The 125,224-nt window shown below is 46.5% G+C and overlaps 2 protein-coding genes across 3 annotated transcripts; one reads left to right on the top strand and one right to left on the bottom strand.

The window, feature by feature from the left end:
* The first annotated feature begins 21,563 nt into the window (after window positions 1-21,563).
* PIANP (PILR alpha associated neural protein) lies at window positions 21,564-68,999 on the top strand. Of its 2 annotated transcripts, none has more exons than XM_069754144.1 (6): window positions 21,564-22,181; window positions 23,519-23,569; window positions 47,313-47,878; window positions 47,957-48,038; window positions 58,534-58,716; window positions 68,469-68,999. In XM_069754144.1, the coding sequence occupies exons 2-6, from the start codon at window positions 23,562-23,564 to the stop codon at window positions 68,488-68,490; spliced, it is 861 nt and encodes a 286-aa protein (XP_069610245.1). In that variant the 5' UTR covers window positions 21,564-22,181; window positions 23,519-23,561; the 3' UTR covers window positions 68,491-68,999. The 2 variants fall into 2 exon arrangements, with proteins under 2 accessions (XP_069610245.1, XP_069610246.1); XM_069754145.1 differs by having other exon boundaries at window positions 22,129-22,308.
* Window positions 66,991-100,887, bottom strand: LOC138666048 (uncharacterized). Its single transcript, XM_069754143.1, has 14 exons — window positions 100,693-100,887; window positions 98,464-98,569; window positions 96,831-96,937; window positions 95,541-95,698; window positions 92,924-93,029; window positions 92,072-92,190; window positions 91,909-91,992; window positions 91,235-91,321; window positions 81,554-81,642; window positions 80,904-81,111; window positions 80,318-80,443; window positions 71,702-71,870; window positions 71,234-71,307; window positions 66,991-69,119 (listed from the first exon to the last, which is right to left on the bottom strand). The coding sequence occupies exons 2-14, from the start codon at window positions 98,560-98,562 to the stop codon at window positions 69,031-69,033; spliced, it is 1,515 nt and encodes a 504-aa protein (XP_069610244.1). The 5' UTR covers window positions 98,563-98,569; window positions 100,693-100,887; the 3' UTR covers window positions 66,991-69,030.
* Window positions 100,888-125,224: the final 24,337 nt, after the last annotated feature.

Genomic DNA, 125,224 nt, shown 5'->3' with positions numbered 1-125,224 from the left:
CAGGAACTAAGGAGGAAACAGGAACTTTTCTCCATATTATCACCTCTAACCAATCACAGCCTTCAGTGGAGGACCCAGGAACCTTTCTCCATGATATCACCTTCCCTACCAATCACGACTTCTTACTATCACTACCCCCATACAGAAACTTTTCATAGCCTATTACTGTCATCAGCCCCCTGGTATAGCACCAGTGACTAAGGAGGACACAGGAACTTTTCTCCATATTATCACCTCTTACCAATCGCAGCCTTCAGTGGAGGACCCAGGAACTCTTCTCCATGATGCCACCTCTTACCAATCACAACCTTCATTGGACGATACTGGAACCTTTCTCCATGATATCACCTCTTACCTATCACGACCTTTTACTATCACTATCCCCCATACAGGAACTTTTCTTTTGTCACATCTCTCACTGAAAGGCTATGTGCTGTTTGATGATACATATACAGGATCCTTTTTCTAAGAAAGGATGTGAATGGTTGCATATATAATCACTCCCTGACCCTACCGTAGTACTATTCCCAACGTACGGATCATAGTTTTGTTTTTTTATTCTCCTCTTCATCCACAAATCATCACGTATTCACCAGAAGTGTCACGTATGACCTCTGCTTTTACATTTCGGAGGTGCTGTGCGGCTGGAGCTCTGCCTGGCTCAGCCTCAAACATGAATCACTATGCATTTTGGACAAAATATCTTACATTAGTGCAAACATCGCTTGTGAATATAACCTGTCTGGAGTCTGCTTTGGATATTACACTTGTAGCGGGGGTTATTATAATATGATTTTTTTCATATATAAAGTGTTTACAAAAAAAAGGCGATCTAAACCTCTTATGTGATTCTTGCACCTTGGGGTCGTAAATCTAATCCCAGTCCTGGTGGTTTAGGACTTTCCCAGTAGTCCGACCCTTTCTATAAATTTCCATGCTGCCAAGATTTGCACGTTTTATCTCCCTGATTTGAGGGGAAAAAAAAACTGTGAGAAATTCTTATTAAAAATGCAATAGAACAGCAGAAAGTGTTCCATCCATCTAATTGTCAGAGGCGAGGAGCCGCTCACCGTCCCCGAAGAATAATAACCAGAGCGAGCGGCGGGAAGTGTTATGATTGTGAACAGGATTGACCTTTTCATTATTTTCCCTCGGAGTCGTTTTTAGACTTGTCCCCAGTCTTCGCGTTTTATTTTTTTTTTTTTTTATTGATGGCCTCAAGAGCTTGCAATCTATACTGTACCAGTATAGGGTGGTCCCTTTCCCCGCGATTTAGAAGCCATTGACCCTTATTGGGGGGGCTGCATCCTCTCTAGTTAGGCCACAATACGGCGGTGCATCGCGTGTTTGTTACATTGTATCAGTGCAGGAAACACGTACAGGGTTTAGACAGAATTGAGTAGACTGAAAGCAGTTGTAGCAAACCCTCAGCTGTGAGCAGGATGGAAATATTAAGATTTAGATTCACCGACAGCTAGCGGAGATCTTGGCGCCGGTGAGAAATTGAGACGCAAAGTCTATTAGAGGCGGCAGAACCTCATTATGCGATGTAATTACCGCTTTCCCAGGTTCTGCGCTTTCATCTGAGCAGACGGAGGCGACCTGTGGTTCCTCCATTGTTACTGTCACGATGTGATCAGCTCTGCGTAGTTTAGAGGAGACGTAGACATTCGCGCTTCACCTGCTGCAGCAGCAGTAGAGCCATCGGCAGAACGTCTCGTCTTATCTTCACCTAGCAGAACGCCGGCCGCGGCTCCCTAGAGAGAGCGCGAGCCCGGTCGCCATGCTTTGAAGAAAGCCACCTCCGATACTTCACGGATTTACATTGATCAGCGGGCGTTAACCCCTTCCTTCATACGAAGCGATCGCTTCATCTAAGTAAATTCTAAAAATCCCGTACAAGGAGCAGGAACGCGCCCCGTGCGCTTCACATCCTGACGTGTAGACTCGTACTACCGCTTTAAGAACGCCCCTCCCCATCCCCCATTTATTCACGAGTCCCCACGAAATGTGATAAATCCTTGAGCCACTTTTGCTAAGTTAATAAATATTGTTCCGTTTTCTAAGTTTTATCCCAGCCGTCCCAAACACAGACGAACATTGTCAGAATCTGGGGGTTGGTGGTGAGTGCCACAATGGTGGAGAAGAGGGTCGGCACAGAAGGAGCTGGGACATCACTGGGGGGCGCATGTGTTGAGATTGACGCAGCAAAGCGCAGCACAGGTCGTCCCACTCATTGGGGAGAACGGAGCCACGTAGTTATTGGGGTTTTTTATGTCCATACTGGATGTTGGGGTCTTGTATTTTAAGTGGGGCAGCAAAATGTTTTAGGGCTGCTATGGAGGCTTCATAAAGTATGTGTGGGCATCATAATATATGAGGGCTCCATAAGGCAGGTGGGGAGTTGTGGGAGCATTATAATGAATGTGTGGTACTATGACTGTCTATGGGGGACACTATGAGGGTCTCATTGTATATAGGGTACCATGGAGGCTTCATAACACATGTGGGGAGCTTTGGGACCATAATAATGTATGAGGGGGAACTATGGATGTTTCATAACATATTAGAGATACCGTGAGGGTACCATAATGTATAAGGGGAAATATGAAAGCATCATAATGTATGAGGGATACTGTGGGGGCAGCATAATTTATGAGGGGCACTATGGATGTCATATGAGGGCATTATGGAGGCTTCATAATGTATGTGGGGCATTATAATGTACGAAGAGCACTATGGGGGCATTATAATGTATGAGGGGCACTGAAGGGGGCATCGTAGTGCATGAGGGATACTGTGGGGGCAGCATAATTTATTAAGGCCACTATGGATGTCTAATAATATGAGGGCACTACGGGGGCCTCATGATGTATGTGGGGCATTATAATGTACGGGGAGCATTATGGGGGCATCAGTGCATGAGGGGCACTGCGAGGACATCATAATGAGGGTACTATAGGGGCCTTATAATGTATGTGGGGCATTATAATGTACAAGGAGCAATGTGAAAGCATCATACTGTATGAGGGGCACTATGGATGTCATATGAGGGCATTATGGAGGCTTCATAATGTATGTGGGGCATTATAATGTACGAAGAGCACTATGGGGGCATTATAATGTATGAGGGGCACTGAAAGGGGCATCGTAATGCATGAGGGATACTGTGGGGGCAGCATAATTTATTAAGGCCACTATGGATGTCTAATAATATGAGGGCACTGCGGGGGCCTCATAATGTATGTGGGGAATTATAATGTACAAGGAGCAATGTGAAAGCATCATACTGTATGAGGGGCACTGTGGGGGCATCATTCTGTATCAGGGGCACTGTGGGGCAATTAAAATGTACGAGGGACATAATGCCCTGTTGGGAGGCCCTTTTTGGGCATCATACTGTATACAGGCCATGAAAAAAAGTATTTTAAAGGGTGGAAACGCTAAGGGGCTTCAATAGGAAACAGTTCTGGCAAATTTGCAGCTTCCCAAACTGAAAACGGGTCAGGTTTACATGGGTCCAACCACAAACGGGATTTTCTAGGCAGAATGGGAACTCCATGAAATGCCAGTGCCAATTATGGTAGCTATATAAGTCCAAACTGAGCCCTGTCCTTCATGGATCAAAGAGGGAGGGACCTCTGCCCCTTAGTGAGCGGGTGGTTTAAATGTTGTGGCTGATTGGCGTATAAGGTGCGATCAATGGAAGCCATACTACTCCATATTGCCGTCAGTCCTCTCCACCCCGGGGGAGCAGTAATGTTGATATTCTTGTCTCGCAGTTTTCCCAGAACAGATATTATTACTGCAGCAGCATCAGGCGGTTTTTATTTTCGGTGGTCGCGGCGTTTTTTCCTATAGATTTAATATCAGCCGCGCAATTTTAGAGGCCCAGATAATTTGTAATCTAAAAATAATAGAGTGGTTGTTGGTGGCGCGGCGGCTGGAGGGCAGGCAGCTAATGAACGTGACAGGCTGGAAGCCTCCGCTTCTCTCTTGTCGGCTTTTGATCAGTGAAATAATGGCTCGTTTACCGCGCTGGAGCTCTCCGAGCTTCTCCCCGTCTTCTGCTGTGACAATCTGTTCTCTCTCGCCGCTTCTTCTTTTCCAAACTAACCAACTGTGTCATGGGTCTAATGTGCCCTCCGCGCTGCAATATTGATTCCTGTGTGTTCGCACATCCGCGCCGGCAGATGCGGTCGTTGCCGGTGGGGGGGGATTGGGGCGCACATATATATATTTCTTGCTCATGAAGCTGGGGCTGAGCCAGGAGAGAAGCGCCGGATTCACACTCGGTGGGGGGGCAGCTGTGATACCCCATAAATTACAGAACATCTACAGTGTAAAGATGCGGCTATGCAACGATGGTTTATAAACGTGGAGAAAGCCAGGAAAAGATTGAAATGGTGGGGGTTGTTTCCACCAAAGTGAAGCCTAGACCGCTGTGTGGGCGCTCGGAGGACGGTCTGTGCCGGCTGTGCCTGTTCTCTGGTTCAACAACGCTTGGGAACGAGATGAAGTTCTTCGGGGGGTGCAGAGCTTGGAGATGCTGTGAGTGAAGAGATACCCATCTAAGCCGGTAACAATAGCCATAGGAGCCCTGATGTTCGCAGAGCCCACCATGGGTGTCCTGGGCCTTCCTCATACCTCGTACTTGCCAGCTTTTTAAATCCTAAATTTTATTACTTTTGTAAACCAGGAACCTAAAAGACAGCTGTGCAGCGCAATGGTGGCAGGCCATGGAGATGGCTATGGGGCGGTGTCACGTGTTTACCACAACAGAGAGGAGCCAGAAGACCACGTCGTCTGATTTCTCCTACTCCTGCACTGATTAGAAGCACTTCACCTTCATATTAAATGGTTTACATTTCTTTTAGCAGTGCAGAGGTTAAAGGGAACCTGTCACCTGAATTTGGCGGGACTGGTTTTGGGTCGTATGGGCGGAGTTTTCGGGTATTTGATTCACCCTTTCCTTACCTGCTGGCTGCATGCTGGCTGCAATATTGGATTGAAGTTCATTCTGTCCTCCATAGTACACGCCTGCACAAGGCAAGATTGCTTTGCGCAGGTGTGTACTATGGAGGACAGAGAATGAACTTCAATCCAATATTGCAGCCAGCATGCAGCCAGCGGGTAAGGAAAGGGTGAATCAAACACCCGAAAACTCCGCCCATATGACCCAAAACCAGTCCCGCCAAATTCAGGTGACAGAGTCCCTTTAATCTGCTCAGTTGAGAGCTCCTGGAAGCTTTCCTGCATTAAGGCTCTCAACTGTTCATTGTTGGCCACTCCCATCCTATATAATCTGGGTCCTGGCTAGCACTCATTGTCAGAGAAAGCTTATGCTGCATTGCTTGAAGGTTGTTGTTGGCTATTGTTGGACAAGGCATTTGGTGGATTTATATGTGACTGTTGCTAGGTTTAGAGTGTGTGATAATTCCTTTCCTTCTCCTACATTGCTTTAACCTCATCCTCCACTCCCCGATGCATTCCTCTATTTTTTATGTGAGTATATTTGTAATTTTGGTATTTTTTGTTAGTATTACCTTGTTCGTCTGGTTGATGTACTGCGGTATACTACTACTCCCCTCATCCCTGGGTGGGTGAATGGTACAGACTGAGGGCGGATTCAGGAGCTAAAGCAAGGTATGTGGCCCCGGCATCTTCACCATCAGAAGTAATCTGGGGAACAGGGCGAGCTAGGGCGCCACCTAGCATTAGGGACAGGGAAGGAGCCCCTGGTCCCGGGACACCCAACAACCGAGCCATGACCGGCAGTGGCAAACAGCATATCCCCTCACTGTCATCGGGTGGATATAAAAGCAGCAGGCTCACACTCTGAGCCGCTCCACCCCCAGCGAATCGGCTGCTTTACACAGCAGACACCTGCAGGGAGCATAGCTGGATTTGAATCACTGCAGTTTAACCCCCTTAGATGCCATGCCGAACAGCGATCATGGCATCTATGGGGTGATAAGACTGGCCCTATGTAATCCCCATTGTGACTCTGTGGCACTACCGGGTGACTTTGAAAGGTTAATGGCAGAGTTTGACTTTTAGCAGACAAGTCCAGGGAACCTGTAGGTAAATAAATGCCCCTTATTTATGCAAATTTGTCCGTGAACTTTAAAATTAATCATTCTGGTGTTGGCTTATCTCACATGAGAACAAAGGGATCAGGCATATTGAAATCCATCTGCCCAAGCCTTGTTGGTAAAAACTAATTGGTTGCTGGTCACTAATTTGTGTATGGCCACCTTAAAGGGAATTATCCAGGCTCCAGCGCCGATCGCTTCAACATTGCGGGGACGGCCACCTGTCAGGTATCATACAGGCCCGGCCGGTGTCACATACGGGTCCTAATAACTAGATTAGACTGCACCTCTTGCCTCAGAAGCGGAGGCGCTGGATGACCCCATTAAGGCTGCATAGTTTATAAGGTAGCTCAGCGGAGAGGAAGGTTTTCCCTCCTCATCGTAATGAATACTATCTGCAAATGTTCAGGTTCCTTGAATAAAATTTGCAGTTGCCTAGCAACATATTGTACGGGGTGGGGAGGTCGCGGTAACACGAGGGTCCTTGGTCAGGTCCGGACTCCTTCTCCATAAGACGGCGGTGCTATATAGCAGCACCATAGGGTGGAGGTGGCCGTGTATGTACGCAGCCCTCTCCACTGAAGTCTATGGGAGTTATGAAGACAAAACAAGACTCACATGGTTCTTAAAGGGGTTGTCCAGGTGTCATCAATATCAGATGGGCGGGGCCCCATTGATCTGGTGTCACCAGGGCCCGCAGACCACCCCACAGGTCTGTACACCATGAGTGGCTGTTCTCAGTACTGCAGCCTCTAGAAATAAAGGTGATCTGAACTGCAGTACCCAGGATGACCACTATACGGTGTACGGCGCTGTGCTCTCCTGGTGAGTGCACTATGTACATCCCACCTTTGATTGGTCGGGTGCTGGATCACCTATTGTCCAGTGGCGAAGAGGAGTATTGGATCTGGTGTCTAGGAATAAAAAAAAAGTTGTAGGGGGAGGTTCAGGAATTAGGAAAAAAAAAATCTGCGCCACAGGTCCACAGCTTGTCTTGGATTGCAGTTTCACATTCGGTGCCGGACTGGGGCAGAGTTGCAGTACCAGACATCACCTGTACGAAAGGTAGCGCGTTGTTGTAAATCCTGTAAACCCCTTCAAAGAGTAAATAGCTGTTGTTCAGAGAGGGATGGGTGGCAGCGCCTTCATATAGTAGCACGGCTATGCTGCTCCTAGCACAGGACTAGATAATCCCTACATACTGTTCCAAACAGTAATACTACTATACAGGGCCGAAATAAAAACTGCCACACCCTGACCACTACATAGTGGACAAATAATGTCTTCAGAACAAAACACACTGTACAAACAGGAATATTATCAATCATACCTCTGTAGTATTGACTTCTGTATACCACGACAGAGAGACTGAACCAAACTGCTGCTAAACAAAAAAAAAAACCATACATCCGCCATACAGTGCTCATATAGTGGTAGATACCAGTGCGCTAATATACAATGACGTTCTTTCCGACGGGGGTCATTCACTATTCCCTTCTTTTCCATCTGGCCCAGACTGCCATTACGAATTCTTGGGATGCCTCAGTAGCGTAGTTATTGGGGGAAGGGAGGGGGGGCAAAAGGGACGGTCTCCCCGGAGCCCGCGCTCTGTGGGGGCCCACCCGGAGCTAGGCTACTATAACTTTATCGCCGAGTGCAACACACCAATATAGTTACATTCTGCAGCAGAGCAGGGAGAATCAATCTCCCTGCTCTGCCACCCGGCTGCTATGGGGCCATTGAGCAGGCGGGATGGCCCGATGCTAGCAGTGGGCCCCCTGTGCCAGCTGTGGGCTTAACACCCGCCCCTATTGGGTAGATACCGATATAGCTGACCATATTGATGACAGGAGCGTTACGCTCCCTCTCCCATCATCCCCCTATCAGTATCTGACATCCCTGAGTCTGCCTATGGGGGCTGCATTATACTATAGAGTCTGCCTATGGGGAGTGCATTATACTATACAGAGTCTGCCTATGGGGAGTGTATTATACTATATGGAGTCTGCCTATGGGGAGTGCATTATACTATAGAGTCTGCCTATGGGGGGTGCATTATACTATAGAGTCTGCCTATGGGGAGTGCATTATACTATACAGAGTCTGCCTATGGGGAGTGTATTATACTATATGGAGTCTGCCTATGGGGAGTGCATTATACTATACAGAGTCTGCCTATGGGGAGTGTATTATACTATAGAGTCTGCCTATGGGGAGTGTATTATACTATAGAGTCTGCCTATGGGGAGTGCATTATACTATAGAGTCTGCCTATGGGGAGTGCATTATACTATGTGGAGTCTGCCTATGGGGAGTGCATTATACTACACTGCTCAAAACAAATAAAGGGAACACTTAAACAACAGAATATAACTCCAAGTAAATCAAACTTCTGTGAAATCAAACTGTTCACTTTGTCAATCAGTGTTGCTTCCTATCAATTTCACATGCTGTTGTGAAAATGGAAAAGACAACAGATGGAAATTATTGGCAATTATCAAGACACCCTCAATAAAGGAGTGGTTCTGCAGGTGGGGGCCACAGACCACATATCAGTACCAATGCTTTCTGGCTGATGTTTTGGTCACTTTTGAATGTTGGTTGTGCTTTCACACTCGTGGTAGCATGAGACGGACTCTACAACCCACACAAGTGGCTCAGGTAGTGCATCTCATCCAGGATGGCACATCAATGCGAGCTGTGGCAAGAAGGTTTGCCGTGTCTGTCAGCATAGTAGCCAGAGGCTGGAGGTGCTACCTGGAAACGTGGAGGGGGCCATAGGAAGGCAACAACCCAGTAGCAGAACCGCTACCTCAGCTATTGTGCAAGGAGGAACAGGAGGAGTACTGCCAGAGCCCTGCAAAATGACCCCCGGCAGGCCACAAATGTGCATGTGTCTGCACAAACGGTTAGAAACCGACTCCATGAGGAAGGTCTGAATGCCCGACGTCCACAGATGGGGGTTGTGCTCACAGCCCAACACCGTGCAGGATGCTTGGCATATGCCACAGAACACCAGGATTGGCAAATTTGCCACTGGTGCTCTGTGCTCTTCACAGATGAAAGCAGGTTCACACTGAGCACATGTGACAGACGTGACAGAGTCTGGAGATGCCGTGGAGAGCGATCTGCTGCCTGCAACATCCTTTAGCATGACCAATTTGGCAGTGGGTCATTAATGGTGTGGGGTTGCATTTCTTTGGAGGGCCGCACAGCCCTCCATGTGCTCGCCAGAGGTAGCCTGACTGCCATTAGGTACCGAGATGAGACCCTCAGACCCCTTGTGAGACCATATGCTGGTGCTGTTGGCCCTGGATTCCTCCTAATGCAGTACAATGCCAGAACTCATGTGGCTGGAGTGTGTCAGCAGTTCCTGCAAGATGAAGGCATAGAAGCTATGGACTGGCCCAGATGTTCCCCAGACCTAAATCTGATTGAACGGATCTGGAACATCATGTCTCGCACCATCCACCAACGTCCCGTTGCACCACAGACTGGCCAGGAGTTGGTGGATGCTTTAGTCCAGGTCTGGGAGGAGATCCCTCAGGAGACCATCCGCCGCCTCATCAGAAGCATGCCCAGGCATTGTAGAGAGATCATACAGGTACGTGGAGGCCACACACACTACTGAGCATCGTTTTCTTGTCTTGAGACATTTCCACTGAAGTTGGATCAGCCTGTAATTTAATTTTCCACTTTGATTTTGAGCATCATTCCAACTCCAGACCTCCGTGGGATATTAGTTGTGATTTACATATATTTAATTCAGTGATATCTAGGATATGGGATTTTAGTGTTCCCTTTATTTTTTTGAGCAGTGTATATGGAGTCTGCCTATGAGGAGTACATTATACTATATAGAGTCTGCCTATGGGGAGTGCATTATACTATATTGAGGACTGTCTGATGTATTATGCTATATGGAGGCTTTTTAGGGTCCATTATACAGTGTGGGGATTACAGTGACGGGGCCATCATACAGTGTTGGAGCCATCAAACAGTCTGGGGGCTACTAAGGGGTGTGTATATATATATATATATATATATACAGTGGGGCAAAAAAGTATTTAGTCAGTCAGCAATAGTGCAAGTCCCACCACTTAAAAAGATGAGAGGCGTCTGTAATTTACATCATAGGTAGACCTCAACTATGGGAGACAAACTGAGAAAAAAAAATCCAGGAAATCACATTGTCTGTTTTTTTATCATTTTATTTAGATATTATGGTGGAAAATAAGTATTTGGTCAGAAACAAAATTTCATCTCAATACTTTGTAATATATCCTTTGTTGGCAATGACAGAGGTCAAACGTTTTCTGTAAGTCTTCACAAGGTTGCCACACACCGTTGTTGGTATGTTGGCCCATTCCTCCATGCAGATCTCCTCTAGAGCAGTGATGTTTTTGGCTTTTCGCTTGGCATCACGGTCTTTCAACTCCCTCCAAAGGTTTTCTATAGGGTTGAGATCTGGAGACTGGCTAGGCCACTCCAGGACCTTGAAATGCTTCTTACGAAGCCGCTCCTTCGTTGCCCTGGCGGTGTGCTTTGGATCATTGTCATGTTGAAAGACCCAGCCGCGTTTCATCTTCAATGCCCTTGCTGATGGAAAGAGGTTTGCACTCAAAATCTCACGATACATGGCCCCATTCATTCTTTCATGTACCCGGATCAGTCGTCCTGGCCCCTTTGCAGAGAAACAGCCCCAAAGCATGATGTTTCCACCACCATGCTTTACAGTAGGTATGGTGTTTGATGGATGCAACTCAGTATTCTTTTAACCTCCAAACACGACAAGTTGTGTTTCTACCAAACAGTTCCAGTTTGGTTTCATCAGACCATAGGACATTCTCCCAAAACTCCTCTGGATCATCCAAATGCTCTCTAGCAAACTTTAGACGGGCCCGGACATGTACTGGCTTAAGCAGTGGGACACGTCTGGCACTGCAGGATCTGAGTCCATGGTGGCGTAGTGTGTTACTTATGGTAGGCCTTGTTACATTGGTCCCAGCTCTCTGCAGTTCATTCACTAGGTCCCCCCGCGTGGTTCTGGGATTTTTGCTCACCGTTCTTGTGATCATTCTGACCCCACGGGGTGGGATTTTGCGTGGAGCCCCAGATCGAGGGAGATTATCAGTGGTCTTGTATGTCTTCCATTTTCTAATTATTGCTCCCACTGTTGATTTCTTCACTCCAAGCTGGTTGGCTATTGCAGATTCAGTCTTCCCAGCCTGGTGCAGGGCTACAATTTTGTTTCTGGTGTCCTTTGACAGCTCTTTGGTCTTCACCATAGTGGAGTTTGGAGTCAGACTGTTTGAGGGTGTGCACAGGTGTCTTTTTATACTGATAACAAGTTTAAACAGGTGCCATTACTACAGGTAATGAGTGGAGGAAAGAGGAGACTCTTAAAGAAGAAGTTACAGGTCTGTGAGAGCCAGAAATCTTGATTGTTTGTTTCTGACCAAATACTTATTTTCCACCATAATATGCAAAAAAAATGTTAAAAAAACAGACAATGTGATTTTCTGGATTTTTGTTTCTCAGTTTGTCTCCCATAGTTGAGGTCTACCTATGATGTAAATTACAGACGCCTCTCATCTTTTTAAGTGGTGGAACTTGCACTATTGCTGACTGACTAAATACTTTTTTGCCCCACTGTATATATATATATATATATAGACATACTGATAGGGAATCTAGATTGTGAGCCCCATCGGGGACAGTGATGATAATGTGTGCAAAATGTAAAGCGCTGCGGAATGTTAGGGCTATATAAAAATAAAGATTATTATTTATTATTATATATATATATATATATATATATACACATACATACATACAGTGAGTAGGCAGTATACTGTGTATAAGAGCATCATACTGTGTATAGGGGAGCTGTACAGGGGGGAGACTTGGGACATTATTAAATGTAAAGTGGACACTTATTTTTATAGGGGAACTCAGGTTACTGTGACTATCAAAGGGGCACACAGGGCACAATTACTTTCTAGGGAAAAAAAATATGGGCACTGTTTTCTAGGGCACTTGCACCAGGCATTACTATATTATAGAGGGGTGCTTTAGAATTTAGAGGGTTCAGAGAACCACACAGCAGGTACAGTAATAAGGACACGTACGGCAGCAGCGGCTCAGTATTGGGGTATCAGGTGCAGTAATAGGGACACATACGGCAGCATCGGCTCAGTATTGGGGTATCAGGGGCAGTAATAGGGACACATACGGCAGCAGAGGCTCAGTATTGGGGTATCAGGTGCAGTAATAGGGAAACATACGGCAGCAGAGGCTCAGTATTGGGGTATCAGGTGCAGTAATAGGGACACATACGGCAGCAGCGGCTCAGTATTGGGATATCAGGTGCAGTAATAGGTTCACATACGGCAGCAGCGGCTCAGTATTGGGGTATCAGGTGCAGTAATAGGGACACATACGGCAGCAGAGGCTCAGTATTGGGGTATCAGGGGCAGTAATAGGGACACATACGGCAGCAGAGGCTCAGTATTGGGATATCAGGTGCAGTAATAGGTTCACATACGGCAGCAGCGGCTCAGTATTGGGGTATCAGGTGCAGTAATAGGGACACATACGGCAGCAGCGGCTCAGTATTGGGGTATCAGGTGAAGTAATAGGGACACATACGGCAGCAGCGGCTCAGTATTGGGGTATCAGGTGAAGTAATAGGGACACATACGGCAGCAGCGGCTCAGTATTGGGGTATCAGGAGGCAGTAATAGGGACACATACGGCAGCAGCGGCTCAGTATTGGGGTATGTGTCACTATTACTGCCTCCTGATACCCCAATACTGAGCCGCTGCTGCCGTATGTGTCCCTATTACTGCACCTGATATCCCAATACTGAGCCGCTGCTGCCGTATGTGTCCCTATTACTGCACCTGATACAGCAGCAGCGGCTCAGTATTGGGGTATGTGTCACTATTACTGCACCTGATTCTCTTGAAGGACATATTTGGTCAGTTTTATCCCATCCCATATTATTTTCTGGGATTTATGAACGGTGACAATGGTCCCTTTTGCCGCACGGCTCCACATAAGGCCTCTTTCACATGTCCGTGTCTCCGGTACGTGTGGTGACACTCAAATGAATGGGTCTGTGCACATGACAGTGTGTTTCCACTGACCGTGTGTCTGTGGGCAAAACATGCTGACATGTCCGGTCCATTTTTTAACAGAAGCACAGGCCTCAAAACGTCCCGCACACGTGCACGCTGATGACATCCGTGTGTCATCAGTGTGACATGTACTGTTCACACTGTTACTGGGCGCCAGGTGCTGAAGACAGCTCTCATCATTCTGCGCTGCGATCAGAGCTAGCAGGAGCAATGTTGAGAGTTGTAGTCAACTGTTAACATTGAGATCAGGCGGCTGATGGGACTACTACTCACATCAGCCTACATCTGTTGCCACTAATGACAGTGAGAGCAGGCGTTGATTGATGGGAGTATTCATCAGCCGCCGCCTGCACTATAAATAAAACGACGTGGAGGTCCCACTCATTTTTGACAACCAGCCAAGCTAACACAGGCAGCTGGAGGCTGGTATTCTGAGGCTGGTTATGGGCCATGGATATTGGGCCCCCAGCCTACTGGTTAATAGTGGAGAGGTGTCTATAAGACACCTTTCCATTACTAATCCTATAATTATATTGTAAATAAACACAGCCAGTATAAATTCCTTTATTTGAAATAAAAACTTAAAACACTTTTCCTTTTTTAATTTAAAAATAACAACCACTGTTAAGTGAGTAAAACGCCCATTTCATTGAAGCCCTTGTCCCCTGTAATAAAATTAAAAAAAAAAACAACATTATCCGTCTCCTGTCTGTTGGTCTGTCCCACGCTGTAATCTATGTCTGGGGGATAAATAGTTTTCAACCAGGATGGTGCCAAGAAGCGACCGTCCAGGCTGAGAACCATTGGTGAATGAGCTGCGAGAGCAGCATCAGTGACTAGCGGTGACCTCATTGAGGTTACCGCTGGTCACTGAGGCTGAGTACCCAGCCAGGCCCCTGAACTGCGGTGACCTCACTGAGATCACCAATAGCCCAGTGAGAAAAAGTCAGTGAGTTCAACGCAGTTCAAGCTTAGTGAATTCACCATCTAATAGATGCGCCTTTTCTGGGGTGTCTATTTTTAAGCATTCAATATCATTGGCCTCTTACCAGCCTGAGAATACCAGCCCCCAGCTATCTGCTTTAGCTTGGCTGGTTGATTAAAAATGGAACTCCACAGTTATTTTTTTAAATATTTCTTTAAATAATTAAAAAATACAGCATGGGAGAACCCCTCTTTTCTTGATAACCAGGCTTGCTAAAGCTGACAGCTGAGGGTTGCAGCCCGCAGCTGTCAGTTTTGCTTGGCTGGTTATCAAAAATACTGGTGAACCCAGGCTGGTTTATTTATAGCACAGGAGGCGGCCACCTGCTCCTCAACATTGTCCCCTGCTTGCGCTGATTGCTGTGCGAGCAGGGGACAATGATGTGAGCCGTCTTCAGCCCCCTTCGCCGGGGAACAGCGCCAACAGTACTGCTGATTTCCATGCACCAGTATGTGTGATACTGCTGCAGCACATGATTGCCACACCTTTTGTACAAACGGACATGGATATTTCCAGTACCAGAAGTATCAAGACATGTGAACGAGCCCTTACACGGGGTCTCGGGGTCCAAATACCAGTAATCACTGTAACAGATGGACTCGGTATGATTGACGGGAAGTGTAATGACAGGACTGGGACCAGCGTAGAAGGAGCCGATCGTGATGTAGGAAGCCACACAGATTGTGAGCCTACGAGCCGGGCCTTCCTTGTGTTCCCGCAATGTGTTCCTGCCATCCCCGACAAGTCTTATGTAAGGCGACTATTATTATTAATTGAGTATGTAGGCAGATAACAGACGCAAGGCTGAAAGCCGAGGCTCATGTCAGGGCAGAATGAAAGAAAGACCACCCTGCCAGTGTGTGGGGGGGAACGCAGCGTGTGCTGCGCCATCGACGAACCTTTCATGAATTCATTCACCAACTCATTCAACGCTTGGTTGCGGCTTCCTAAAATTAGCAATAACTTACAATGGACGGGAGAGAAAAAAAAAATCCTCTCCTTCAAGGACTGAATGTGACGAACGTTATGCAGAAGACGGTATAATTCTCCTTCAATGAGTCCGCTGGGAAATAAAGTGATCACGTCGGCTGCAGACTATCACAGACTGAGACTGGTGGAGACTGCAGGATGGCGGTGTAGTGGGCGACCCAAGACCACCGGTGAAATCACACACCTTGTAAATGGCACGTGAAAACCCAGCCGTATAGCTGTACCCGCTGCTGCTATCCCGCATTGTGCCCCCCAGTATCTCACCCTCTAAGGGGTAACCAGTATTCGATCTGGATGGTTTTTGGAGGGTCTTCTTAGACTCTCATGGAAAAAAACTGTAACTAGGCACCCACCAACCATCTGCCATTTATACTGGTGTTTTTATGTAGCAGAGACTGGCACTGAAGCACCATGGCCCAGGTGTGGCTATTACCGCTGCATGTCTTAGGCGTGCCCACGAGGAGTCTATTTATCTGACATCTACGCCAACAATTCTTGGGGAGCATTAGATGTACAAGTGCCAGGAAGGTGCCCACATACAAGTGCACTACAAAGGGGGCAAAAAAATAAGGTACGGTGTATTAGGATAATCCAGACAGAATAGACACCGAGAGTTTGGCTGAATGATAGCAGAAAAAAAAATCAATGGGCACCCACAGATGGCATTAACATTAGATGCCAACATTTAGATGGTAAGTGGTTCCGATGAATGTCTATCAATGATTGGGGCAGAAGCAAATTGCCCACAAGTGATCGCCAACAATGAACAATATAAGAGCCGTAAGACAGAGTTGGGGTAAAAGTTTATTAAGAGCAAACAAGAGGATCGATGATCGCCCCCATAGGGCATTATCAAAGTGGGCACACACCAAAGTCTGGAGAATATTAAAGTTTTTGTGTTGCAAGTGCCCAGATCAGGAGTTTGGTTGAACGTCCCCACACAACATTAATAGGTGCCCACCATTATGAAAGCGGGCACAGACCCAAATCTGGGGAGTAGTAACAGAATATCTGGCACTGGAATCATCGTGCCCACATTGGTGCCGACCGATGGGGTTCAGGTGAACGCCAACATAGAAGATTAATAAGCGCCCACTTAAAGGAGGATCATCTGGTGCTGAAAATGCCCACATGGGTTTGGTTGAATGTTCACGCATCATCAATAGCTGCCCACCCAAATGTGCCCACGGAGGGCATTATCCAAGTGGCCATATACACAAAATCTGAGAAGTTATATCTTGTGTTGGAATCACAGTGCCCACATTGAGGTAGGTGACCACCGATAGGGTTCATGTGAGAGGGCATGATCAAAGTGCCCGCATGTTGGACTATTGACATAAAACCTCTTGTGCTGAAAGTGGCCACATTTCGGGTTCTGCAGGACATCAGTCAGGGCCAATGAAAAGGTTCACGTGGCTGCCAAAATAATAGATTCAGAATATTGCCAGTGCCACATAGGGCATTATCAGAGTGGCCGCATACAGGAAAATCAACATCAAATAGGTCTAGGAGGAGAATCGAAGGTTTAGGGGAACACGGAACCATGATGTGCCCGTCTATAGGGATGGCGGGATGGAATGCCAACATAGCTGATCAATGAGTGCCCATATAGCAGATCGATGAGTGCCAACATAGCAGATCAACGAGTGCCAACATAGCAGATCGACGAGTGGCAACATAGCAGATCGACGAGTGGCAACATAGCAGATCAATGAGTGGCAACATAGCAGATCAAAGACTGCCAACATAGCAGATTGATGAGTGCCCACATAGCAGATCAAAGAGTGTCCACAGTAGCAGATCGATGAGTGCCCACATAGCAGATCAAGGAGTGCCAACATAGCAGATCAAAGAGTGCCAACATAGCAGATTGATGATCGATGAGTGCCCACTGTGGGCATTTTTATAGTGCCCACATAGAGGGTTCAGATGAATGTCCACATAAGGATTAGTGAGCGCCCACACAGAAAAGCTTCTTGTGCTGCAAGTGCCCACATGGAGGGTACAGGTGGCAATGAGTGGTGCCCGCAGAGGGCACCATCAAAGTTCCTACAAAGGATGATGTCAGCCTAGATGATGATAAACAGACGGCTGACATGATGGGCATTCACGGGTCAGGGGTGGTGGCCCAGATCTGTGCCCGGCGGGTGTCAGACTGCCCCATAGGTGATAGCAGGTACAAGGCACCTCCAGGGGCTGAAAGCGGGGGACCTTATAATATATTTACACAAACAATACTGAACCGCAGAGACATCTGTTTGGAAGAAGAGACAGTCAGGATAAAGGAGACAGACACTGTGCAACCATGGGACAGTCAGGACAAAGGAGACAGACACTTTGCAATCATGGGACAGTCAGGACAAAGGAGACAGACACTGTGCAACCATGGGACAGTCAGGATAAAGGAGACAGACACCGTGCAACCATGGGACAGTCAGGATAAAGGAGACAGACGCTGTGCAGTCATGGGACAGTCAGGACAAAGGAGATAGACACTGTGCAACCATGGGACAGTCAGGATAAAGGAGACAGATGCTGTGCAGTCATGGGACAGTCAGGATAAAGGAGACAGATACTGTGCAGTCATGGGACAGTCAGGACAAAGGAGACAGACACTGTGCAACCATGGAACAGTCAGGATAAAGGAGACAGACACTGTGCAGTCATGGGACAGTCAGGACAAAGGAGACAGACACTGTGCAACCATGGGACAGTCAGGATAAAGGAGACATACACTGTGCAACGATGGGACAGTCAGGATAACGGAGACAGACGCTGTGCAGTCATGGGACAGTCAGGACAAAGGAGACAGACACTGTGCAACGATGGGACAGTCAGGATAACGGAGACAGACGCTGTGCAGTCATGGGACAGTCAGGACAAAGGAGACAGACACTGTGCAACCATGGGACAGTCAGGATAAAGGAGACAGACACTGTGCAACCATGGGACAGTCAGGATAAAGGAGACAGACGCTGTGTAGTCATGGGACAGTCAGGACAAAGGAGACAGACACTGTGCAACCATGGGACAGTCAGGATAAAGGAGACAGACGCTGTGTAGTCATGGGACAGTCAGGATAAAGGAGACAGACACTGTGCAACCATGGGACAGTCAGGATAACGGAGACAGACGCTGTGCAGTCATGGGACAGTCAGGACAAAGGAGACAGACACTGTGCAACGATGGGACAGTCAGGATAACTGAGACAGACGCTGTGCAGTCATGGGACAGTCAGGACAAAGGAGACAGACACTGTGCAACGATGGGACAGTCAGGATAACGGAGACAGACACTGTGCAGTCATGGGACAGTCAGGACAAAGGAGACAGACACTGTGCAACCATGGGACAGTCAGGATAAAGGAGACAGACACTGTGCAACCATGGGACAGTCAGGATAAAGGAGACAGACGCTGTGTAGTCATGGGACAGTCAGGACAAAGGAGACAGACACTGTGCAACGATGGGACAGTCAGGACAAAGGAGACAGACACTTTGCAATCATGGGACAGTCAGGACAAAGGAGACAGACACTGTGCAACCATGGGACAGTCAGGATAAAGGAGACAGACACCGTGCAACCATGGGACAGTCAGGATAAAGGAGACAGACGCTGTGCAGTCATGGGACAGTCAGGATAAAGGAGACAGACACTGTGCAACCATGGGACAGTCAGGACAAAGGAGACAGACACTTTGCAATCATGGGACAGTCAGGACAAAGGAGACAGACACTGTGCAACCATGGGACAGTCAGGATAAAGGAGACAGACACCGTGCAACCATGGGACAGTCAGGATAAAGGAGACAGACGCTGTGCAGTCATGGGACAGTCAGGACAAAGGAGATAGACACTGTGCAACCATGGGACAGTCAGGATAAAGGAGACAGATGCTGTGCAGTCATGGGACAGTCAGGACAAAGGAGACAGACACTATGCAGTCATGGGAAAGTCAGGATAAAGGAGCCAGATACTGTGCAGTCATGGGACAGTCAGGACAAAGGAGACAGACACTGTGCAACCATGGAACAGTCAGGATAAAGGAGACAGACACTGTGCAGTCATGGGACAGTCAGGACAAAGGAGACAGACACTGTGCAACCATGGGACAGTCAGGATAAAGGAGACATACACTGTGCAACGATGGGACAGTCAGGATAACGGAGACAGACGCTGTGCAGTCATGGGACAGTCAGGACAAAGGAGACAGACACTGTGCAACCATGGGACAGTCAGGATAAAGGAGACATACACTGTGCAACGATGGGACAGTCAGGATAACGGAGACAGACACTGTGCAACGATGGGACAGTCAGGATAACGGAGACAGACACTGTGCAGTCATGGGACAGTCAGGACAAAGGAGACAGACACTGTGCAACCATGGGACAGTCAGGATAAAGGAGACAGACACTGTGCAACCATGGGACAGTCAGGATAAAGGAGACAGACGCTGTGCAGTCATGGGACAGTCAGGACAAAGGAGACAGACACTATGCAATCAGGAGACAGTCAGGATAAAGGAGACAGACACTGTGCAACCATGGGACAGTCAGGGTAAAGGAGACAGACACTGTGCAACCATGGGACAGTCAGGACAAAGGAGACAGACACTGGGAAATTGTGTGTAAATGGGTTAGTAACTGGCTTAGTGATAGAAAGCAGAGGGTGGTTATAAATGGTATAGTCTCTAACTGGGTCGCTGTGACCAGTGGGGTACCGCAGGGGTCAGTATTGGGACCTGTTCTCTTCAACATATTCATTAATGATCTGGTAGAAGGTTTACACAGTAAAATATCGATATTTGCAGATGATACAAAACTATGTAAAGCAGTTAATACAAGAGAAGATAGTATTCTGCTACAGATGGATCTGGATAAGTTGGAAACTTGGGCTGAAAGGTGGCAGATGAGGTTTAACAATGATAAATGTAAGGTTATACACATGGGAAGAAGGAATCAATATCACCATTACACATTGAATGGGAAACCACTGGGTAAATCTGACAGGGAGAAGGACTTGGGGATCCTAGTTAATGATAAACTTACCTGGAGCAGCCAGTGCCAGGCAGCAGCTGCCAAGGCAAACAGGATCATGGGGTGCATTAAAAGAGGTCTGGATACACATGATGAGAGCATTATACTGCCTCTGTACAAATCCCTAGTTAGACCGCACATGGAGTACTGTGTCCAGTTTTGGGCACCGGTGCTCAGGAAGGATATAATGGAACTAGAGAGAGTACAAAGGAGGGCAACAAAATTAATAAAGGGGATGGGAGAACTACAATACCCAGATAGATTAGCGAAATTAGGATTATTTAGTCTAGAAAAAAGACGACTGAGGGGCGATCTAATAACCATGTATAAGTATATAAGGGGACAATACAAATATCTCGCTGAGGATCTGTTTATACCAAGGAAGGTGACGGGCACAAGGGGGCATTCTTTGCGTCTGGAGGAGAGAAGGTTTTTCCACCAACATAGAAGAGGATTCTTTACTGTTAGGGCAGTGAGAATCTGGAATTGCTTGCCTGAGGAGGTGGTGATGGTGAACTCAGTCGAGGGGTTCAAGAGAGGCCTGGATGTCTTCCTGGAGCAGAACAATATTGTATCATACAATTATTAGGTTCTGTAGAAGGACGTAGATCTGGGGATTTATTATGATGGAATATAGGCTGAACTGGATGGACAAATGTCTTTTTTCGGCCTCACTAACTATGTTACTATGTTACTATGGGACAGTCAGGACAAAGGAGACAGACACTGTGCAACCATGGGACAGTCAGGACAAAGGAGACAGACACTGTGCAACCATGGGACAGTCAGGACAAAGGAGACAGACACTGTGCAACCATGGGACAGTCAGGATAAAGGAGACAGACACTGTGCAACCATGGGACAGTCAGGACAAAGGAGACAGACACTGTGCAACCATGGGACAGTCAGGACAAAGGAGACAGACACTGTGCAACCATGGGACAGTCAGGATAAAGGAGACAGACACTGTGCAACCATGGGACAGTCAGGGTAATGGAGACAGACACTGTGCAACCATGGGACAGTCAGGGTAATGGAGACAGACACTGTGCAACCATGGGACAGTCAGGGTAAAGGAGACAGACACTGTGCAATCAGGAGACAGTCTCAGACAGGTGACCAGGCTGCTGCTTGGAAAAAGTGGAAGCAGAGGGAAAGAGAAAGACGGAGCAAGCAAGAAGGATGAAACCTGGAAAGGACATGAGACAGTCACACAGACAGACAGCCGTGTGCATCTAGAATTAGCCCCAGTCCTCAGAGACAGGACATTTGTGCAATGATTTGTGCAACTGAGAGACGAGCGCAGAGGGAGGAGATGAGAGACCGGCACCAAAGAGACAGCAAGAGAGAGGCGGACATTGGGGAGGACGGAGACAGCTGGTGCCAGGGATGCGCGCTCCTCTGTCTCCATGGCAACCTCCAGGCATCTCACAAGGAGACAGCAACCAAGAGGCAGGAGGGGGGAAGGAGAGAGACCCCGAAAGTGCCAGAGACACCGGGGAGCGGCAATAAGTTGTCCATTAGCGCAGCTCTGCAGAGCATCCCGCCATTAACCGCTTCCTCACAGCCCGGCTCCGCGTCCCTCCATTATCGGAAGCCATATGTCAGTGTAATCACCGGTGAAGTAGAGAAAGTCGCCCCTGACCCCGCAGAGCCCCCCGACCCCGCAGAGCCCCCCGACCCCGCAGAGCCCCCCGACCCCGCGCCGCTCCCTCCGTCCCCCGAGACGCCGCACATGTTACATTACATGCAACAGTGGACAAGGAAGGGTAAAGAGCAGGAGAAGAGGAGGAAGGTGGAGACAGTCAGCGAGGGAGGGAGAGATAGCGGAGCGGATGGGAGGGAGAGCAGGGAGCCGCCAGACACCGGAGCGGAGGGAGACGGGAGCAGCGGAGGGAGACGGGAGCAGCGCCCCAACACCAGGGCTGAGGTCAGAGCACCGGGCGCCGCTGTGTGTGATGGTGACTGGGGAGAGAAGCCTTCCTGCTCCGGAGCTTCGGGCAGATCCACCTGTTGTGCACGGAGCGGTGCGGATGGGTGTGAGGCTGCAGCACTCGGTGTGTGTGTGGCACTGACACTGCACCCTGTGTGTGGTACTGACACTGCATGCTTTGTGTGTGGCACTAACACTGCACCCTGTGTAGCACTGACACTACAGGCTGTGTGGCACTGACACTGCACCATGTGTGGCACTGACACTGCACCCTGTGGGTGGCACTGACACTGCACCCTGTGGGTGGCACTGACACTGCACGCTGGGTGGCACTAACACTGCACCATGTGTGCAACTGACACTGCACCATGTGTGGCACTGACACTGCACGCTGGGTGGCACCGACACTGCACTTTGTGTGTGGCACTGCACGCTGTGTGGCACTGACACTGCACGCTGGGTGGCACTAACACTGCACCATGTGTGGCACTTACACTGCACGCTGGGTGGCACCGACACTGCACTTTGTGTGTGGCACTGCACGCTGTGTGGCACTGACACTGCACGCTGGGTGGCACTAACACTGCACCATGTGTGGCACTGACACTGCACGCTGGGTGGCACCGACACTGCACTTTGTGTGTGGCACTGCACGCTGTGTGGCACTGACACTGCACGCTGGGTGGCACCGACACTGCACTTTGTGTGTGGCACTGCACGCTGTGTGGCACTGACACTGCACGCTGGGTGGGTGTGTCACTGACTTGTGCCTTAGTGCCACCAGTTGCCTTGTTGCTGTCTTCAGCCCCAGGTGTGATACAAAGTATTCACCTTCCAGAACCAGAGCTGAAAGAAAGCAACATGTGCCATGGGGATGTGTGGAGGGCTGTAGAACTACAAGTTCCAGCTCAGTAAACCCAAGTGCCGGTGTCTTTTCTATCATCTCTGTCTTACTTGACGACAACCTGACAGTACTGATTTCATCTTTGAACGTCGTCTATATATCTCCCCTCCCTATACAGAGTCCTAGACAGACTTCCCAAAGAGCCAGACCTGTAGGTAAATACCCCCCCTGCCAGGGCAGAGAGACAAGTGGCACCCCCTCCGCTGGCACCGGCACCCATCCCCCTTATTTATATCACACCCTATAATGACTGATGCCATGTCAGTGGTATTTTTCCAGCTCCCACTTGCAGATATCCGTGTACCGAGGATGTCTCTGATCATATTGGGAGGGTTCGGGAATATTATGGGATGGACCAGAATAATGGGGAACCAGGGAAGTGCAGGCTATTCTACAGATGTCTCCGTCTAATCGAACCTTCAACCCACAGGCAATGATCATCTCGTCTTGGGGTTAACTCTGTGCGGTCCAACATGACGTGGTAAGTAAGATCATATAATGGGGTAAACTGGGTGTGGGGGGTAATAAGGGTGGAAGGGTACGACGTATGGAAGTCTGTATACCCTTGTAGTGATATAAGGATACAGAAAGTATATATATGTGTATATAGGATTTATAGGATATATTGGATACATATACAGAAGAGATATGTCTCAGAATTTACGAGATATAGTGGAAAAATACTAGTGTGGGTCTATAGATGTGGGGTACATCAGTATATTTAGGATTTATGTATGTAAATGACAATATTTAGATCGTCCGAGACGTTTTATAAACAAAGAATAAACTGTAAAATAATAACCGGGTGTTAAATATTTGGAGGCAGAAATGGTAGAATGCTCTTTCTTCTAGGAAACAAAGTTAGAATGCCGGAAATTAGAGCGCGCAGCGATTGATGTAGAACGATCAGAATATGACGATGCTACAATGGCCAAAGCGTGAGCGAGAACAGAGAATGTTTGTGTTTAGGTTAGATCGCTTCGTGTAGGGAAACATTGCTGCTTCCGTGGGGAAAGCAGAATTAGAATGTGCAGAGTGTTTACAGGAGCAAACATCGATCTCGCGATGGTCCAGATAGAATGCGTTCCGTAAGGAAACAGTGTTAGAACGTGCTGTTCGCCTGGCGGACACCTTCAGAGGAAGGGATGTGAGAATTGTCTACATCTTGAGAAAAGCAAAACTAGAAAGTCCAGGATTTAAAGGTACAAAGATTAGAATGACTCGTACAATGGAGCAATGTTAGAATGCTCTGCATGCAGGGTGCCACCATGCTACACTGTCTAGACTGCGAGAAAGGGAGTAGTTATAATACGTGACATTCAAGGAAGCAAGAAAGGTAGACAGATTAGAGCGCTCCATAAAGGGAAACCGTCCGAATGCTCTGTATGTACGGATACAAAACTATCAGGGGTACGGACCACTGCATGTGAGAATATACAAACTGTCTGAACCCTAATCCCACCAGCCTGGATTGATTGACGTCTCGGTGGACTAGATACATCATCACAAACCTTTCCAAAATCTTGCACTTGGGCCATTGATGCAAATACGGTGAATAAGACTCATGCACCTCCACCGAGTGCACATAATATCTCAACAGGACTTGTGGAGTTTTTTTTTTATGTCCTCAAGGATTGAATTCAAGCCAGATTTGGAGGGATTACAAAGGGTGAACTTCTTGGCTCTTCTTTGAATGGTCTCCACCTCTTCGACTGAACAGACCTCATTAGCAACTGGCAATGTAAGATCATTTTATTTTATCATTATGAAGCATCTATTTGGGTTACAAAGGACACTTTCGGAGAGTAGATGAAAATAACAGTCAGATACTGTTGGCAGAATAGGAGGAAGAATCCTTGTGGCAGGTTTCTCTGTAAATTATGACATTCTGACTGCTTGCAGCCACCACTAGGGGGTGATCACAGCATAAAAAAATCATACACATCGCATTAAACGGAATAATCAATCTGTATGCACGAAACCGCTGGGATCTGCCTGTATGATACTGGATAAGGAGAAAGTGTGGTATGGCCAATACAATAATCTGACGTGTGAGCGGAGGCAGAATGTAAGAAAGGTTAGAATCCGAAGAAAGGGAGAGAAGTGAAAATACATCAGCATATGCAGGGTTAAGATTAGATTGATCATCACAAGTTTAAAAAAAATGTGAATGTCCACGGTGTGGGCAATGCTTTCATAATTGCAGAGCAAGGAAGCAATAATAAAGTGCTCACAGCCTTTATATCAGGAAGAAAGTGTGGATAAACATTGCTATAAAGCGTCTTAATAGAAATTAATAGTCACATAGCCAAGTATTAGCAGATAGTATAATAATGAAGCATAACGGCACTGTTCATGCTCACATAGTGGAGAGGTAATAGCAGAATGCTCACATAATGGGGATTGAATAGCGGAATGCTCACATAATGGGGAGGGAATAGCAGAATGCTCACATAATGGGGAGGGAATAGCAGAATGCTCACATAATGGGGAGGGAATAGCAGAATGCTCACATAATGGGGAGGGAATAGCAGAATGCTCACATAATGGGGAAAGAATAGCAGAATGCTCACATAATGGGGAGGGAATAGCAGAATACTCACATAATGGGGAGGGAATAGCAGAATACTCACATAATGGGGAGGGAATAGCAGAATGCTCTCATAATGGGGAGGGAATAGCAGAATGCTCTCATAATGGGGAGGGAATAGCGGAATGCTCTCATAATGGGGAGGGAATAGCAGAATACTCACATAATGGGGAGGGAATAGCAGAATGCTCACATAATGGGGAGGGAATAGCAGAATACTCACATAATGGGGATTGAATAGCGGAATGCTCACATAATGGGGAGGGAATAGCAGAATGCTCACATAATGGGGAGGGAATAGCAGAATGCTCACATAATGGGGAGGGAATAGCAGAATGCTCACATAATGGGGAGGGAATAGCAGAATACTCACATAATGGGGAGGGAATAGCAGAATGCTCTCATAATGGGGAGGGAATAGCAGAATACTCACATAATGGGGAGGGAATAGCAGAATGCTCACATAATGGGGAGGGAATAGCAGAATGCTCTCATAATGGGGAGGGAATAGCAGAATACTCACATAATGGGGAGGGAATAGCAGAATGCTCTCATAATAGGGAGGGAATAGCGGAATGCTCTCATAATGGGGAGGGAATAGCAGAATACTCACATAATGGGGAGGGAATAGCAGAATGCTCACATAATGGGGAGGGAATAGCAGAATGCTCACATAATGGGGAGGGAATAGCAGAATGCTCACATAATGGGGAGGGAATAGCGGAATGCTCTCATAATGGGGAGGGAATAGCGGAATGCTCACATAATGGGAAGGGAATAGCAGAATGCTCTCATAATGGGAAGGGAATAGCAGAATGCTCTCATAATGGGGAGGGAATAGCAGAATGCTCTCATAATGGGAAGGGAATAGCAGAATGCTCACATAATGGGGAGGGAATAGCAGAATGCTCACATAATGGGAAGGGAATAGCAGAATGCTCACATAATGGGAAGGGAATAGCAGAATGCTCTCATAATGGGAAGGGAATAGCAGAATGCTCTCATAATGGGAAGGGAATAGCAGAATGCTCTCATAATGGGGAGGGAATAGCAGAATGCTCTCCTAATGGGGAGGGAAGTGTTGTGAATTCTGTGGCAGAGCTCCCTCCTGTGGTCACAATTGGTACTTCGGCTGATTCTCTCTGTGAGCTTCTGTTGGTGGAGGGAAGTGGTACTGCGGCTTCTGAGTTTCCTCCCTCAGGTGATCTGGTGAGGTCGTTAGGTGCTTCTCTACTTAACTCCACCTAATGCTTTGATCCTGGCTTCCTGTCAATGTTCCAGTGTTGGACTTGTTTTTCCCTGGATCATTCCTGTGGCCTGCTGCTCTGCATAGCTAAGTTCTTCTTTGCTATTTGTTTGCTATTTTTTCTGTCCAGCTTGTCTAATTGTTTTGCTGGAAGCTCTGGGACGCAAAGGGTGTACCTCCGTGCCGTTAGTTCGGTACGGAGGGTCTTTTTGCCCCCTTTGCGTGGTATTCTTTACGGTTTTGTGTAGACCGCAAAGTTATCTTTCCTATCCTCGCTCTGTTAAGAAAGTCGGGCCTCACTTTGCTGAATCTATTTCATCTCTACGTTTGTCTTTTCATCTTACTCACAGTCATTATATGTGGGGGGCTGCCTTTTCCTTTGGGGTATTTCTCTGAGGCAAGGTAGGCTTATTTTCTATCTTCAGGCTAGTTAGTTCTCAGTCTGTGCCGAGTTGCATAGGCAGAGTTAGGCGCAATCCACGGCTGCCTCTAGTGTTGTTTGGAGAGGATTAGGGATTGCGGTCTGCAGAGTTCCCACGTCTCAGAGCTCGTTCTATGATTTTGAGTTATTGTCAGATCACTGTATGTGCTCTGACCTCTATGTTCACTGTGGTACTGAATTGCCTAATCATAACAGTACAGGAAGCCCAAAGTACTAATGATTCTCAATAGAGGGAAAAAAGAAGTTTTGAGACCATTTTTTTTTCTTTGCACTGTGTTTTGCCTTTTTTTTCCCCTAGACATTTGGGTGGTTCAGGACACAGGTGTGGACATGGACATTCAGGGTCTGTGCTCTTCAATGGATAATCTCGTTATAAATGTACAAAAGATTCAAGATTTGGTGGTTCAGAAGCCTATGTTTGAACCAAGAATTCCTATTCCTGATTTGTTTTATGGTGATAGAGTCAAGTTTGTGAATTTCAAAAATAATTGCAAACTGTTTCTGGCCTTGAAACCTCACTCCTCTGGTGACCCAGCTCAACAAGTGAGAATTATTATTTCTTTTTTGCGTGGCGACTCTCAAGACTGGGCATTTTCCCTTGCGCCAGGAGATCCTGCATTAAGTAATATTGATGCGTTTTTCCTGGCGCTCGGATTGCTGTACGATGAGCCTAATTCAGTGGATCAGGCAGAGAAAAATTTGCTGGCTCTGTGTCAGGGTCAGGATGAGCTAGAGGTATATTGTCAGAAATTTAGAAAGTGGTCCGTGCTCACTCAATGGAATGAAGCTGCGCTGGCAGCAATTTTCAGAAAAGGTCTCTCTGAAGCCCTTAAGGATGTCATGGTGGGATTTCCTATGCCTGCTGGTCTGAATGAGTCTATGTCTTTGGCCATTCAGATCGGTCGACGTTTGCGTGAGCGTAAACTGTGCACCATTTGGCGGTATTATCTGAGCATGGACCTGAGCCTATGCAGTGCGATAGGACCTTGACCAGAGCTGAACGGCAAAAACACAGACGTCAGAATGGGCTGTGTTTTTACTGTGGTGATTCCGCTCATGCTATCTCCGATTGTCCTAAGCGCACTAAGCGGTTCGCTAGGTCTGCCACCATTGGTACGGTACAGTCGAAATTTCTTTTGTCTGTAGTGATGCCATTCGGACTTGCCAATGCTCCATCAGTGTTTCAGTCCTTTATGCATGACATCTTCCGAGAGTACCTGGATAAATTCCTGATTGTGTACTTGGATGACATTTTGATCTTCTCGGATGATTGGGAGTCTCATGTGAAGCAGGTCAGAACGGTTTTTCAGGTCCTGCGTGCTAATTCTTTGTTTGTGAAGGGATCAAAGTGTCTCTTTGGTGTGCAGAAGGTTTCATTTTTGGGGTTCATCTTTTCCCCTTCTACTATCGAGATGGATCCTGTTAAGGTCCAAGCCATCCATGATTGGACTCAGCCGACGTCTCTGAAAAGTCTGCAAAAGTTCCTGGGCTTTGCTAATTTTTATCGTCGCTTCATCTGCAATTTTTCTAGTATTGCTAAACCATTGACCGATTTGACCAAGAAGGGTGCTGATGTGGTCAATTGGTCTTCTGCTGCTGTGGAAGCCTTTCAAGACTTGAAGCGTCGTTTTTCTTCTGCCCCTGTGTTGTGTCAACCAGATGTTTCTCTTCCGTTCCAGGTCGAGGTTGATGCTTCTGAGATTGGAGCAGGGGCTGTTTTGTCGCAGAGAGGTTCTGATTGCTCAGTGATGAAACCATGCGCTTTTTTTTTCCAGGAAGTTTTCGCCTGCTGAGCGAAATTATGATGTGGGCAACTGAGAGTTGCTGGCCATGAAGTGGGCATTCGAGGAGTGGCGTCATTGGCTTGAAGGAGCTAAGCATCGCGTGGTGGTATTGACTGATCATAAGAACTTGACTTATCTCGAGTCTGCCAAGCGGTTGAATCCTAGACAGGCTCGTTGGTCGCTGTTTTTTGCCCGTTTTGACTTTGTGATTTCGTACCTTCCGGGCTCTAAAAATGTGAAGGCGGATGCTCTGTCTAGGAGTTTTGTGCCCGACTCTCCGGGTTTGTCTGAGCCGGCGGGTATCCTCAAGGAGGGAGTAATTGTGTCTGCCATCTCCCCTGATTTGCGGCGGGTGCTGCAAAAATTTCAGGCTAATAAACCTGATTGTTGTCCAGCGGAGAAACTGTTTGTCCCTGATAGGTGGACGAATAAAGTTATCTCTGAGGTTCATTGTTCGGTGTTGGCTGGTCATCCTGGAATCTTTGGTACCAGAGAGTTAGTGGCTAGATCCTTTTGGTGGCCATCTCTGTCGCGGGATGTGCGTACTTTTGTGCAGTCCTGTGGGATTTGTGCTCGGGCTAAGCCCTGCTGTTCTCGTGCCAGTGGGTTGCTTTTGCCCTTGCCGGTCCCGAAGAGACCTTGGACACATATCTCTATTGATTTTATTTCAGATCTTCCCGTTTCTCAAAAGATGTCAGTCATTTGGGTGGTCTGTGATCGCTTTTCTAAGATGGTCCATCTGGTACCCTTGTCTAAATTGCCTTCCTCCTCTGATTTGGTGCCATTGTTCTTCCAGCATGTGGTTCGTTTACATGGTATTCCAGAGAATATCGTTTCTGACAGAGGTTCCCAGTTTGTTTCGAGGTTTTGGCGAGCCTTTTGTGGTAGGATGGGCATTGACTTGTCTTTTTCCTCGGCTTTCCATCCTCAGACTAATGGCCAGACCGAACGAACCAATCAGACCTTGGAAACATATCTGAGATGTTTTGTTTCTGCTGATCAGGATGACTGGGTGTCCTTTTTGCCTTTGGCTGAGTTCGCCCTTAATAACCGGGCCAGCTCGGCTACCTTGGTTTCGCCATTTTTCTGCAACTCTGGGTTCCATCCTCGTTTCTCTTCAGGACTGTCCTGGTGTGGATACTGTGGTGGACAGGTTGCAGCAGATTTGGACTCAGGTAGTGGACAATTTGACCTTGTCCCAGGAGAGGGCTCAACGTTTTGCTAATCGCAGACGCTGTGTGGGTCCCCGACTTCGTGTTGGGGATCTGGTTTGGTTATCTTCTCGTCATATTCCTATGAAGGTTTCCTCTCCTAAGTTTAAACCTCGTTTCATTGGTCCGTATAGGATTTCTGAGGTTCTTAATCCTGTGTCTTTTCGTCTGACCCTTCCAGATTCCTTTTCCATACATAATGTATTCCATAGGTCATTGTTGCGGAGATACGTGGCACCTATGGTTCCATCTGTTGACCCTCCTGCCCCAGTTTTGGTGGAGGGGGAGTTGGAGTATATTGTGGAGAAGATTTTGGATTCTCGTGTTTCAAGACGGAAACTCCAGTATCTGGTTAAGTGGAAGGGTTATGCTCAGGAAGATAATTCCTGGGTCTTTGCCTCTGATGTCCATGCTCCCGATCTTGTTCGTGCCTTTCATGTGGCTCATCCTGGTCGGCCTAGGGGCTCTGGTGAGGGTTCGGTGACCCCTCCTCAAGGGGGGGGGGTACTGTTGTGAATTCTGTGGCAGAGCTCCCTCCTGTGGTCACAAGTGGTACTTCGGCTGATTCTCTCTGTGAGCTTCTGTTGGTGGAGGAAAGTGGTATTGCGGCTTCTGAGTTTCCTACCTCAGGTGATGTGGTGAGGTCGTTAGGTACTGCTCTACTTAACTCCACCTAATGCTTTGATCCTGGCTTCCTGTCAATGTTCCAGTGTTGGACTTGTTTTTCCCTGGATCATTCCTGTGGCCTGCTGCTCTGCATAGCTAAGTTCTTCTTTGCTATTTGTTTGCTATTTTTTCTGTCCAGCTTGTCTAATTGTTTTGCTGGAAGCTCTGGGACGCAAAGGGTGTACCTCCGTGCCGTTAGTTCGGTACGGAGGGTCTTTTTGCCCCCTTTGCGTGGTATTCTTTAGGGTTTTGTGTAGACCGCAAAGTTATCTTTACTATCCTCGCTCTGTTAAGAAAGTCGGGCCTCACTTTGCTGAATCTATTTCATCCCTACGTTTGTCTTTTCATCTTACTCACAGTCATTATATGTGCGGGGCTGCCTTTTCCTTTGGGGTATTTCTCTGAGGCAAGGTAGGCTTATTTTCTATCTTCAGGCTAGTTAGTTTCTCAGTCTGTGCCGAGTTGCATAGGCAGAGTTAGGCGCAATCCACGGCTGCCTCTAGTGTTGTTTGGAGAGGATTAGGGATTGCGGTCTGCAGAGTTCCCACGTCTCAGAGCTCGTTCTATGATTTTGAGTTATTGTCAGATCACTGTATGTGCTCTGACCGCTATGTCCATTGTGGTACTGAATTGCCTTTCATAACAGGGAAGAGCAGATTGCTCACATAATGGGGAGGGAATAGCAGAATGCTCTCATAATGGGGAGGGAATAGCAGAATGCTCTCATAATGGGGAGGGAATAGCAGAATGCTCTCATAATGGGAAGGGAATAGCAGAATGCTCTCCTAATGGGAAGGGAATAGCAGAATGCTCTCCTAATGGGGAGGGAATAGCAGAATGCTCTCCTAATGGGGAGGGAATAGCAGAATGCTCACATAATGGGAAGGGAATAGCAGAATGCTCTCCTAATGGGAAGGGAATAGCAGAATGCTCTCCTAATGGGGAGGGAATAGCAGAATGCTCACATAATGGGAAGGGAATAGCAGAATGCTCTCCTAATGGGAAGGGAATAGCAGAATGCTCTCCTAATGGGGAGGGAATAGCAGAATGCTCACATAATGGGGAGGGAATAGCAGAATGCTCACATAATGGGAAGGGAATAGCAGAATGCTCTCCTAATGGGGAGGGAATAGCAGAATGCTCACATAATGGCTTTTCTATGCTTCCCCTGGATCTGAGTGTCTTGGTGCAGCACATATAATCCTTTTAGTATGCTTTCTCACCTATGAGCTTGTTTCCACGACCTGTTTTCATGTCTCTCATTGTGTGATCCTGGCATCTCTTTGAGTGGTCAGTCTTACCCCTCCCTCACTTTATGACCTTTGCTTAACTCTCTACATCTGGTCTCCCATACCCAGCCACCCCCTCATCACACCTGATTGCCCTTAACTGGGGATATATTCACATGCAGGAGTCTGCTATAGACTCAGTCTGCTGCAAATCATCTTTTAACTTCCATCTTTTAAATTACATCTTTTTAATTATGATTCTGAATTAGACTGAATTGGACTGGAATTGACTGGAAGGTAACAGAACACCAACCACTACAATGTTTCGGTTTCTTTTCTCTTTCACCCCCATACTACTTTCCTTCTTACAATCTCCTGCAATCCCTCCTCCTAGTAAGGAACTAGTCATTTCTTCCTCCATACTCCCCAGCCATCTCACCTTCCCCTCAGAACTGTTCCTCCACATACAATCCTTTTTATCCAGACACACACGGCCACATCATGTCCTATCCTGCTCCCACCTTCTAATGATCTGTCTGTTACTCCTCATTGCTGGTGACATATCCCCAAATCCCGGCCCTCCCCAATTCATCCCCACACTCGTTTCTATCCCCCTACCACGATCCTCCGCACGTTTTCCCAACCACGACAACCTCATACCCATTGATCCAGCCCCCACTCCCCCGCTCCCCCTACTTGGAGCACTATGGAACGCACGCTCCATCTGCAACAAACTGCCATTTATCCATGACCTCTTCATCACCAACAAACTCTCCTTCCTCGGCCTCACTGAAACCTGGCTCACCCCCTCTGACTCGGCCTCTCCAGCTGCGCTCTCCTATGGCGGATTCCACCTCTCTCACACCCCTCGCCCCAGCAACAAACGCGGTGGAGGAGTTGGCTTGCTCCTGTCCGACACCTGCTCCTTTACTCCAATCCCGCTACCACCCTCCGCTACTCTTCCCTCGTTTGAGGTGCACTCTGTCCGCATCTATTCCCCCTCCAACCTCCAGCTGGCTGTCATCTACCGCCCCCCAGAACTAGCCATCTCCACCTTTCTCGACCACTTCACCACCTGGCTACTTCATTTCCTCTCTGTTGACATCCCCACTATCATCATGGGTGATTTCAATGTCCCCATTGACACTTTCACCTCAGCTACCTCTAAACTTTTATCACTGACTGCCTCCTTTGGCCTCACTCAATGGTCCTCTGAGGCCACTCACAAAGATGGCCACACGCTGGACCTCATCTTCACCCGCCTCTGCTCCCTTACTAACCTCACTAACACACCCCTCCCCCTGTCTGACCACAACCTACTGACATTCTCGTCCCTCTCCTCTCCTAGTGTGCAACCCCCACTCCACAAACTCACTCACCCTCGCAGAAATCTCAAACATCTCAACTTACAATCACTCTCTGAGTCCCTTCTCCCTCTCACAGACATAGCCTCCCTTCATGACACAGATGCTGCTGCCACTTTTTATAACACCACAATAACAACAACACTCGATTCGGCCACCCCACTCATGCATAGTAAAACTCGTACAATTAACAGGCAGCCCTGGCTGACCAGCCTGACCAAAGAATTGAGACGGGCTTCCAGGATTGCTGAGCGGAGATGGAAGCGATCCCACTCTGCCGACCACTTCACTGCATACAAGCAGTCCCTCGCCAGCTTCAAGTCTGCGCTCACTGCCGCAAAACAAACTTACTTCTCATCCCTCATATCCTCCCTGTCCCACAACCCTAAACAGCTTTTCAACACTTTCAATTCTCTACTCCGTCCCCCCGCACCTCCTCCCTCCCCCCTCATTTCTGCTGATGACTTCGCCTCTTTCTTTAAACAGAAGATCAATACGATCAGAGAAAGCTTTGGCCCACAGCGCCCACTGCCCCTCTTAGCTGCTCAACCCTGCTCCTCCAAAACCAGCTTCTCCACCATGACAGAAGATCAGCTCTCCACCCTCCTGTCAAGATCACACCTCACCACCTGCACGCTTGACCCGCTCCCATCCCACCTCATCCCTAACCTTTCCACAGTCTTCATCCCAACCCTAACACACCTCTTCAACCTCTCACTCACAACAGGTGTCTTTCCCTCATCCTTCAAGCATGCCAAGATCACACCCATCCTCAAAAAGCCCTCCCTCGACCCATCCTCTGTGTCTAGCTATCGCCCAATATCTCTTCTCCCTTATGCCTCCAAATTGCTGGAGCAACATGTCCATCTTGAACTGTCCTCCCACTTCTCCTCCTGCTCCCTCTTTGATCGGTTACAATCAGGCTTCCGTTCCCATCACTCAACTGAAACTGCCCTAACTAAAGTCACCAATGACCTACTAACTGCCAGGAGCAAGCGACACTACTCTGTCCTCCTTCTCCTGGACTTGTCTTCTGCCTTTGACACTGTAGACCACTCCCTTTTGCTACAAATCCTCTCATCCCTTGGCATCACAGACTTGGCCCTTTCCTGGATCTCGTCATATCTGACAGACCGAACATTCAGTGTCTCCCTCCCCCACACCACCTCCTCACTTCGCCCCTTGTCAGTCGGTGTTCCTCAAGGCTCTGTTCTAGGACCCCTACTCTTCTCCATCTACACTTTCGGCCTGGGACAGCTCATAGAATCCCACGGTATGCAGTACCATCTCTACGCTGACGACACGCAGATCTACCTCTCCGGACCTGACCTCTCCTCCTTGCTTACCAAAATCCCGCACTGTCTGTCTGCCATTTCAGCCTTCTTTTCTGCTCGCTTTCTACAACTGAACATGGACAAAACAGAATTCATCATCTTTCCCCCATCTCACTCTACCCCTCCACCAGACCTATCCATCAATGTCAATGGCTGCTCACTATCCCCAGTCCCACACGCCCGGTGCCTCGGGGTGATCCTCGACTCTGCCCTCTCTTTCAAGCCACATATCCAAGCCCTTGCCTCCTCCTGTCGTCTCAAACTCAAAAATATTTCCCGGATCCGTGCTTTCCTTGACCGCAACACTGCAAAAACGCTAGTGCATGCCCTTATCATCTCCCGCCTCGACTACTGCAACCTCCTACTCTCTGGACTCCCCTCTAGCACTCTGGCACCACTCCAATCCATCCTACACTCTGCTGCCCGACTAATCCACCTGTCCCCCCGCTATTCCCCAGCCTCTCCCCTGTGTCAAGCCCTTCACTGGCTTCCTATCGCCCAGAGACTCCAGTTCAAAACCCTCACACTGACATACAAAGCCATCCACAACCTGTCTCCTCCATACATCTGTGACATTGTCTCCCGGTACCTACCTACACGCGACCTCCGATCCTCCCAAGACCTCCTTCTCTACTCCCCTCTCATCTCTTCTTCCCATAACCGCATCCAAGACTTCTCCCGTGCTTCCCCCATACTCTGGAACTCTCTACCCCAACACATCAGACTCTCGCCTAACATAGAAACCTTCAAAAAGAACCTGAAGACCCACCTCTTCCGTCAAGCCTACAGCCTGCAGTGATCCTCAACCTACTGAACAGCCGCGCAACCTGCCCTACCCTCTCCTAGTGTATCCTCACCCACCCCCTGCAGACTGTGAGCCCTCGCGGGCAGGGTCCTCCCTCCTTATGTACTCGTGTGCCTTGTTATCTGCTCATGTTTAATGTATTTGTCTATATTTGCCCCGTATTCACATGTAAAGCGCCATGGAATAAATGGCGCTATAAAAATGTATAATAATAATAATAATAATAAATAATGGGAAGGGAATAGCAGAATGCTCTCCTAATGGGAAGGGAATAGCAGAATGCTCTCCTAATGGGGAGGGAATAGCAGAATGCTCACATAATGGGAAGGGAATAGCAGAATGCTCTCCTAATGGGAAGGGAATAGCAGAATGCTCACATAATGGGGAGGGAATAGCAGAATGCTCTCATAATGGAGAGGGAAGAGCAGAATGCTCACATAATGGGAAGGGAATAGCAGAATGCTCTCCTAATGGTAAGGGAATAGCAGAATGCTCTCCTAATGGGAAGGGAATAGCAGAATGCTCTCATAATGGGAAGGGAATAGCAGAATGCTCTAATAATGGGAAGGGAATAGCAGAATGCTCTCATAATGGGGAGGGAATAGCAGAATGCTCTCCTAATGGGGAGGGAAGAGCAGATTGCTCACATAATGGGGAGGGAATAGCAGAATGCTCTCATAATGGGGAGGGAATAGCAGAATGCTCTCATAATGGGAAGGGAATAGCAGAATGCTCTCCTAATGGGAAGGGAATAGCAGAATGCTCTCCTAATGGGGAGGGAATAGCAGAATGCTCACATAATGGGGAGGGAATAGCAGAATGCTCACATAATGGGAAGGGAATAGCAGAATGCTCTCCTAATGGGAAGGGAATAGCAGAATGCTCTCCTAATGGGGAGGGAATAGCAGAATGCTCACATAATGGGGAGGGAATAGCAGAATGCTCACATAATGGGAAGGGAATAGCAGAATGCTCACATAATGGGAAGGGAATAGCAGAATGCTCTCATAATGGAGAGGGAAGAGTAGAATGCTCACAAAGTAGGGAATAGCAGAATGCTCACATAATGGGAAGGGAATAGCAGAATGCTCTCATAATGGAGGGAATAGCAGAATGCTCTCATAATGGGGAGGGAATAGCAGAATGCTCTCATAATGGGAAGGGAATAGCAGAATGCTCTCATAATGGGGAGGGAATAGCAGAATGCTCTCATAATGGGGAGGGAATAGCAGAATGCTCTCATAATGGGGAGGGAATAGCAGAATGCTCTCATAATGGGAAGGGAATAGCAGAATGCTCTCATAATGGGGAGGGAATAGCAGAATGCTCTCCTAATGGGAAGGGAATAGCAGAATGCTCACATAATGGGGAGGGAATAGCAGAATGCTCTCATAATGGGGAGGGAATAGCAGAATGCTCTCATAATGGGGAGGGAATAGAAGAATGCTCTCATAATGGGAAGGGAATAGCAGAATGCTCTCCTAATGGGGAGGGAATAGCAGAATGCTCTCCTAATGGGAAGGGAATAGCAGAATGCTCTCATAATGGGGAGGGAATAGCAGAATGCTCTCATAATGGGGAGGGAATAGCAGAATGCTCTCCTAATGGGAAGGGAATAGCAGAATGCTCTCATAATGGAGAGGGAAGAGTAGAATGCTCACAAAGTAGGGAATAGCAGAATGCTCTCATAATGGGGAGGGAATAGCAGAATGCTCTCATAATGGGAAGGGAATAGCAGAATGCTCACATAATGGGGAGGGAATAGCAGAATGCTCACATAATGGGGAGGGAATAGCAGAATGCTCTCATAATGGGAAGGGAATAGCAGAATGCTCTCATAATGGGGAGGGAATAGCAGAATGCTCTCATAATGGGGAGGGAATAGCAGAATGCTCTCATAATGAGGAGGGAATAGCAGAATGCTCTCATAATGGGGAGGGAATAGCAGAATCCTCTCCTAATGGGAAGGGAATAGCAGAATGCTCACATAATGGGGAGGGAATAGCAGAATGCTCTCATAATGGGGAGGGAATAGCAGAATGCTCTCATAATGAGGAGGGAATAGCAGAATGCTCTCATAATGGGGAGGGAATAGCAGAATGCTCTCATAATGGGGAGGGAATAGCAGAATGCTCACATAATGGGGAGGGAATAGTAGAATTCTCACAAAGTAGGGAAGAGCAGAATGCTCACATAATGGGGAGGAAATAGTAGAATTCTCACAAAGTAGGGAAGAGCAGAATGCTCTACTAATGGGGAGGGAATAGCAGAATGCTCTCATAATGGGGAGGGAATAGCAGAATGCTCTCATAATGGGGAGGGAATAGCAGAAGGCTCTCATAATGGGGAGGGAATAGCAGAATGCTCTCATAATGGGAAGGGAATAGCAGAATGCTCTCCTAATGGGGAGGGAATAGCAGAATGCTCACATAATGGGGAGGGAATAGCAGAATGCTCACATAATGGGAAGGGAATAGCAGAATGCTCTCCTAATAAGGAGGGAATAGCAGAATGCTCTCCTAATGGGGAGGGAATAGCAGAATGCTCTCATAATGGGGAGGGAATAGCAGAATGCTCTCATAATGGGGAGGGAATAGCAGAATGCTCTCATAATGGGAAGGGAATAGCAGAATGCTCTCCTAATGGGGAGGGAATAGCAGAATGCTCACATAATGGGAAGGGAATAGCAGAATGCTCTCCTAATGGGAAGGGAATAGCAGAATGCTCTCCTAATGGGGAGGGAATAGCAGAATGCTCTCCTAATGGGAAGGGAATAGCAGAATGCTCTCCTAATGGGAAGGGAATAGCAGAATGCTCTCCTAATGGGGAGGGAATAGCAGAATGCTCTCATAATGGGGAGGGAATAGCAGAATGCTCACATAATGGGGAGGGAATAGCAGAATGCTCTCATAATGGGGAGGGAATAGCAGAATGCTCTCATAATGGGGAGGGAATAGAAGAATGCTCTCATAATGGGAAGGGAATAGCAGAATGCTCTCCTAATGGGGAGGGAATAGCAGAATGCTCTCCTAATGGGAAGGGAATAGCAGAATGCTCTCATAATGGGGAGGGAATAGCAGAATGCTCTCATAATGGGGAGGGAATAGCAGAATGCTCTCCTAATGGGAAGGGAATAGCAGAATGCTCTCATAATGGAGAGGGAAGAGTAGAATGCTCACAAAGTAGGGAATAGCAGAATGCTCTCATAATGGGGAGCGAATAGCAGAATGCTCTCATAATGGGAAGGGAATAGCAGAATGCTCACATAATGGGGAGGGAATAGCAGAATGCTCACATAATGGGGAGGGAATAGCAGAATGCTCTCATAATGGGAAGGGAATAGCAGAATGCTCTCATAATGGGGAGGGAATAGCAGAATGCTCTCATAATGGGGAGGGAATAGCAGAATGCTCTCATAATGAGGAGGGAATAGCAGAATGCTCTCATAATGGGGAGGGAATAGCAGAATCCTCTCCTAATGGGAAGGGAATAGCAGAATGCTCACATAATGGGGAGGGAATAGCAGAATGCTCTCATAATGGGGAGGGAATAGCAGAATGCTCTCATAATGAGGAGGGAATAGCAGAATGCTCTCATAATGGGGAGGGAATAGCAGAATGCTCTCATAATGGGGAGGGAATAGCAGAATGCTCACATAATGGGGAGGGAATAGTAGAATTCTCACAAAGTAGGGAAGAGCAGAATGCTCACATAATGGGGAGGAAATAGTAGAATTCTCACAAAGTAGGGAAGAGCAGAATGCTCTCATAATGGGGAGGGAATAGCAGAATGCTCTCATAATGGGGAGGGAATAGCAGAAGGCTCTCATAATGGGGAGGGAATAGCAGAATGCTCTCATAATGGGAAGGGAATAGCAGAATGCTCTCCTAATGGGGAGGGAATAGCAGAATGCTCACATAATGGGGAGGGAATAGCAGAATGCTCACATAATGGGAAGGGAATAGCAGAATGCTCTCCTAATGGGGAGGGAATAGCAGAATGCTCTCCTAATGGGGAGGGAATAGCAGAATGCTCTCATAATGGGGAGGGAATAGCAGAATGCTCTCATAATGGGGAGGGAATAGCAGAATGCTCTCATAATGGGAAGGGAATAGCAGAATGCTCTCCTAATGGGGAGGGAATAGCAGAATGCTCACATAATGGGAAGGGAATAGCAGAATGCTCTCCTAATGGGAAGGGAATAGCAGAATGCTCTCCTAATGGGGAGGGAATAGCAGAATGCTCTCCTAATGGGAAGGGAATAGCAGAATGCTCTCCTAATGGGAAGGGAATAGCAGAATGCTCTCCTAATGGGGAGGGAATAGCAGAATGCTCTCATAATGGGGAGGGAATAGCAGAATGCTCACATAATGGGGAGGGAATAGCAGAATGCTCTCATAATGGAGAGGGAATAGCAGAATGCTCTCATAATGGGGAGGGAATAGCAGAATGCTCTCCTAATGGGGAGGGAAGAGCAGATTGCTCACATAATGGGGAGGGAATAGCAGAATGCTCTCATAATGGGGAGGGAATAGCAGAATGCTCTCATAATGGGAAGGGAATAGCAGAATGCTCTCCTAATGGGAAGGGAATAGCAGAATGCTCTCCTAATGGGGAGGGAATAGCAGAATGCTCACATAATGGGGAGGGAATAGCAGAATGCTCACATAATGGGAAGGGAATAGCAGAATGCTCTCCTAATGGGAAGGGAATAGCAGAATGCTCTCCTAATGGGGAGGGAATAGCAGAATGCTCACATAATGGGGAGGGAATAGCAGAATGCTCACATAATGGGAAGGGAATAGCAGAATGCTCACATAATGGGAAGGGAATAGCAGAATGCTCTCATAATGGAGAGGGAAGAGTAGAATGCTCACAAAGTAGGGAATAGCAGAATGCTCACATAATGGGAAGGGAATAGCAGAATGCTCTCCTAATGGGAAGGGAATAGCAGAATGCTCTCCTAATGGGGAGGGAATAGCAGAATGCTCTCCTAATGGGAAGGGAATAGCAGAATGCTCTCCTAATGGGAAGGGAATAGCAGAATGCTCTCCTAATGGGGAGGGAATAGCAGAATGCTCTCATAATGGGGAGGGAATAGCAGAATGCTCACATAATGGGGAGGGAATAGCAGAATGCTCTCATAATGGAGAGGGAATAGCAGAATGCTCTCCTAATGGTAAGGGAATAGCAGAATGCTCTCCTAATGGGAAGGGAATAGCAGAATGCTCTCATAATGGGAAGGGAATAGCAGAATGCTCTAATAATGGGAAGGGAATAGCAGAATGCTCTCATAATGGGGAGGGAATAGCAGAATGCTCTCCTAATGGGGAGGGAAGAGCAGATTGCTCACATAATGGGGAGGGAATAGCAGAATGCTCTCATAATGGGGAGGGAATAGCAGAATGCTCTCATAATGGGAAGGGAATAGCAGAATGCTCTCCTAATGGGAAGGGAATAGCAGAATGCTCTCCTAATGGGGAGGGAATAGCAGAATGCTCACATAATGGGGAGGGAATAGCAGAATGCTCACATAATGGGAAGGGAATAGCAGAATGCTCTCCTAATGGGAAGGGAATAGCAGAATGCTCTCCTAATGGGGAGGGAATAGCAGAATGCTCACATAATGGGGAGGGAATAGCAGAATGCTCACATAATGGGAAGGGAATAGCAGAATGCTCACATAATGGGAAGGGAATAGCAGAATGCTCTCATAATGGAGGGAATAGCAGAATGCTCTCATAATGGGGAGGGAATAGCAGAATGCTCTCATAATGGGAAGGGAATAGCAGAATGCTCTCATAATGGGGAGGGAATAGCAGAATGCTCTCATAATGGGGAGGGAATAGCAGAATGCTCTCATAATGGGAAGGGAATAGCAGAATGCTCTCATAATGGGGAGGGAATAGCAGAATGCTCTCCTAATGGGAAGGGAATAGCAGAATGCTCACATAATGGGGAGGGAATAGCAGAATGCTCTCATAATGGGGAGGGAATAGCAGAATGCTCTCATAATGGGGAGGGAATAGAAGAATGCTCTCATAATGGGAAGGGAATAGCAGAATGCTCTCCTAATGGGGAGGGAATAGCAGAATGCTCTCCTAATGGGAAGGGAATAGCAGAATGCTCTCATAATGGGGAGGGAATAGCAGAATGCTCTCATAATGGGAAGGGAATAGCAGAATGCTCACATAATGGGGAGGGAATAGCAGAATGCTCTCATAATGGGAAGGGAATAGCAGAATGCTCTCATAATGGGGAGGGAATAGCAGAATGCTCTCCTAATGGGAAGGGAATAGCAGAATGCTCACATAATGGGGAGGGAATAGCAGAATGCTCTCATAATGGGGAGGGAATAGCAGAATGCTCTCATAATGAGGAGGGAATAGCAGAATGCTCTCATAATGGGGAGGGAATAGCAGAATGCTCTCATAATGGGGAGGGAATAGCAGAATGCTCACATAATGGGGAGGGAATAGCAGAATGCTCTCATAATGGGGAGGGAATAGCAGAATGCTCTCATAATGGAGAGGGAAGAGCAGAATGCTCTCATAATGGGGAGGGAATAGCAGAATGCTCACAAAGTAGGGAATAGCAGAATGCTCACATAATGGGGAGGGAATAGTAGAATTCTCACAAAGTAGGGAAGAGCAGAATGCTCTCCTAATGGGGAGGGAATAGCAGAATGCTCTCCTAATGGGGAGGGAATAGCAGAATGCTCTCCTAATGGGGAGGGAATAGCAGAATGCTCTCATAATGGGGAGGGAATAGCAGAATGCTCTCATAATGGGGATTGAATTGCAGAATGCTCTCATAATGGGGAGGGAATAGCAGAATGCTCTCATAATGGGGAGGGAATAGCAGAATGCTCTCATAATGGGGAGGGAATAGAGCAGAATGCTCTCATAATGGGGAGGGAATAGCAGAATGCTCACATAATGGGAAGGGAATAGCAGAATGCTCTCCTAATGGGAAGGGAATAGCAGAATGCTCTCCTAATGGGGAGGGAATAGCAGAATGCTCACATAATGGGGAGGGAATAGCAGAATGCTCTCATAATGGGGATTGAATTGCAGAATGCTCACATAATGGGGAGAGAATAGCAGAATGCTCACATAATGGGGAGGGAATAGCAGAATGCTCTCATAATGGGGAGGGAATAGCAGAATGCTCTCATAATGGGGAGGGAATAGCAGAATGCTCACAATGGGGAGGGAAGAGGCGAATGCTCACATAATGGGGAGGGAATAGCAGAATGCTCACATAATGGGGAGGGAATAGCAGAATGCTCTCATAATGGGGAGGGAATAGCAGATTGCTCACATAATGGGGAGGGAATAGCGGAATGCTCTCATAATGGGGAGGGAATAGCAGAATGCTCACAATGGGGAGGGAAGAGGAGAATGCTCACATAATGGGGAGGGAATAGCAGAATGCTCACATAATGGGGAGGGAATAGCAGAATGCTCTCCTAATGGGGAGGGAATAGCAGAATGCTCACATAATGGGGAGGGAATAGCAGAATGCTCACATAATGGGGAGGGAATAGCAGAATGCTCTCATAATGGGGATTGAATTGCAGAATGCTCTCATAATGGGGAGGGAATAGCAGAATGCTCTCATAATGGGGAGGGAATAGCAGAATGCTCACAATGGGGAGGGAAGAGGAGAATGCTCACATAATGGGGAGGGAATAGCAGAATGCTCACAATGGGGAGGGAAGAGGAGAATGCTCACATAATGGGGAGGGAATAGCTGAATGCTCACATAATGGGGAGGGAATAGCAGAATGCTCACAATGGGGAGGGAAGAGGAGAATGCTCACATAATGGGGAGGGAATAGCAGAATGCTCACATAATGGGGAGGGAATAGCAGAATGCTCACATAATGGGGAGGGAAGAGCAGAATGCTCACAAAGTAAAGAAGTAATAGTACAATGCTCACATAGTATGTAATAAATATAATGCTCACATAATGAGGCAATGGAAGTATGCCCACAAAGTAGGGAAGCAATAGTAGTAGAGTGCTTACATAGCAGAGAATAGAAGAATGCTTACATAGCAGAGAAGCAGTAGAAGAATGCTCAAATAGTAAGGAAGTAATAGTGTAATTCTAACATAATAGCGAAACAATGGTAGAATCATCACATAGTAGAATAGTTCCATAATAGATATACAGTAGAAGAATGCTCATATAGAAAGGAAGCAATAGTAGAATGCTGACAAATAAAGCAAAAAAGTACATTGCTTGTGCAGTATGAAAGCAATAGAATACTCACAAGCAATAAAAAAAGCTTTACATAGCCGGTAAGCAGAAGAATGCTTACAGAATACTCAGACAGCAGAGAATGTTCACATAATAGAGACACAATAGTAGAATGTTCACATAGTATGGCAACAATTATAGAATGCTCATATAGTGTGGAAGTAATAGTTGATTGCTCACATGGTAACAATAAAGCGCTTACATATTATGGAAGTAATCTTAGAATGCTCTGGTGATTTGCATTCTAGGAATCAAATTAACCCAATGCAGGAGAAGCTAACTGGCCTCCTGACTGTGTCAATTATCTTGCTGATTCAATAATAACCAGCAGAACTGTGAATGCAGCTGTGGAGAATAATAGAGGCTGAATCGGTACAATATAAAAAAAAATTAAACGTATTTACACCTTGACTTAATTTCTTCAGATGTCTTTGAAGGGTTTTCTGCTTTGGACAATTCCTTTTTGTCAAGATTAAGCTGACAACAAACTGACGGTAGGGCGACCACTGCTGGGACCCCGAGTGACCAGCGGTAATCTGCAGAGAAATCCAGCAACAAGTGTTCAAATGACACGTAGCGCCACCACAGAGGAAAGTTAAGTACAACTCAAATTCTCAAAAAGTTGTGACACTGTGTAAAATGTAAAGAGAAGAAGAATGCAAAGATCTGGGACATATAACACATCAGAAGAGTGTTGGACTTGTCTCCATTTCATTTAACTCAATTTCAATTAAGCCATTTAGAAATTGATGACAGCGACACATCTCAGAAAACGTTGTACCCCGGCCGTGACCACCAGTGTGTACGCCTCTTCTTTTTACACATCTATAGACATCTGGGAGGGGAGGACACAATTGCTGGAATTTGGGGAGTGGACTGTTGTCTCGTTTTTGTCTGATGTTGGATTCTCCCTGCTCCACAGTTCGGGACCTTTGCCGGATTTTTAGTCTCATAACGTGACAAATGTTTTCTATTGGTGAAAACTCAGGACTGCAGGCGGCCGGATCATCACCAGAACTCTTCTTCTGCAAGAGCCGTGCTTCTGTGATGGAGGCAGTCTGTGGTTTACCATTGTCTTGCTGAAATATACAAGTCCTTCCCTGAAACGGACATTGCCTGGATGGAGCAGTTGTTGTTCTATCACCTCTATATAAGGATCAGCAGTGATGGAGTCTTTCATGTGTGCACTGGCCCTGCTATAGCCACTAATGTCCCTCATACCATCAGAGATGCAGAACTGTCCACTGATAACAAGCTGGATGGAGCATCTCCTTGATAACAAGCTGGATGATCCCTCTCCTTGATAACAAGCTGAACAATCCCTCTCCTTGATAACAAGCTGGATGGTCCCTCTCCTTGATAACAAGCTGGATGGTCCCACTCCTTGATAACAAGCTGGACGATCCCTCTCCTTGAAAACAAGCTGGATGGACCCTCTCCTTGATAACAAGCTGGACGATCCCTCTCCTTGAAAACAAGCTGGATGGACCCTCTCCTTGATAACAAGCTGGATGGTCCCTCACCTTGATAAGAAGGTGGATGGTCCCTCTCCTTGATAACAAGCTGGACGATCCCTCTCCTTGATAACAAGCTGGATGGACCCTCTCCTTGATAACAAGCTGTAAGATCCCGCTCAATAAGAAGGTGGATGGTCCCTCTCCTTGATAACAAGCTGGACGATCCCTCTCCTTGATAACAAGCTGAACATTCCCTCTCCTTGATAACAGTCTGGATGGTCCCTCTTCTTGATAACAAGCTGGATGGTCCCTCTCCTTGATAACAAGCTGGATGGTCCCTCTTCTTGATAACAAGCTGGATGGTCCCTCTTCTTGATAACAAGCTGGATGGTCCCTCTTCTTGATAACAAGCTGGATGGTCCCTCTCCTTGATAACAAGCTGGATGGTCCATCTCCTTGATAACAAGGTGGATGGTCCCTTTCCTTGGTAACAAGCTGGAAGGTCCCTCTCCACCTGATTCCACAGGACACAGCATCCGTGGTTGCCATACAATATTTAACATTTTAATTTATGCAACCACAGAACACGTTTGCATTTTGCTTAGTGCATTGTAAATGAGCATTTCTGGATTGTGCTGATATTTAGCTTCTTCTTTACATGATAGAGCTGTCAGTTGCATTTGTGGATTGCACTGAGAACTGTGTTAACAGAGAATGATTTCCAGAAGTTTTCCTGAGCCCTGCAGTGATTTACAGACAGAATCAGGTCTTTATTTACTACAGTGCCACCTGCTCTTGTCCCTTCTGCTCATGGTTTTCTCCAGAATCTCTGAATCTTATGATATTATGTCCTGTACATATAGGATAGTCAAAGTCTTTGCTGAAAATGTTTCTGAAATTGTTCCACATATGTGACCTCCAACCATCTTTGCTTCTGTGAGACTCTGCCTCTCTGCACAATTCTCTTTATATGCAGCCATTTCACTTAGTTATAAATTGAACCTCTGGATGTTTTTCCTTAGTATCACTTACTTTTCAAGCCTTTTGTTAACCCTGTCCCAACTTTTCTGAGATGTGTCGCTGCCATCAATGTCAAAATGTATTATTTCAACTGAAATAGAAAAATGTCCAACGTTCTCCTTCTGATCTGTTCTGAGTTCTGCTGTGAATAAAACATGGCAATGAGAGATCATTGCACTCTTATTTTCTTCACATTTTACACCTTGCCACAGCTTTTTGGTATTTGGATTTGTACTACTAATTGATCTACACAGTTGTATGTACTATTAGAAAGGTATGTAGACTTCTGCATCCAGGTTTTAGCACTCCAATCCATCTAAAACAAGTCATTTTTAAGTTTCAAATATTCTTAATTTAAAAAACTTCCCTTACAATATTATGTATGCAGCTCTTATGTAGACCCGTGTGTCTCTGTGGTAACAGACAAGGAATACATCCCTCAGCCATGTCAAAGCAAACTGCTGTAAAAAAAAAAAAGTTACTATGGTGGACCGGATATTGCACGAACAGGCTACTGACATCAGTAAGCGAGGTGCAATACTTCACTGCTCCTGTGGGAGTGCTGTAGGGAAACTGAACACTTGCTGCCAGGATACAGCTGATCGCTCTGGGTCTTAGTGCTGAGACTTTTCATGGTCAGCTCAGTTTTGTGGCAACCTCTTAACTGATTGGATTTGTAAAAAGTTGGACAGTTCCTTTAAGGAATTAATTGAGCTGAGCTCAGTATAGGGCATCTAGGTAGGGAGAATGAACCAAGGGCAGGGGGGTTGATGTTGAAGTCAATCTACTAACCTTCCCCCTCTCTCTCAGGTCTGGTTTTCCTTCTACCGTCTTCATTTATTATTCAGTACTCCTATCAAGCACGTGTTCCTCACTCCCCAATGTCCTGCACCCTACGAGGTCTCCCCACCATAGTGCAATAAGATCTTCCTCTATCCCAGCTGTCCTTAAGCATCTACACTCCTTCCATCATCCTGATCCACAACCCTCAGCCTCTACTCACCATCTCGACCTTCATGCTTCCTCCATGATCGGATCACAAGACTTTCCACCAAAAATCACATACTTCGCCCACAGGAACCATAAGTATCTCCATCAGCGCTCTGCGCCCACACGAGGCAAGCGTCAGTCCTCGGCGACTAGCTTGCTCTTCCCTGCAGCCATCGAAGGAGCAGTTCCCCCATCACAATACCCATGGGCCATCTTGTGGGACCCTACAGTATCGGACGAAGAAGGGGCTCAGAGTTCTTCCACTCCTCGACCTTTTTACCATTCGGAGTGGGGCATCTTGGACAATAATGAGCCAGCACGAGGACTAGATCTGCGAGGGGTCCCGACGACACTCAGACCCCACGGATTTGCTCCACAAGATGAGGGTAAGGGGAAATCTTGAAAAAAAACCTCAAAATCCAAGATGGTCTCTGCACCTTCTTAATTTCTGCCTTTCTTAACAGGAACGGACCCCCAACTGTATGTGACGATCGTCATCTCAGTGGTCATTGTGTTCGTGGCAACCGGGATAATCATCAAGTTCTGGTGAGTAATTATCAATATCACATTGTGTCTTCCATCCAACACCAGTGCCACATCTGTACGTCCACCGCTGCTTCACTGGTAGCTCTCAGGCAGCAAAGCAGCACATCAATGTTTTATACATATGTACAATGTATCAGGAAGATACCCAGGTTATATCAGCATGCTGCATATTCAGTATATACAGGAAGATGTACCAGCTGTACATATATAATTATATACAGGAGATGCCCAGGTTATACCGGCTGTACATATATATTTATATACAGGAGATGCCCAGGTTATACCGGCTGTACATATATAATTATATACAGGAGATGCCCAGGTTATACCAGCTGTACATATATACTTATATACAGGAGATGCCCAGGTTATACCAGCTGTACATGTATAATTATATACAGAATATGCCCAGGTTATACCAGCTGTACATATATAATTATATATAGGAGATGCCCAGGTTATATCAGCTGTACATATATATTTATATACAGGAGATGCCCAGGTTATACCAGCTGTACATATATAATTATATACAGGAGATGCCCAGGTTATACCAGCTGTACATATATACTTATATACAGGAGATGCCCAGGTTATACCAGCTGTACATGTATAATTATATACAGGAGATGCCCAGGTTATACCAGCTGTACATATATAATTATATATAGGAGATGCCCAGGTTATACCGGCTGTACATACATAATTATATACAGGAGATGCCCAGGTTATACCGGCTGTACATATATAATTATATACAGGAGATGCCCAGGTTATACCAGCTGTACATATATAATTATATACAGGAGATGCCCAGGTTATACCAGCTGTACATATATAATTATATACAGGAGATGCCCAGGTTATACCGGCTGTACATATATAATTATATACAGGAGATGCCCAGGTTATACCAGCTGTACATATATAATTATATACAGGAGATGCCCAGGTTATACCGGTTGTACATATATAATTATATACAGGAGATGCCCAGGTTATACCAGCTGTACATGTATAATTATATACAGGAAATGCCCAGGTTATACCGGCTGTACATATGTAATTATATATAGGAGATGCCCAGGTTATACCGGCTGTGCATACATAATTATATACAGGAGATGCCCAGGTTATACCAGCTGTACATATATAATTATATACAGGAGATGCCCAGGTTATACCAGCTGTACATATATAATTATATACAAGAGATGCCCAGATTATACCGGCTGTACATGTATAATTATATACAAGAGATGCCCAGGTTATACCGGCCGTACATAAATAATTATATACAGGAGATGCCCAGGATATACCGGCCGTACATATATAATTATATAAAGGAGATGCCCAGGTTATATCAGCTGTACATATATAATTATATACAGGAGATGCCCAGGTTCTACTGGCTGTACATATATAATTATATACAGGAGATGCCCAGGTTATACCAGCTGTACATATATAATTATATACAGGAGATGCCCAGGTTATACCGGCTGTACATATAATTATATACAGGAGATGCCCAGGTTATACCAGCTGTAGATATATAATTATATACAAGAGATGCCCAGATTATACCGGCTGTACATGTATAATTATATACAAGAGATGCCCAGGTTATACCGGCCGTACATAAATAATTATATACAGGAGATGCCCAGGATATACCGGCCGTACATATATAATTATATAAAGGAGATGCCCAGGTTATATCAGCTGTACATATATAATTATATACAGGAGATGCCCAGGTTCTACTGGCTGTACATATATAATTATATACAGGAGATGCCCAGGTTATACCAGCTGTACATATATAATTATATACAGGAGATGCCCAGGTTATACCGGCTGTACATATAATTATATACAGGAGATGCCCAGGTTATACCAGCTGTACATATATAATTATATACAGGAGATGCCCAGGTTATACCGGTTGTACATATATAATTATATACAGGAGATGCCCAGGTTATACCAGCTGTACATGTATAATTATATACAGGAGATGCCCAGGTTATACCAGCTGTACATGTATAATTATATACAGGAGATGCCCAGGTTATACCGGCTGTACATATGTAATTATATATAGGAGATGCCCAGGTTATACCGGCTGTACATACATAATTATATACAGGAGATGCCCAGGATATACCGGCCGTACATATATAATTATATACAGGAGATGCCCAGGTTATATCAGCTGTACATATATAATTATATACAGGAGATGCCCAGGTTATATCAGCTGTACATATATAATTATATACAGGAGATGCCCAGGTTCTACCGGCCGTACATATATAATTATATACAGGAGATGCCCAGGTTCTACCGGCCGTACATATATAATTATATTGAGGAGATGCCCAGGTTATACCGGCCGTACATATATAATTATATACAGGAGATGTCCAGGTTATATCAGCTGTACATGTATAATTATATACAGGAGATGCCCAGGTTCTACCGGCCGTACATATATAATTATATACAGGAGATGCCCAGGTTCTACCGGCCGTACACATATAATTATATTGAGGAGATGCCCAGGTTATACCGGCCGTACATATATAATTATATACAGGAGATGCCCAGGTTATATCAGCTGTACATATATAATTATATACAGGAGATGCCCAGGTTATACCGGCCGTACATATATAATTATATACAGGAGATGCCCAGGTTATACCGGCCGTACATATATAATTATATACAGGAGATGCCCAGGTTATACCGGCCGTACATATGCCGTACATATCTACTATATAATTGTCTAATGGTCACTTCCGTCTTTCTGTCTGTCTTTCTGTCCCGGATATTCATTGGTCGCGGCCTCTGTCTGTCATGGAATCCAAGTCGCTGATTGGTCTCGCCAGCTGCCTGTCATGGCTGCCGCGACCAATCAGCAACGGCCACAGTCCGATTAGTCCCTCCCTACTCCCCAGCAGTCAGTGCCCGTTCCATACTCCCCGCAGTCACCGCTCACACAGGGTTAATGCCAGCGGCAACGGACCGCGTTATGCCACGGGTAAATCACTCCGTTACTGCCGCTATTAACCCTGTGTGACCAAGTTTTTACTATTGATGCTGCCTATGCAGCATCAATAGTAAAAAGATCTAATGTTAAAAATAATAAAAAAAAATAAAAAATCATCATATACTCACCCTCAGGCACCTTTCCCGCTCTTTGCGACGTTCCGGTGCTAAGGATGGTATGCGACAAGGACCTTCCATGACGTCACGGTCATGTGACCTCGACGTCATCACAGGGCCTGCGCGAGGACCTTCCATAACATCACGGTCATGTGACCGCGACGTCATCACACCCTGGGACCGGAAACTGGCGACAGAACTACAAGGGGCCCTCGGATCGGAAGGTGAGTATATGTTTATTTTTTAACCTGTGACATACGTGGCTGGGCAATATACTACGTGGCTGGGCAATATACTACGTGGCTGGGCAATATACTACGTGGCTGGACAATAAAGTACGTGGCTGGGCAATATACTACGTGGCTGGGCAATATACTACGTGGCTGGGCAATATACTACGTGGCTGGGCAATATACTACGTGGCTGGGCAATATACTACGTGACAGGGCAATATACTACGTGGCTGGGCAATATACTACGTGGCTGGGCAATATACTACGTGGCTGGGCAATATACTACGTGACAGGGCAATATACTACGTGACAGGGCAATATACTACGTGGCTGGGCAATATACTACGTGGCTGGGCAATATACTACGTGGCTGGGCAATATAGTACGTGGCTGGGCAATATACTACGTGGCTGGGCAACATAGTACGTGGCTGGGCAATATAGTACGTGGCTGGGCAATATAGTACGTGGCTGGGCAATATACTACGTGGCTGGGCAATATACTACGTGACAGGGCAATATACTATGTGGCTGGGCAATATACTACGTGGCTGGGCAATATACTACGTGGCTGGGCAATATACTACGTCGCTGGGCAATATAGTACGTGGCTGGGCAATATACTACGTGGACATGCATATTATGCATGTACATATATAATTATATACAGGACATGCCCAGGTTATACCAGCCGTACATATATAATTATATACAGGACATGCCCAGGTTATACCAGCCGTACATATACAGTGGGGCAAAAAAGTATTTAGTCAGTCAGCAATAGTGCAAGTTCCACCACTTAAAAAGATGAGAGGTGTCTGTAATTTACATCATAGGTAGACCTCAACTATGGGAGACAAACTGAGAAAAAAAAATCCAGAAAATCACATTGTCTGTTTTTTTAACAATTTATTTGCATATTATGGTGGAAAATAAGTATTTGGTCAGAAACAAACAATCAAGATTTCTTGCTCTCACAGACCTGTAACTTCTTCTTTAAGAGTCTCCTCTTTCCTCCACTCATTACCTGTAGTAATGGCTCCTGTTTAAACTTGTTATCAGTATAAAAAGACACCTGTGCACACCCTCAAACAGTCTGACTCCAAACTCCACTATGGTGAAGACCAAAGAGCTGTCAAAGGACACCAGAAACAAAATTGTAGCCCTGCACCAGGCTGGGAAGACTGAATCTGCAATAGCCAACCAGCTTGGAGTGAAGAAATCAACAGTGGGAGCAATAATTAGAAAATGGAAGACATACAAGACCACTGATAATCTCCCTCGATCTGGGGCTCCACGCAAAATCCCATCCCGTGGGGTCAGAATGATCACAAGAACGGTGAGCAAAAATCCCAGAACCACGCGGGGGGGACCTAGTGAATGAACTGCAGAGAGCTGGGACCAATGTAATAAGGCCTACCATAAGTAACACACTACACCACCATGGACTCAGATCCTGCAGTGCCAGACGTGTCCCACTGCTTAAGCCAGTACATGTCCGGGCCCGTCTGAAGTTTGCTAGAGAGCATTTGGATGATCCAGAGGAGTTTTGGGAGAATGTCCTATGGTCTGATGAAACCAAACTGGAACTGTTTGGTAGAAACACAACTTGTCGTGTTTGGAGGAAAAAGAATACTGAGTTGCATCCATCAAACACCATACCTACTGTAAAGCATGGTGGTGGAAACATCATGCTTTGGGGCTGTTTCTCTGCAAAGGGGCCAGGACGACTGATCCGGGTACATGAAAGAATGAATGGGGCCATGTATCGTGAGATTTTGAGTGCAAACCTCCTTCCATCAGCAAGGGCCTTGAAGATGAAACGTGGCTGGGTCTTTCAACATGACAATGATCCAAAGCACACCGCCAGGGCAACGAAGGAGTGGCTTCGTAAGAAGCATTTCAAGGTCCTGGAGTGGCCTAGCCAGTCTCCAGATCTCAACCCTATAGAAAACCTTTGGAGGGAATTGAAAGTCCGTGTTGCCAAGCGAAAAGCCAAAAACATCACTGCTCTAGAGGAGATCTGCATGGAGGAATGGGCCAACATACCAACAACAGTGTGTGACAACCTTGTGAAGACTTACAGAAAACGTTTGACCTCTGTCATTGCCAACAAAGGATATATTACAAAGTATTGAGATGAAATTTTGTTTCTGACCAAATACTTATTTTCCACCATAATATGCAAATAAAATGTTAAAAAAACAGACAATGTGATTTTCTGGATTTTTTTTTCTCAGTTTGTCTGCCATAGTTGAGGTCTACCTATGATGTAAATTACAGACGCCTCTCATCTTTTTAAGTGGTGGAACTTGCACTATTGCTGACTGACTAAATACTTTTTTGCCCCACTGTATAATTATATACAGGACATGCCCAGGTTATACCAGCTGTACATATATAATTATATACAGGACATGCCCAGGTTATACCAGCCGTACATATATAATTATATACAGGACATGCCCAGGTTATACCAGCCGGACATATATAATTATATACAGGAGATGCCCAGGTTATACCAGCCGTACGTATATAATTATATACAGGAGATGCCCAGGTTATACCAGCCGTACGTATATAATTATATACAGGACATGCCCAGGTTATACCAGCCGTACATATATAATTATATACAGGACATGCCCAGGTTATACCAGCCGTACATATATAATTATATACAGGACATGCCCAGGTTATACCAGCCGTACATATATAATTATATACAGGACATGCCCAGGTTATACCAGCCGTACATATATAATTATATACAGGAGATACCCAGGTTATACCAGCCGTACATATATAATTATATACAGGAGATGTCCAGGTTATACCAGCCGTACATATATAATTATATACAGGAGATGCCCAGGTTAAACCAGCTTGGTCCAGGGAATAAGCTTATGTGATACCAGCCACGGAGGCAGCACGAGGCCTGGAGTTAATTGGTTGGAGATGACATAAGAATGAGACATTTCATTACAGAATATACAGTAACATTTGTAAATCTATATTCGCCTATGTGGTTCCAGCTGCTTATGTTGTTGCATAATCTGAGCCATGTAGAAGGCATGCACTTACTTTGGATAAATGACTGGCAGCCATTATGAGCCTTTAATTGTAGCGGCACCGAGTGCTCCCCTGCTGTGTCCTTCTGCGTGACTCCTCGTCACAGCGCAGCAGAGGAACTTTGCTTCCCCCACAGAACAAATTACATTACAGATCCATCCGGCTGCGATGTCACCTTGAATTTTCTGCATCACTATTTACATCATAAAAATACTTTATGGTGCGACGATTTTTCACTACAAGTCCCTGATCCCATGTACTGGAGGGGCGGGGAGAGCCGGGAATCAGCGGTACCAGGGGCTCTGCTGCACCAGGGGTTCCGCTGCATCAGGAGCTCTGCTGCATCAGGGGCTCCGCTGCATCAGGAGCTCTGCTGCATCAGGGGCTCTGCTGCACCAGGGGCTCTGCTGCATCAGGGACACCGTGGCACCACTGCACCAGCGGCTCCGCTGCACCAGGGGCTCTGCTGCATCAGGAGCTCTGCTGCATCAGGGGCTCGGCTGCACCAGGGGCTCGGCTGCATCAGGGACACCGTGGCACTACTGCACTAGCGGCTCAACTGCATCAGGGGTTCCGCTGCACCAGGGGCTCTGCTGAATCAGGGACACCGTGGCACCAGGGGCTCCACTGCATCAGGGGCTTCGCTGCATCAGGGACACTGCGGCACCAGGGGCTTCGCTGCACCAGGGGCACTGCTGCATCAGAGGCTCTGTGCACCAGCGGCTCCGCTGCACCAGGGACACCGCTGCTCCAGCCATCACCTGTACGCTGGGCTCCACAATAAGGGTATGTGCACCCGATCAGGACTCGCTCAGGCTTTGATGCAGGTGAAATCTGCACCTGAGGTCACTAGTGGAAGCTAATTACAGCTTCAGCGTTCTCTCACTTCCCACGGTGCCATTGATTCCAGGACAGTCCCACAAATAGGACCTCAGAGGGAAAGGGGCTCAGTAAGACCCCATCCAAACATCCACATGTTCCCAGGGACACAGGTTCCAATTTTAGCACATAAATGATATTCTTGTATTATAGAAAATGATTTTCCAGCAAAATATCAAATCAGTTTCATACAGTTTGATAAATCTATGCTTGCTGTTATTGTGTAGAAATCTGTCCTGTTGTGTGATGGACCCACAAATATGGTGTGCATGATGAGGTTTATTATGAGGTTCTGCAGCAGTTGAGATGTTTATTATGAAATTCTGCAGCAGCTGAGTTGTATTGTGAGGTTCTTCAGCAGCTGACGCACGCCCTACCGGTGATGTTTTGTCAGCCTTTTATGTCCTCCGTGGTGTCGCCCCCTACTGGTGATGTGCTGCCAGCCTGTTATAGTTAAATAAGGCAGCACACTGCAGCGCTAGAACATACAAACTTGAAATACGAAATTTGAACTGCATTACTGCACTAGAAATATGAAAAATGAGAGCGTTTAGCGCATAAAAATGGCCAATTTTATGTGTACCTGGTAGCCACTTTACGGCATCTCTCTTATACCAGGTCCTACGCTTGCCTTACCTCGCTGAGAATAAACGTCTCCATCTGAATAGGTACATGTGAAACCTCTTCCTAGACTAAAATTCTCTCTCTCTATGGAGGGGTATTGGACCTGCTGTAATTAAAACACCTGTGGCTAGAAAGCGGAGTGCACGATCAGAAGGCTAGAGAATACATTTCAAAAACCTGACCTGCACATCCAAACATAGACTAAGTGTGAACAGGTGCTGAACCTAGAGTCGCCAACTCGTATATAGTTAAATAAATAAAGCAGCACACTGCAGCGCTAGAACATACAAACTTGAAATACGAAATTTGTTATGTCCTCTGTGGTTTCGCCCCCTACTGGTGATGTGCTGTCAGCCTGTTATGTCCTCAGTGGTGTCGCCCCCTACTGGTGATGTGCTGCCAGCCTGTTATGTCCTCAGTGGTGTCGCCCCCTACTGGTGATGTGCTGCCAGCCTGTTGTGTCCTCTGTGGTGTCGCCCCCTACTGGTGATGTGCTGCCAGCCTGTTATGTCCTCTGTGCTGTCGCCCCCTACTGGTGATGTGCTGCCAGCCTGTTATGTCCTCTGTGGTTTCGCCCCCTACTGGTGATGTGCTGCCAGCCTGTTATGTCCTCTGTGGTGTCGCCCCCTACTGGTGATGTGCTGCCAGCCTGTTGTGTCCTCTGTGGTGTCGCCCCCTACTGGTGATGTGCTGCCAGCCTGTTATGTCCTCTGTGCTGTCGCCCCCTACTGGTGATGTGCTGCCAGCCTGTTATGTCCTCTGTGGTGTCGCCCCCTACTGGTGATGTGCTGTCAGCCTGTTATGCCCTCCGTGGTGTCGCCCCCTACTGGTGATGTGCTGCCAGCCTGTTATGTCCTCTGTGGTGTCGCCCCCTACTGGTGATGTGCTGTCAGCCTGTTATGTCCTCTGTGGTGTCGCCCCCTACTGGTGATGTGCTGTCAGCCTGTTATGCCCTCCGTGGTGTCGCCCCCTACTGGTGATGTGCTGCCAGCCTGTTATGTCCTCTGTGGTGTCGCCCCCTACTGGTGATGTGCTGTCAGCCTGTTATGTCCTCCGTGGTGTCGCCCCCTACTGGTGATGTGCTGTCAGCCTGTTATGCCCTTTGTGGTGTCGCCCCCTACTGGTGATGTGCTGCCAGCCTGTTATGTCCTCTGTAGTGTCGCCCCCTACTGGTTATGTGCTGCCAGCCTGTTATGCCCTCCGTGGTGTCGCCCCCTACTGGTGATGTTTTGCCAGCCTGTTATGTCCTCCGTGGTGTCGCCCCCTACTGGTGATGTTTTGCCAGCCTGTTATGCCCTCCGTGGTGTCGCCCCCTACTGGTGATGTGCTGTCAGCCTGTTATGTCCTCTGTGGTGTCGCCCCCTACTGGTGATGTGCTGTCAGCCTGTTATGTCCTCCGTGGTGTCGCCCCCTACTGGTGATGTTTTGCCAGCCTGTTATGTCCTCCGTGGTGTCGCCCCCTACTGGGGATGTTTTGCCAGCCTGTTATGTCCTCCGTGGTATCGCCCCCTACTGGTGATGTGCTGTCAGCCTGTTATGCCCTCCGTGGTGTCGCCCCCTACTGGTGATGTTTTGCCAGCCTGTTATGTCCTCCGTGGTGTCGCCCCCTACTGGTGATGTTTTGCCAGCCTGTTATGTCCTCCGTGGTATCGCCCCCTACTGGTGATGTGCTGTCAGCCTGTTATGTCCTCCGTGGTGTCGCCCCCTACTGGTGATGTTTTGCCAGCCTGTTATGTCCTCCGTGGTGTCGCCCCCTACTGGTGATGTTTTGTCAGCCTGTTATGTCCTCCGTGGTGTCGCCCCCTACTGGTGATGTTTTGCCAGCCTGTTATGTCCTCCGTGGTGTCGCCCCCTACTGGTGATGTGCTGTCAGCCTGTTATGCCCTCCGTGGTGTCGCCCCCTACTGGTGATGTGCTGTCAGCCTGTTATGCCCTCCGTGGTGTCGCCCCCTACTGGTGATGTGCTGCCAGCCTGTTATGTCCTCAGTGGTGTCGCCCCCTACTGGTGATGTGCTGTCAGCCTGTTATGTCCTCTGTAGTGTCGCCCCTACTGGTGATGTGCTGTCAGCCTGTTATGCCCTCCGTGGTGTCGCCCCCTACTGGTGATGTGCTGTCAGCCTGTTATGTCCTCCGTGGCGTCGCCTCCTACTGGTGATGTGCTGTCAACCTGTTATGTCCTCCGTGGTGTCGCCCCCTACTGGTGATGTGCTGTCAGCCTGTTATGCCCTCCGTGGTGTCGCCTCCTACTGGTGATGTGCTGTCAGCCTGTTATGCCCTCCGTGGTGTCGCCCCCTACTGGTGATGTGCTGTCAGCCTGTTATGCCCTCCGTGGTGTCGCCCCCTACTGGTGATGTGCTGTCAGCCTGTTATGCCCTCCGTGGTGTCGCCTCCTACTGGTGATGTGCTGTCAGCCTGTTATGCCCTCCGTGGTGTCGCCCCCTACTGGTGATGTGCTGTCAGCCATATGACTGATATATCACGTATATTTCATGCTCTTTCTCATGTTCCCCTCAGTTGTGAGCGCAAACAGAAGCGGAGACGTCACCGGAATGACCGCTGCCCATTACCGGAGGAAGGAAGCTTACAGCCGCTCACAGACCTCTCACCCGACACCGATATTCCTGGGCTACACCCTCTAAAGCTGGGAGACTTCAAAAGTAGCCTGGACGAGAGAGGCATCCCCTGCAGGACAAGCAAGTAAGAGAAGTGCAGCGACTGCTACTAATGCAATGCTCTGTCCCTGGTGGCCTAGTGGTCCAGTATCATGTCCCTGGTAGCCTAGTGGTCCAGTATCATGTCCCTGGTGGCTTAGTGGTCCAGTATCATGTCCCTGGTGGCCGAGTGGTCCAGTATCATGTCCCTGGTAGCCGAGTGGTCCAGTATCATGTCCCTGGTAGCCTAGTGGTCCAGTATCATGTCCCTGGTAGCCTAGTGGTCCAGTATCATGTCCCTGGTGGCCTAGTGGTCCAGTATCATGTCCCTGGTAGCCTAGTGGTCCAGTATCATGTCCCTGGTAGCCTAGTGGTCCAGTATCATGTCCCTGGTGGCCTAGTGGTCCAGTATCATGTCCCTGGTAGCCTAGTGGTCCAGTATTCTACTTCTGATCATCCAGGGATGCAGTCTTCTGTCCGTAATAGCCAAGTGATAAAGAATCATGTACCTGCAGATCCTCTATTCAATTTCCTGTGGTCCGGTGTTCTGTCCCTGGTGACCTAGTGGTACTGCATTACATCAATTCAATGTTTACTCCCTAGTGGCCTTGTGAAAGAGCAATAAGTCCCTGGTAGATAAGTTTTTTGAAAGTGGTGGCCCAGTGATACAGTGTTCTGTCCATTGTGGCAGAGTAGGACAAAATGGTGTTCCTGGTTGTCCACCATTATAGTCTTCTGTTCCTGGGATTACAATAAGTTTGTTTGTACCTGTTCTATGCCCCTGCTCTTTATAGACCTTTGTGCTAAATTACATTACTTATTCTGTATTATCATCCAGAGCTGCACTCACTATTCTGCTGGTGCAGTCACTGTGTACATACATTACATTACTGATCCTGAGTTACATCCTGTATTATACTCCAGAGCTGCACTCACTATTCTGCTGGTGCAGTCACTGTGTACATACATTACATTACTGATCCTGAGTTACATCCTGTATTATACTCCAGAGCTGCGCTCAATATTCTGCTGGTGCAGTCACTGTATACATACATTACTGATCCTGAGTTACATCCTGTATTATACTTCAGAGCTGCACTCACTATTCTGCTGGTGCAGACACTGTGTACATACATTACATTACTGATCCTGAGTTACCTCCTGTATTATACCCCAGAGATGCACTCACTATTCTGCTGGTGCAGTCACTGTGTACATACATTACTGATCCTGAGTTACATCCTGTATTATACTCCAGAGCTGCACTCACTATTCTGCTGGTGCAGTCACTGTGTACATACATTACATTACTGATCCTGAGTTACATCCTGTATTATACTCCAGAGCTGCACTCACTGTTCTGCTGGTGCAGTCACTGTGTACATACATTACATTACTGATACTGAGTTACATCCTGTATTATACTCCAGAGCTGCGCTCAATATTCTGCTGGTGCAGTCACTGTGTACATACATTACATTACTGATCCTGAGTTACATCCTGTATTATATCCCAGAGCTGCACTCACTATTCTGCTGGTGCAGTCACTGTGTGCATACATTACATTACTGATCCTGAGTTACATCCTGTATTATACCCCAGAGCTGCACTCACTATTCTGCTGGTGCAGTCACTGTGTGCATACATTACATTACTGATCCTGAGTTACATCCTGTATTATATCCCAGAGCTGCACTCACTATTCTGCTGGTGCAGTCACTGTGTGCATATATTACATTACTGATCCTGAGTTACATCCTGTATTATATCCGAGAGCTGCACTCACTATTCTGCTGGTGCAGTCACTGTGTGCATACATTACATTACTGATCCTGAGTTACATCCTGTATTATACTCCAGAGCTGCACTCACTATTCTGCTGGTGCAGTCACTGTGTACATACATTACATTACTGATCCTGAGTTACATCCTGTATTATACTCCAGAGCTGCGCTCAATATTCTGCTGGTGCAGTCACTGTGTACATACATTACATTACTGATCCTGAGTTACATCCTGTATTATACCCCAGAGCTGCACTCACTATTCTGCTGGTGCAGTCACTGTGTACATACATTACATTACTGATCCTGAGTAACATCCTGTATTATACCCCAGAGCTGCACTCACTATTCTGCTGGTGCAGTCACTGTGTACATACATTACATTACTGATCCTGAGTTACCTCCTGTATTATACCCCAAAGCTGCACTCACTATTCTGCTGGTGCAGTCACTGTGTACACCATTACATTACTGATCCTGAGTTATATCCTGCATTATACCCCAGAGCTACACTCACTATTTTGCTGGTGCAGTCACTGTGTACATACATTACATTACTGATCCTGAGTTACATCCTGTATTATACCCCAGAGCTGCACTCACTATTCTGCTGGTGCAGTCACTGTGTACATACATTACATTACTGATCCTGAGTTACCTCCTATATTATACTCCAGAGCTGCACTCACTATTCTGCTGGTGCAGTCACTGTGTACATACATTACTGATCCTGAGTTACATCCTGTATTATACCCCAGAGCTGCACTCACTATTCTGCTGGTGCAGTCACTGTGTACATACATTACTGATCCTGAGTTACATCCTGTATTATACCCCAGAGCTGCACTCACTATTCTGCCGGTGCAGTCACTGCGTACATACATTACATTACTGATCCTGAGTTACATCCCGCATTATACTCCAGAGCTGCACTCACTATTCTGCAGGTGCAGTCACTGTGTACATACATTACATTACTGATCCTGAGTTACATCCTGTATTATACCCCAGAGCTGCACTCACTATTCTGCTGGTGCAGTCACTGCGTACATACATTACATTACTGATCCTGAGTTACATCCCGCATTATACTCCAGAGCTGCACTCACTATTCTGCTGGTGCAGTCACTGTGTACATACATTACATTACTGATCCTGTACTGATCCTGAGTTACATCCTGTATTATACTCCAGAGCTGCACTCACTGTTCTGCTGGTGCAGTCACTGTGTACATACATTACATTACTGATCCTCAGTTACATCCTGTATTATACCCCAGAGCTGCACTCACTATTCTGCTGGTGCAGTCACTGTGTACATACATTACATTACTGATCCTGAGTTACATCCTGTATTATACCCCAGAGCTGCACTCACTATTCTGCTGGTGCAGTCACTGTGTACATACATTACTGATCCTCAGTTACATCCTGTATTATACCCCAGAGCTGCACTCACTATTCTGCTGGTGCAGTCACTGTGTATATACATTACATTACTGATCCTCAGTTACATCCTGTATTATACCCCAGAGCTGCACTCACTATTCTGCTGGTGCAGTCACTGTGTACATACATTACATTACTGATCCTGAGTTACCTCCTGTATTATACCCCAGAGCTGCACTCACTATTCTGCTGGTGCAGTCACTGTGTACATACATTACATTACTGATCCGGAGTTATATCCTGTATTATACCCCAGAGCTGCACTCACTATTCTGCTGGTGCAGTCACTGTGTACATACATTACATTACTGATCCTGACTTACATCCTGTATTATACCCCAGAGCTGCACTCACTATTCTGCTGGTGCAGTCACTGCGTACATACATTACATTACTGATCCTGAGTTACCTCCTGTATTATACCCCAGAGCTGCACTCACTATTCTGCTGGTGCAGTCACTGCGTACATACATTACATTACTGATCCTGAGTTACCTCTTGTATTATACCCCAGAGCTGCACTCACTATTCTGCTGGTGCAGTCACTGTGTACATACATTACATTACTGATCCTGAGTTACCTCCTGTATTATACCCCAGAGCTGCACTCACTATTCTGCTTGTGCAGTCACTGTGTACATACATTACATTACTGATCCTCAGTTACATCCTGTATTATACTCCAGAGCTGCACTCACTATTCTGCTGGTGCAGTCACTGCGTACATACATTACATTACTGATCCTGAGTTACCTCCTGTATTATACCCCAGAGCTGCACTCACTATTCTGCTTGTGCAGTCACTGTGTACATACATTACATTACTGATCCTCAGTTACATCCTGTATTATACTCCAGAGCTGCATTCACTATTCTGCTGGTGCAGTCACTGTGTACATACATTACTGATCCTCAGTTACATCCTGTATTATACTCCAGAGCTGCACTCACTATTCTGCTGGTGACCACCTATTAGAGTGTCCCTGTAAATCATATACCCATGGCGGAGCCTCATACTATACTATGGGACATAAGGTGGGTAAGTACGGAAGTATTCAGACCCCTTTACATTTCTCACTCTTTGTTTCATTGAAGCCATTTGGTAAATTCAATAAAGTTCACTTTCTATCATCTTTCTATCATCTGCACCCCATCTTGACGGAAAAACAACAAATATAGACATTTTTCAAATTTAAAAAAAAACAGAAAGGGAAATATCACATGGTCATAAGTCTTCAGCCCCTTTGCTCAGTATTGGGTAGAAGCCCCTTTTGAGCTAGTGCATCCAGGAGTCTTCTTGGGAATGATGCCACAAGTATTTCACCCCTGGATTTGGGGATCCTCGGCCATTCTTCCTTGCAGATCCTCTCCGGTTCCATCAGGTTGGATGGTGAACGTTGGTGGACGCCATTTTCAGGTCTCTCCAGAGATGCTCAGTTGGGTTTAGGTCAGCGCTCTGGCTGGGCCGGTCAGGAATGGTCACAGAGTTGTTCTGAAGCCGCTCCGTTGTTATTTTATCTCTGTGATCAGGGTCATTGTCTTGTTGGAAGGTGAACCTTCGGCCAAGTCTGAGGTCCAGAGCTCTCTGGAAGAAGCTTTCATCCAGGATATCTCTGTACTTGGCCACATTCATGTTTCCTTCAATGACAACCAGTCGTCCTGTCCCTGCAGCTGAATAACACCCCCATAGCATGATGCTGCCTCCACCATGTTTCACTGTTGGGATTGTATTGAGCAGGTGATCAGCAGTGCCTGGTTTTCTCCACACATTCTGCTTAGAATTATCACCAAAAAGGTCTATCTTCTCTCATCAGACCAGAGAATCTTATTTCTCATAGTCTGGGAGTCCTTCATGTGTTTTTTTTTAGCAAACTCATAGTCTGGGTGAAATGGTGGATGAGGATGAGGAAAAAGCCAATCTGCTAAATGACTTTTTTTCATAAGTATTTACACAAGAAACTCCCATGGCAGACAAAATGAGTAGAGATAAAAATTCCCCATTAAATGTCACCTGCTTAACCCAGCAGGAAGTGCGGCGGCGTCTAAAAATCACTAAAATTGACAAATCTCCGGGCCCGGATGGGATACACCCTCGAGTACTGCAGGAATTAAGTACAGTCGTTGATAGACCATTGTTTTTAATCTTTAAAGACTCCATAATAACAGGGTCTGTGCCACAGGACTGGCGTATAGCAAATGTGGTGCCAATATTCAAAAAGGGGACAAAAACTGAACTCGGAAATTATAGGCCAGTAAGCTTAACCTCTACTGTGGATAAAATCCTGGAGGGCATTCTAAGGGACGCTATACTGGAGTATCTGAAGAGGAATAACCTCATGACCCAGTATCAGCACGGGTTTACTAGGGACCGTTCATGTCAGACTAATCTGATCAGCTTCTATGAAGAGGTAAGTTCCGGATTGGACCAAGGGAACCCAGTGGATGTAGTGTATATGGACTTTTCAAAAGCTTTTGATACGGTGCCACACAAAAGGTTGATACATAAAATGAGAATAATGGGGATAGGGGAAAATATGTGTAAGTGGGTTGAGAGATGGCTTAGGGATAGGAAACAAAGGGTGGTTATTAATGGAGCACACTCGGACTGGGTAGCGGTTAGCAGTGGGGTACCACAGGGGTCAGTATTGGGCCCTCTTCTTTTTAACATATTTATTAATGACCTTGTAGGGGGCATTCAGAGTAGAATTTCAATATTTGCAGATGACACTAAACTCTGCAGGGTAATCAATACAGAGGAGGGCAATTTTATATTACAGGATGATTTATGTAAACTAGAAGCTTGGGCTGATAAATGGCAAATGAGCTTTAATGGGGATAAATGTAAGGTCATGCACTTGGGTAGAAGTAATAAGATGTATAATTATGTGCTTAATTCTAAAACTCTGGGCAAAACCGTCAATGAAAAAGACCTGGGTGTATGGGTGGATGACAAACTCATATTCAGGGGCCAGTGTCAGGCAGCTGCTACAAAGGCAAATAAAATAATGGGATGCATTAAAAGAGGCATAGATGCTCATGAGGAGAATATAATTTTAACTCTATACAAGTCACTAGTGCGACCACACTTAGAATACTGTGCACAGTTCTGGTCTCCGGTGTTTAAGAAAGACATAACTGAACTAGAGCTGGTGCAGAGAAGAGCGACCAAGGTTATTAGAGGACTGGGGGGTCTGCAATACCAAGATAGGTTATTACACTTGGGGCTATTTAGTTTGGAAAAACGAAGACTAAGGGGTGATCTTATTTTAATGTATAAATATATGAGGGGACAGTACAAAGACCTTTCTGATGATCTTTTTAATCATAGACCTGAAACAGGGACAAGGGGGCATCCTCTGCGTTTGGAGGAAAAAAGGTTTAAGCATAATAACAGACGCGGATTCTTTACTGTAAGAGCAGTGAGACTATGGAACTCTCTGCCGTATGATGTTGTAATGAGTGATTCATTACTTAAATTTAAGAGGGGACTGGATACCTTTCTGGAAAAGTATAATGTTACAGGGTATATACACTAGATTCCTTGATAGGGCGTTGATCCAGGGAACTAGTCTGATTGCCGTATGTGGAGTCGGGAAGGAATTTTTTCCCCAATGTGGAGCTTACTCTTTGCCACATGGGTTTTTTTGCCTTCCTCTGGATCAACATGTTAGGGCAAGTTAGGTTAGGCTATGGGTTGAACTAGATGGACTTATAGTCTTCCTTCAACCTTAATAACTATGTAACTCTATGCGGGCTTTCATATGTCTTGCACTGAGGAGAGGCTTCCGTCGGCCACTCTGCCATAAAGGCCTGACTGGTGGAGGGCTGCAGTGATAGGTGACTTTGTGGAACTTTCTCGCATCTCCCTACTGCATCTCTGGAGCTCAGCGACAGTGATCTTGGGGTTCTTCTTTACCTCTCTCACCAAGGCTCTTCTCCCACGATTTTTCAGTTTGGCTGGACGGCCAGGTCTAGGAAGACTTCTGGTGGTCCCAAACATCTTCCATTTAAGGATTATGGAGACCTCTGTGCTCTTAGGAACCTTGAGTACTGCAGAAATTCTGTTGTAACCTTGGCCAGATCTGTGCCTTGCCACAATTCTGTCTCTGAGCTCCTTGGCCAGTTCCTTTGGCCTCATGATTCTCATTTGGTCTGACATGCACTGTGAGCTGTGAGGTCTTACATAGACAGGTGTGCGCCGCTCCAAATCAAGTCCTATCAGTTTAATTACACACAGCTGGACTCCAATGAAGGAGAAGAACCATCTCAAGGAGGATCACAAGGAAATGGACAGCATGGGACTTACATATGAGTGTCTGAATACTTATGACCATGTGATAGTTCAGTTTTTCTTTTGTAATAAATTTGCAAAAATTTCTACATCTTTTTTTATCAGTCAAGATGGGGTGCAGAGTGTACATTAATGAGAAAAAATGAACTTTTTTGAATTTACCAAATGGCAGCAATTAAACAAAGAGTGAAAAATGTAAAGGGGCCTGAATACTTTCCGTACCCACTGTATAATTAGTTACACGTCTGATTTTACTGCCGATACTTCTGAGCGTTCGTTTTCCTTGAAGCAAAGTAATTTTCCTTTCAGCTATAAATCGTGACATAAAATGTGCACAAATAACGATCACAGAGCGAGAGAATTTACGGCCGATTGTTTAACAGAACGTTTATAGGAAATTAATTCCGGCTCCTCGCGCTGCACCCACCAGTGACACCTACAGGTCAGACTGAGCACTGCACTCGTCTGCTGCCCCACCAGTGTATCCTGCCGGTCACAGTGTGGGGACCGGGTGGGCGACAGATATATTAGGATGCTGACAACCCAATCATGGCAGTTGTCAGACCCCGATGGGTGTGCGGCTCCTCTGTGCTCAGAGACTTCAGAGTTTGCTTGTTTTGTATGAGAAGAAGGAAGGGTCACACGACTTCAAGGAGATTTTAGCTAAAAGTAAGAAATGCCTCTCCCTCGTCTTCATAACCTACAGAAGGTAGAAGAGGGGCCATAGAGTAACAGAGGACTGCACAGAGGCTTCTTTCAGTCTGTAACCATAGCGATACATCACTCTGCATAGAAGCTGTGTACACAAAACTGTTTATTTTTTCAGAACAATTACAAATATCTGCGCCGTCCGTAGCGCCATTGATATTGGTGTCACATCGAGTCTCCTGCAGTCTGTCGATCACCCGCCGCCATTGACAAGATGTCAGGGAGGACAGACGGCGCCCGGCAGCCTCCACCATCTCCGCTCACTGACAATGAATTCATCTCGCTGGTCTCCTTCATTATAAGCCCTTGTTATGTGCCGCTCCCCCTCCTGAGAGTCCGGGGGTCTCTGCGCCGGACCCTACAAGTGCTGAGCGTTGCTCACTGCGGCCTTCATGGATCCTAACTGACCACTATCTGCTCCACCATCACTATACTGATGCCATGACTGTGGGGTCGGGGCCACGAGTCACATCCATGATGCCACGGCCCGAGACTTCCCAGCGGACGTCGCCCGTCACTCCGCCTCTGCCGTGTTTTCTTCCCATACTGCATCCTGGAGCCATCTCCTCCCCACGTAAATGTACAACGTCATTCACCAGAGCAGAGGACTCCATCGCTCCACTGTCCGGCTCTGGTGGCACGTGCCCACTGTGCCAAGGCTCAACACGGGCACCCTGACCCATAACCCACATGTCCACTGTGCCAGGGCTCAACACAGGCACTCTGACCCATACCCTACATGTCCACTGTGCCAGGGATCAACACAGGCACCCTGACCCATAACCCACATGTCCACTGTGCCAGGGCTCAACACGGATACTCTGATCCATACCCTACATGCCCACTGTACCAGGGCTCAATACGGGCACCCTGTCCCATACCCCACTGTGCCAAGGCTCAACACGGGCACCCTGACCTGTACCCCACATGCCCACTGTGCCAGGGCTCAACACGGACACCCTGACCCATACCCCACATGCCCACTGTGCCAGGGCTCAATTCAGGCACCCTTACCCTTACCCTACATGCCGACTGTGCCAGGGCTCAACACGGACACCCTGACCCATACCCCACATACCCACTGTACCAGGGCTCAATACAGGCACCCTGACCCATACCCCACTGTGCCAGGGCTCAACACGGGCACCCTGACCCGTACCCCACATACCCACTGTGCCAGGGCTCAACATGGGCACCCTGACCCGTACACAGCAACTTGCGACACTCTGACACCTTCCTATCATTGCTGCGATTCTCTGCGTATTCTGACCAATTAACCATTCGCTGCTTCAATGCTTCCCATTCCTAGGACCACTTTAAGTAGGTATTAATCTTTACATGCCAGAACCCCCCACAACATCCGCTATATACCGGGAACACCTGAATAGACCCCCCACATCACCCGCACATGGGTGGTGATGCCGCTTGGTGGCCATACTAATGGTCACCCTGCTTTCTTTAAAAACTTTTCTTTTATGAGACTAATATAATTTGTTGGGTTTTTTTAAAGAAGTTGATTATTGGGGATTTTCCTGATTTTTGCTAACGCTTCCTCCCCTCACGCAGGATCCCTGTGGTGACCATGTGATGGCGCTGTTACTGTGGAAGGACACAGAGGGCGAATATAAAACAGAATAGGAACTGTCCTGGTGGCCGGCGGTTGTATACAACCCCACGTTTCTTAAACCTCTGCACCCCCAAAAAACACGTGTGTGGGAGGAGACGAGTGTCGGAAGAAGAGACCGGTCAATGGATGACGACCTCACCTAGCCAGGCGTAGCCCCCTCCTCAGCCGCAGGGCTGTATGTTTATTTATGATACGTGTATGTATGCATGGGCGCACATAACTAGTGATCCGGGGGCTGCCCACGGAGAAGAGCCAGGACGCCCGGCGGCATCGCGACAGAACATATATGTAATATGTATCTATGTATGACAGCATGTATGACTGTTAACATGTGATCACTAAGGGCTTACACCCGTCCCCCCACACGTATGTGCTGTGAATGTCTCCATCTGCACCACGTGGACGCTCTCCGCTCATCTTCAGGGTTTGGATCACAGTTTTATTTTTAATAAAGGTAATTTTGAGTGTAAGACGTGGATTGTGGCGTCGGCTTCTCCCTGGTTATGTGAGTACGCAGCGGTGCCAGCCGGGGGGCTCTGCTCGCACGTCAGACGGTTCATTCTCGGTGTCCGCTGCCCACAGATCTTCCTCTGGAAAAGAACATCGTCACAGCTGAGCGTACGGTGAGCCAAGGATATGACACATCTAGCCGGCACGCTGATGCACAGAGCCAGGCTATGCGCGCTACGCCTCTGCTACATTGCAAGGACGGGCGATCAGTGGGCAAGACAAGGGGAAGCAGCCTCTGAAGCAAAACTAATGCCTGCGCGCCAACCGTGCAGAAAGTAAAGAGTTAACGGGTGGCTCCAGCGCCTTCACATCAGGAGGTTATGACATCCCATCAAAAGGTGCACAATGTCTTGGTGCTGGACGCCATCAGTGTCGCATCCCTTTAAGGGGGGTTGTCTACAGTCGCCAAACAGCCGCTCACCTGTCCGCTGTGATAAGGCAGAAGCCATAGTCAGGTGTGGTGCCGTTTTAGAAAAGATTTTTTTTTTTTCCATTGATATCTTCTGACCAGGATACGATAGCCATTTGTTTTTCAGCATGAAAATTGTCTCTTCAGAGAGGAAGAGAGCAATTGTCTCTAGTGCCACCTACTGGAGGTAGCAATAGTGAATATTAACCCTTTAACGAGCCTTGACTTAGGATAAAATCCAAACCAGAATCTCAATTTACAGATACTGTGTTTCGGGGTGATTGCCCCTCATCAGTGCAAAGTATGAGATCTGATTTGGCTGTGTGAGGGGTAACATTTCTCCTCATGGAGAGTTTCCTCAGTCTGACATGCCAGGCTTGTCTTGTCTCTCTCCACAAGGTGAAAAATTAACCCATAGTCTCCAGTCTTAATTCTCTCACCTAACCAAATCAGATGTTATACTTTGCACTGATGAGGGGCAATACTTGAAAATTGAGATTCTGCTTTGGCTTTTTATCCAAATCATGTGGCAAGGCCTGTTAAAGGGTCGATATTGACTTTTGGGATTGGTACTTCCAATAGGTGGCGCTATAGAGTTCTAGCCCTCTTCCTCTCTAAAGAGACTATTTGCATATTTAATTTCCTAGAGGAGAATAAGCCATGCCAGATTATATATGTCACAGCTCTTCACATGGGCTGATAAATCATCCAACAGTGTCCAAAAAGGCACTCGCTCCCTATCACCCCCTGTGTAAACATGGAAGCGATCACGCGACGGTCGAGCAGACACCCGGTGGTTGGCTGATTGCATCTACATCGCTGTCGCCAGCACATCACTCTGCCTAATCAGTATATGCGCTGCCGACAGTATGCGTTCAACATGGCCAGAAATCAGCCCATGCAAAAGAATCTCTCACCAAAATGGCTGATAATAGGGAGTAATAGCTCTTCCTCGCAGGATTCTTGATCTTCTGTTCCTTTATATCTCAGATGACACTGAAGACCATGAAGAGATGAAGCCAAAGGCAGAAGGAGATGAAGCCAAAGGCAGAATGAGATGAAGCCAAAGGCAGAAGAGATGATGCTAAAGGCAGAAGAGATGATGCCAAAGGCAAAAGAGATGATGCCAAAGGCAAAAGAGATGATGCCTAAGGCAGAAGAGATGAAGCCAAAGGCAGAAGAGATGAGCGCCGGCTGACAGGATCTGTAAAATTGGGTGGCCAATTTTTTTTTTTCCAATTAAATGCATGGATTTGGGGCTAAGAATCATTTTTACAACTGGGTCACATTTTTGCACCATTTCGCTTTTACTTGTTTGTTATTTCCCCGGATATTCTCCTTACATGGGGTCTTTGGTCACAAATCAGCTGAGAGGAGCACAGAAAAGAATAGATAAAAAGAGTTACAAACACTGCAGTCAGTTCTCATGCTGCGCTCACTGACCGATTCTCAGTTAACTCACTCAGAAGCCAGAAAATGCACAGTTTAACACGGAGGTGATAGAAGACAAACTGTGCACTTTTTTTAATGAGACTCAATTGTAAAAATTATTTTTGCCCCAATTATATGCATTTAAGTAAAGGAAAAAAACAGTATATAAAAATGTTCCCAAAAAGGTGGACAACCCCTTTAATGATTTCAGATTTGGCTGCTGCAATTACTGGGAAACAGAGCGAGAGAAGAGAGGAAGGGCCCCATGCACATTTTGCTGTAAGCTCCCCAAGGGCAAATGTGACTTGGAGTCACCAGATCTTAGAACAGAAGACTACTTCCCTGTATTCTCACCCTCATCGTCCTCTGAGTCACTGTCCGGAGGAGGCTGTAGAAAATCTGAACAGAATTGAACCCTCGCAATGGATCTAAGACAAAAAAAAAAAGAAAGGAACAAGTCAGAGAGGCCGGAGGTGAGAAGATCTTACTGGTACATGATGGTGCCTTATACTCTAGTCACATCCAGAACTGCGCTCACAGGTCCGATTACTGCGGAAGCTGCAGGACTCCACGTCTCACTGCTGTACAGAACAAGCTCTGCACGCTGCACCGGGGGCATATCACACCCCCTGCGGTCATTGAAAGAAGCTGAATATCCATATCCTGAATAAATTATCAAAAAAATCCCTCCCCCATCATTGTGCAAAGCCAAAACCTTCACAGCACAGGCACATTGCACCTAATGCAGAACCTGGTGAATGTTCTGCAGCAGCTGCACAGGAGGGGAACGCGACAAATGTATCGGACTATATATATGCTCACCCGCTCACTGCTCTGCCTCTCGGAAGCTCCTCCCACAGCAGCAAGTCCCGCCCTCCAGTCACCCATCGGCACAGTCCATTGGATGAACAGGAAACCGCCAAACATAAGAGTCGAGAGACATCAGGGCAGGACACGGTGCACAGATACCTGCCAGAATCCACAGCTCGTACTGCAAAAGAGGAAAACAAGAAATCAGGAGGTAAAGCGCAAAGAAATATCCAAACAATCTCCCCCCCCCCCCCCGTTCAGTGCTCTACACTCCATCCCCTCAACCAGCACTCTACACTCCATCCTCCGACTGGCGCTCTACATTCCATCTCCCGATTGGCGCTCTACATTCCATCCCCCGACTGGCGCTCTACATTCCATCCCCCGATTGGCGCTCTACATTCCATCCCCCGATTGGCGCTCTACATTCCATCTCCCGATTGGCGCTCTACATTCCATCCCCCGACTGGCGCTCTACATTCTATCCCCCGATTGGCGCTCTACATTCCATCTCCCGATTGGCGCTCTACAATCCATCCCCCGACCGGCGCTCTACATTCCATCTCCCGACCGGTGCTCTACAATCCATCCCACAACTAGTGCTCTACACTCCATCTCCTGACCTACGCTCTACACTCCATCCCACAAGTGGGCTCTACTACACTCCATCCCCAGACCAGCGCTCTACACTCCATCCCCCCACCGGCGCTCTAAATTCCATCCCCCGGCCGGCGCTCTACACTCCATCCCCCGACCGGCACACTACACTCAACCCTTCCACCGGCATTCTGCATTCCATCCCCTAACCGGCACGCTGCACTCCATCCCCAGATCGGCACGCTACAGTCCATCCCCCCACCGGCGCCCTACATTCCATCCCCTGACCCGCGCTCTACACTCCATCTCCAGACAGGCGCTCTACACTCCATCCTTCGACAGGGGCTCTACATTGCATTCCCCGACTTGCGCTCTACATTTCATCCTGACTAGTGCTCCATATTACATCCCCCAACTGGAGCTCTATAACTCCATCTTCTGACTAGCACTCTATATTTCAACCCCTGACTAGCACTCTATATTTCATCCCAAAACTGGCACTCTATATTCCATCCTCCAACTGGCACTCTACATTTCATCACACAATTGGCACAATATATTCTATCCTCGGACCGGTGTTCTACATTCCATAACCTGACCGGCACCCTACATTCAATCACCCGATCAGAGCTCTACATTCCATAAACTGATCCGCGCTCTACATTCCATTCCCTGACCGGGACTCTATATTCCATATCCCGACTGACGTTCTACATTCCATCACCCGATCGGCGCTCTACATTCCATCCCCTGACTGGCGCTCTACATTCCATCTCTCGACTGGCGCTCTACATTCCATTCCCCGACTGGCGCTCTACATTCCATCTCTCGACTGGTGCTCTACTTTCCATTCCCCGACTGGTGCTCTACATTCCATCCCCTGACTAGCACTCTACATTCGATCCTCCGACCGGCACTCTATATTACATCCACTGACCGGCACTCTATATTACATCCACTGACCGGCACTCTATATTACATCCACTGACCGGCACTCTATATTACATCCACTGACCGGCACTCTATATTACATCCACTGACCGGCACTATACATTCCCTCTCCCGACTGGCGCTCTACCTTCCATCCCCCGACTGGCGCTCTACATTCCATACTCCGACTGGCGCTCTACATTCCATCCCCTGACCAGCGTTTTACATTCCATCCCCGACCGGCACTCTACATCCATCCCCCGACTAGCGCTCTACAATCCATCCCCCGACCAGCACTCTACATTCTATCCCCCGACCGGCGCTCTACATTCCATCCCCTGACCAGCACTCTACATTCCATTCCCCGACTGCCACTCTACATTCCATCCCCCGACCGGCACTCTACATTCCATCCCCTGACCAGCACTCTACATTCCATCCCCCGACCGGCGCTCTACATTCCATCCCCTGACCAGCACTCTACATTCCATTCCCCGACTGCCACTCTACATTCCATCCCCCGACCGGCACTCTACATTCCATCCCCTGACCAGCACTCTACATTCCATCCCCCGACCGGCGCTCTACATTCCATTCCCCAACCGGCGCTTTATATTCCATCCCCCGACCGGCGCTCTACATTCCATCCCCCGACCATCACTCAATTGTTGCTTTGACTCAGGCACAAACAACATCTTTCTTTATTTAACTTCAACATCAGGTCTCGTAATTTAAGGTAAAAATGAACAAAAAAAAATGTTTTCATTGGAGTTCCCCTTTACATTTTCTGACCTATTATTCCCCCATTGTCCGGAGCTGATTTTGTGCTTAATGTCTTGTTGCTCATCAGATAAGTGGGATTACAGTGAGGTCGCGCTGTTCTCAGAACGACACAGCGCCACCTCACTCTCTACCTGCAACAATCGTTTTCTCATCTTCGTAGAAGAAAAGGAAGTTCATTTTGCGTTATCGCTCCCCAGATGACGCGAGGAGGAGAGAGGCAATCTCAGCGAATGCAGAATAGAAGCAATTACAGCAAATTAGTAAAACAGCGTGCGGGAAAAGTAAGCGAATAACAGGAGAAATGATCAGCAGAGCTGCGGCGTCCACTTATCATTCATAGCGTATGCACACAATGAGACCTTGTCTGCGCCTCAGATTACCTGAATATGCTCCTGAAATACGCTGCGTTCCCAGGGAATCCCGATCCTCCCTACTCTTGAGGCATAATACTACCCATGTCACCTTGTGGCCTTCTCGCTACTAATACAGTCACAGCACGCCACAAGATCGGCACACTCCTGTGCTGAAATACTCTGCACTGCCAGGAAAACCCAATCCTCCCTACTCTCGAGGCATAATACTACCCATGTCACCTTGTGGCCTTCTCCACTAATACAGTCATAGCACACTACAAGATCGGCACACTCCTCTGCTGAAATACTCTGTGCTGCCAGAGAATCCCGTTCCTACCTACTCTGGAGGCATAATACTACCCATGTCACCTTGTGGCCTTCTCTCCACTAATGCAGTCACAGCACACAGCAAGATCAGCACACACCTCTGCTGAAATACTCTGCGCTGCCAGGGAATCCCGATCCTCCCTACTCTCGAGGCATAATACTACCCATGTCACCTTGTGGCCTTCTCGCCACTAATAGTCACAGCACGACACAAGATCGGCACACTCCTATGCTGAAATACTCTGCACTGCCAGACAATCCCAATCCTCCCTACTCTCGAGGCACAATACTACCCATGTCACCTTGCGGTCTCCTCTCCACTAATACAGTCACAGCACGCCACAAGATCGGCACACTCCTCTGCTGAAATACTCTGCGCTGCCAGGGAATTCCAATCCTCCCTACTCTCGAGGCATAATACTACCCATGTCACCTTGCGGTCTTCTCTCCACTAATACAGTCACAGCACGCCACAAGATCGGCACATTCCTCTGCTGAAATATTCTGTGCTGCTGTGGCACAGTGTTCCATTCTGTGCAATCATCCACCGGCCTTCACTATTCTCCTCACGCCATGACACTGCCCCCCGCAACTTAATGTCCTGCACTAATGCAATCGTACAGGACAACTGACACTCCATGCATGACCAGCAAACCTTCCTATCCTGAAATACTCTGTGCTGCTCATACTCTTCATTCCCCATCTTTCACCCTGTGATTTCACTTTTTTCATCTCCACCTACCTCCATCTCTTCTCTTACATCATTACATGAGTGAATATGGCTCTGACCCCCCCACTCCCAAAAGATCCCACTCTCCTTTCCTGAAATACTCTGTGCTGCAGTGAAAGTTAAGGTTTATACAGCCTTTGTGCTCCTGTACTGTAATGAGGGAGAAATTACTACTCGGTCCGACGCAAAAGGTTCATTTTACCGTTCATAAATCTGAATATTTCACGAGGAGACAATTCTAGTTTTGGGATGTATAACGTCCCCCGCTCCTCATGGTGAAGCCGCACATTACTTTTACTGCTTTTTTTTTCTGCAACGTTCAATAAAACACCTCGGCCGTGAATGATTTCAGCTCCATTTGTAATTTTCCGCCTGAGCTCAATAAAACAATCATTTAATGATCGTGTAGTCCGACCTACATAATGCAGGTTACATTGTGTGCAGGCGAGGGGATAAATTACACCGCCTGACACCCTAGGAGCTGTTTAACTGAAATATGTTTCCATCAGAAAACAAAGTGATGTGACTGCTCCAAAATCCTGTGCGGCCTCCGTCTAATGCGCGGACAGATCGAACAGCCAGGTAATGAAAATCAATCTCTCTTTTCAAAACATATCGGCAGCGTGCAGAGATAAGCTCCTCCATGTGACCTGCGCCCAAGGACAAATCAGAGAAAACAGCCCTAGTGTGATCAGAAATTGTATGGATTCAAGGGATCCAAAAATATCACCGAGCCCGATCTATACCGAAAATGTCCAAAAGAGGCACTATTATAGCAGTGATATTCTTGTATATAGGGAGCAGTATTATAGTAGTTATATTCTTGTACATCTTGTACATAGGAGCAATATTATAGCAGTGATATTCTTGTATATAGGGAGCAGTATTATAGTAGTTATATTCTTGTACATCTTGTACATAGGAGCAATATTATAGCAGTGATATTCTTGTATATAGGGAGCAGTATTATAGTAGTTATATTCTTGTACATAGGAGCAGTATTATAGCAGCGATATTCTTGTACATAGGGGCTGTATTATAGTAGTTATATTCTTGTACATAGGGGCTGTATTATAGTAGTTATATTCTTGTACATATGGGCAGTATTATAGTAGTTATATTCTTGTACATAGGGGCTGTATTATAGTAGTTATATTCTTGTACATAGGGGCTGTATTATAGTAGTTACTAGATTGTGGCCCGATTCTATCGCATCGGGTATTCTAGAATATGCATGTCCCCTTAGTATATGGACAATGATGATTCCAGAATTCGCGGCAGACTGTGCCCGTCGCTGATTGGTCGAGGCAACCTTTGACATCATCGTCGCCATGGCAACCATTATGACATCTACGTCGATACTGTGCCCGTTGCTGATTTGTCGAGGCCTGGCGGCCTCGACCAATCAGACGCGGGATGTCTACGTCCTTTATGACATCATCGTCGCTGTGCCCGTCGCTGATTGGTCGAGGCCTGGCGGCCTCGACCAATCAGAGAGGCGGGATTTCCAGGACAGACAGACAGACAGACAGACAGACAGACAGACGGAAAAACCCTTAGACAATTATATATATAGATATTCTTGTACATAGGGGCAGTATTATAGTAGTTATATTCTTGTACATAGGAGCAGTATTACAGTAGTTATATTCATACACATAGGGGCAGTATTATAGTAGTTATATTCTTGTACATTGGGGGCAGTATTATAGTAGTTATATTCTTGTACATAGGGGCAGTATTATAGTAGTTATATTCTTGTACATAGGGGCTGTATTATAGTAGTTATATTCTTGTACATATGGGCAGTATTATAGTAGTTATATTCTTGTACATAGGGGCTGTATTATAGTAGTTATATTCTTGTACATAGGGGCAGTATTATAGTAGTTATATTCTTGTACATAGGGGCAGTATTATAGTAGTTATATTCTTGTACATAGGAGCAGTATTATAGTAGTTATATTCTTGTACATAGGGGGCAGTATTATAGTAGTTATATTCTTGTACATTGGGGGCAGTATTATAGTAGTTATATTCTTGTACATAGGGGGCAGTACTATAGTAGCTATATTCTTGTACATAGGGAGCAGTATTATAGTAGTTATATTCTTGTACGTAGGGGCAGTATTATAGTAGTTATATTCTTGTACATAGGGAGCAGTATTATAGTAGTTATATTCATACACATAGGGGCAGTATTATAGTAGTTATATTCTTGTACATAGGAGCAGTATTATAGTAGTTATATTCTTGCACATAGGGGCAGTATTATAGTAGTTATATTCTTGTACATAGGGGCAGTATTATAGTAGTTATATTCTTGTACATAGGGGCTGTATTATAGTAGTTATATTCTTGTACATAGGGGCAGTATTATAGTAGTTATATTCTTGTACATAGGGGCAGTATTATAGTAGTTATATTCTTGTACATAGGGGCAGTATTATAGTAGTTATATTCTTGTACATAGGGGCTGTATTATAGTAGTTACATTTTTGTACATAGGGGCAGTATTATAGTAGTTATATTCTTGTAAATAGGGGCAGTATTATAGTAGTTATATTCTTATACATAGGGGCTGTATTATAGTAGTTACATTTTTGTACATGGGGCAGTATTATAGTAGTTATATTCTTGTACATAGGGGCAGTATTATAGTAGCTATATTCTTGTACATAGGGGCAATATTATAGTAGTTATGTTCTTGTACATAGGAGCAGTATTATAGTAGTTATATTCTTGTACATAGGAGCAGTATTATAGTAGATATATTCTTGTACATAGGAGCAGTATTATAGTAGTTATAATCTTGTACATAGGGGGCAGTATTATCTACTATATAATTGTTTAAGGGTCACTTCCGTCTTTCTGTCTGTCCTTCTTTCTGTCACGGATATTCATTGGTCGCGGCCTCTGTCTGTCATGGAATCCAAGTCGCTGATTGGTCTCGCCAGCTGCCTGTCATGGCTGCCGCGACCAATCAGCGACGGCCACAGTCCGATTAGTCCCTCCCTACTCCCCTGCAGTCAGTGCCCGGCGCCCGCTCCATACTCCCCGCAGTCACCGCTCACACAGGGTTAATGCCAGCGGTAACAGACCGCGTTATGCCGCGGGTAACTCACTCCGTTACCGCCGCTATTAACCCTGTGTGACCAAGTTTTTACTATTGATGCTGATTATGCAGCGTCAATAGTAAAAGGATCTAATGTTAAAAATAATTAAAAAAAATAAAAAATCATTATATACTCACCTTCTGCCGCCTTTCCTGCTCCTCGCGATGCTTCGGTAACCGCTCCATGCAAGCGGCAGGTTCCGGTGGCAAGGATGGTATGCGACAAGGACCTGTCATGATGTCACGGTCATGTGACCGCGACGTCATCACGGGTCCTGCGCTACCAACCCTGAAACCGGAAGCTGCCGAGTGCACCGTATACAGGCGACATGACTACAAGGGCTCCCTCGGAAGGTGAGTATATGTTTATTTTTTATTTTTAACCTGTGACATACGTGGCTGGCCAATATACTACGTGACTGGGCAATATACTACTTGGCTCTGTGCTGTATACTACGTCGCTGTGCAATATACTACGTGGCTGGGCAATATACTACGTCACTGGGCAATATACTACGTGGCTGGGCAATATACTACTTGGCTCTGTGCTGTATACTACGTCGCTGTGCAATATACTACGTGGCTGGGCAATATACTACGTCACTGGGCAATATACTACGTGGCTGGGCAATATACTACGTGGACATGCATATTCTAGAATACACGATGCGTTAGAATCGGGCCATCATCTAGTAGTAGTTATATTCTTGTACATAGGGGGCAGTATTATAGTAGTTATATTCTTGTACATAGGGGCAGTATTATAGTAGTTATATTCTTGTACATAGGAGCAGTATTATAGTAGTTATATTCTTGTACATAGGAGCAGTATTATAGTAGTTATATTCTTGTACATAGGAGCAGTATTATAGTAGCTATATTCTTGTACATAGGAGCAGTATTATAGTAGTTATATTCTTGTACATAGGAGCAGTATTATAGTAGTTATATTCTTGTACATAGGGAGCAGTATTATAGTAGATATATTCTTGTACATAGGAGAAGTATTATAGTAGTTATATTCTTGTACATAGGAGCAGTATTATAGCAGTTATATTCTTGTACATAGGAGCAGTATTATAGTAGTTATATTCTTGTACATAGGGGCAGTATTATAGTAGTTATATTCTTGTACATAGGAGCAGTATTATAGCAGTTATATTCTTGTACATAGGCGCAGTATTATAGTAGTTATATTCTTGTACATAGGGGCAGTATTATAGTAGTTATATTCTTGTACATAGGAGCAGTATTATAGTAGTTATATTCTTGTACATAGGAGCAGTATTATAGTAGTTATATTCTTGTACATAGGAGCAGTATTATAGTAGTTATATTCTTGTACATAGGAGCAGTATTATAGTAGTTATATTCTTGTACATAGGGGCAGTATTATAGTAGTTATATTCTTGTACATAGGAGCAGTATTATAGTAGTTATATTCTTGTACATAGGAGCAGTATTATAGTAGTTATATTCTTGTAAATAGGAGCAGTATTATAGTACGGTAGTTATATTCTTGTACATAGGAGCAGTATTATAGTAGTTATATTCTTGTACATAGGGGCAGTATTATAGTAGTTATATTATTGTACATAGGGGGCAGTATTATAGTAGTTATGATAAAACTCAGGAATTATTGTAGAATTATTTTATCATTGATGATACCAAGATATATAACAGATAACGTTCTATAGGAGACAGTGATAGGAAAATGAAATGTTACCCAGGGTATCTAGGCCACCATGTAGCAGCCTATGAAGTGGAGACGTATCACATAGTGCGGCACTTACTGTTCAGGTATCCGTGTCCTTGGTCAATATTAAAGCCGGTGGTAATGAGCAGATTGTCAGGTGTAACAGTCAGTGCGTCAACAAATCCAGAGCCGGAGTTGTGATTGGACAGACGGGTGAGACGATCTGTAAAAGATAAATGTGGATGACCTTATGGACAGGACATGGTATATAATGGTAATCCCATATGACAGGGGATCCAAGATGCCATGCTTTGGCTACGTTCACATTTGCGTTGTTGGGCGCAGCGTCGGCGACGCAACCAACAACGCATGTACACAACGCAGCGTTTTGCGCAGGGAAAACGCTACAAGTAGCGTCCTCTGCGCCTTGTCTTGTGAGTCTATATGACGCATGCGTCGTAAAACGCAGTACAACGCATACCGGCGCATGTCCATGCGCCCCCCATGTTAAAGATTGGGGCGCATAACCATGCGTCGGTATGCGTTGACGACGCTGCGCCCAACAACGCAAATGTGAGCATAGCCTTACATGAAACTGTTGGCTTCCGGACCGCATGCACATGGGCCCCATCATTATCCAGAGCCCGGGTGGATGTCACTGCCTCCGTAAGTCTGAATCTCACCTAGTTTCCAGTTGACGGCTTTAATGCACGACCCCTGAGTCGCCAAGTAAAGTTGGTCTGTAGTGGCACAAAGACTGTACAACCCCTTCAAAGAAAGTGCCAGCGGGTCACAGGAGTGCTGTAGACTCAGAGCTCCGGAAGAAGGGACGACTCTCCAGACCTTCAAGAAACCGTCCGATGATCCAGAATACAGCAACCCCGAATGGAACTGTAGGGAAACATGTAGATGTTATCTAATGGTCCTGTGATCAAAGGGACTCACAATCCCCAAATGCACACACCCGAGGGCCAAAATGGAAGGACTACGGGGCCAAATGGGCCAATGCTATGGCCAGATTGGGATGGAAGAAAAATGATGTAAACTCTGGGCAGATGTTGAACCCAGGTCTTAAGTGGTGCAGGGTAATGGTGACCCTATAACAGTGCCAGCAAAGCACCAGCGATCACCGGTCCTCTGTATACAGGTGAGCAGCCGGTAGACGGGTCTCACATGTCTTTTTTAAAGGCAACGATGTCTATGATCACTGCCAGGAAAGAACAGGTTGCGGTGAAAAGATGGTGCTGTGTTCAGAGGTGGCGGTCTTCATTCAGTCGTGCCGTTCTGGAGCGTGCACCGCCGCTCCGGACTTTTCCTTCCCCCCCCCCATTACCTGCAATGCTGACACCTTCTCATCGTGCGCCCTTTCGGATCCAAGGCTTTCTTGTGTTTCCAGATCCCAGACGTCGATCTTTCCACCATCTGAAAGGTAATGAAAAATAATGTGGCGTTATTGTGGAAAATCCGTCTCCACCATTCATGGGGAAAAGCAAAAAAAAGTTTTATGTAAATAATCAAAACTTCTGAAACTTTCTAAACAACTTCATGAGTTAAATTCTCACTGTTTTCAAGGGGAACCCCGCTCTGGAGATAGATAACCATCCTGAATATCTGGAGTCCTAATATCCATTCAATATCTCTGCTTGTTGTCAGTAAAAAAAAAAAGAAACAGAGCAGATTTTCTAATCAGAGTCTTAGTTCGTGCCCCAGATTGGCATAGCAGGAAACACAAAGTTATACATTGATGAAACTAGAAGTAGAAATTTTCCTTGTAATTTTGCATGATTAGCAGCAAGACCATGGTGGGAATCTGACTTCAGGGACCCCCACTAATGTTGAGGATGATGGGGCTTCACTGTGGGGAAACACTGCAGCGCAGGCCTGTTCACATCCACATCCATAGACCTGTGCTATGGGGGGTAACGGGGCGCTGATGTACAAGAATTATTTCAACTTGATGAATATGCGTTTTACTTGTTTGCAGGTGAAAAAAAAGCAAAGAAGAAGTTGAATAATAGATTCACTAGCCGGTCAGGGTCTCCAGAAAGCCGGGTGACAGCCCCTATAATGACCTGTCAGTCGGGATCACCATCCAGTGCTTGATCCCTGTGTACGAGAACATAAAAGGAGGAATATAACACCAGAAGCCGCCGCACTAGAGGAGCCCAGGGATTTATCTTTCTAGGTCATGTCTTTATTTTAGGGGGAAGACACGTTCTTTAGGAAGGAATTTAGAGGTTAGTCATAAAGTATTAATACCGCCAAACACAGAAACAGCAGCATATAACTTCTGACAATGGAAAGACGACGACGCAAGGACATTTTATTTTTAAAGGGGCTCTCTGCCTTAAAGAAGAAGTTGATTATAAAGTGTCCTCCCTGCTGACCCCTCAGCGATCAGCTGTAATCTACAGAGAAACCTGGCAGTAACTGTTCATTTATTCCTGCAGTGCCCCCGAAGGGAAGCTGAGGTATTACACAATATCAATGAATACAGGACAGGACGGGACCTCCAGAGCAGGTACAACCTAAATGGCTTGGGGGCGCCCGCCTCACGAATACAGACGGAGGTTGTTTTTATGCGGGAAAAGTTGACGTTTAGAACGACCCCATTCACTTTACCATATTAAGTCCTAAAAACAGGAAGAAAAAACTCCCTTATTTTGCTGAAATGGTAAAAAAAAAATACAATTCCGCCAATATATTTTTGAGTTTTGTTTTCATGATGTTTATTTTAAGGCAACATGAAATTGTTCCTATGTTTTAGTGGTTAAAGGGGTTTTCCCCATCTCCATGATCCTATCCCAATAGGTAGTAGGTGTAATAGTAATAATATTAGCAAATGCCTCCAATTAGAAATGTAGTATAGTTCTCTTGATTCGCTGTGTCGCTTACCCCATGTGCAGGGCATTGCAGAAGTGTAAGTATCCATGGTAACGACCACTCATATAGTGACAAACTGTTAGTTAGACAGCTCTTATCCATGGATACCTAAGCTACTGCAATGCCTGCACATGGGGTAAGCAACATAGCGAATCAGAAGAACTATACTACATTTCTAATTCAAGGCATTTGCGAATATTATTACTATTACACCTACTTCATATTGGGATAGGATCTTGGAGATAGGAATACCCCTTTAACCCCTTAATGACCGCCAATACGTCTTTTAACTGACCTGAGATATAACAGAATAGCCTCCCCATACAGGTGACAATCCAGCATCTGTCGGTTGTACACTATAGCTGACAACTTGCTGTATCAGCCACGATCAGTATTTGCACCGTCCAAATCTGTTTAACCCCTTAGATGCTGTCAATAGTGACTACATCATTATAAATGGTTAACAGAGTGTGGGGGCTTCTTCTTTATCCCAATTGGTGCCCTCAGATCATGATTTTGTTGTCCTGATGTTTGTGATGGCAATTCATGACCAAATAGCGGCCTTAGAGTCTGTCGACTATAGTAATCTGTTTAGAAGTTAGTGACATTTAGGTGGTAAAAATACACATTTTGATTTCTGTCATGCCACTTTGCATCAATTCCTGTAAAGCACCCGAAGGGTTAATAAACTACCTGACAGCAGTTTTCAATATGTTTAGGGGTGCTGTTTTTAAAATGGAATCACGTTTGGGGGTTTCCCAATATATGGGACCCCTAAAGTTACTTCAAACATGGATAAGTCCCTAAAAAAATAAATGTGGTAAATTTCTTTGAAAAAATGAAAAATTTCTGCTACATTTTTAAACCTCCTAAAATGCTAACAAAATAAAATAACATTTTACAAATGGTGCTGATGTAAAGCAGACATGTGGGAAATGTTATTTATTAATGGTTTGCTGTTGTATGACTATCTGGATTAAAGGGATAATCATTCAAATTTAGAAAATTGCTAATTTTTTAACATTTTTCTCAAATTTTTGATATTTTTTATAAATAAACACAAAAAATGTTGAACTAAATTTACCATTATCATAAAGTATAATGTGTCACGAAAAAACAATCTCAAAATCACTGGGATTTGTTGAAGCGTTGCAGAGTTATTACCACATAAAGTGACACTGGTCAGATTTCAAAAATTTGGCTCGGTCACTAAGGGGTTAAGGAAATTGAGTTTGTGTCACCATTTGCTGAGAACCGTAACTTTTATTTTCTCTGTGTCAGGGTTTATTTTTTGCGTGGCGAGCCGATGTTTTTATTGGGATGATTTTAGGGTACATATGATATTTTCATCCCTATTTATTGCATTCCTGGGGAAAAAGATGCAGCAACAAAAAGTGTCATTTCTGTTGTTTCAATGTTTGTATCCAAAAGGTTAAATTTCTCTATCGCCTCTCATTGGGGGACACAGGAGCCATGGGTGTATGCTGCTGCCACTAGGAGGCTGACACTATGCGCAAAAAAAGTTAGCTCCTCCTCTGCAGTGTACACTCCACCGACTGGCATTATGAACCCCAGTTTAGCTTAGTGTCAGTAGGAGGTGGGCACGGGTCTTTCATTAGACCCTTATCTACTTCAATGTGCGTCATTTGCAGGCTACCGCGTGGCTTCCTCCCCCTGCGGCCGCAATGCCTCCTGTCACAGCGCGACAGCCTTGGCAGGCTGCTGCACCGCTTATTACTTGCGGCGCACTGCTCCGGCGTTGCGTTTTTTTTGCACCGGCGGCCGCCGGCCTCTAATTTAGGTCCCGGCTTCGGCCCGGGCCTACGTCTAGCTCCGCGACTCTGCCCACTTCCGTTTTGCTTGGGCGGGCTTTTCTCCCGCCCGACAATCTTCTTCCCCGCATTCTCCGCCCACCAGCGCCATCTTGGTACTCCTGGGCGCACGGGCTTGGCGCCACACATCACCGCTCCGCCCCTTGCAGAGCATTCTGGCGTTCTTCCTGCGTGTTCCCACTTCTTGGATTGCCGCAGGAGCTCACATTGCCTTCCTGCCTAAAGGGCTACTTCCCCGGAGGTCCACCCGCAAGCCGGACAGCTTCCTCCACCTGGAATCCATCTTCGTCTGCCGTGAGTAGCTCTGCACTACAGACTGACACTCCCCTCTGCCCCCTAACACTCTGGCATTTTCTTCAGGAACCCTTCAAGATGTCTACCTCTAAGGGAGGCCACTCTCGTCCTTCTACTTCTTCCTCTACTTCTTCTGCCTTAGTCAATTACTTTGCATGTTCGTCTTGTAACTGCTATCTTCCCTCAGGTCAGTCCTCTCCACTATGTCAGGCCTGCAGCAACCCGATTGTTCCCACCTCCCAGGATCCCCCGGCCGCTCCGCTTGAGAGTGATACCCTCACCCCAGGCTGGGCTTCCTCTCTGTCACAATCGGTAGCGGATCTAACTCGGGTGTCTCAAACTCAGGTGTCCGTGATTGATCGATTTCCCCTGCAGGCTCCCGCAGTAGCGAGCGGGTCGCAGGAGCCTCCGTCCGAGCCCTCCATTATAAGCCGCAAAAGGTCCAGACAGGAACGCCGGTCTGGGTCCTCTTCTCGTTCCATCTTGCCCCACGGTCCTTCTCTGCTGTCGGCTTCCTCCCAGTCCTCCTCCCCTGAGTCAGGCGAGGTGTTCTCTCATGCACCCTCGGAGGATATTTCGGAGCTGGATTCTAACCAAATCGCTACCATGAGGGATATGGTTTAGAATCTCATTGGAGCGATAAATCAGACCTGTGGCATCAAGGATTCCTCTACGGAACCCGCAGATCAGGCGGTTTCGTTTAGACGGGCTAAACCACCTTCCAGGTTTTTCACTCCTCACCCTAAATTTGAGGAGATCATGACCAGAGAAAGAGAGAATCCGACCAGACGTTTTAAGAAAGGAAAGCGTCTTGGCGTTTTATATCCTTTTTCTCCAGAACTTACCGCCAATTGGACTGATTCTCCCTCGGTGGATCCTCTAGTTATCAGGCTGTCCATCAACACGGTCCTTCCACTGTCTGGCGGAGCATATCTGAAGGATTATAACGATAGAGTCATAGAATCCTTTGAAGCGGCTGCAGCTACTCTATGCCCGGCTTTTGCTTCCACTTGGGTTTCAAAATTCATATCCAAATGGGCCAAACAACTCCGTCGGGGCATCCTGGATGGGGATCCACCCGGACAGCTGGTGGAGCTTGCCAATCAGATTTCTCACGCAGGTGAATACCTGGTCTCTGCCTCCCTGGATGCCGCGTCTTGTGCGGCTCAGGCGTCCAGCAATGCTGCTGCCATCCGCTGGACCGCTTGGCTCAAGGCCTGGCAGGCGGATTTGTCTTCTAAAAAGTCCCTTACCAACCTGCCTTTTCAAGGTTCACGTCTCTTTGGTTCTAAGCTGGACCAAATCATTAAGGACGCCACCGGGGGCACAAGTTCTCTTCTTCCCCAGGCTAAACCTCGTCGCCTTCCTCCTAGATGGCAATTTCGGTCGCTTCGCGGCATCAAACTCCTTTTCCCAGCAACAACAGAGGCCAAAGGCACGTCAAGAGAAGAAGACGGTATCCTTTAGACTCACTCCTTCCTGGCGTTCTCGCTACTCCTAGGGTAGATCCTCCAGGTCCAGGACTGGAAGATCCACCTCGTCATGACTCACGGCAAGACCCCAGCCCTCTTCCCAGGGTGGGCGGCCGTCTCCTCTTCTTCAGGGACGTCTGGATCTCCTCAGGAGAGGACGAATGGGTCAGGGAAGTTGTATCCTCGGGATAGAAAATTGAGTTTGTTTCACGACCCCGGGATCGTTTCTTTGAATCCCGACCTCCAAGAGACCCCGCTCTAGTTATGGGTTTCTTCGTAGTCATCGCTTCTCTCCTCAAAGCCGAGGTAATCATTCCTGTCCCAGAAAAAGAACGGTTCACAGGTTTCTATTCCAAATCTTTTTGTGGTACCGAAAAAAGACGGCAAGGTTTGTCCCATTCTGGATCTCAAATTGCTGAACAAGAGAGTTCGTCTGAACACTTCAGGATAGAATCCCTTTGTTCAGTAATTGCTTCCATGGAGGCTCAAGAATTTCTGTGTTCCATAGATATTCAGGACGCCTACCTCCATTTCCCGATATCCCCGGGACATCACCAATTCCTGCGCTTTGCGGTGCTCCAGGACCATTTTCAGTTCGTCGACCTGCCGTTCGGACTTGCAACCGCTCTTAGGGTTTTCACGAAGATCATGGCGGCGCTGATAGCCATCTTGAGGGTCAGGGGACTAGTACTTTTTCCATACCTCGACGACATCCTCATCAAGGCTCCGTCCTTTTCTCAGGCCCACGAAAGCCTGTCCATCATTCTCGACACCCTAGCCCGTTTCGGGTGGCTTGTCAACAAGAAGAAATCCTGTCTTGTTCCTTCCCAGCGCCTAGTTTTTCTGGGCATGCTCTTCGACACTCGTCAGACCAAAGTCTTCCTTCCCGAGGACAAGAGATCCATCCTTCATCGGGACGTACGTTTGCTCCAGGATCCTCGGCTTCCTTCCTTCCTATCGGCCATGAAGGTTCTGGGGAGGATGGTAGCAACATTGGAAGCGATTCCCTTCCCCCAATTTCACTCACGACCTCTTCAGCAGACCATCCTGTCACAGTGGGACAGGTCTGTCTTGTCCCTGGATCATCCGATTCTCTCCCCGGGTCAAACGGTCCCTCAGTTGATGGCTGACGTCACCTCTCATCTCCCAGGGCAGGTCCTTCCTTCCAGTTCACTGGCAGGTGGTCACGACAGACGCCAGCCTGCTCGGCTGGGGCGCGGTGCTTCGCCACCTGACTGTTCAGGGTCTTTGGTCGGCGCAGGAGTCTTCTCTGTCGATCAACGTCCTCGAGAGTCGGGCCATCTTTCTCTCCCTTCGTCACTGGGAAAGGATTCTCAGGGGTCTACCTATCCGAATCCAGATGGACAATGCCACGGCTGTGGCATATGTCAACCATCAGAGGGGGGGGACTCGGAGCTCCTTGGCCTTGGCCGAGGTATCCAAGATCCTCCTCTGGGCAAAGGCAACGGTGCCGGTGATATCAGCTGTGCATATCCCCAGCGTGGACAACTGGGCCGCCGACTTCCTCAGCCGCGAGGGCCTCGCGGCAGGGGAATGGTCCTTGCATCAGGAGGTCTTCCATCAGATTTGTCTTCGATGGGGGACTCCAGACGTGGACCTCACGGCGTCCCAAATGAACAGGAAGGTTCCTCGGTTCGTCTCCAGGTCTCGCAACCCTCTCCCAGTTGGCGTCGACGCTCTGGCCATTCCTTGGTCGCAGTTTGTGCTCCCCTATCTGTTCCCACCCCTTCTCTTGCTTCCCAAGCTGTTGAAAAAGATCAAGGCGGCGGGGGTGCCGGTCATTCTGATCGCCCTGGATTGGCCCAGGAGAGCTTGGTTTGCGTAGATCGTCAATGTTCTCGCGGACGCCCCCTGGCGCCTTTCAGACAGGCCCGATCTGCTGTCTCAGGGTCCGATCTGCCACCCAAATTCTCGGTCGCTCAGTTTAATGGCGTGGCTGTTGAGACCACAGTTCTAAGAGCTTGATAAAGACCCATTTGGGTTGAAACGTTGCATTTTATGGCACAATAAAGAAGAATTTTCACTTTCACCTTGACTGGATGCTGTCCTTCACTTCAAATTATGGTATGTGCTCTTCCACTTGGGGCCGGTGGATATAGGACGGGCATCCTCCGCCTTTGTTCCTGTGAACTTTTGTCAGATGTGCTGTCAGCCTTGCGTCTATTTTTGGACGTAGTTCTAAGAGCGTCCGGCCTTTCGGACTGGGTGATTCACACCATGATCCAGGCTAGGAAGCCTTCGTCTTCCAGGATCTACTATCGTACCTGGAAGGCTTGCTTCTGTTGGTGCGAGTCCAACCGCGTTTCACCTATGTCCTTTTCCCTGCCTTCCATTTTGGCCTTCCTTCAGGCAAGACTGGATTCGGGCTTTGCTCTTAGTTCCCTAAAGGGCCAGGTTTCTGCGCTCTCTATCCTTTTTCAGAAGACGTTATCTTCTCGGCAACAGGTTAAGACCTTCCTTCAAGGAGTAGCCCATGCTGTCCCTCCTTACAGGGCCCCTGTGGATTCATGGGATTTAAATCTTGTGCTCGACGCTCTGAGGGGTTCCCCCTTTGAGCCTCTCAGGGAGGTTTCCCTGTCAGTTCTTTCTTGGAAGGTGGCCTTTCTTGTGGCCATCACTTCTATCCGCCGCGTTTCCGAGTTAGAGGCCCTTTCTTGCCGACCTCCTTTCTTGGTTATCCACCAGGACAAGGTGGTCCTCAGGCCTCCGCCTTCCTTCCTTCCTAAGCTGGTTTCCACCTTCCACCTCAACGAGGACATCGTTCTACCTTCCTTTTGTCCAGCTCCGACTCATCCTCTGGAGCGATTATTGAACAAGCTGGACCTCGTCAGGGCAGTGAGGATCTACCTGGCTAGAACAGCCGCTTTCCAGAAGACGGATTCTCTTTTTGTCATTCCTGATGGCATGCATAGAGGCCTGCCGGCTTCCAAGGCGACTATTGCTCGCTGGATCAGAATGGCAATTTTGGAGGCTTACCAGGTCAAGAACAGAGTGCCCCCTCCTGAGATAAAGGCTCACTCTACCCGGGGAGTTGGCGCATCCTGGCGGTGCACCACAGGGCTTCTGCCCTACAGTTTTGCAAAGCGGCATCCTGGTCTTCCTTCCACACGTTCGCCAAATTTTACAAGGTTGATACCTACGCTTCGGCGGACGCCAGCCTAGGCAGAAGGATCTTGCAGGCGGCAGTGGTGAGTCCTCTGACCTGATGGAACTCTGTTTTTCCCTCCCCAGGGACTGCTTTGGGACGTCCCATGGTTCCTGTGTCCCCCAATGAGAGGCGATAGAGAAAACAGGATTTTTGGTTGCTTACCGTAAAATCTGTTTCTCGGAGCCTTCATTGGGGGACACAGCACCCTCCCATGTTATTCAGTTTCTATTGTTCTGTTTCTATGACTGTTCTCACGTTTACAGTTCTCATGTTTGTGGTTATGTTTCAACCTTATTGCTTTTCTCCTACTGCTTTCTCACTAACTGAAGTGCATAATGCCAGTCGGTGGGGTGTACACTGCAGAGGAGGAGCTAACTTTTTTTGTGTATAGTGTCAGCCTCCTAGTGGCAGCAGCATACACCCCATGGTTCCTGTGTCCCCCAATGGAGGCTCCGAGAAACAGATTTTACGGTAAGCAACCAAAAATCCTATTTTTATACTTTGATCGCTCAGATTTTTGTAGATACGAAAGAAATTTATTTTTCTGTATTATTATTATTTTTTTGTATTGGGAAAAGGGGTGAGTGAAACTTATAGATTTTTAAAAACTTTTTTTGTATTACTTTTTTTTTTATTTTACAAGTCCCCCTATGAGAACTGAAGCAGGGATCATTTGAAATTAACAACCTCCCATGAGGTCACAGGTTGGGTGAGCTTCATCGGAGTACAAAGATGGCGGCAACAGGGGCTTTCAGTAGTGTCAGAGTGAAGGGTGATGGGAATCGGAACGGATTGAGCCACTTAAATGCGCTGTCAGATATTGTGTGTGGCGCAGGCTCAGATCCATATGACCGCACTCAACATCTTCGGGACAAAAACCGGGATTATCGTGAAGGGGTTAATGTCAACACTCGAAAAAAAAAAAGTTAAAATATTTCCTTCTATTCTGCAGGAGGCAGCGAAGCAGACACAAAGAAAGGGATAATAAAGATAATTGTGTCCTTGTGGTTTCTTGAGTAATTGCAGAGCAGGTAGAGAATGAGTAAGAAGCTGTTTCTATATAAAGTCTTAGGAAGTTTCCTTCCTTCTAGTCCGTTCTTTTAAGAAGTGTTATTAAAGTTAAACTCCAAAATAATTAAAAAAAAATTCAAAAAGTCCTTAAATCGTCTTTTTTGAGAAAGTGGTGGAGAATACATTACTTTTTCTCTGTTTCTGGAACAGCTGCACCCAACTTTTCTGGACCCCTGAATGTAAATCTACAGATATCGTTCATCTCCCAATCCTCTATTGTGGCTGAAATGAACGGCCCATTGTGAAGTCTGATTTAAAGGGATCATGATGGACCAGTGACCGGCGAGACTCACCTGAGCCAGAAATCAGCAGCTTTGTATGTGGTATATGAGTGATGGCGGACACTGCAGAGAACGTGTATATACTGAGGAGAGGCTGACCTGGGAGGAAAGCAGACAACAATCACTGGGGGGTCACCCAAAGCATAGACATCGGCCTGCGTTATCTTCTGGACGTGACAATCTCTGGACACCTATCCCATGTGCACTGGGTCCTATTGAGTTCAAGAATTTGTCTAGAATTAGGGAAAAAAGTGTCTGCTTTCTTACAGAAATAGCGCCACTACGGACCATAGGTTGTGCCTGGTACTGCAACTTAGCCTGATGCCTTTGAATGCTTCAATCCCAGACACAGCCATAGACAAGAATGGAGCTGTTTCTGGATAAAAAAAGACACTTTTTAGACAGCCACTCCATAAAGCAAGCAGATCTATAAAAACAAACCCTCAAACGGTCATGTCGATGTAAAAAAAAAAAAAATATTGACTCTTGGAAGTGGAGGAAAAAACGAATGCTCCAAAATGGAAAAATCACCCAGGAAAGCCGCCATGCTGAAACTGCTGATTTCGGCTGCACAGCTAACCATCGGGTGTCAGACGTTGTCTCACTTTGCGCTTTCGAAAACCCATGGACGCTCGGCCCATAGACAGCGCCGATGTGTACGGTGGAGTCGGGATCGCCACCTTTACCTGTGCGCAGACTCCACACTTTGATGCTGCTGTCGGACGATCCGCTGCAGACAAAATGTTCTCCAGGAGGTAGAAGATCCGAGTCTAAAAGTAAAAAAATAAAAATATCCTTCACTTTTTTGGTCCAGACGCCGCCCCATCATCTTGTCTAGGGGTCACTTACGTAGTTTGGTGTCATCCAGGTCGACCATGACCAAGCAGGTGATGGCTCCAGTGTGGCCACACAGCGTCCTGACCTCTGACCGGGACTGAATATCCCATACACGTACTGAGGTGTCCCAGCTGTCCCAAAATGTAGGGTATGAAGGGATGGAAAAAAGAAAGGAAAATGTAGGCAAAGAACAAGAGATAAGTGGGGGAAAGGCGGCTTCCTATCACTGATATGGACGAGTGTATAATACTGGGAAGAGTACAGGGCGCCCATCCCGATCCCAAAACACCCATGTTTAACCTCTTCCCCACACATGACGTACATGTCATTCGCTGGGTGTGGGAGTTATGGAGCGGCCTCAAGAGCTGAGCCCGCACCATACAGAGCATCATGGTTCACCACAGGTTGGGCTTCATAGGAGATCGTTATTTTTACTAAATACTGCAACATGCAATATTAAAGTCCACATGGGAACTATGAAAAAGAAGTAAAAAGTAACTAAAAAAAAGTTAAAAAAAAACCCAGAGACTCTTAAAGAAAGGTGTGCCGTGGGGCAGCACGGTGGCTCAGTGGATAACACTGCAGCCTTGCAGCGCTGGAGTCCTGGGTTCAAATCCCACCAAGGACAACATCTGCAAGGAGCTTGTATGTTCTGCCCGTGTTTGCGTGGGTTTCCTCCAGTTTCTTCCCACAGTCCAAAGACATACTGATAGGGAATTTAGATTGTGAGCCCCAAATGGGGACAGCGATGAAAATGTGTGCAACCTGTAAAGCGCTGCGGAATATGTTAGCGCTATATAATGATTATTATTATTATGGCAGTTTCTGCACATTGTGATGAGGCTGATGATCTGCGCGTCTCACCTCCCGGAGATCACGTATGTGTCATGTATGAGAACACTCGTCACTAGATCACTGTGTCCTTCCAAGCTGTGAACCGAGAATTGTGAGTTTTGCAGTGGATACGGATCTGGCAGATGGAGGAAAAGATAAAATGGTGAAAAATTTGGGTTAACACCGTGAATGTGTCGGAGCGGATGAAATGAAAGCAGAAAAGGAGCCATGAATGAAGAGAAGGGGGAAGGAGAAGAATAAAGGGGCGCAAGAGAAGTAAACATAAAGGGAAGACATCCATTATTATCATTTAGGCGGATCCCGTTATACTCAGGGAAAGGTGAGAAATGCAATTTACAGCTTTGTATTGAAAAACATTTACTGTCACCAGATTCCAAAATACAAACTGCACGTTACCAAACAGATCTGCTAGACCTGATAAAACTGGTGTACTTACTGTGAAAATACATTGGTCACTGCTGATTCTCCTGGATCTCTTTGCTGTGGATCACCAGCTCCTCTTCACTATGCTCCGCTCCATCGGCCTCAAGGACACCGTTCTCTCCTGGTTCTCCTCCTACCTCTCTGACCGCTCCTTCACTGTATCTTTTGCCGGCTCCTCTTCCTCCCCTCTTCCCCTTACTGTCGGGGGTCCTGTCCTAGGCCCCCTCCTCTTCTCCCTATTCAACACCCCTATAGCGCAAATCATCAGCAGATTTGGTTTCCAGCATCATCTTATGGTATCTGTCCGCCGTCTCTAACATCATGTCTCTTGTGTTGTCTTGTGTTTTTGCAGCATTTTTTCACCCATTAACTTCAATGAAGTCAGACAACAGCGCTATAAAAACACAAGTCTAAAAATGATTTACTGCTTATTTGCTGCTTTTTTGTAGCATAAACATATTATGGTTATGTGTGGTTCTTATTTAATTTTGCGCCTTGATCTGCTCATTTCTTGTGAGATTCTAATCCTGTCGCACCTTGGAGCATTTTTTTGCACACACTCTGCTTACTTTCTTTTGTCTTTATACATACATGATAGATCTATGTTCTCTATGCGTCACACTACCATCCATTATTTAAATGCCATTTACATTCTATGTGTGTATACCTTTCCATCTTATATTTACAACCAATATGGTGGTTTGATTCAGAGGACGTCGGGTATACAGTTGAATCCAGAAGTTTCCATCCACTATATAAAGACACATCTGCAGGTTTTTCTCATATCGGACATGAAATCAGAATAAACCTTTCCCGTTTTAGGGCAATTAGGATTACCATAATTATTAGTATTTGCCACATGCCAGAATAATGAGAGAGAATGTTTCAAGAAATTTTTGCATCCAAATTCTCAACGTGTGCACATACCCTTACTGTAGTTCATATTCATTCTCGCTTGGACTACTACAACTCTCTACTAATCAATATCCCGCTAACCAAACTTTCTCCTCTCCAATCCATCCTAAATGCAGCAGCTAGAGTTGTATTTCTGTCCAGCTGCTACACCGATGCCTCCACCCTGAACCAGTCATTACACTGGCTAACCATCCACTACATAGTACAAGTACAATACAAACTTATCTCTCTCACCCACAAGGCTCTCCACAGTTCTGCACCACCCTACATCTACTCCCTCTACCATCCTACCTGTGCAACGGATCTAAAACTACCTTCCTCCTTATTCCGAGCCCCCCACTTCCGTCTCCACGACTTCTCTCATGCTGAACCAGTTTTCTGGAATGCACTACCCTGAACGATCTGACTTATACCTAGCCCTGTTGTTAAGTGTCCTTTAAAAAAGACATCTCTTAAGCTTAGCCTATCACCTCAACTTACTAACTCCTCTGTTCCCGCTTTCTATATTTTCCTCGGGAACTGATCCCTCCTATTCATCTGTCTCCACATCCCACATGCACTGATCTGATAACTGCACTTAGACAGATCCTGGCTGATGAAGGGATCATACGGTTTATATGAAAATCCCTATTTGCTATAATGATGGCCGGACCGCACATTATACCTATTATGTCCTCCTATTTGTAGCGGTCAGTAAAAGGCTGGATGGAAGGAGACCGACTACACCTGGACTCATGAGTTCTCTCACTCTTTAGCTGGTCTCATAAAATTCTGAAATCAGGATTATATAGTCCTTCTGAAATGTATTTTCACAGTAAGTACATCAGCCCCATCAGGTCTGAGAGTTCTATTTAGTGCATGCGGTTTATACTGTACAATCGAATGACAGATCCGTTTTAATCAGGACACTTTGTGAAATAATTTGGATTACATCATGATCAAAAAGTATATTATTTTCAATTTTTAGGACACAGTCCCTCGATGAAGACGGAAGGCAAAGATTTAAGTTGCCGAAAGGGACTGTGGACAAACAACGAACACTGTGCCCCCTTCCTGTTTACCAGGCACAGTACTGTACATGCAGTAGTGGCTGCACCCTGGTCCTACACCCCTCCCTGAAAGAGACTGACCTGCAGTGCCACACGGTGCCACCCAATGTACAGGTCTGTAATGGCGGCCATAGTAACACCCAGCTTTCCCAGGTACAGACACAACTGGGAAAGCTGAACACAATTTTTAATAACTTGGCTGAAGACGTACAACCCTTTTAACTGAATATTTAACAAACCTGTCAGTGGTCCCGTGGGGGCCGGCGTCTCATCTGTAGATGCTGTCTGTACTTGTGCGACCGTTTTTTGCTTTTTCCGCTTAGATGCTGCGGCTGGTACAGGGGGCGACCGGATGTCAGGGTCAGGATCCGACGAGAATGAAGTGTCTCTGCAAGAGCTGAAGAAAACACGAAGTGTGCATGTATGTATCAGGGTGGGGGCCATGAACTAGGACCACAACCAAAAAGGAATGGCGGGATGCCCACGGGAACTTCCTGCGCCCCTTGTCCCTTCTGGGGATAATGGTGCGAACAAACCACCGATGTGATTACAGTAACAGTCGTAGTGATGGACGTCACTGCGACTTCACGCTGAAGCTTCCCGACAGGGGTAATATGGAGGAAGCAGCTGTCTGGCACGAGCCCCTAACTGCGCTAATGACGGGAATCAACGCCGGATTCCCTATACAGCGGGGGGCACAGGCTGGTAACAAATCCCAGTCCACGTGCAAAATCATTATCGCCTGCCCACAGCACGCACCAGGACGAGAGTCACTGATACCGGAAATATCCCCCCGCTATCATCACATGGCTGCTGGATCCCCTAATCAGGGCTGATTCATTTCTTAATATAACTTTATAGGGCTCGGAGCGCCAATAATCTGATACAGAGCTCCAAACCTTCTAAGTCCCCACATACAACCATGGAGCCAAAGGGATATGCCATAGATGTGGGTCTTAGCTCGGAGACGGGGGTCCTGCCTGAGGAGATGGCCACCGGCAGATAATGAATGGGAGTTACGGAAACAGCTGGGCATCTAACACATTTATGGGATACGGCCCAATGGTCTTCGATGGTAAAACGTCTGAAATTAAAAGAATGGACAGGAGACAACTTACTGATCACTGGGGCCTGACCAATGGGACCCTCAGCGATCCCAAGAAACAGAATCTGGATCTGCAAAGCCCCCTCTGAACGATGCGGAGGTGAACACGCTCGCTCCACGCTCTGTATGACTGTAGGCGATGGCGGAGCGATGTTCCCAGTGTCTTCATGCACAAATGTAGAGTCTCATCCTCAAATCCAAAGCCCCCGTTTTTGGGATCACTGGGGGTCTGACCATAATTTTCACCCCTTTAATAAAATTGTGATTGCCAGCAGACACCACTAGAGGGCACTTACTGCAGACATTCGCCTCCTTATGGGACAGTTGGACACGGACACTGGACTCAAAGTTGTCCGAATCCTCAGACCCTCGCTGACTAATGTGACCCTCATTCTGGATGACGATACTTTACCCCCTGACGTACCTGCACTCTTCACTCGTCTCCACATCTTCCTCCTCGGGCTTCTCCTCCTCGATGATCTGAGATAACAATTCCTCTACATGTCTCCGCAGCTCGTGTTTTCGGGCAACCTAAATAAAGGAAGGGGTCATTGCTACCTAATAACTGGTGTTGATTTTGGTTTGTGGCCCACGGGATGCCGAAAAATGCACCAAATTTATTAAGAGGAAGGCTCCTGTTAAAGGGGTGGTCCAGGATGGAGATAGGGAGGACGTACGTTCAGAGCGGGTCAACAACATCCGGTTAGTCGGGGTCCTAATCCTGGCACCCACCAAACTTCTGAAAGTACAAAGTGTACGGAGCCAGGACAGCTCAGCAGCATACACCATGTAGTGGCCGTTCTCGGTACTGCAGCTCAGCTCCTATTGAGGTGAATGTGATCTGACTCATCTTGGGAAGATTCACTTTATTAGATAAATTGGTCCAAATGAAATGAAAAGTGCTCCAAAAAGACGTGTACCATGCTCTGAGGTCTCGCCAGACCCTAAAAGTAAAATGCTGTAAGGTGTTACTGGCCTGTCTTAGGCTATTTGTTCTGCTGTCGCAGATTGCAGGCTCTTCCACACTGACTAGACCTCAAGTGGTCGTCAATTATGTCCACTGCACCCCATGTGACTATGTATGTCCCAGATACTGCTGCAAGATCCAAAAACTGGAGTAATCGAGCAGAGGATGGGGCAGGGGATGAGGCAGAGAATGAAGCAGAGAATGGAGCAGAGGATAGGGCAGAGAATGACGCAGAGGATGGGGCAAAGCATGAGGCAAAAAATTAAGCAGAGGATGGGGCACAGAATAGGGCAGAGAATGGAGCAGAGGATGGGGCACAGAATAGGGCAGAGAATGGAGCAGAGGATGGGGCACAGAATGGGGCAGAGGATGGAGCAGAGAATGGGGCAGAGAATGGAGCAGAGGATGGGGCAGAGCATAGGGCACAGAATAGGGCAGAGGATGGGGCACAGAATAGGGCAAAGGATGGGGCACAGAATAGGGCAGAGAATGGAGCAGAGGATGGGGCAGAGCATAGGGCACAGAATAGGGCAGAGGATGGGGCACAGAATAGGGCACAGAATAGGGCAAAGGATGGGGCACAGAATAGGGCAGAGAATGGAGCAGAGGATGGGGCAGAGCATAGGGCACAGAATAGGGCAGAGGATGGGGCACAGAATAGGGCAAAGGATGGGGCACAGAATAGGGCACAGAATAGGGCAAAGGATGGGGCACAGAATAGGGCAGAGAATGGAGCAGGGGATGGGGCACAGAATGGGGATGAGGATGGAGCAGAGAATGGGGCAGAGGATGGGGCACAGAATAGGGCGGAGGATTGGGCACAGAATAGGGCGGAGGATGGGGCACAGAATAGGGCAGAGAATGAAGCAGAGAATGGGGCAGAGGATAGAGCAGAGAATGGGGCAGAGGATGGAGCAGAGAATGGGGCAGAGGATGCGGCACAGAATATGGCAGAGGATTGGGCACAGAATAGGGCAGAGGATGGTGCACAGAATAGGGCGGAGGATGGGGCACATGATGGGGCAGGAGGCTTCGGCATTGGGGACAGGTGAAGGGCAGGTTTAGGACAGGTGAGGACTGCAGACATCACCTTTGTGCTCTCGCTGGGGGTCAGATCCCGAGGAAGATGCTCTAAGGTCTCGATCTGTCTAAGCTTCTTACGTAGTTTTCGGAGCTCAAGAGCGGCCATTGTGGTCCTAAGAGAAGATTGCGAGGAGTAAAGATTGTATTAGACAATGGAGAATAACTGCAAAAGTGCAGAAATGACAGGAGTCTGCACGTATGAATGACTATGGCTGGGGTTTTTCCAATCTACTTTACACCACGGTGCTGCTCTTTTACACCAGTTAATGTGTATGAACACAGGTCCAGCAATAAATCAGTCTATGAGCAAATAGCTTTACTAAGGCTGCGTTCACACTGGATCATTCAATGCAGCTTTTAAATGCTATTTTTGATGGGGGGGGGGGGGTAAACAAATCCTAAAAAGGATGCAAATTATCCCTTTAAGGATGTTGCCTACTTTTAGCATTTAGGTAGCAGAATCCAGGAAAATCACTGTGAAAACAAAATATTTATGTAAATGAGGTTGCAGGCGCACTAGGGGTGGGACAACAACCGGCAACGGTATCAATTATCCTCCCACACTGACCCAACTGTTGATAACAGCGATGTAGTGGCACTGATGTCAAACAAGCCCATTGGGGTGGAGCCAGCTTAGGAGCGATGGAGGATTGTCCCGCCCTCGGGAAACTTGCAGCCTCATTTACATAAAGAGTCAGAGTTGATTTTCTCAGTGACGGAAAATGCATTTTTGACCAGGAAGGTTTCGGTGGTCTCGCATTTTACTACCAGCAATACGAGGACGTTGGTGATGGTAAGGATCCCATCGAGGAAGAAGCTCGAATCACATCGATGTAAGGCTTTGTGAATAAGAAGTTTCTAAAGGGAATCTGCCAGTCGGATCAACCCTCCTCTGCAGTCTATATGGGCATGCAGGTCATAGGAAGCTGAATAAAATGATACCTTCATAAATGTGATCCGATGTTTTATTGCAGAGAAATCCACGTTTTTCTTAATATGTAAATGTACTGTTAAGATCTATGGGCCGGACATAGATCTTGCTGAGGATCTGCCTTCAGAGATTATTACAAATAAATGGGGCGTTAACAGTATGAGACATGTAATGACTGCCAGTCTATTCTCCTTATCTACATGCCCACACTGGCAATGCCTCCTCTCATTAAAAATAATCCCTGGAGGCAGATTCTCAGGAAGATCTATGTCCAGCCCGTAGATCTTAACAACTAATTTGCATATTAAGAAAAACTTGGATTTCTCTGGACTAAGACATCGGATCACAGATATCAAGGCATCATTTTATTCAGCTCCCTATGACCTACATGCCCATATAAATGGCTGAGGAGGGTTGATCCTACTGTCAGGTTCCCTTCAAGATGCCAGCGAAGTTGCTGGATTTACCCAGGTGGCGCCGCTTCAAGTAAATGCCAGCAGTCGATCTCCTGAGGTGACTTTGCTGCTGTTCTTTTGGTGGCTACATCGCTGGTGTCTTTTACTCTATACTATGAATTGTCTCCTTCCCCACCATCCTGCAGAATGTAAGCCCCCAAGGGCAGGGTCCTCGCCCCTCTGTATCAGTCTGTCATTGTTAGTTTGTTTACTGTAAGTGATATCTGTAAGGCTACGTTCACATTAGCGTTCCGCTAATGTGCGTCGCTGTTGCGTCGGCGACGCGCCCCTATGTTTAACATGGGGGACGCGTGCGTTTTTTTTGTTGCGTTTTTCGACACGTGCGTCGTTTCCGACGCTAGCGTCGGACGCAAGAAAATGCAACAAGTTGCATTTTTCGTGCGTCCGATTTTCGTCAAAAAAATGACGCACGCGTCGCAAAACGCAGCGTTTTTGCGTGCGTTTGCGCGCGTTTTTTTGTGCGTCGTGCGTTGCGTCGCCGACGCAGCGGCGCGCAACGCTAATGTGAACGTAGCCTTACTTGTATGTAACCCCTTCTCATATACAGCACCATGGAATCAATAGTGCTATAGAAATAAATAACAGAGAGATAATAGATAGATAATATAATAGATAGATAGATAATAGATAGATGATAATTGATAGATAATAGATAGATGATAATAGATAGATGATAATTGATAGATAATAGATAGATGATAATTGATAAATAGATAGATGATAGATAATAGTTAGATTGGTAATATATAAATGATAATAGACATATAATAGATTATATATATATATATGTCAGCTATGTGATAAATCCTCAGATATTAGCTGTCTCCACCTTGTGTACTTCTATGGGGCAGATGTGCGGTGCTCCCGGCCCCTACAGACCCGCAGTCTCTGCTCGTACATGTGGCCGCACAGCCGCGCTCGGGTCTCGGCGCCGTTCACACAGTGACTCCGGGATCAGAGCGGCCATGTCACAACCTGCCACATAGTTACCTCTCCCCGCGCCCCGGAAGGTAAATATCCACGTGACCCGGAAGTGCAGGCGGCTGCTGCTCTGAGACTGACTGACCTGTCCGGTCACCCGGAAGTGTCGCGGCCGCCATTTTGTCTGTGCTCCTTGGGGGGCGCTGTTGCTCAGCGTCACTGTACCCTGCACCTTATCTGCCCCCCGCTTATTGCGCCAGATAAGAAAATGTCCAGCACTAACTTGTCCAATTGTCAAATAATGGAGCCTCGAAAAAGTGGAAACCATTGTTTCCACCTTTTCTGGGCTTTGGGAGATAGACGCAAAGTGCGCCCCCTAATGGTGTCTGCCCACAGCCCCTCTGTTACCACCAGGGAAGATGCAATTTAAAGCAGAGGTAAAAAAGAAACTTCTAGAAGCATCGCCCATGACCATTGTTTTTTTTTCCTGGAGCCCTGGAGGTGACCTGGATTAAAGGGGTTTTCCAATAATTAAGAGTTATCTCCTCTCCAAAGACCCGGCGATGACTGGCAGCTCGGGTGACCCCCGTCTACTTTGCCCTATGGACCACCGACATCTCCATTACTAAAATAGTGACTTCAATGCTCTCACAGCTGGATGGGGCCGCCCAGTCCTTTATGTGAATTTATCAGATTTGGGATTGGGTCATGCTTAAATGGGTTTTCCAGTTTTAGAAAACCCATTCCCAGCTGAAATGTGTTTAAAAAATAATAATAATAATGTTCCTTTTCACCCTCCCCGGGTCCACCATTGAGTATGTGTAATACTGATGTCACATCAACAGCGCAGCAGCCAGGGGCATGCTTAGAAATCATGGGGCCCCGAAGCAGTAGTTCCAATTGCTCCCCCGTCTCCGCACAAAATAAAAAAATTAATTTTTGGTGGGATCACACAAGAGCACATGTCACAACTTTGCAGTCCTTAAAAAGTAATTTTCCTACTATCAAAGCCCCTTAAGAGTTAGTATGCATTAAGATATCCCTTTATGGCCCCCATAAGTATGAGAACAAAAAAGTGCCCCCAAACACAGTATGATACAGAGTGAATTCCTACACAACACCCTCCAGACCCATAGTTTGATGACCCTACATTACCCCCACCCTGCAAAGTGTGACACATTGACCCCAACACAGTATGATGGCCCTCCATACAGTATAATGGCCCACGACACAGCCCTTCTCATTGTACAATGGCCTCCACACAGTATAATGGTCCCCACACAGTATAGTGGTCCCCACACAGTATAATGGACCTCACACAGCACTATAAACTGTAAAATGTCCCCCACGTAGTCATGTAAGCTGTATAATGGCCCCCAAATAGCCCTGTAAAATGGCCCCCATGTAGCCCTGTAAACTGTATAATTGCCTCCAAATAGCACTGTACTCTAAAATGGCCCCATGTAGCCCTGTAAACTCTAAAATGGCCCCCATATAGACCTGTAAAATGGCCCCAATGTAGCCCTGTAAACGGTATAATGGCCCCCATATAGCCCTGTAAACTGTACAATGGCCCCAATGTATCTCTGTAAATTGTACAATTACCCCATGTAGCCCTGTAAACTGTATAATGGCCCCCATATAGCCCTGTAAACTACAATGGCCCCCCATGAAGCTCTGTAAATTGTACAATGGCCCCCATGTAGCCCTGTAAACTGTATAATGGCCCCCATATAGCCCTTTAAACTCTATAATGGCCCCCATTAAACTATTTTAGGGCCCCGCCACACATCTCTCCAAACAGTATAATGGGCCCTTGTTATGCTGGCTACTCACACGCCTTCTAAGGGCCGTCCTACTCACTGCATTTTTTGCTTTGCTCCACCCTGTTCCTGAGCATCGCTCTGAGCTGCCTTGTGGGGTTAATTGTCCGGTGATATCAAGCTCTCAGGTTAGTAATGGTTAGTAATGGAGAGACCTCTATAAGACACTCATCCATTGCTAATCCTATAGTTATATTGTAAATAAAGACACAGCCAGAATAAAGTCCTTTATTTGAAATACAAATTTTTTTTAAACTTTTTTATTTAAAAATAAACAGTTATACTCACCTAACGCCCATTCCACTGAAGCCCTAGTCTCCTGTAAAAAAATAAAAATAAAAAATAAACAACAATATCCTTCACTTGTCTTTCGTTCTATCCCACGCCATAATCCATGTCAGGGATAAATAGTTTTAAACCTGGACAGTGCCAAGATGCGACCGTCCAGCCTGAAAACCACTGAGAATGAGATAATAATTTTATTTATATAGCGCTAACATATTCCGCAGCACTTTACGTTATGGAGGTACATTATGAGATGCTGCGAGCTCAGCCTCAGTCGCCAGCGGTAACGTCATCGAGGTTACCGCAGGTCACAGAGGCTGTGTTCCCAACCGGGCCCCTTAATTGTGGTGATCTCAGTCAGATCACCACTAGCACAGTGAAAAAAAAGTCTCAGTGCAGTGCTGAGCTCAATGATTCACGGTGCTAGCGGTGATCTGACAGAGTCACCGTAGTTCAGGGGTCCGGCTGGGAACATGGCCTCGGTGTCCAGCGGTAATCTTGATGATGTCACTGACGTTGTGCTCGAAGCAATTCATTCCTCAGCAGTCACATCTTGGCACCAATCAAGATGAAAACTATTTATCCCAGACATAATTTACGGCGTGTAACAGAACGACGGACAGGTGAGGGATATGGTTGTTTTTTATTTTATTACAGGAGACCATGGCTTCAATGGAATGAGCGTTAAGTGACTATAACTGAGTTTGTTATTTTTAAATTAAAAATTTAAAATGTTTTTTTTTTCTATTTAAAATAAAGGACTTTATTATGTCTGTGTGTTTATTTGCAATATAACTATAGGATTAGTAATGGATAGGTGTCTAATAGACGCCTCTCCATTACTTAGCCACAGGCTTGACGTCACCGGACAATACAAAGATTACATCAACCCTACAAATTTTAACCCCTATTGCCTTTTTTGGGCTGGCTGTGGACTGCTATTTTTAGGCTGGGGGGCCCTTACCAGCCCCCAGCTGTCTGCTTTAGGTTGGCTGGTTGTACAAAATGTGGGAGACCCCACGCTGTCTTTTTTTTTTAATTAGTTATTTAAACAATTAAAAAATGGTGTGGGGACCCATATACAGTGGGGCAAAAAAGTATTTAGTCAGTCAGCAATAGTGCAAGTTCCACCACTTAAAAAGATGAGAGGCGTCTGTAATTTACAGCATAGGTAGACCTCAACTATGGGAGACAAACTGAGAAAAAAAAATCCAGAAAATCACATTGTCTGTTTTTTTAACATTTTATTTGCATATTATGGTGGAAAATAAGTATTTGGTCAGAAACAAACAATCAAGATTTCTGGCTCTCACATACCTGTAACTTCTTCTTTACGAGTCTCCTCTTTCCTCCACTCATTACCTGTAGTAATGGCACCTGTTTAAACTTGTTATCAGTATAAAAAGACACCTGTGCACACCCTCAAACAGTCTGACTCCAAACTCCACTATGGTGAAGACCAAAGAGCTGTCAAAGGACACCAGAAACAAAATTGTAGCCCTGCACCAGGCTGGGAAGACTGAATCTGCAATAGCCAACCAGCTTGGAGTGAAGAAATCAACAGTGGGAGCAATAATTAGAAAATGGAAGACATACAAGACCACTGATAATCTCCCTCGATCTGGGGCTCCACGCAAAATCCCACCTCGTGGGGTCAGAATGATTACAAGAACGGTGAGCAAAAATCCCAGAACCACGCGGGGGGACCTAGTGAATGAACTGCAGAGAGCTGGGACCAATGTAACAAGGCCTACCATAAGTAACACACTATGCCACCATGGACTCAGATCCTGCAGTGCCAGACGTGTCCCACTGCTTAAGCCAGTACATGTCCAGGCCCATCTGAAGTTTGCTAGAGAGCATTTGGATGATCCAGAGGAGTTTTGGGAGAATGTCCTATGGTCTGATGAAACCAAACTGGAACTGTTTGGTAGAAACACAACTTGTCGTGTTTGGAGGAAAAAGAATACTGAGTTGCATCCATCAAACACCATACCTACTGTAAAGCATGGTGGTGGAAACATCATGCTCTGGGGCTGTTTCTCTGCAAAGGGGCCAGGACGACTGATCCGGGTACATGAAAGAATGAATGGGGCCATGTATCGTGAGATTTTGAGTGCAAACCTCCTTCCATCAGCAAGGGCATTGAAGATGAAACGTGGCTGCCTGGCTGGGTCTTTCAACATGACAATGATCCAAAGCACACCGCCAGGGCAACGAAGGAGTGGCTTCGTAAGACGCATTTCAAGGTCCTGGAGTGGCCTAGCCAGTCTCCAGATCTCAACCCTATAGAAAACCTTTGGAGGGAGTTGAAAGTCCGTGTTGCCAAGCGAAAAGCCAAAAACATCACTGCTCTAGAGGAGATCTGCATGGAGGAATGGGCCAACATACCAACAACAGTGTGTGGCAACCTTGTGAAGACTTACAGAAAACGTTTGACCTCTGTCATTGCCAACAAAGGATATATTACAAAGTATTGAGATGAATTTTTGTTTCTGACCAAATACTTATTTTCCACCATAATATGCAAAAAAAATGTTAAAAAAACAGACAATGTGATTTTCTGGATTTTTTTTTCTCAGTTTGTCTCCCATAGTTGAGGTCTACCTATGATGTAAATTACAGACGCCTCTCATCTTTTTAAGTGGTGGAACTTGCACTATTGCTGACTGACTAAATACTTTTTTGCCCCACTGTATTCTTGATAACCAGCTTTGCTAAAGCTGATGGTTGCAGCCCACAGCTGTCAGTTTTGACATGCTGGTTATCAAAAATACAGTGAAACCCATGCTGGTTTTTTTATTTATAGCTCAGGCGTGAGCTGATGAATACTTCCATCAGCTACACCTGCTGTCGCTATTAGCGGCAGCAGGCGTAGGCTGATGGGAGTAATAATCCCATCAGCTGATGCCTGTCATTGGTACTGTCATCTGACAGCTTGGGAGCTGCGGCTCTCTGACTGGCGGTAATGATCTTACCAGCGATCAGAGGCAGTATTTGTGCGCTGTCATGCACATCGTCACAAACACTAAATTTTCGGGCCCCCAACTCGAGTGAATTGGGTCAGGGGTCGGGTACTGTTCTGATACCTGAACAGAACTTTTTTGACCTACTTGGCCAAACCCTCCAGACCCGAACATCCAGGGGTTCGTCTATCACTAATCATAATTCATCTGTTCCTTCCGGTACCAGCTTCTTCTTTGTGACAAAGACCGATTGTTCCCTACGTCCCTGTATTGACCATCGAGGCCTTAACAAAATCACCATAAAAAAACAAGTTCACTCTGAACTTGATTTCAGACCTTTTTGACAGAATCCATGGGGCTAAGATTTTCCCCAAATTGGATTTATGAGGGGCTTATAACTTGATCTGGATCTACAAGAGTGACAAGTAGAAGACGGCCTTTAATACTTGTGGTCTGTGAAATGCACCCGGTATGTTCCAAGAATTCATCAATAACATCTTCTGGGACCTTCTCTATGTTTTCGTGGTTGCATATTTATACAACATCCTGATATTCTTTCTGGATCTTCCCATAGAAGACACGGTCGTCAGGTTCTGCAGCACCTAAGGGAGAACAATTTATTTGCCAAGTTGTCCAAATGTGTCTTTGAATAGTCTCACTTGCCATTTCTTGGTTACATTGATTCTAGCCAGGGTCTTGAGATGGATACTGAGAAGATATTTTCGGTTCTCTCCTGGCCTCGCTCTCAGGGCTTACATGCCATCCAGCACTTCATTGGGTTTGCCAACTTCTACAGGCAGTTTATCCCTCACTTCTTGTATCTCATGGCACCCAAGAAATGGGTGCATGGCAGGATTTGGCCTTAGTCTGCCTTGTCGTCCTTCCATCACTTGAAATAGGCCTTCACGAAAGCTCCGGTGCTGCATCACCTTGTCCCTTAACAGCTTCTAGTACAAGTGGATGCCTCTCCTATTGGTGCTGGGGTAGGTCTTCTGCAAAAAAAAACATCTTCTGGGAAATCTGTCTCCTGTGGTTTATTTTCTAAACTGTTCTCGCCGGCTGAGAGAATTTACTCTTTTGGAGACCGGAAACTACTGAGCTCTAGAAGAATGGCGTTATCAACTGGAAGGCACCAGCTCTCCAGTAATAATATACACTGATCATAAGAACTTAACCTTTCTACAGTCCACCTAATGGTTAAATCCTCATCAAGCCAAGTGGGAACTCTTCTTCGCTCGTTTTGATTTTGAGCTACACTTTCGTTCAGCAGAGAAGAATGTTAAAGCGGATGCTCTGTCTCAATCTTTTGACGTGACTGATTCTGTAGAGGAGTTTCATTACATCATAGACCTGGCCAGGATTGATAAGGTAGCCTGTTTACCTGAAAAACATTCCTCCTGGGAAAAACCTTTATTCATACTGCTAAGAGAAGACGAGTACTGTCCTGGGCATACAAATGTAAGCTATTCTGCCATGTGGGCATACACAAATTTACTGAGCTAATTGCTTGTTGTTTTTTAGTGGCCCTCACTGGTCAATGATGTTTGGGACTTTATGACCACTTGTCCCCAGTGCACCAGGAACAAGTCTCCCAGGAAGAAGCCTGATGTGTTGTGAATTCTGTGGCTGAATTCACTCCTGTGGTCACAAGTGGTACTGCAGCTTCTGAGCTTCCTTCCTCAGGTGTTCTGGTGAGCTCATTAGCTGCTTCGTTACTTAACTCCACCTGATGCTGCTATCCTTGCTCCTAGTCAATGTTCCAGTGTTGGATCTGAGCTTCTCCTGATTGTTCCTGTGACCTGCTGCTCTGTATAGCTAAGTGCTTTTTTGCTATTTTGTTGCCTTTTTTCTGTCCAGCTTGTCTTTTGTTTTGCTGGAAGCTCTGAGACGCAAAGGGTGTACCGCCGTGCCGTTAGTCCGGCACGGTGGGTCTTTTTTGCCCCTTTGCGTGGGTTTTGCTTTAGGGTTTTTTGTAGACTGCAAAGTTCGCTTTACTGTCCTCGCTCTGTCTAAGAATATCGGGCCCCACTTTGCTGAATCTATTTCATCCCTACGTTTTGTCTTTTCATCTTACTCACAGTCATTATATGTGGGGGGCTGCCTTTTCCTTTGGGGTATTTCTCTGGGGGCAAGTCAGGCCTATTTTTCTATCTTCAGGCTAGCTAGTTTCTTAGGCTGTGCCGAGTTGCATAGGTAGTGGTTAGGCGCAATCCACAGCCACTTTTAGTTGTGTTTAGGATAGGATCAGGTGTGCAGTCTACAGAGTTTCCACGTCTCAGAGCTCGTTCTTTTGTTTTTGGGTATTTGTCAGATCACTGTGTGCGCTCTGATCGCTAGGCACACTGTGTCTCTGGATTGCCTTCATTACACCTTTCATTAGCAAACATAACAGTACTAGGAGCCAACTAATGATTCTCAATAGAGGGAAAGAAAAAGTTCTGACATCATTTATTTTTTTTTTTCTCTGCTCTGTGTTCACTTTTTTTTTTTTTTTTTCCCCTAGACATTTGGGTGTTTCTGGACACAGGTGTGGACATGGATTTTCAGGGTCTGTGCTCTTCAATGGATAATCTCGTTATAAATGTACAAAAGATTCAAGATACTATTGATCAGAAATCTATGTTAGAACCAAGAATTCCTATTCCTGATTTGTTTTTTTGGAGATAGAACTAAGTTTCCAAGTTTCAAAAATAATTGTAAACTATTTCTGGCCTTGAAACCTCATTCTTCTGGTAATCCTATTCAACAGGTTTTGATTATTATTTCTTTTTTGCGCGGCGACCCTCAAGACTGGGCATTTTCTCTTGCGCCAGGAGACCCTGCATTGAGTAGTGTCGATGCGTTTTTCCTGGCACTCGGATTACTGTACGATGAGCCTAATTCAGTGGATCAGGCTGAGAAAAATTTGCTGGCTTTGTGCCAGGGTCAGGATGATATAGAAGTATATTGTCAGAAATTTAGGAAATGGTCAGTACTCACTCAGTGGAATGAATCTGCGCTGGCAGCTTTGTTCAGAAAGGGTCTCTCTGAGGCTCTTAAGGATGTCATGGTGGGATTTCCTATGCCTGCTGGTTTGAATGAGTCTTTGTCTTTGGCCATTCAGATCGGTCGACGCTTGCGCGAGCGTAAATCTGTGCACCATTTGGCGGTACTGCCTGAGGTTAAACCTGAGCCTATGCAGTGCGATAGGACTATGACTAGAGTTGAACGGCAGGAATACAGACGTCTGAATGGTCTGTGTTTCTACTGTGGTGATTCCACTCATGCTATTTCTGATTGTCCTAAGCGCACTAAGCGGTCCGCTAGGTCTGCCGTCATTGGTACTGTACAGTCCAAATTCCTTCTGTCCATTACCTTGATATGCTCTTTGTCGTCGTTTTCTGTCATGGCGTTTGTGGATTCAGGCGCTGCCCTAAATCTGATGGATTTGGATTATGCTAAACGTTGTGGGTTTTTCTTGGAGCCTTTGCGGTGTCCTATTACATTGAGAGGAATTGATGCTACACCTTTGGCCAAGAATAAACCTCAGTACTGGGCCCAGCTGACCATGTGCATGGCTCCTGCACATCAGGAAGTTATTCGCTTTCTGGTGTTGCATAATCTGCATGATGTGGTCGTGTTGGGGTTGCCATGGCTACAAACCCATAATCCAGTATTGGATTGGAATTCCATTTCGGTATCCAGCTGGGGTTGTCAGGGGGTACATGGTGATGTTCCATTTTTGTCGATTTCGTCATCCACCCCTTCTGAGGTCCCAGAGTTCTTGTCGGATTATCAGGATGTATTTGAAGAGCCCAAGTCCGATGCCCTACCTCCGCATAGGGATTGTGATTGTGCTATCAATTTGATTCCTGGTAGTAAATTCCCTAAAGGTCGATTATTTAATTTATCCGTGCCCGAACACGCCGCTATGCGCAGTTATGTGAAGGAATCCCTAGAGAAGGGACATATTCGCCCATCGTCATCACCACTGGGAGCAGGGTTCTTCTTTGTAGCTAAGAAGGATGGTTCGCTGAGACCGTGTATTGATTACCGCCTTCTTAATAAGATCACTGTTAAATTTCAGTATCCCTTGCCATTGTTATCTGACTTGTTTGCTCGGATTAAGGGGGCTAGTTGGTTCACTAAGATAGATCTTCGTGGTGCGTATAATCTGGTGAGAATCAGGCAAGGAGATGAATGGAAAACTGCATTCAATACGCCCGAGGGTCATTTTGAGTATCTAGTGATGCCGTTCGGACTTGCCAATGCTCCATCAGTGTTTCAATCCTTTATGCATGACATCTTCCGTGAGTACCTGGATAAATTCCTGATTGTTTACTTGGATGACATTTTGATCTTCTCAGATGATTGGGAGTCTCATGTGAAGCAGGTCAGAATGGTTTTTCAGGTCCTGCGTGCTAACTCTTTGTTTGTGAAGGGATCAAAGTGTCTCTTCGGTGTGCAGAAAGTTTCATTTTTGGGATTCATCTTTTCCCCTTCTACTATCGAGATGGATCCAGTTAAGGTCCAAGCCATCCAGGATTGGATTCAGCCGACATCTCTGAAAAGTCTGCAAAAGTTCCTGGGCTTTGCTAATTTTTATCGTCGCTTCATCTGTAATTTTTCTAGCATTGCCAAACCATTGACCGATTTGACCAAGAAGGGTGCTGATTTGGTCAATTGGTCTTCTGCTGCTGTGGAAGCTTTTCAGGAGTTGAAGCGTCGTTTTTGTTCTGCCCCTGTGTTGTGTCAGCCAGATGTTTCTCTTCCGTTCCAGGTCGAGGTTGATGCTTCTGAGATTGGAGCAGGGGCGGTTTTGTCACAGAGAGGTTCTGATTGCTCAGTGATGAAACCATGTGCTTTCTTTTCCAGGAAGTTTTCGCCCGCTGAGCGTAATTATGATGTGGGCAACCGAGAGTTGCTGGCCATGAAGTGGGCATTCGAGGAGTGGCGTCATTGGCTTGAAGGAGCTAAGCATCGCGTGGTGGTATTGACTGATCATAAGAACTTGACTTATCTCGAGTCTGCCAAGCGCTTGAATCCTAGACAGGCCCGTTGGTCGTTATTTTTTGCCCGCTTCGACTTTGTGATTTCGTACCTTCCGGGCTCTAAAAATGTGAAGGCGGATGCTCTGTCTAGGAGTTTTGTGCCCGACTCTCCGGGTTTATCTGAGCCAGCGGGTATCCTCAATGAAGGAGTCATTGTGTCTGCCATCTCCCCTGATTTGCGGCGGGTGCTGCAAAAATTTCAGGCGAATAAACCTGATCGTTGTCCAGCGGAGAAACTGTTCGTCCCTGATAGGTGGACTAATAAACTTATCTCTGAACTTCATTGTTCGGTGTTGGCTGGTCATCCTGGAATCTTTGGTACCAGAGAGTTAGTGGCTAGATCCTTTTGGTGGCCATCTCTGTCACGGGATGTACGTACTTTTGTGCAGTCCTGTGGGATTTGTGCTAGGGCTAAGCCCTCCTGTTCTCGTGCCAGTGGGTTGCTTTTGCCCTTGCCGGTCCCAAAGAGGCCTTGGACACATATTTCGATGGATTTCATTTCTGACCTTCCCGTTTCTCAAAAGATGTCAGTCATTTGGGTGGTCTGTGATCGCTTTTCTAAAATGGTCCATCTGGTGCCCTTGGCTAAATTGCCTTCCTCCTCTGATTTGGTACCTTTGTTCTTTCAGCATGTGGCTCGGTTGCATGGCATTCCTGAGAATATTGTTTCTGACAGAGGTTCCCAGTTTGTTTCAAGGTTCTGGCGAGCCTTTTGTGGTAGGATGGGCATTGACCTATCCTTTTCCTCGGCTTTCCATCCTCAGACTAATGGCCAGACCGAACGAACCAATCAGACCTTGGAAACATATCTGAGATGTTTTGTTTCTGCAGACCAGGATGATTGGGTGTCCTTTTTGCCTTTTTGCCGTTGGCTGAGTTCGCCCTTAATAATCGGGCCAGCTCGGCTACCTTAGTTTCTCCATTTTTCTGCAATTCTGGGTTCCATCCTCGTTTCTCTTCAGGACAGGTTGAGTCTTCGGACTGTCCTGGTGTGGATTCTGTGGTGGACAGGTTGCAGCAGATCTGGACTCAGGTAGTGGACAATTTGACCTTGTCCCAGGAGAAGGCTCAACTTTTCGCTAATCGCAGACGCCGTGTGGGTCCCCGACTTCGTGTTGGGGATCTGGTTTGGTTATCTTCTCGTCATATTCCTATGAAGGTTTCCTCTCCTAAATTTAAACCTCGTTTTATTGGTCCGTATAGGATTTCTGAGGTTCTCAATCCTGTGTCTTTTCGTCTGACCCTCCCAGACTCCTTTTCCATACATAATGTATTCCATAGGTCATTGTTGCGGAGATACGTGGCACCTATGGTTCCATCTGTTGAGCCTCCTGCCCCGGTTTTGGTGGAGGGGGAATTGGAGTATATTGTGGAGAAGATTTTGGATTCTCGTGTTTCTAGACGGAAACTCCAGTATCTGGTTAAATGGAAGGGTTATGCTCAGGAAGATAATTCCTGGGTTTTTGCCTCTGATGTTCATGCTCCCGATCTTGTTCGTGCCTTTCATGCGGCTCATCCTGGTAGGCCTGGGGGCTCTGGTGAGGGTTCGGTGACCCCTCCTCAAGGGGGGGGTACTGTTGTGAATTCTGTGGCTGAATTCACTCCTGTGGTCACAAGTGGTACTGCAGCTTCTGAGCTTCCTTCCTCAGGTGTTCTGGTGAGCTCATTAGCTGCTTCGTTACTTAACTCCACCTGATGCTGCTATCCTTGCTCCTAGTCAATGTTCCAGTGTTGGATCTGAGCTTCTCCTGATTGTTCCTGTGACCTGCTGCTCTGTATAGCTAAGTGCTTTTTTGCTATTTTGTTGCCTTTTTTCTGTCCAGCTTGTCTTTTGTTTTGCTGGAAGCTCTGAGACGCAAAGGGTGTACCGCCGTGCCGTTAGTCCGGCACGGTGGGTCTTTTTTGCCCCTTTGCGTGGGTTTTGCTTTAGGGTTTTTTGTAGACTGCAAAGTTCGCTTTACTGTCCTCGCTCTGTCTAAGAATATCGGGCCCCACTTTGCTGAATCTATTTCATCCCTACGTTTTGTCTTTTCATCTTACTCACAGTCATTATATGTGGGGGGCTGCCTTTTCCTTCGGGGTATTTCTCTGGGGGCAAGTCAGGCCTATTTTTCTATCTTCAGGCTAGCTAGTTTCTTAGGCTGTGCCGAGTTGCATAGGTAGTGGTTAGGCGCAATCCACAGCCACTTTTAGTTGTGTTTAGGATAGGATCAGGTGTGCAGTCTACAGAGTTTCCACGTCTCAGAGCTCGTTCTTTTGTTTTTGGGTATTTGTCAGATCACTGTGTGCGCTCTGATCGCTAGGCACACTGTGTCTCTGGATTGCCTTCATTACACCTTTCATTAGCAAACATAACACTGATGGTCTCCTATTGCCTCTGCCAGTTTCTTCCGCCCTCTGGCAACATATCTCTATGGATTTAATCACAGACCTGTCCCTCTCCGAGGGTTGCAACACCATCTGGGTTGTGGTGGACAGATTGTCTAAGATGGCTTACTTTATCCCCTTGGTTGGCCTGTCTTCCCCTCGAAGCCTGCCACACAGTTCTACCAGCATGTGTTTCGTCTCCATGGTCTCCCTCTCCACATTGTCTAGTGCAGTTTACATCTAAATTTTGGAGGACACTTTGCAAGATGCTGACTGTCCAGCTCGATTTTCCCTCTGCGTCCTATCAACAGTCCAGTGGGCAAGTGGAACAGGTTAGTCAGACTCTCAAAAAGTATCTTCGCCACTTTATTTCTGCCTGCCAGGATGACTGGGTACAACTACTCCCCTGGGGGGAGTTCACCTACAACAACCACGTTGGGGAGTCTTCCATAGCATCTCCATTCTTAATTGTTTAATCCCAGCATCATCAAGTGCCTTCTCCTATGTCTGCTGCTTCTGGGGGACCAGCTGCTGATTCCTCTTTCGGCGATTTCCTCCAGGTCTGGCAGGTCGTGTCTCAGATGAAGACTATACGGACAGGAGGCAAGGCATGCTGCCTAACTACTTACCTGAGGATAAGGTTTGGTTGTGTTCGCAGAATCTTTGACTGAAGGTGCCTTCCTACAAGTTTGCTTCGGTATCTTGGTCTGTTCACAATCATCAGGCAACTCAGTCCGATGACCTACAGTCTTCCACTTTTGCCAAATCTACGGATCCCGAACTACTTTCACGTCTCATGCTTGAAGCCGGTGATCCTGAATCACTTCTCAAGGTCCATACTCCGGCCACTACTTCCATTCCTGAGGAACCTTTGGATGTGTTCAAGGTCAAAGACATTCTAGATTCCAAGAGGGTCTGCAGAAGACATTCTACTTGATCAACTGGAAGGGCTTTGGCCAGAAGTAGAAATCTTGGGAGCCTGCGGAGAACATCTGTACCCCTAACGTACTTGAAAGATTTCTCCGTCAGTCTAGCCAAAAAAGAGGCTGTGTAAGGGGGGAACTGCTACACCGGCTACTTGCACGCCTTCTAAGAGCCAACCTACCCATCTCGTGTTTCGCTCTGCTCCACCCAGTACCTGACCATCGCTCTGAGCTGCCTTGTGCTTCTCTTCCAGCTCTGCTGTTTTTGAGTCATAGGGTGTGCATCCGAATTCTGCAGGAATGTGTATCTTTTCTGCCTTGCAGATATCTGCTTCCCCGGCCTATCACCGGCAGGTGATACAGTCATGGTCTAAAGTGTTGGCACCCTTAAAATTGTTCCAGAAAATTAAGTATTTTCACAGAAAATTATTGCCATTACACGTTTTGTTATACAAGTTTATTCACTTTGCGTGAATTTGAACAACACAAAAAGCAGAGAGGAAAAAAATGGCAAATTGGACATAATTTCACACAAAACTTCAAAAATGGTCTGGTAAAAATTGTTGGCAACTTTCCAAAATTGTAGGTAAAAACTTTTGATTCAAGAATGTGATGCTCGTTGAAACTCACCTGTGGCAAATAACAAGTGTCCGCAATATGAAAATCACACCTGAAACCAGATAAAAAAGGGAAAAGTTGACTCAATATTTGCATTGTTTGTCTGTGTGTGCCACACTAAGCATGGAGAATAGATAGAAAAGAGAACTGTCTGAGGACTTGAGAACCAAAATTGATGAAAAATATCAACAATCTCAAGGTGACAAGTTCATCTCTAGAGATCTTCATGTTCCTTTGTCCACGGTGCGCAACATAATCAAGAAGCCTACAACCCATGGCACTGTAGCTAATCTCCCTGGACATGGATAGCAGAGAAAAATTATTTAAAGGTTGCAACGCAGGATAGTCCGGATGGTGGATAAACATCCCCAATCAAGTTCCATAGAAATTCAAGCTGTCCTGCATGCTCAGGGTGCATCAGTGTCAGCTCAAACTATCCGTCGACAAACATTTGAATGAAATTAAACGTCATGGCTGGAGACCCAGGAGGACACCACTTCTAACACAGAGACATAAAGTAGCTAGACTGCAGTTTGTCAAAATGTACATGAGTAAGCCAAAATCCTTCTGGGAAAGAGTCTTGTGGACAGATGAGACCAATATAGAGCTTTTTGGTAAAGCACATCATTCTGTTTACCAAAAATGTAATTAGGCATACAAAGAAAACATAGTACCTACAGTCAATTAGGGTGGAGATTCAAAGATGTTTTGGGGCTGTTTTGCTGCTTCTGGATGCTTTGACTGTGTGCAAGGCATTGTGAAATCTGAAGATTACCAAAGGATTTTGGGTCTCAGTGTAGTGCCCAGTGTTAGAAAGCTGAGTTTGTGTCCTGGTCATGGATCTTCCAGCAGGATAATTGTTATGGCTGGCAATCAGGCAACACAGCGTGCAGTAATCAGCGCACGTACAGAGATCTGGCAATAACCAAAAACAATAGGACGAGCTCTGAGACGTGGAATCTCTGTAGACTGCAGTACCTGATCTATCCTCACACAACTATAAGCAGCAGTGGATTGCGCCTATCACTACCTATGCAACTCGGCACTGCCTGAGGAGCTGACTAGCCTGAAGATAGAAATACAAGCCTGACTTACCTCAGAGAAATACCCCAAAGGAATAGGCAGCCCCCCACATATAATGACTGTTAGCAAGATGAAAAGACAAACGTAGGAATGAAATAGATTCAGCAAAATGAGGCCCGATATTCTAGACAGAGCGAGGATAGCAAAGAGAACTATGCAGTCTACAAAAAACCCTAAAACGAAAACCACGCAAAGGGGCAAAAAGACCCACCGTGCCGAACTAACAGCACGGCGGTGCACCCCTTTGCTTCTCAGAGCTTCCAGCAAAAGTTAATAGCAAGCTGGACAGAAAAAAAACAGAAAACAAACAAGAAGCACTTATCTAGCAGAGCAGCAGGCCCAAGGAAAGATGCAGTAGCTCAGATCCAACACTGGAACATTGACAAGGAGCAAGGAAGACAGCCTCAGGTGGAGCTAAATAGCAAGGCAGCCAACGAGCTCACCAAAACACCTGAGGGAGGAAGCCCAGAGACTGCAATACCACTTGTGACCACAGAAGTGAACTCAGCCACAGAATTCACAACAGTACCCCCCCCTTGAGGAGGGGTCACCGAACCCTCACCAGAACCCCCAGGCCGACCAGGATGAGCCACATGAAAGGCACGAACAAGATCTGGGGCATGGACATCAGAGGCAAAAACCCAGGAATTATCTTCCTGAGCATAACCCTTCCATTTGACCAGATACTGGAGTTTCCGTCTAGAGACACGAGAATCCAAAATCTTCTCCACAATATACTCCAATTCCCCCTCCACCAAAACAGGGGCAGGAGGCTCCACAGATGGAACCATAGGTGCCACGTATCTCCTCAACAACGACCTATGGAATACATTATGTATGGAAAAGGAGTCTGGGAGGGTCAGACGAAAAGACACCGGATTGAGAATCTCAGAAATCCTATACGGACCAATAAAACGAGGTTTAAATTTAGGAGAGGAAACCTTCATAGGAATATGACGAGAAGATAACCAAACCAGATCCCCAACACGAAGTCGGGGTCCCACACGGCGTCTGCGATTAGCGAAAAGCTGAGCCTTCTCCTGGGACAAGGTCAAATTGTCCACTACCTGAGTCCAGATCTGCTGCAACCTGTCCACCACAGAATCCACACCAGGACAGTCCGAAGACTCAACCTGTCCTGAAGAGAAACGAGGATGGAACCCAGAATTGCAGAAAAATGGAGAGACCAAGGTAGCCGAGCTGGCCCGATTATTAAGGGCGAACTCAGCCAACGGCAAAAATGACACCCAATCATCCTGGTCAGCGGAAACAAAACATCTCAGATATGTTTCCAAGGTCTGATTGGTTCGTTCGGTCTGGCCATTAGTCTGAGGATGGAAGGCCGAGGAGAAAGATAGGTCAATGCCCATCCTACCACAAAAGGCTCGCCAGAACCTCGAGACAAACTGGGAACCTCTGTCAGAAACAATATTCTCAGGAATGCCATGTAAACGAACCACATGCTGGAAGAACAAAGGCACCAAATCAGAGGAGGAAGGCAATTTAACCAAGGGCACCAGATGGACCATTTTAGAAAAGCGATCACAGACCACCCAAATGACCGACATTTTTTGAGAAACGGGAAGGTCAGAAATGAAATCCATCGAAATATGTGTCCAAGGCCTCTTCGGGACCGGCAAGGGCAAAAGCAACCCACTGGCACGTGAACAGCAGGGCTTAGCCCTAGCACAAATTCCACAGGACTGCACAAAAGCACGCACATCCCGTGACAGAGACGGCCACCAGAAGGATCTAGCAATCAACTCCCTGGTACCAAAGATTCCTGGATGACCGGCCAGCACCGAACAATGAAGTTCAGAGATAACTTTACTAGTCCACCTATCAGGGACGAACAGTTTCTCGGCCGGACAACGATCAGGTTTATTAGCCTGGAATTTCTGCAACACTCTCCGCAAATCAGGGGAGATGGCAGACACAATGACTCCTTCCTTGAGGATACTCGCCGGCTCAGATAACCCCGGAGAGTCGGGCACAAAACTCCTAGACAGAGCATCCGCCTTCACATTTTTAGAGCCCGGAAGGTATGAAATCACAAAATCAAAACGAGCAAAAAATAACGACCAACGGGCCTGTCTAGGATTCAAGCGCTTGGCAGACTCAAGATAAGTAAGGTTCTTATGATCAGTCAAAACCACCACGCGATGCTTAGCACCCTCAAGCCAATGACGCCACTCCTCGAATGCCCACTTCATGGCCAGCAACTCTCGGTTGCCCACATCATAATTACGCTCAGCAGCAGAAAATTTCCTGGAAAAGAAAGCACATGGTTTGAACACTGAGCAACCAGAACCTCTCTGTGACAAAACCGCCCCTGCACCAATCTCAGAAGCATCAACCTCGACCTGGAACGGAAGAGAAACATCAGGTTGACACAACACAGGGGCACAGCAAAAACGACGCTTCAACTCCTGAAAAGCTTCCACGGCAGCAGAAGACCAATTAACCAAATCAGCACCCTTCTTGGTCAAATCGGTCAATGGTCTGGCAATACTAGAAAAATTACAGATGAAGCGACGATAAAAATTAGCAAAGCCCAGGAATTTCTGCAGACTTTTTAGAGATGTCGGCTGAGTCCAATCCTGGATGGCCTGAACCTTAACCGGATCCATCTCGATAGTAGAAGGGGAAAAGATGAACCCCAAAAATGAAACTTTCTGCACACCGAAGAGACACTTTGATCCCTTCACGAACAAGGAATTAGCACGCAGTACCTGGAACACCATTCTGACTTGCTTCACATGAGACTCCCAATCATCTGAGAAGATCAAAATGTCATCCAAGTAAACAATCAAGAATTTATCCAGATACTCACGGAAAATGTCATGCATAAAAGACTGAAAAACAGATGGAGCATTGGCAAGTCCGAACGGCATCACCAGATACTCAAAATGACCCTCGGGCGTATTAAATGCCGTTTTCCATTCATCTCCCTGCCTGATTCTCACCAGATTATACGCACCACGAAGATCAATCTTAGTAAACCAACTAGCCCCCTTAATCCGAGCAAACAAGTCAGAAATCAATGGCAAGGGATACTGAAACTTAACAGTGATCTTATTAAGAAGGCGGTAATCAATACACAGTCTTAGCGAACCATCCTTCTTGGCTACAAAAAAGAACCCTGCTCCCAATGGTGACGACGATGGGCGAATATGTCCCTTCTCCAGGGACTCCTTCACATAACTGCGCATAGCGGTGTGTTCAGGTACGGACAAATTAAATAAACGACCCTTAGGGAATTTACCACCAGGAATCAAATCGATAGCACAATCACAATTCCTATGCGGAGGTAGGGCATCAGACTTGGACTCTTCAAATACATCCTGAAAGTCCGACAAGAACTCTGGGATGTCAGAAGGAATGGATGACGAAATAGACAAAAATGGAACATCACCATGTACTCCCTGACAACCCCAGCTGGTTACCGACATAGAGTTCCAATCCAATACTGGATTATGGGTTTGTAGCCATGGCAACCCCAACACGACCACATCATGCAAATTATGCAGTACCAGAAAGCGAATAACTTCCTGATGTGCAGGAGCCATGCACATGGTCAGCTGGGCCCAGTACTGAGGCTTATTCTTGGCCAAAGGTGTAGCATCAATTCCTCTCAACGGAATAGGACACCGCAAAGGCTCCAAGAAAAATCCACAACGTTTAGCATAATCCAAATCCATCAGATTCAGGGCAGCGCCTGAATCCACAAACGCCATGACAGAATACGATGACAAAGAGCACATTAAGGTAATGGACAAAAGGAATTTGGACTGTACAGTACCAATAACGGCAGAGCTATCGAACCGCCTAGTGCGTTTAGGACAATTAGAAATAGCATGAGTAGAATCACCACAATAGAAACACAGTCTGTTCAGACGTCTGTGTTCTTGCCGTTCTACTTTAGTCATAGTCCTGTCGCACTGCATAGGCTCAGGTTTACTCTCAGACAATACCGCCAGATGGTGCACAGATTTACGCTCGCGCAAGCGACGACCGATCTGAATGGCCAAGGACATAGACTCATTCAAACCAGCAGGCATAGGAAATCCCACCATTACATCCTTAAGAGCTTCAGAGAGACCCTTTCTGAACAAAGCCGCTAGTGCAGATTCATTCCACAGAGTGAGTACTGACCACTTCCTAAATTTCTGACAATATACTTCTACATCATCCTGACCCTGGCATAAAGCCAGCAGATTTTTCTCAGCCTGATCCACTGAATTAGGCTCATCGTAAAGCAATCCCAGCGCCTGGAAAAATGCATCAACATTACTCAATGCAGAATCTCCTGGTGCAAGAGAAAACGCCCAGTCCTGTGGGTCGCCGCGCAAAAAAAAAATAATAATCAAAACCTGTTGAATAGGATTACCAGAAGAATGAGGTTTCAAGGCCAAAAATAGCTTACAATTATTTCTGAAGCTCAGGAACTTAGTTCTGTCACCAAAAAACAAATCAGGAATCGGAATTCTTGGTTCTAGCATCGATTTCTGATCAATAGTATCTTGAATCTTTTGTACATTTACAACGAGATTATCCATTGAGGAGCACAGAGCCTGAATATCCATGTCCACAGCTGTGTCCTGAAGCACTCCAATGTCTAGGGGAAAAAAAAGACTGAAGACAGAGCTAAGAAAAAAAAATGATGTCAGGATTTCTTTTTTCCCTCTATTGGGAATCATTGGTTTGGCTCCTTGTACTGTTATGGCTGGCAATCAGGCAACACAGCGTGCAGTAATCAGCGCACATACAGAGATCTGGCAATAACCAAAAACAATAGGACGAGCTCTGAGACGTGGAATCTCTGTAGACTGCAGTACCTGATCTATCCTCACACAACTATAAGCAGCAGTGGATTGCGCCTATCACTACCTATGCAACTCGGCACTGCCTGAGGAGCTGACTAGCCTGAAGATAGAAATACAAGCCTGACTTACCTCAGAGAAATACCCCAAAGGAATAGGCAGCCCCCCACATATAATGACTGTTAGCAAGATGAAAAGACAAACGTAGGAATGAAATAGATTCAGCAAAGTGAGGCCCGATATTCTAGATAGAGCGAGGATAGCAAAGAGAACTATGCAGTCTACAAAAAACCCTAAAACGAAAACCACGCAAAGGGGCAAAAAGACCCACCGTGCCGAACTAACAGCACGGCGGTGCACCCCTTTGCTTCTCAGAGCTTCCAGCAAAAGTTAATAGCAAGCTGGACAGAAAAAAACAGAAAACAAACAAGAAGCACTTATCTAGCAGAGCAGCAGGCCCAAGGAAAGATGCAGTAGCTCAGATCCAACACTGGAACATTGACAAGGAGCAAGGAAGACAGCCTCAGGTGGAGCTAAATAGCAAGGCAGCCAACGAGCTCACCAAAACACCTGAGGGAGGAAGCCCAGAGACTGCAATACCACTTGTGACCACAGAAGTGAACTCAGCCACAGAATTCACAACAGATAATAGCCCAAACATGTTTCAAGAAGCACCTGGAAATAGATGGAAACAAAACGCTGGAGAGTTCTGAAGTGGCAGCAATCAATCCGGATCTAAATCCCATTGATCACCTGTAGAAAGATCTTACAATTGATGTTGTGAGAAGGCGCCTTCAAATATGAGAGACCTGGAGCAGTTTCCAAAAGAAGAGTTGTCCAGAATTACAGTTAAGAGTTGTAAGAAGCTTACTGATGGTTATAGGAAGCGGTTGATTGCAGTTATTTATTCCAAATGGTGCAACCAAGTATTAAATTGAGGGTGTCAACAATTTTGTCCAGCTCATTTTGGAGGCTTGCGTGATTTTTTTTTGCTTTTCCAATATACCCAAAGGAAATAAACATGGGTACAACAAAACGTGTGTAATCACAATAATTTTCTTGGAACAATTTTCTTAATTTTCTGGAACAATTTCAAGGGTGCCAACACTTTCATCCATGACTGTATATCAGGAGACTTCATTCTCCGTTCCTCGCCTAAATTAGGATCTAGTAGCTCAATTTTTAGCTTCTTGTAGTGACGTATTCCTGTTTTCTTTCAACTGTTATCGACCAGGCTAGCCTTCCTGCTCATCCTGTTCTCTCCGCTACTGGCCTTGGCTACGAATTCTGAACCTGTGCTGCCTGTCTCAACCCCGGACCATCTGACTACTCTTTTGTCTGTACCCAAGTCTTTGACCCTCTGGTCACCTGCTGCAGTCTCTGGGACTGCCCTGGTGTCTACCGGCAGCCCAAGCTATCCTCACCATCAGAGGCTCTTGTGAATACTCGGCATTTAGTTACAGCTTTCAGGGTAAGGCCGTCCCCATGGCGCAGTGGGTCCACACCCACCAGTAGAGTTGAGCGACCTTGACCTTTTTAGAGTCGAGCCGGGTTTCGCGAAACCCGACTATCTCAAAAGTCGGGTCGAGTGAAATCGGCCGATTATGACGTAAAGTCGGGATCGACCGAAACACGAAACCCAATGCAAGTCAATGGGGCAGCATAGTCGGCAGTGAGTGGGGGCCAGGAAAACACCTAGAGTGCCCATTTTAATGTCAAAACCATCCATTCTTCTTAATGAAGCTTGTCAAGCGTAATTTACCTTATAATAATTGGAAGGCATTTGAAATTGGGGGTCATTTGGCTAAAGTTGTGGTGGGTAGGGCTGGTTCAAGTAATTAGTGGGCCCAGGAAATCTGGACCACGTCACGGCAGTGGAGCAGGGAGAGGTAAGTATTTCAACTTTGCAAGTGCTGTGAACCTGAGCAAGCAGGGGGGGCCCACTCGTTGGCATTGGCACTGGCACAGGGCCCCTCAAAGTACAGCGGTGTGTTTGCACGGCGGGGGCGCCTCCCACCGGCAGCAACACTTTTGCGTACTATGAGAGGCCCTGTGCCAGTGACGTCGCCAACTAGTATCCCTCCCCCCCACCTGATGAAGGAACCTGCACTTTCATCTGCACCTTCCTCTTTGTCCCCGTGTAAGGTGGTATGGTATGCGGGAAGAGCAACCTGACTTTCAGCAGGGTCACAATGTTGTTGTGTAGCGTGCACGGGGAATGTTGCGTTATGGGTCAATGTACCAGCAGACTCATCTATCACTGGCTGGGCAATGGGCAGGATGAGGAGGAAACACAGATATAGGCCCAAAGAATAAAGTTGGCTAAATGCAGTTCAAAATTGGTAACACAGGAATAACCAGGGGGCATTGCAGTGGAGGACAACTGGAATGAGAGGCTGACACAGAGAGTAGGCCCAAATCAGTAAGTAGTCGAAATGCAGTTCAAAATTGGCAACCGTAGTAAACAGGCGGCACAGCTTTGTTCAGTGGAGGAGAACAGCAAGGAGTGGCAGACACCGATAGTAGGCCCCAACCCAACTAGTAGGCAAAATGCAGTCTAACATTAACAACTACTTAACGAGCGCCTGAAAACGGAATTTCAGGACAGGAAACCAGGAGAACAGCAAGGAGTGGCAGACACCGATAGTAGGCCCCAAACCAACTAGTACGCCAAATGCAGTTGTTCCGTTTAACCACAATTTAATGAGAGCCTGAAGATAGAAGTTCAGGAAAGGCAACCTGGAGAACACCTTGGAGTGGAACACACCATCTCTCTACACCCCATACCCAATTTGTAGGCCTAATGCAGTGTAGTTTCCAAGAACTACTAAACGAGAGCCGGAAGATCGAAGCTCAGGAAAGGCAACCTGGAGAACACCTTGGAGTGGAACACACCATCTCTCTACACCCCATACCCAATTTGTAGGCCTAATGCAGTGTAGTTTCCAACAACTACTAAACGAGAGCATGAAGATCGAAGCATTGGCGAGGAAACCTGGGGAACACCTTGGAGTGGAACACACCATCTCTCTACACCCCATACCCAATTTGTAGGCCTAATGCAGTGTAGTTTCCAAGAACTACTAAACGAGAGCCGGAAGATCGAAGCTCAGGAAAGGCAACCTGGAAAACACCTTGGAGTGGAACACACCATCTCTCTACACCCCATACCCAATTTGTAGGCCTAATGCAGCGTAGTTTCCAACAACTACTAAACGAGAGCATGATGATCGAAGCATTGGCAAGGAAACCTGGGGAACACCTTGGAGTGGAACACACCATCTCTCTACAGTGGAACACACCATCTCTCTACACCCCATACCCAATTTGTAGGCCTAATGCAGCGTAGTTTCCAACAACTACTAAACGAGAGCCGGAAGATCGAAGCTCAGGAAAGGCAACCTGGGGAACACCTTGGAGTGGAACACACCATCTCTCTACACCCCATACCCAATTTGTAGGCCCAATGCAGCGTAGTTTCCAACAACTACTAAACGAGAGCCGGAAGATCGAAGCTCAGGAAAGGCAACCTGGGGAACACCTTGGAGTGTAACAAACCCTCTCTCTACACCACGGAAGGGCTGATTCTTAGGAAGGAAGGCTGTCGGAAAGAAGCAGGGCGCGTCCGAGGGTGATTATATTCTTATTAGGTATATACTCACCCTCGGACGCGCCCTGCTTCTTTATTTGTAATGAATGTTTATTTGCAATGTGGTTTTGACTTACTCTATTTTTTTGGTAAATAATGATTTTATTATTTTCATTGTTTTGCATCTTCTTGGCAATAATATAAAGAAGACGCGACAGGACAACACTCGGTGGATGCCATATCTGTGTTTAAAATTGAAAAAACCTTTCAGTTAACTACTTGCAGGAGAAAGTTATTGTAGCTGGTGGCCATTTTTAGTACTGTACCAGATTTTTGTTGTATGTGTTTGTTTTTAATGTTAAAATGTCTGCATTTGATATCTCTCCAGTATTTTCTTTTTTATAAGCAAAATACTTATTTTTATATTTTCTGATGTTGGTTCCAGGGGTACACGGGCAGCAGTGGTGTGGTCAGTGGAGGCCTAGTGGAAGGAGTGACCGCAGACAGGCATCGAAGGCCTAAAATAATAACACATGGCTGTAGGCAATTTTAAATTGGTTCCAGGGGTACACGGGCAGCAGTGGTGTGGTCAGTGGAGGCCTAGTGGAAGGAGTGACCACAGACAGGCATCGAAGGCCTAAAATAATAACACATGGCTGTAGGCAATTTTAAATTGGTTCCAGGGGTACACGGGCAGCAGTGCCCTGGTCAGTGTAGTAGTAGTTGAAAGAATGGACCGCAGACAGGCATCGAAGGCCTAAAATAAAAAAATTGGGCTGGCTGTAGGCAATTTTAAATTGGTTCCAGGGGTACACGGGCAGCAGTGGTGTGGTCAGTGGAGGCCTAGTGGAAGGAGTGACCGCAGACAGGCATCGAAGGTCTAAAATAATAACACATGGCTGTAGGCAATTTTAAATTGGTTCCAGGGGTACA

Source organism: Ranitomeya imitator, chromosome 2, assembly GCF_032444005.1.
Source record: "Ranitomeya imitator isolate aRanImi1 chromosome 2, aRanImi1.pri, whole genome shotgun sequence".
Taxonomy (NCBI): Eukaryota; Metazoa; Chordata; class Amphibia; order Anura; family Dendrobatidae; genus Ranitomeya; species Ranitomeya imitator.
Note: the sequence above shows the minus strand (reverse complement) of the source record. Positions and strands in the feature narration are given on the sequence as shown.

Coding starts and splice junctions, on each gene's coding strand:
- PIANP (XM_069754144.1), top strand. Junction 48,039..58,533: donor GGGATAATCATCAAGTTCTG/GTGAGTAATTAT, acceptor TGTTCCCCTCAG/TTGTGAGCGCAAACAGAAGC. Junction 58,717..68,468: donor ATCCCCTGCAGGACAAGCAA/GTAAGAGAAGTG, acceptor CCCCTCACGCAG/GATCCCTGTGGTGACCATGT.
- LOC138666048 (XM_069754143.1), bottom strand. CDS start 98,562: ATGGCCGCTCTTGAGCTCCGAAAACTACGTAAGAAGCTTAGACAGATC. Junction 96,938..98,463: donor CCCCCAGCGAGAGCACAAAG/GTGATGTCTGCA, acceptor TCCTTTATTTAG/GTTGCCCGAAAACACGAGCT. Junction 93,030..95,540: donor CCCCACGGGACCACTGACAG/GTTTGTTAAATA, acceptor TCCATCTGCCAG/ATCCGTATCCACTGCAAAAC.